At 37.4% G+C, this 144,179-nt stretch overlaps 2 long non-coding RNA genes across 5 annotated transcripts; one reads left to right on the top strand and one right to left on the bottom strand.

Moving 5' to 3' along the window:
• Positions 1–51,127: 51,127 nt before the first annotated feature.
• Positions 51,128–108,123, bottom strand: LOC106044550 (uncharacterized). 3 transcript variants are annotated; one of them, XR_007161801.2, is made up of 6 exons: positions 105,731–108,123; positions 103,964–104,013; positions 102,338–102,388; positions 98,023–98,074; positions 52,821–52,934; positions 51,128–52,053 (listed from the first exon to the last, which is right to left on the bottom strand). It is a non-coding gene; the product is annotated as an uncharacterized lncRNA (long non-coding RNA). The 3 variants fall into 3 exon arrangements; XR_010831934.1 differs by lacking the exon at positions 98,023–98,074; XR_001212336.3 differs by lacking the exons at positions 51,128–52,053; positions 52,821–52,934 and adding an exon at positions 95,822–96,341.
• Positions 108,124–108,725: 602 nt separating this feature from the next.
• On the top strand, positions 108,726–114,709 carry LOC106044551 (uncharacterized). 2 transcript variants are annotated; one of them, XR_001212337.3, is made up of 4 exons: positions 108,726–108,996; positions 110,176–110,382; positions 110,564–110,682; positions 114,199–114,709. It is a non-coding gene; the product is annotated as an uncharacterized lncRNA (long non-coding RNA). The 2 variants fall into 2 exon arrangements; XR_010831935.1 differs by having other exon boundaries at positions 110,176–110,682.
• The last annotated feature ends 29,470 nt before the right edge of the window (positions 114,710–144,179 follow it).

The raw sequence follows: 144,179 nt of genomic DNA, 5'->3' as shown, positions 1-144,179 counted from the left end.
TTCTCATACAAGCGTGAGAAAAAAAATGTTATTTTTATTTCCATGCTCAAATATGTAACAAAAGATTTCATGGTTGGGCTAACCTGTACATTCCAAATTATTTGCTCGTATTATCATATATATAATTATACACCTCATCTGATGGTTGCAGATCCTGTTGACAATTTTGAACATGCATGTTCACTTACTCAGATGAGCTTCCATATTTTGTGTGTACAGTTCAAAATAAATGAACTTCAATATTGAGTTGCTCTACCTTTATTGAAAAGCGATATGGTTGGCATCTAGAAGGTAGATACTGACACAGAGTTAATGATTAATTGCTCCTTTCTGTGCATTGGTATCTCCATTTGCAAAAGTGAGGGATGAGTTTCACCTTTGGAAGGAAATTTAAAAGCTATGGATGAGGAATTGTGCGGAAGTTCAATAAGAACAAAAAATAAAATTCAGAATTGCCATTCACTAATGGCAATTAATCCACAGAATGATAATATGTACATATGAGGTACGTGAGGACAGTACATTTACATTCTGCTTTTGGAATATTGATAAAATCATCAACACAATATGAAAGCTGCAGTTATTAGAGGACTCTTCCATTAGATTCTCTGGTAAAGAACAGTCCGTTCTGGAAATAAGTGGGGGAATTTTTCACTGAAATAAATAATTGCTTCTTCAGGGTTTTATTCAGCTTAACTTAAAAGGTTCAATGTTACTGAAAATCATTGCTACTACTGCAGAAATATAGGATATAATTGTCCAGAGACATGCTACAAGACCATCAATCCATCAATTTCATATGGATAACTGAATGATGGAACATGATTTTTACTCTCAGTCTTATTAGATGATCACCTCTGCTCAAGCTGTACCTGCTTACTGGAAGAAAGTATGTGTTTTCTGAGTTGGACAAATAGAGAGGAATTTCACTGACATTGCTTTAAGTTCATACTGTTCAAGGAAATAAAGTTTTTCATTTTCACTATTCTAAAAGTGACTTTTTCAGACAACTGTGTAAACAGACAATATTTTTTGCTTGCTTATATTTTTGTCAAATTAGAAATTTCAGCTAGCTGGCTAAAGCCCAGAGAGATTTGCAGCTGTACGTGCAGAGATGTGTTTATAAATGCTTGAATCTTTAAGGCTAGCAGTATTGTGGCATCAATAATTAAAGAAGTGCAAAACATGCTTAGCATCATTAATTTTGTTCCAAAGTTTAACTTTATCTCTGTGATCCCCTTTTGTTTAGCCAAAGGTAAATGACCATTCTTTAAGTGGGAACGTTTCAATCAGTGTTCATTAGTTAATGAGAAGAAATCTATTTTCTTCTCATTTTTCTAAAAAACAGGAAGATAAATGCACACTTAAACCTACAAAACACACAGCTTAAGATGCTAGTCAGGAGTAATTGAGTTCATAATTTTCACATTGTTTGAATTGGTTTCTCATGGACATTGTAAGGCTTTCAAGAGCACCCAGACCAATGACAGTCAGGAATTTCAGCCTTGTTCTAGCTTCAGTGATAAACGTTCTGTAATGATTTCAGTCTGTGTTTTCTGTTATGTGTAGGAACTGGTCTGTCTCCTAATCTCTATGTGAAATTAAAATGAAATGAAATGAAATGAATTGAAAATAAATGAAATGAAATGAAATGAAATGAAAATAAATAAAATAAAATAAAATAAATAAAATAAAATAAAATAAAATAAAATAAATAAAATAAAATAAAATAAAATAAATAAAATAAAATAAAATAAAATAATAAAATAAAATAAAATAAAATAAAATAAAATAAATAAAATAAAATAAAATAAAATAAAATAAAATAAAATAAAATAAAATAAAATAAATAAAATAAAATAAAATAAATAAAGCTTTGTTTAGTAGAGAAGAGCAAGATGTAAAACAGTGTAAAAAGAGCATCAAAAGGTGCAGAACACAACATGCTTGGATCCATAAAATAAGAGCTGATGATTGATAGTCACATTTTTCATTCATAATTACATTTCACATTTTTAAGATGTCATTAACAAAAAGAAAATTCATCCAAGTTATGTCTTTTTCATGATGTTTCTGGAAAGCAGCTGCAGGAGTAGGTCAATGTTTTCCTATAGAAGGACCTTCAAACAGAACTTCCATTTCAGGAGAGCAAATCAGCCAAGACTTAACAAACTGTGCCTTACAGCAGCAAACCTGTACTGCCAAACAATTCCACCTTTGGAAAAAACAAAAGTCGTGTTTTGATCCTATGCACGACTCAAACAACCATGTGGGTTCAACTACTTGGTGTCTGTTTGAACTGCTAAGGGGGCTGTTCTGAGTTCTCCTTACCTGAAGCAGGATAGCTGTATCAGTCTAAATTGAAAAAAGTTAATTAGGAAGAAAAGTGTGACTATAGGAATTCATTTGGGAAATGGATGCAAAGAAACACACCTTGAAAAATACTGATGTACTAACAGAGGCATACTTAAGTATCTATAGACTATGGAAGGCTTTGCTATTGAATCCATTCAGCTTCCCAACTGATTAAGTCTCCTTTAAATGTATCCTGTGCTTTCCAGTTCATTGACACCTTACACTTTTCATTTCCACTGCAGAAAATGTGGATGTTTTCCAGCAAATTGCAACAGGCTTTCTAAGTCATCCATTGTTTATATAAAGCCTTTTGGTAATTTAGATCCAACATGTCCAAGCACCATGAAACAATGACTTCAACATTATCTGCTCAGTGACAAATACAAATGTGTTGAGCAATACCTTCACCACTGTGTGGATATTAGAATTTATTTCCCCAGAGAAGAAATACTGGTACTGGTATGTATGCAGGAATTAATATCCATTCTTTATTAAAAGTTCCCCTAGATTGTTTTCTTCCACTTCAGCAATTCCCCAGATAGACATACTTTGCTTTTCTTTCCAACAATTTGAAATACATCAAAATAGAAATGATTGTGACTCTGGGAAATGATGGGACATTCTTTTTCTTCATAGAAAAAAAAAATGATTCATTAAAAATGAAACATTTTAAAAGCAGAAAAATGGTTTAAAAATAATCAGCAAGGGACTTCAGACATGACATAGAATTGTTTTCTCAGATGTGAGAGGTGACCTAACTTGAAGTCAAATACTATTACCCCTACCAACTACCACCATTACCACAAGTTTAGGTGTCTTTATAAACAGATTTGCATTAGAGACTAATAATTAATTACCTAACATCTGAGACAACATTGTTAACACTTTACTGTAGAGTGAAAGACAGTTTGGACCAGTGAACGTTTGGTCTCTAAAAGTAAAGTTGTTTCCATAGCATACCTGTCTTCAACCTAGACAAAGAATACTGCTGGAGAAGTTCCAGACTGAACCTATTCCTTGGAGCCTGCAAAACAGGAATTTTAATTTTTTAATTTCTTTGGATTGTCCTGGGTAACGTTGTACTCAACAATCTTTATTTGTTACTCTGTAATCCCTATTTGTTTTGTGTTTCTTTGTTTTGGGTTTTCAGACTATATTGTTTTGATTTTAGCTTCTTCCCCTCACCCCACCCCCTCCACCTCTACCCCCAAAGAAACATAAAAAAAAAAAAAGAAAAAAAAATCTTTTTTTTCTGAGTGGAATGAAAATTAATTCCTTTAGGTGAAAGGAAGATTTTATTTTCCAGTGATTATTCCAGTTATTAGGACAAAATGGAATGGCCTCAGTTTGCGTCAGGGGAGGTTTAGGTTGGAAATTAGGAGAAATTTCTTCTCAGAAAGGTATTAGAAATGGGTTTCCTATGGAGGTGGTGGTATTCCTGGGCGTGTTTAAGGAAAGGCTGGATGTGATACATGTGGGACATGGTTTAGTAGGTAATATTGGTGGTAGGGGGATGGTGGGACCAGATGATCTTGCAGTTCTTTTCCAACTTCAGTGTGTCACATTAAGGGGTGTAGCTGATTAACCGTTACGGGTCCAGTCAGATTCAGAGCACTGAACTACCACGGTCACGGATTCACCAGTAACGTATAACTGCCCTTACTCTAATCACGTTCAATGAGAACTATCACATCTAGGAACAATGCTGGTAAGTGCAATTTATTACAGCAACAGGTACACAGGTTCTTTGGATTGCTGGCGATAGTTACTGTCTGCAAAAGCAAGCTAGCATGCATGAAATGCACAGGTGCGCAGCCCGGAAATTAACGCTTTAAAAGGCACAGAGACTCTATAGAGATTTCTAAGTTTCCGTGGAGACACACAGTATAACCAAGTGTTCAAATTTCACCCAAAGGCGTCCCGATGGGGGGGGAAGAGAGGCTCAGCACGTCGACTGATCCCAGGAGTCAGGAGGTCCTTGGGATGGTGTATTCCCTCGGGATGGTATCTCCCCTGACGGTGATATCTTCCCTGACATCCCCTCTCTCTTAGGCCAATTTATATTATTTTCTATCTTTTAGGTGGAGCTTGAGAGACTCTAGTCAAGCATATCTTAGCTACGATTGGTGAAAAGTTTTCCCGTCTCTGTGTAAAGGAATAGGTTCCGAGAAATTCAGAGCACGTGCTCAGTGAGGGGTGGTCGCACTTTGGAGGCGGGTAGCTTTTGGATGGAGGTGTGTTTTGGTATTATAATGATATTATAATGAGCAAAAGTACACTAGAGTACGGCATTTGTCACAACACGACAGGTCGTTGGCTCAGGGTAGCAAAAAGTGCGGCTTATCGGTCTCGGTGTGCACAAGAACAATCGAGTCCCCACCTGGTCACAGAGCCTAGCTGTGGTGTCTCCACTCCACTTTACGCTCCATACTGTTCCTTAGAGCCAGCACACCAGGTTCCCCCAGTGTGATAGCATCTAAGGTTGGAAGCCTAGGGAACGCCCAGGTAATGCAGCTACACCCTACCCTGAAAGCCTCTTCAATGCTGTACATTTTCTTTAAAATGTGAATGTTAGTTTTATTTTCCTAGTTACTTTAGGCAATTGCACCATGTAGTGATTCTATGATTCTTGAGTTTATATCTGAGATGCACCTTTTTGCACTTTTAATACATTCAATGTCTTTTTAGCTGTTTTTTTGTTTGTTTGTTTTTGTTTTTTAAACAGGAAGCTTAACTAATAAGAACACCCTTTATAAACATTAGTGACAGTGACCAGTATGGAACTTTTGTCTTTGTACTAAATTTACTATGTCTAGTTCAGACCTGTTTTAGCCTGCTAAGGGTTAGTCGATTTTCAGAAATGTATGCAGTTTTGCCAGCGCCAACCCCACCATTTTCAGGCCAGAATGTGGTTTTGTTTGCTGAATTCCTTTTCATAAAACTTGTCCATACTCAAAAATGCAGATTAATCACCCAAAAGGATTTGATTGGAAGAGAGGGTTATTATGTTTCTTGGAAAACCTGTATAAGACCTTATCAGACCTATTAATGTGCCTGTTCCTTATTTGTGGACACATGATCATAATGCATTGAGTCCCTAATTTAACACAACCAAGAGCTGAAATTCAAAGGAAAACACCTAATCTCTTAGGAGTGTATTTTTGTTTTGGAAATACAAACTCAAAACTTATTACATTTTTCTTTTTTTTCCCACTGTCCCCCATATAAAGACTAGGACAATATGTAATATTGTAATTCTGTTTCTGGATTGTTGGATTCATGTACAAAAGAAATGTATGTTGAGTTTAGCATAATGACATTTTCAGGTCACATGAGAAGCCCCAGGGGGACCTCCATATCAGGATAATATTTGGCGATGCGTCAGACTTCCCTGCATTCTGGTGTATACATGAAGGCAATCTGGGCAGTACCTTAAAGAACAGCCACGGGCTGCTTCGGGCAGTGCCACGTTTGGACACCAGGTCTGTATGATGCACAATGTGCCTGGCTAGAGATGACTCATCATGACCTGAAATTGTCATTACTCCATGCAGACTACAAATATGACTTGTTCCCCAGAGGATAACCTCTTTTTAAATGGACAGCTCATGGTCACTACCTGAAAAAAAAAGAATGACTGGGGGGGAAATGGGATACAGAACAATGGTAAACCATTGACGCCAACCTAGGACAAGATCACTATGGAACAGTGAAGACAACTGTAAGAGCAATTAAAGGCCTATGTGTTTAGAAAAAAAAATATATATATATATATATAGTTAATAACTCAACTGTTAGAAGAGTCCACAGACTAAGCAGATGGCACACAGGCACAAGAGAGCATCTTGATAACATCACAGCTAAACAACCACCAAACAACAAAGGAGGCTGAGCTATAAATTTTTCATAGGACAAAGTAAGGTCACACACTGATATGGATATAGATTAATGTTGGTAAAAATACAGGCAAAATCCTTTGTTGCAAAAAGTCAAGGAGGTCTGAAAATCATTCTTAATAGTAGGTGAGGGTTTGCAACATTTTACCTATTGCTCTACACCTAGTGGTCTCTTCTTTTAAAGACTACTGAACTCATTCACAGGAGGAATATGAAAACAAAATCCACCTTCTGAGAATTTCTTATTTTCTTCATAAAGCCTCATTGTCTAACCCTTATTTGGATTAGTGAGACACAAGGTCTGTCCGTTGAACTCTGCTTGGAAACAAATATCTCTCACAGTTAAGCCAAGTGAGAGCATGTGATAGAACATGCTATTCTTTTAGTTTTAATAAACCTTAAATTTTATTTAACCCACTTAATGTAATTTTACAGCAGTTCCAAATTGGCAATGATTTATTTAAATGCCAGGCTTGCTTTTTTTCTCTGGATATAGCAATTGTCAGGATCATAGCCAGCTTTAAACATTATTTAAGTGAAGAATCTATGTTGTTTTTTGGCCTTTCATTTGAAAGTCTCATACAATGGTTTTACTCAGTTATGACTTTTCATTACTACAGAAGACATCTCAAGCTCTCTAATAATGAATTCAAGGAAAGGGAGAAAGTATGAGTGTGAGATATCTTGTAAAAGATGCGCAAAATAAAGTAACAGTTTTACCTTCAGCCACTATCCCACATTGTAGGTTCGGCTAAATTTAATTTGGGTTACTGACATGGTAATTTGCATTGTTACCCATCATGCTTTTCTGCCTTTTATAAAGCATTTCCTTTTCAAATTGACATGACCTATATACATGTATCATTTTGTCCCTGTGGCTAGCATTTGGTTGAAGTAATAGATTCACTGTGAAATTCCTGTAATTATTATTTCATTCTTATCTAGCTGATTATAGAAGCACTTTCAGGGCCTTTTTTAAAGTATGTCATTGACTCTATTCGTTTTGATGATATCTCAAGACTGCTTATCTATAATGGCTTATAAATTGGCAACTTAAACCATACTTCCTTTATTCCTTGTTATATATCTTTAATGTCCAGTTAACTCTAATGAGTGAAAACAGAGCAGCTAAAGCAGAGACACTTGAAGAAGATAAAAGAACTGGGACAATACTGATTGGTCTAGATGCATGACCTACAGGATAAACTCTTATACTGCACATAGATTAGCAATGAAACATAATTTAGAATGAGATCTTCTAGGAAAGGGTATAAAAATGTTTCAGAGAAACAAACAAACAAAAAAAACCAGAACTCCGATTTTTCACCAGCTAGATGGAGTCTATTTCCTCATGTGAGATATTTTGTCTCTAAAATATCAGAGACAATGTTAGAGATACAAATAAGTGCTGAGGAAAGCACTTACTGTCTGAATTTGAAAGCTCCATGTGTGCTTAAACGTTTAGCAAGGTTGGACTATTTGGAATTTACCAAAGTGCCCTTCAGACAATGAGTTTTTTGATGATATTCCATACTGCATATCTTAAGAGGCTGTTGGCAACAAGAAGTTGTTCATGAAGAAAAATATCTCAGAATGACTATAAGTCAACTCCATGCTTACTATTTCAAAGTGAATATACAATTCCAATTAGAACACGACAGAAGGGTTTGGATTATTTTGCTGGTTTGGTTGGTTGATTGGTTGGTTCATTGTGTTTTTTGTTTTATTTTCATTTTTAACCAAAAATATTGATGCACCAAAATAAAACTTTGGAGAAAAACTTTTGAAAATAAGTTTTGCAGAAAAGTCCCTTAGATCCAGCAAAATTTTGAGAGCATGAATAATGACTCACTTATGACTAGGACATGTACCCAATTTACACTAGAGGAAAAGAAAGTTTTGAAATTTTGGAAAGCTTTTCAGGACAGCAAAACATCTTCTGAACGGTTTTGTTTCCCAGTATTCATTTTTTCTTATGTGCATTAAGAATATATAAGAATATATATGTATTATATATATATTATATATTATATATTATAATATATATTATATATATTATATATATATTATATATAATATAGTCTTATATATATAATATATATAAGAATATATATTTCTTATATAGCATTAAGAATAAAAACCCTTTCCTGTGAATATACATGATGCAGAGATGACTATACTATATATTAGAGGCAGTCAGAACCCTTGGAACTGGTCTATACCATTCAGTCACAGTTTAAGCATCTAAGAGATGCTAGTCTTGATCATCTCTTGTGGAAAAGGTGACAAGCTTTACTTATGTATATACGAAGGCTGTCCATTAAGACTTAGAGGTACAGTTTTCTGGAATTCATAATCTGAATGTGATCTAGCTGTTTGAATTCTCTGGGGGAGAAAATAAACAAATAAATAAAATTAAAATTAAAATTAATTAAAATTGAATTAGAGAAAACTTGTCCAGGACAGAAATTATGCATCTAGTTTACTATGGAATAATTCCTATTCTGAAAGTGCCTGTTTGTCTTCGTTGTCTATAAAGTGAGTATAAAAGTTTGTTCAAATGTAGACACATATATTCTGTCAGATAAACTATAAATTTTTCATTTACTCTTGAAAAGAAAGAACCAAAACTGATTGGTCAAGAAAAGAAGTCTTGACAAGGCCAATATGTTAGAGGAGAACAACTGTGCATGTGGAGAAAGAAGCTCATATTAAGATTAGCTTATCAGTAATATATGTTCTTGTGATAAACATATCAACATGTATACATATCAGCAGGTAGTGAGAAGAACGCTACCCGTGCTCCTGAGATATCACTGTGGACCCAATTCAATTTTGCAATCCAATTCTTCTGTGAAAAATATTTCTCTATTTGTAGAATTACACCACTAAAGTCAGTCACTTACACCTGCATAACTAAGAAAAGAAAATAAAGTCTGGATATTATTTATGCACAAGTCTGGCACAAAGACTATATCCCTCAAAAATAATGTAAAGGATTATTGTCTTCATATTGTTCTTGTATTGATAATCAAAACAATTTTTACACGTTTTGAACTGCTTGACTGAAATGCAGTAAGATTCACAACTTAGACTCACCGTGTTTTGCAGAATGGAAAGATTTGTTTATCTGGTGTTCTCCATTATATTTCATTCCACCAAAATGTTGACGTAGAACAGAAAACAAAATTAAAATAAAGGGAGTGTAATAAAAGAATGCATGTGATGGAACAGTCCCATGATGTACAGACTGGATCCTGACTGGTGAGGTAGAGACTCCATAGAAAAGGACATAGGGTCCTGGTGCACAACAGGCTCAGCATGAGTCATTGACATACTACTGGAGTGATTATGTCTCGTGCACAAGGACTATTTCAGTGGCAAACAGTGAAAGGATGAGAGGAAATATTTGCATGTTGCAGCATGGGATATTCTAAGTGGACACCAGGAAGGGGAATTTTTGCTAGAAGTGTGATCAAACACACTCCAGCCTCTTAATGAGTTTGTGGAATCTCACTTTTTGGAGTAGACTTGCCTGCACAATGCTCTGAGCAATCCAACAAAACTTCATAGATAGCCTTACTTATAACAGGAGGTTGAATTAGATGACCTCCTGTATGTTATTCCCACACAGTATTTTTTATAATTCTATAACATCAGATTTGAACTCTAATCCCTAAAAAAGTTACAGATAAAATAATTATATATGTAATAACAATGTGATAATTGCTGCAGAAATAATTAAAATAATTATTATAAATATGGACCCACTTAGCAAAACACAAAACTGCCTGCTGCAAATTATCAAACCTAATGTACTTAACTGTAAAAACAAATAAATACAAATTTAGAATCAATCACATATTTCTCTTGCCCATATCCTCTCTCCTTTTCCCTCAGTATGTAGCATAATTCAATCCAGTTGCTTTTGACAGCAACCTTTAAGGTGGTGATTCTTTAGAGGAATTAACTTTGAGAAAATAATTTCATTCTCCAGATATCTTGGCTTCAGGCATTTGTCATCATTTAGAAAAGTAGTTGAAATGTTACCAGAGGATGGGAACCATAAGAGGGTGAATGAATGCTAAATTTGCTCTGAGTCTGTGCTTTTCCCATCATATTGGGAACTGTAGATCTTTTTTAGTCTCCACAGCTATATTCAACATTTATCCATTAATATAGGAACAACTCAATTAGCGGCTCTGTAGGTATCAGAGCATAGCCCTACTATCCACAATTTAATAGCTACCATACATCATCAAGATCTAATTCCCAGGTCGAATAGGATGTAAATGGCAGTAGCCCATAGATACATTTTTTAAAATCTTGAAATTTTTGTGGCTTATTACTCTTCCCCAAGCTCACTTGTATTGTGACTGCAATTTTTCCTACATTTCACACCTGGCATCCTGCAGATTAATGCTGCTGACTGTTCTGTGGTTACATTATCTGATTTCTTGATATATTATTAACATGAACAGGAATTATTTGCTAGCTAGAATTTGTTTGCATTATCAGAGATTCATTGTCCCAGAAAAGTAATGGTTTGAGACTTCGAATGCCCTGTTTTGTGTTCTCAGTGATTTTCCACAGTATTATTTGCTCTTTGGTTCTATGTTCATTTCAGAAAAAGTTGCTGGCAACTACTTACTGAAGTTCAGGATCAGTAATGTAACCTCTTGGATCCAGGGGAACTCTCTTACTCTTATTTATTTATTTATTTATTTTAATTTAGTTCAAGGTAAAAAATAGACTATGCACCATTATGTAGTAGAAGTGCAAGAATTTCTATATTTGTTCAGAAGCATAGCCCAACAACTGTAATCTTGATTATCCTGATTTAGGCTGGATGTCAATCATAATGATCAGCTCATGTGCAACTGAGTGATTTGGGAATGGGAGAATTAAGCCACACATCCAAACTGAGGTCTATTCAATGTATCATATACACGTTTGGCCTCAGCAGGAAGGATAAACAATAGTTTTAAACTCTGACTCTGCTTGCTTTTTCAGAAACCTTGTAGAGGGCTAAAATTCTTTGAGGTAGATGTTGAAACATTAATAAGGAAGTGCAGATGAATTGTATAAACTCTAACAGATTCCATAAACCCATTCTGACATTAAAAAAATAAATAATAAGTAATAAAAAATATATAAAAAATGGGATGGGAAAGTTGTTGAGGAAAAAGGAAAGACACCAATACACTAAATCTTTATGAAAGCCACAGCCCTCAGTACAGCTTCAGCATGCAAGGCAGGACGAGGCAGGACAAGGTGCAGCAAGGTGAAGCGAGGCAAGGAGAGGCAAGGCAAGGCAACACAACGAAAGAAAGGAAAAGCAAGGGTCAAGGCAAGCAAGGCAAAGGAAAGAAAAGGCAAGGAAAAGCAAGAAAGGCAAGGCAAGGCACCCCCTCAGGATATGTACATAAAGGACACAAGCAATATTTCTCCCATTCTACTGCTCTTGACACAAACAATATTAAAACTTTAACTCAAGTGCTGTAGTTAGTCCAGGACTTTGAATTTCAAAATATATATATATATATATATATATAAAATAAATAAATAAATAAATAAAAAGAAGAATCTACTGGATTCTATGATTTTATGTGTGTTCCCTTCTCACGGTTACAATAGGAATCAGGAAAAGTCCAAACACAATTACATTTGAAGAATGATTGAACAAACTGAATAATAAGAGGAAGATTGAAATAAAATATAAGTGTTTAAAAGTTAAAAGGTTGACATAAAAGCAAATGCATAATATTTCTTTTTCAAAATAGAAAGAAGAAAAGCATCTGGGAAAATAGGTACTATCCATTCTCTGGAAGAATCCTGGGACAGTAACAATACAGATACTTGATACTTAAGCATTAGACAGTTGCCATACAAGCTAAAAATAAAACATTGTTGGAGGCTTTTAATAAAAGCTAGCTCACTGGAATGGCTTAAATGTGGCTGAAACACTATTACTCTCCAGTCCAGAAATGAGCTTTCACTGTGAGATTTGGAACAGATACAGATTCTGATTTCTCCATCAAATCCCTTTGGCTAGACTATAACAATAAGGTTGGTTTATTTATTTATTTTATTTCTTTCTTTTCCATTACTTTTTCCCCTCTTATTTTTTCTTTCTGCTTCTGCACTGAAAACTTTGGTTTTGGAAACATTAGGAAGCGGATAGCCTGTGTTCTATAAATAAAATTAATATTAGTATTATTAGTAACAAGTTTTTTTTATTTTTTTATTTTTTACCACAGGGCTTTTAAAAATTTCCTGCTAATAACTATAACCACATCAAGCACATTTCATTTACTGGCAAATAATATCCTGGAGGTAGAAAAAGAAAAAAAGCAGAAATTTGCAAAATACAGAAAGGCTGTTATGTAAGACCCACTCAGAAACAAAAGATAGGATCATGAAAGCCACCTTGTATCTCCACACTACCTGAGCTGCTTCAAATCCCACCAATTACACTTCTCAGCAGTGCAACTTCCCAGCTGTGTGACTCCCCATACTACACCTGAACAAATGCCACCTAAAAGACAAAAAATGTCTGTCTACAAGTTATCTTTTGTGCATTTAATGGAGAACCTTTTTCTGTTGGTTTGTTCCTTATCTCTGTTGTTTTCCAAGACCTCAGGAAAACAGACAGCTGCATTTATCAAAATTTATTTTAGAGAAGAGTCATCTGTATTATCCCGCTGGTATTTTGCCAGCTCTTAGAAAGCCTCATCATGGGTGCAACTTGGATGCCAAAGGAAGAATGACTTCTTCAGGGTAACAGTGTTTCAGATCTTGGCATTATTACATTTTGCTTTGTGTACTCCAGCTTATTCTACCACCACATTCATTGGTTCTCACCTAATGGAACAATTTTTAGGACTCCATCAGTTTCATTCCTGAAAATTCACAACTCCTTGTCCATCTTCTCATGGGAATCTTCACATACAAAAAAATCTGTAAGAAGAACAGATGATGAGAGGAAGCATACTGAAAACTTTTAGCTCTTCTAGAAGTTTTTAAGGCCTGTGGGAAATGGGCATGAGCAGAAAACAGCTGTAAATATTGATGTGGGAAATTACTGCTTGATCATTGGAATATGTGGAACAAATATAACACTTCCACATACTGCTTGACCTGCTGCCTGTGCTCAGTTTGTGTACAACAAGACTGATTGTACTGAACATGCACAGTGAATCCAGTTGTGTGACAGAAGTTGGTGGTATAAGGAAGAACACAGAAAGAATAGATTATGCTTGAACATCTAGTTAAATTGGATGCCATCATCACAGACAATCATTAAAAAATATTAAATGGATGCTTTGCTACACAAAGTCCCTAATTCTGTGGAAAATATTTACATGCATAATCTTTTAACATTATCCTTTCCTATTTCTTGTGTTGTTGATTCAGAAGTTCACAGACCACCCCATCCATTCATGACTATATTTCTCAATAGTCTCAATTTCTCAAACCATAAATAATGAATACTAACAAATGCCCTTACAAGAGAGAAACTTATGCTGCAATGCTATTGACATCTGAAACATTATTGTACAAATATCAAATGTTATATCTGAAGTAGGGAAGCAAAATTGGGACTGTATTTCATACGATACTCATCAGCAGCATTGCTCCAATTCTTTAACTCAGTACAGCATGTGGAATCTTTTTTCTGTACATAATTTTCTGTTCCCTATTGGAACAAAGATATATATGTCCACATCTCATATTTCAGACTCTAAATTCTACTTCTACATTCATTACTCTAATATTTCCAGCTGGTTTGATTTGTTACCTACTAAAAGTATCAAGTAATTAGTGTTGTTGATTGGCATAAAGTAAGTTGCAAATTCTGCAATACTGTATTCTACATATTGACATTTCATGTGACATAATCATATTTTTCTCCTTTGTATTATTTACTTTCAGTTGTAGCATATACTCTGGAAAATAATTTGTAGCCAGTTAGATCCCAAAATCACACAATCACAAAATGCTTGAGGTTGGAAGGGATGTCTGGAGGTCATCTTTTCTAAACACCCTACTCAAGCAGGAACACCTAGAGTAGGTTGCCCAGGGCCATGTCCAGATGGCTTTTGCATATCTCCAAGGAGAGAGACTCCACACCCCCTCTGAGAAATCTTTGCTAGGGCTCAGTCACCCACATTTTAATCAAAAATAATTACATTAATTGCTTTGCACATTTTAAAAATCAGAAATTTTATAAACAAGAAGCCTAAGTAGCAAATTACCTTTATTCTCTAGTGTTAGCCAATATTTCTGTGTGCAGAAATCCCTCTCTGCACAACATTATCCACAGCTTTCATTCTTAGTGTCCTTTCATTAGGTCTAAGGTTTCTGTTCACCAGAAAGGTCTGTGAAATGGTATATTACTGTTAGATGTGCAATGAATATCCGATGCTTGGACAAAGTGTTTTTTAAATACTTAATAAGTATTTAATAGTGTTACCAAATGGGTTCCAAAATACATCTTAAAAGAATTTCTCTGAATGGTGTGAGTTATCACAGGACACCTAAAGTACGCAAATTAAGGACTGAAAAATCACAGAAGTGTATGCATACCTGCAAGACAACAGAAAACACAGCAAATGCAAAGCAAGAAGTCAGTCATTAAATCTTAGTCCCATTGAAGTGAATTGCAAAACTGCAATTAATTTTTTGAGGGTACCAGGCTTGTGCTGCAAGCACAGATGGAAAAAAAAGTGTGATTTCCAGATCCCCAAAGCCATTTGCGTAGGTGATGCCATTTGTACACAATGCCAACTCATTTTTCCATATTAAAACTAATGATCCATAATTGTTTCTGGAGTGGCAGACCATAATATGTGTTGTAGTGAGCAAATCTGAAAATGACTGGTTCAGTTTCATGTCCAAATTTCTCATATAATACTTCTCTGGAAACCATGAGGTTAGAAACAGAAGTGTTAAAATGTGTTTTTTTCCTTGTTACGTATAATGTTTGAGTAGTTTATTTAGGGCCTCGAGGAGTTACTTATTACATGCAGCAGGATTTAAAAGCTCCTCCAGTTTCCAGGAGCAAAGTGTGTTCCCTTGATGCGTCCTATTCCCTTTCAAAGTAAAATCCCAACATTCATTATGCTTTCCTGATGCAAGATGGAGATCAAGCATGTGGATCAGAAACTATTGCACTTTCTGTCCAGGTTCCAGTGTGAGTTCTTGAGAGATATTTTGAACCTGAAATATGACCACACAATTCAAATATACACGGAATCTGGTAAGATATTTTCATTTGTGACTTTTTTTTCTTTTAGAAAATCTTTTTCCAAGACTGGTATATCAGAATTATCGTAGTATGTCTCAGAGAAGTATCAAAAGGGTGGGGGGGGGGGGGGGGGGGGGGAAGAGAGAGAGAAGCAAAATACATCCAAAATATGACTATTCCATTTTTACAAGAAATATATGTGTGCTTTAAGGTCAGAGGTTCTATTCCAAGCAGACAAGTTACTGCCTGGTTCAGTTTTCACCAGTACTATCTTATTTGGTATATCAACTGGAAAACCTTCCTCTGAGCTAAGAAATAACAATAATAACACTAATAATAATTCTAATAATATTGGTAGCAATTCAAATCATATTGGTGTCAATGATAATCTTCTGATCTATTTAAATGAGCTTGACTAGGGACTGTGGGCAGCTTAGAGAGGTAAAATATACATCTTTTACCTTCTTTAATTATACTACTTTTATACATGAAATACATATTTACTTTTGTGATTACTTATTCAAAATGCACAAATGTAACTTTCCTATGAGAAAAGGCCCACAGAGCACTAAACTGCTCAAGTACCTTTGTTCTCAGCTTCATAATTGTTCTGAATTCAGCACACAGAAAACAAGTATTCATTGCATTTTAAGCAATAATTGCTACCAAATAATTTGTCTTCAAAATGCTACAGATAGTGCAGAGACTACAGATACTTATAACCTAGTAAATTACAGCTAAACCTTATGTGTGCCGAGTACCTTGCATAAGATAAATTGGATAATATCAGGCCACTCACATTATAAAGATCAAACGCAAGGAGAAAAGACATAAACTTTCCTTATGTGTCAATGTATCCTCAACTCAGCAGTTGCTGATTATTTAACGGGCATGTAAACAGATGCACCTAATCCTGTTATGAGACCTATTCAGGGAGATAGAAAAAGGAAAAAAAAAAAAAAAGAAGAAGAAAAAAAACACTATCCACAGCAGAGAAAAAAATAAAGGGTATAACTTATAAACTCCTGACCAGTCTCAGCTCCTTCTGACTTCAGTGATTACACAGCAACAGACAGACAAGTACATGGGCACGAAATATTATTCTGCCAATTTCCCCACCCTTTTTCTATAAAACATGTCTTGCTATACCAACTCAGAACATGGAATGTCACCAATTCCTTTACTTAAAATAAAAGACAAAGGACTTCCCATTGTTTTAGGTCCACATCCTTACTGTAGGCTTGCTTATAAAATGTGATTTCCACAATAGATTGAAATTTGTCGATTTGGAAATATTTGTGTTATTGCAAACAATACATGGTCAATTTGAATTTATTTTTATCAAGTAATTTATAATTTTCTGTGGCGTAATGACTACACAGACACCAGGGTTCTTTTAGGATCAGTAACTGCTGGCCAAACCTATCTTCATGACGTGATCAATGTCCCTGTTCCTGTCTTGGTCCCTGTTCTGCTAGCCTGTCCCTATTCATTCCTTTCTTGGTTTTGTCTCTGTTCTGTTAGCCTGCCCTTGTTCCTGTTCTTCATGTCCCTGTTTGTTTTCTTCAGCTCCCTGTTTTGGCACCATTTGTGGTGTAATGACCACACGAACACCAAGGTTCTTTTAGGATCAGTAACTGCTGCTACTTTATTCATATGAACTTCATTATTTCATGTTGCATCCCATATTCAGGACAGGCTCCCTTCTTCCATTCGCCCCACAGCAGTACTTTTCCACTAACCATTCATTGGTCAAAAACTTTGCCTGGCAACAGCAAACACCCAGCAACTTCCATGCCTTAATGGCTGGAAAACAAGCAACCCAAGATGTCTAGGCGTCTCCTGAATCACCCTTTTTTGTTCCCTCTGAACTCTTTACATTCCTGAAGGCCTCATCCTTAAGAGTCCGATGTTATCACCAACCATGAGACTTGTCAAGACCCATGGCCGCACTCCCACACTTCTCCATCACCAAAGTTTTATTATTATTTTGCAACTCCTTCAGGTGTCCACAAGGAATTTTGACCCCCACTCCAAAAAAAAAAAAAAAAAAAAGAAAGACATTGTGGCATAGAGGTATAATTTCAGTTCACACCAGAAGACATTCTTCTCACTGAAGCACAGTTAAGCCCCACAAAGTGCCAAAAAACCTGCCAAAAAGTAATGTATTTACAAGTTAATTTTACATGTTGGCATTATTTACATGTCTGGTCTTGCATTCAGGGCTTGATCTATCTGGGGGAGAACATGTAGTGCCGCGAAAGGTTGTTTGGTTGTATGACTGACAACATGACTTTAAAATTTTGAGCTGTTTGTATAGAAGCAAAATAAAGAAGAGTACACTGTCCCCAAGGGAAACATAGAAACTACCTGTTGCTTCTCAGATTTAAAGTTAAAAGGTGTAAGCATCTGTTAAGGTGTAAGAAAAAGTGTAATCAGCTGTTTGAGTACAATTCTTACGTATACGTGAACATTTTCCTCTCCAATTTCCAAACTGGAGTGCAACATTTCTCATCATACTCTTAGATCAGGATTCTGATTCTAACAATGGTTCCTAGTGCAGATTTCCAGAGAAGAGAGAAGCAAACCAGTCCTGACTGCTTTGAGTGAGATGGAGATAGCAAACAAATGTAAATGAAGAAAATAAACCTGTAGGAATGTTTTCAAATAGTTGTCGTTGTCCAAAAGCTTTAAATTGGTTGAATCCTGGAAAGTTAATTAATGTAAACTCAGGTTGCATCACTGAATTTGAAGTAGTAAGATAGACTTGCACCATTGCAGAGCCTTAGTCACGGTTTAAATCGGCACTGCCTCTAACTTCACAAGAATGAGAGAGAAAAGCAAATCTTTCTACCTTGTCAGCTACTGGCAGACCTAGAGAAAGAAAGAACAAAAGTTGTTAGAACTAAACAGTAATGCTTTTTTAGGACATTTCACCGAATATGTAATATTGAGTAGTAACCAGACAACAAATGAAAGGGAAGATGAAACAGTAGAAGGTACTTCCGTGGCCTTAATTTACATGGCAATTGACAACAACCACAATCTGCAATGATTTATAAGTGCCTTACACCATTCACCCTTGAGACAGAAAAACGGGATTCCCATATTATGTAAGGGGAGTGCAATCCCTCTCAAAATACAGGAGTCTGGAGTATGCGACTGAGTACCGACAATCTAAAGACTAGGCAGCACTGAAGTCAATAGAGAAGGGAGGATGAGTCTCTCTGGATGTTCACGTAACAGAAAGGAAACTCAGATTTTAGCCCTAAGCAACTATTGTTAGAGACAGGCTGGGAACTGGTTCTTTTCAAGCCAGGGACCATTTCAGCATCCTCAAAGCAAAAGAAACATTCAACTGCTCTGTCAAACCATGTTCCTAGCAAAAAAATTCTGGGGACCAGGTCTGGGGACCGAAGACTGTCCACTGCCATTTGGAGCAGCAGGTTTCTCCCAGAACCCCTTTTTTCCCCAATTTTTTTTTATTTTTATTTGCAACTCATGTACCCGTGCCTCTAATGTTGACATAGATTTTCCATCCTTTTACCTTATGTCTCCATGGTCACGTTGGTAGAACCACAGTGTGGCATGAGTTGTGTATCCACTCTCTTGTCTTCCTTGCACAGAAGGACACTAAGGCCTGATACATCAGACACTGGTTTGTACAGGTGGGGAAGGAAGATAAATTCTCTAAGTTGGTGGACCTCTTCCAAAAGTTTCTCTACAGCCGAGATGCAGGCCTGTAGGGAAGAGGAGAGACTTTCTTCGTACTGCCAGGGTTGTTTAGCCAATTCATCCACTATGGGTTCCTAATGGTCTTTCCAGTGGAGGTGCCACAGCTCTAGATGCCGGCCCATAGCCTCCCACTCTATCTGCCACTCCTATCTCACCTCAGGACAGATCTCTGGATGACACTCTGAAGTATTTGTTTAACTTTAGACAAAACCTGAAGTGTATTCAGGAGACATAACAATAAGAACATGCTGGTCTGAACATCCGAAGGATAGTCAAAGTTTTGGAAAGCTACCATAACACTCCTGAAGGTGAAGAAAGGCAGCGTGAACAAGTGGGAAAAAACACCTTCCTCTGACCCTACCTCAGAAACTATTAAGAACTACATCTTTCATGCTTTTTCTTCAGGAAGCCAATCTACAGACAGGTCAGGGGGAAGTGTCCAACAATAGTTTCTTTCTTTAAAGTTATCTCCTTGAAGCTATAACTTCTGGTAATCTAAAGGCTTGTTGTTGTCAATTGCCATGTAAATTAAGGCCACGGAAGTACCTTCTACTGTTTCATCTTCCCTTTCATTTGTTGTCTGGTTACTACTCAATATTACATATTCGGTGAAATGTCCTAAAAAAGCATTACTGTTTAGTTCTAACAACTTGAAGAAAACAAACAGGGACATGAAGAACAGGAACAAGGGCAGGCTAACAGAACAGAGACAAAACCAAGAAAGGAATGAACAGGGACAGGCTAGCAGAACAGGAACCAAGACAGGAACAGGGACATTGATCACGTCATGAAGATAGGTTTGGCCAAACTCAACAAACCACTCAAAGAAGCTTCTATTGAAAATTGCTGGAAAGAGGCACACCGGAGCTGGAAAGAGGCTCATAGTGAAAGTTGCTGGTAATAGGCACACCGGAGCTGGAAAGAGGCTCAAGCTGAGATAAGCAGACCCGTGCGCACAACTGCCCCTCACTGGCCGAAGGTAAGCACTTGTGCACTATGGGGAACCATATGTCCTTAGAAACAAAGAATGTCCTGGTAACCTTCCAGCTTATTCCCTTTATTATGAATCAGTTTATGATCCTGAAACACGGGACCAAATTGAGTTCAAGGTTTGGGGCTCTGCTACTAAAAAAAACAAGGTGCAGTGGGATTGCTCAGCACCTGGTGAGCAATATCTGAGGCCTTAAAGAGCCATGTGCAACCACAATCAGAAACATGTGGTTTGCCAGACAGTGAGGGAGCTGCAGGCTCATCCACTGATCCACCTGCTACGCCATCGCCACCCCCCCACCGGTACTGCCGTCGCAGGCCTTTGCTGTTATGCCCCCCTGGTGACCTGGATGTTCCTTTTGATCCAGGCCCTATGGGCCCTGAAAAGGAGCCGGATCTGTTTCCCTTCGATCCAGGAGGGATAGGATACATAAGGCCCAAAGGCTGAGTGGCTTAACAACTTCAAGCGAGACATATTGTTCCTATGACTAGCCCTGGAACTCTCTGGTGTTTGTAATCAAGAAAAGGAATGGAAAATTGAGATTGTTATCTGAGAAAAATTAATGAAGTCATGGAAGATATGGGAGCACTTCAACTGGGATTGCCATCTCCAACTGTGCTCCCCCTGTCATGGACATTAATAGTAATAGACTTAAAGGATTGTTTGTTAAACACTTGCCAGAATTCAGAAAATTTTGCTATTTTTACGTTTCAACTGATACTTTTTCTGATTATATTTTTGCATCTGTTCATGCAGGAGAAAAGGCAAAGGATGTGTGTAAACATCTTCTGTCAGCTTTTGCAAAATTAGGAGTTCCAAAAATGATTAAAACAGATAATGGTCCAGGATATGCGGCCCATGCAACCCACCTTTTTTTCAACAGTAGGGTATTCAACATCTGACGGGTATACCTCATTCTCCCCATGGGTCAAGCAACTATTGAACAGGCCCATGGTACCCTAAAAGCTAAGCTTCTAAAACAAAAAACGGGGACTGGGAGTGTGACCCCCAGGAAAAGATAGCTAAAGCATGCTATGTTATTAAATTTTTTAATCGATGGACAGAGGAAGGCCCTTGCATCTGTCCACGCAGGAGAAAAGGTGACAGAGATCTGGGAGACAGATCTGGGAGAAACTCAGTTAAAGAAAGGGCACAAGTCTTGGTAAAAAATTAAAGCACCATTCATTGGGAAGGGCCCTTTGCTCTAATAACTTGGGGCTGAGGTTGTGCTTGTGTTTTAACAGGAGCCGGTCCGAGATGGGTGTCAGCACGATGGGTCCATCCGGCTGTCTCATCATCTGCCTTAACACGATCCCAGCGCTCTCCTCCACAGTTTGGACTCCAGCTCAAACAAAAAACAACGTATGGGAGGGTTCCACTGGCATATGCAGGACCAACAAACCAGGACTCCAGGAGTTGGAGGGGCAGCCAAAGCTGGGCAGCACTCAGTGCCTACCTCTCCTGGGGATGTGGTTACAAAGTTTGTTAAAGATAGAATTAGTATGCCTGGTAGTTTTTCTCTGTGTTTTAGTTTGTGTTAATCGTGCTTTCTTAATTCGTGTTAATCGTGCTTTTTTATGTTAATAAAGAAGGGGGAGATGTGGGAGTGTGGCCATGGGGGTCGACAAGCCCCATGGTTGGTGATAACATCGGACTCTTAAGGATGAGGCCATCAGCAATATAAAGAGTTTAGAGGGAACAAAGAAGGGTGATTCAGGAGACACTCTGTTGTCTCTGCTTGCTTGTTCTCCAGCCATTAAGGCATGGAAGTTGCTGGGTGTTTGCTGTTGCCAGGCAAAGTTTTTGACCAATGAATAGTTAGTGGAAAAGGACAGCTGTGGGGTGAATAGTATAAGAAGGGAGCCTGTCCTCAATATGGGAATGTAACAATAATAATGAAGTTATGTCATCAATAAAGTAGCAGCAGTTACTGATCCTAAAAGAACCCTGGTGTTTGTGTGGTCATTAAACCACAATTTTCTGTCATGATAAATTGGACGCTGGGTATTCCAGCAGTCTCCTTTCAAAAACAATAAAGTAAGTCTTTGAAAATAACAAACTTAAGGGAACTGCCAAATTCAACAGCAAAATTCTACTGATAATCACACTCTTGTATAGTATTATCCTGAAACAAGAACGCAATCTGTAGAAGACTTAGTTCAAACTTGAAGGCTGATTCAAGCCACTTTTTTTTTTTGTCTGTTTATTTCCATAGTGACTGGTTTAGTCTCACATAAAGCTCCTACATCAGACTTCTGTAAGCCTACTGCAGTGTAAACTTGTGGCACTTCCACTGCCATCTCACTGTATTGTGTTTACGTGGCAAGGTTTTGGTACAGAGGGCTTCAGGGGTGGCCTCTATGAGAAGAATCTAGAAGCTGCCCCATGTTAGATAAGGGCCAGTTTCAGCTGGCTCCAAAGGGGCCTGCCACTGGCCAGAGCTGAGCAAGTAAGAGATGTTGTTTGTGCCTCTGGGAGAGCAGATTTAAGAAAGGGAAAAAAAATGCTGTGCAACAGCAGCTGGGATAGTGAGGAGTTAAAAACAGCCCTGCAGACCCCAAGGTCAATGCAGAAAGAGGGCAGGAGGTGCTCCAGGCATGGAGCAAAAGTTCGCCTGTGGAGAGGCCCATCATGGAGCAGGCTGTCCCCCTGCAGCCCATGGGTCCCACGGCGGAGCAGATCTCCACGCTGCAGTCCGTGGAGGAGCCCCTGCTGGAGCAAGTGGATGTGGCCTGGAGGAGGCTGCGGCCCATGGAGAGCCCCCGCAGGAGCAGGCCCCAGGCCGGAGCTGCAGCCCGTGGAGAGGAGCCCACGCAGGAGCAGGGGGTCTGGGGGGAGCTGCCGCCCGTGGGGGACCTGTGCTGGAGCAGTTTGCTCCTGACGGGTGGACCCCGTGGTAAGGACCCACATTGGAGCAGTTCTTGAAGAGCTGCTGCATGTGGGAAGGCCACGCAGATGAAGCGTTAGGGACTGACCACAGCCCCCATTCCACATTCCCCTGCACTGCTTGGGGGGAGGAGGTAGAAGAGGGTGGATGGGGAGGAAGGTGTTTTTAGTTTGCCTTTAGTTTTTCATTGCTCTGGCTTGTTAGTAATAGGTAATAAATTATATTAATTTCCCTATACTGAGACTGTTTGCCTCTGACGATAGATGTTGAGTGATTTCCCTGGCCGTATGTCAACCTTTCAGCCCTTATCATTGTATTTTCTCTCCCTTTCCCTTTGAGGAGGGGGAGTGAGCGCGGTTGTGGTGGGGTTCAGCTGCCCAGCAAGATAAAACCACCACACCCACCTTTGTACATCTTGACATTTTTTGCAGCCAATCGCCAAGGCGATCGGCTCCAGGGCAGACGCGTGCTGCAGCACAGCCGGGGGTTGGCATTTTTTTCTGGCATCGAGGCCACTTGAGGCGGCTGAGGGAACTACCAGGACCCGGCAGCCCTTGGGAGGGAGGCTGACGTGCAGGCGGAGCCAGCAGTGGCACTGGCGGCCATTTAAAGATGACATGCAGGGCTACAGGCTTGGGGCAGAGTGGCTGGAAAGCTGTGCAGAGGAAAAGGATCTGGGGGTGTTGGTTGATGCTCACCTGAACATGAGCTGGCACTGTGCCCAGGTGGCCAAGAAGGCCAATGGCATCCTGGCTTGTGTCAGGAATAGTGTAGCCAGCAGGAACAGGGAGGTGATCATACCCCTGTACTCAGCTTTGGTGAGGCCGAGCTGAGTACCTCGAGTACTGTGTTCAGTTTTGGGCCCCTCACTACAAGAAAGACATTGAGGCCCTGGAGCGTGTCCAGAGAAGGGCTACAAAGCTGGTGAGGGTTCTGGAACACAAGTCTTATGAACAGTGGCTGAGGGACCTGGGGTTGTATAATCTGGAGAAGAGGAGGCTCAGGGGAGACCTTATTGCTCTCTACCACTATCTGAAAGGAAGGTGTGGGGAGCCACGGGTTGTCCTCTTCTCTCAGATAGCTAACTATAGGACAAGAGGAAATGGCCTCAAGTTGCACCAGGGGAGGTTCAGGTTGGAAATTCAAAGAAATTTCTTATCAGAAAGAGTAGTTAGGCATTGAAATGGGTTGCCCAGGGAGGTGGTGGAGTACCCGTCCCAGGGGGCGTTTAAGGAAAGGTTGGACGTGGTGCTTAGAGACATGGTTTAGTGGGTAATTGTTGTTGTTTAACCCAGCCGGCAGCTAAGCACCACACAGCCATTCGCTCACCCTCCCCCCTCCCTCTCTGGGATGGGGGAGAGAATCAGGAAAATGAAGCCTGTGGGTTGAAATAGAGACAGTTTATTAGGACAGAAAAGAAAGGAAAATAATAATAATAATAATAATAATAGTACTACTAATAATAATGTGTACAAAACAAATGATGCATAATGCAATTGCTCACCACCAGCTGACCGATGCCCAGCCTATCCCCGAGCAGCCGGTCCCCCCACCCCAGCCAGCCACCCCATATAATTGCTCACCATGACGGAATGGAATGGAATGGAATGAAATGGAATACCCCTTTGGCCAATTTGGGTCAGCTGTCCTGGGTCTGTCCCCTCCCAGCTCCTGCTGCACCCCTAGCCTGCCCACTGGCAGGACAGTGTGAGAAGCTGAAAAGTCCTTGGCTTAGAGTAAGCACTGCTCTGCATCGATTAAAACATCAGTGGGTTATCACCATTATTCCCATCCAAAATCCAGAACACATCACCATACTAGCTACCAGGAGGAAAATTAACTCTATTCTAGCTGAAACCAGGACAGTAATGTTGGTGGATGGGGGACAGTTGGATTAGATTATCTTGGAGGTTTTTCCAACCTTAACGATTCTATGATTCTATGTATACATAGGATTACTCTTTGCATTATATGAAATCAAGCATTCAGAATTTTTGAATGAAGAAAAATGGTTGGATTGCACATTATACAGAATGTTAATTTTAAGGAATTAGTCCTAGCAATGTACAACTGGTAGTCGTGGAAACTTAGTCTATCACAGGAGAAAGCAAATTGATTTTCTGTGCCCTGATAATTCATGGTTTCCTTGGACTTTTCAAACTGCTGCCTGAACTAAGGAAATTTTAATTTGAGGTAATTGTATAGTGCTTCTATAGATGGTTTATTTTATTTCTGACTTAGTACTGTATAGATGCAAACTGTAAGAAAGGATTCTGTGCCACTGAGTAAATATGTTCAATTTAGTGCTAAGTGTAGACATTACATCTTTTTCCTCTCAGAAGCAGGGCTTATGTAGTACAAAATGTCCTTGTATGGATCTGTATATCATGGCTAAATTTTTCCTCTTTACTGTTAGTCTGTATTGATGTTGCTGACCCCTCATCTACATTCACTTAGAACTTCAATAAGGCAAACTTGCAGCATTTATGAAACTAAATAAACATAAGTTAAACCTCAAATCTACTTTACAATAACCACTGCTCTTAGCTTTGATGGGAATGTGTTTCTCTGAATCCTATTTTACCAGGGAATGTGATAAGAAGCTAAATCTCTATTTTGATTGCTTTACTCTGTCAAGTCCATTCATCATTTCGTTCTTTAATTACTACCCTTGTAAATAGTATATTGTGCTCTGGCCAGGAGCCAGGTTGCTTTGCTCAATCAGCAGGTTGCCAATATGACACTAGTATCTTTCCCTATACAGAGAAGAAGCTATTCAGTTAATTTAACCAATTCCATTTTAATAGTCACACTTTTATGACTGGAATTTACTAGCTACTCAGAGCCTTTTTTTTTTTTTTTTTCTTAGCTGTGTCCAGAAAAACAATACAATATTATGGCCCATCTTCAGGACTTGAAGATAGAAATGTATGGAAAGTTTGGGGTAATATTGTAACTCAGTGCCCAATGTGTTCATACAGTTGCTGTGGATAGAGAATAGAGATGGTTGAGATGACCAAGGAATTTCTTGTACAATATAGCATTTGTATCACCTGAACCACAAGTCTTTCACAGAGTTGCTAGTTATTTTTTGACATTTATTTTGCCCAAGTGTCTAATGTAACTCCCTGCTTATGTCAACAGCTGCTCCAAAATCCAAATCCATAACAGTAAGATAAACTAGGTATTTGTAGTGGAATGGGTGGGAGTTTCTGTCTTCATATTGTTAAATACATATATATGTGTACGTACCTACAAAAAAAATAATCTCAGTGAACTCCAAGGAAGCTGCTTTCAACTAATTATGATTAGCTGTAAATCTTACTTTTGCATGTCTAACAGCAGGCATAAGAAATTTAGATCATGTCTTTACATTTCAGATCCATCCCACACATTGATGGTCTCTGACAAAGTCTATTGCTTTTTTAACAAAATAGTGCCTTAAGCACATAAATGAACAGAATTGTAAAATAATTGATCAACTTACTTCAGAATTACTCAAAGCAGAAGGCACAACAGTAAAAAGCGTGTAATATGCAAGCCTATTAAAAATAATTCAATGTCTACTTGTATAGCTTTTTTAATAAAATTTTTTGTAAAATAAATTTTAGCAAGATGGTATCTAAACCAGTTCTTGATACAAAACCAAAAAAAAAAAAAAACAACAAACAAAATGCTTATGAAATTAGTTCTTGTCAAAGAGACAAATAGATCAGTTTTTTAAAGAATGTGACAGGAGAACAAATGGGAAAGAGAACTTCTGAATTTTGACATAAAGACACATGAATACTTAGGATGCAGCCTCTCTATGAGCTTTCCCTAGAGGAAAATGGCATTCAAATTTTCAAAGGTTTCTGACATTATATTTACATGGTTAAAATAAATAAATAAATAAATAAAACTTGCAGAATAAGCAGGTGTGACTGATGTCTGAACTGAATGGAAACACAGCACCTCAAATTTCTTTCATGTAATTTGTTTGGGACTATTCTACATAACTCTGGACATCTGTAGTGTGGATATCCACATCCCAGTTCCATTTCAGGATTCTGTTATAGTCAGTGGGTAGAAGCATGCACTTTAAGGCACTCTAGGCACTAATAATAGTAATCATCATCATCATCATCATCATCATCATCATCATCATCATCATCATCATCATCATCATCATCATCATCATCTCTATAGAGGTAACCAAAACCGCTAAAGTCAGACCCCTACACATAAAAGGCAAAACATAAAGGGTATCCACTCTTCCAAAATGACTAGGGCTTTTTAACCTGACAAAATTTATAATAAACTGTACTGTCCAGTGATGGTCTAAACTTTCAAATGTCTATGAAATGCTTTCTGCTAGTATCTGCAGAGTATTTAATTCTCAGTCACTATCACCACCTACACTCTCAGATTTCCTCCTGAACCTGGACTCAGTCTGCAAATGAGGCTGTCTCCCAGCTGCAAACTCATGAGATTTCTGTAATTTTTATTTCTGGTAGGTTATTATGGGAATGGATATACCAATGCAAATGGCTCTTCAAATCTGCTTACAGTCCTATCCATAAACCAGGTGGGTTATTCTCAATGCAAGTTAATCTGTTTTGGGAGGAAGAAGGATGGAAGGGTGAGTCATGGCAGTGGAATAAGATAGGGTTTTATATGTTTATAGATTTCTGATTTTATGGTCCATTTCATCAGTCTAAGTTAAAGCAACAGGAGTTAAAGCAACAAAAGGGCTGCTCAAAATTCTACTTAAATGTGGCATCTAAAAATCTATTTTACAATAAAAGGCTGGGTGGCAGAACCAACTAAATCAGTAGGGTCTCTCATGTCTTTCTGATGTCTGATCTCTCATCAAGATGCGAACATCCATACAGGGTTTGGCTCTGCAAAGGCAGCAAAGTTTGTTTGTTTTTTTTTTTTTTGTTTTTGTTTTTGTTTTTTTTTTCCTGGGGGAATAATCAACTAACAAATTAAGGACAGAATATAGAAACCCGAAAGAGATGAAAGGTCAGACTTCACACAAGAATCTGTTACTATAAGCATGGAAACTGAAGTGAAAATGAGTAGCTATAAAAAGTGTATCCCAACCTTTCTAATTTTTGTTTTGGGCAAAAGTTGAGGTACTGCAGTGCTTCAAAATAAAAAGGACCTAACAAATTGACATTCTGGAGGTCAAATTGAGTGAAAAGCTTGGTGGGAACTGAAAAAATCTGCACAATGGATGTAATCAGAAGTTAAACTGAAAATGGAGTGTCAGTAATGGAACCAGACTTTACACACACAGATACAACTAACTCTTACCGTTTGTCAGTGATGGAAACTTACACTAATTTCATTAAGGTAGTCATTACAAATAACATCTAACAAATCTTTTGATGGTTGACTTGTACATTCAATCAGTAGATGATTCAAGATAACATGTGCAGCAGACAGACCAAACAAAATTAATCAAGGGAGATATTAAGACAAAATAAGTTCAGTTAGAAAGAAGTGCTTCTATAGATTTTATATTAACTATCTTGAAAGTGTACCACAAGATTGTTACAAATCTTATCATGATCTAATTTCTATTTATGTAGGTTAACAGAACTTAGCTGTAGTACAAATACACTGGAGTAGAAATGAACTTCCTTATATATCTATACTGTGCTCTACAAAATTAAGGTATCTTGAATTAAATATACATCATTAAATAATGATGTATATATTTTGAGTGGTCTTCTATATAGAGAATTATTATTTTTATTTATCATTGTATTATGAATAAACAAATACACCAAAGCAACATGAGTTTGTTTCACCTAAAAATTCACTCACAATACTTAACGATCCCATTTAACACTACTATATTTCTGATCATATTTCTGCGGTTTTATCCATCTCTCTTATTTCTTTCTCATAAGAAAAAAATGTTCCTTGTAGCTGCAGTAGAGAACCAAACCTGAACAAGAGCAAGAAAGTCATGAACATTTCCGAAGAACATGATCTTGGGAGAATGGACTACTCAGCCAAAATGTCAAGATTATTCTCTGTCTTTCAAAAATATATATTCTACATAAGTCAATTTGTCACAACATCTCACAAATTCTGCTCTGCTTCCACAGACATCACGGATTCTTGCTGGTTCTGTAGCAATGTCAAGTCAGGAATTCAGTGCTGCTGATCCAGTAGTACATCACAGGGAAGTCACATACACACCTTCACCATCGCAAGGGCAGCTTGATCCTGCTCTGCATATTCACTTACATAAGTTGCAACATTTCTAAAAAAGGAGTCAAAAACAGAGACTTCTAACTACTCCTCTATCTAACCCTCTCCTGGTTTTGGCTGGGATAGAGTTAATTTTCTTCCTAGTAGCTGATACGATGCTGTGTTCTGGATTTAGGGTGAGAATAATGTTGATAACACACCAAAGTTTTAGTTGTTGCAGAGCAGTTCTTGCCCTAAGTCAAGGACTTGGTGACTTTCTTCTGTCTTTACGATTGCCTAGCAGCAATTTAATATTCTTCCAAAGAAATTCCTGCTGGTAAATCTATTTACTGAATTCACCTTTAGTATACAAATAATAATAATAATAATAATAATAAGGATTATCAATAATCTCATGCTAAAGTTCTGAGAATTTATCTAAAGAAAATTTATTAACAATGGAAATAAATTCAAAAGAGTTGTTGGATTATTACTCAGCTCTAGCTGAGACATACCCAGGACATGTGGGTTTTGAAAAGCCAAACACATCAAGCCATGCTTTGCTGCTAATAGTAACAATTACATCACACATCTCCTTTCAAGCATCAGGCTTCTTTAATATACTAAGCAACAGATTTTATTCCAGGGTGAAATACTCAACCTATTAGTATTGCTTTAGATATACAGCTGCAATAGCAACTCAGGCATGAATTTTATTAAGTCTCGTGTATTTTCTGTCACTTCCTGGAGCTGTAGATTTATACCCAATCTTTGTATTCAGACCCACTTAAAAATGAAATATCATTTTAAAAACACATTATTCCTGAAATATGCAATTAATATATGAACCAACATACACTGATCTGGCAAGGATAGAAATGTTCTAAAAATCACTCAACAGCTCAAAGTAAATGTTAACTAAAGAGTCTGTCCTTACTGATTATGTCCCTGAGCTGGTTTGCTTTCAAAATTTTTTAATACCTTACATATTATCAAAACACAGAGAAATGCTTTCCTGATTTATAATCTTTGCTATCATTTTAATTAAAATGGTGTTTTTCTTTTCATTTAATTATTCAAACATAAAGTGGGTGCTGCTTGTGAATGCGCTTGGAAAGTGAGGAGGTGTTTGGCTAAAATGTAGTTTGATAATTCAGTGTGAACTAACTGGTTTGATAAAAAAAAATCAGAGAATCAATCAGAGAAAATCAGAGCAGATAATAAAAAAAAAAAAAGAGAAACTAATGAGAAACTAATCAAAGAATAAGGAATGTGATAAGGAATATGCTTTCCTTTTGGATAGACTAGAGTAACCCATGACATATTCTTCATCTTAACTTTTTAAGGTAAGACAATATCTTTTGACATTTGTGAAGTATTTAAAGATTAAAAAAAATCAAAAAATAATCATAATTAAAACATAATTTAATCACAGTCTGAAGAATGACTACTGAATCTGGATCAAATTTGCAAAAATTTTGCAGACCTCCCACAAAAAAAAAAAAAAAAAGATGTGAAACCCTTAAACATAACTAAACTCATGCTTACTTTTAAAATGTTCAGAACGTAATGGTTCAATAATTAATTTTGAAATTATATTTGAAAATTGATTTGTCAGTTTAATTTAAAAGGACAGAATAACTGAAAGTTAAAATAAAGAAAACATTAAATTGTGAAACAAAGTTTGACAGCTTTGTGAACACCGATGTTTTTACGTTAAGCTAAAAAAAAAAAGGAAATATTTTCATATTTATTTATTTATTTGTTTATTTTTAAGCCACTGATTTGCCTCTATCTAAATGTTTTGATACATTTAGAAGGGAAGGGAAGGGAAGGGAAGGGAAGGGAAGGGAAGGGAAGGGAAGGGAAGGGAAGGGAAGGGAAGGGAAGGGAAGGGAAGGGAAGGGAAGGGAAGGGAAGGGAAGGGAAGGGAAGGGAAGGGAAGGGAAGGGAAGGGAAGGGAAGGGAAGGGAAGGGAAGGGAAGGGAAGGGAAGGGAAGGGAAGGGAAGGGAAGGGAAGGGAAGGGAAGGGAAGGGAAGGGAAGGGAAGGGAAGGGAAGGGAAGGGAAGGGAAGGGAAGGGAAGGGAAGGGAAGGGAAGGGAAGGGAAGGGAAGGGAAGGGAAGGGAAGAAGGGAAGGGAAGGAAAGGAAAGGAAAGGAAAAAAAAAGAAAAAAAAGAAAAGAAAAGAAAAGAAAAGAAAAGAAAAGAAAAGAAAAGAAAAGAAAAGAAAAGAAAAGAAAAGAAAAGAAAAGAAAAGAAAAGAAAAGAAAAGAAAAGAAAAGAAAAGAAAAGAAAAGAAAAGAAAAGAAAAGAAAAGAAAAGAAAAGAAAAGAAAAGAAAAGAAAAGAAAAGAAAAGAAAAGAAAAGAAAAGAAAAGAAAAGAAAAGAAAAGAAAAGAAAAGAAAAGAAAAGAAAAGAAAAGAAAAGAAAAGAAAAGAAAAGAAAAGAAAAGAAAAGAAAAGAAAAGAAAAGAAAAGAAAAGAAAAGAAAAGAAAAGAAAAGAAAAGAAAAGAAAAGAAAAGAAAAGAAAAGAAAAGAAAAGAAAAGAAAAGAAAAGAAAAGAAAAGAAAAGAAAAGAAAAGAAAAGAAAAGAAAAGAAAAGAAAAGAAAAGAAAAGAGAAAAGAAAAGAAAAGAAAAGAAAAGAAAAGAAAAGAAAAGAAAAGAAAAGAAAAGAAAAGAAAAGAAAAGAAAAGAAAAGAAAAGAAAAGAAAAGAAAAGAAAAGAAAAGAAAAGAAAAGAAAAGAAAAGAAAAAAGAGAAGAGAAGAGAAGAGAAGAGAAAAGAAAAGAAAAGAAAAGAAAAGAAAAGAAAAGAAAAAAAAGAGAAGAGAAGAGAAGAGAAGAAGAAAAGAAAAGAAAAGAAAAGAAAAGAAAAGAAAAGAGAAAAGAAAAGAAAAGAAAAGAAAAGAAAAGAAAAGAAAAGAAAAGAAAAGAAAAGAAAAGAAAAGAAAAGAAAAGAAAAGAAAAGAAAAGAAAAGAAAAGAAAAGAAAAGAAAAGAAAAGAAAAGAAAAGAAAAGAAAAGAAAAGAAAAGAAAAGAAAAGAAAAGAAAAGAAAAGAAAAGAAAAGAAAAGAAAAGAAAAGAAAAGAAAAGAAAAGAAAAGAAAAGAAAAGAAAAGAAAAGAAAAGAAAAGAAAAGAAAAGAAAAGAAAAAGAAAAGAAAAGAAAAGAAAAGAAAAGAAAAGAAAAGAAAAGAAAAGAAAAAGAAAAGAAAAGAAAAGAAAAGAAAAGAAAAGAAAAGAAAAGAAAAGAAAAGAAAAGAAAAGAAAAGAAAAGAAAAGAGAAAAGAAAAGAAAAGAGAAAGAAAAGAAAAGAGAAGAGAAGAAAAGAAAAGAAAAGAAAAGAAAAGAAAAGAGAAAGAAAAGAAAAGAAAAGAAAAGAAAAGAAAAGAAAAGAAAAGAAAAGAAAAGAAAAGAAAAGAAAAGAAAAGAAAAGAAAAGAAAAGAAAAGAAAAGAAAGAAAAGAAAAGAAAAGAAAAGAAAAGAAAAGAAAAGAAAAGAAAAGAAAAGAAAAGAAAAGAAAAGAAAAGAAAAGAGAAAAAAAAAGAAAAGAAAGAAAAGAAAGAAAAGAAAGAAAAGAAAGAAGTGCTAACTGGCTTATTGTACTGTTTTCGTGAAAGGAATTTGATCTTCAGCATAATGATATTTATTTTGAACACCAAAGTAATCTATAAAAGCTGAACAGAGAGGTGAGCAGCTACATACTTTCATGTCTCCTGAGGAGCAGGGTACAAATCAACAATGCAAATGACATAGGATGAAGGGACAGTCTGAAAAAAAAAATAAAAGAAACCTCAAAGAATGCAGCTGAACTTTGTATACTATCACAATGTGCTGAAAGACCATTCTTACTCTTGCTCTTTTACATGGCTATAAATCTGACAGAAATCCACTGCCTGTCCTGTGTTTTGTTTGTTTGTTTTGTTTTGTTTTGTTTTGTTTTATTTTGGTGTGGCTATATAACAGACAATTTCAACAGATAGACCAAGATCAATATAAGAGACTCTTAATGCCCTTCCTGTCCTTATACCAAAGAAACCCAATACTAGGAAAGGAACTTCTGGCTCTCTCAGAGCCCTGTCCAGCAGATTTCTATAAGTGCCCAGTACAGTCTTCCCACACAGCTCTCTACACAACAATAGCATGAGTAGGTGCAGAAACCTACAAATGTTTCTACCTTTTACAAAGGCTTTCTACCTAAAAGTCTTTAAGTGTGAACCATTTCAGTCCAAAAATGGGGATCAAAGGTACAAGTGCTGACCTGAACTCTATCTCAGCTGCAGTGCCATTTGACTTTCAGGGCAAACTCACGGCATTTATTCCATCTGCCTGTGAAAGACAGTGTGAGAAAGGAATAATTGAAATATATAGGAATCCTAACATTGGAGAGATTTATTTTATTTGAACACAGAAGAAAACAGTTTGATTATTTTAGATATCAAAATTTGAAGGTATTAAGATATATTTCAAATGTATACAGTTATGACATGGTCTTTGGTTTCAAACAAAATAGCATAACTCAGCACCATTTCCTCTAACAACTTCTAAAGGAAAGAATGCTCCTTCTTTTAGATTCAGATGTTCAAATGAACACTATTTAAACTAATATATGTGCCCTTCATTAAATTGTTTTTGTATGAAGAAAAGTGTTATATAGCACACCAGAGCTGACAAATTTGCAGAAAAGTTTATCACAAGAGCATGATGTTCACATAGAAATATCCTATTTTCTTCTTCTTAAGTATTACTTTTCAGCTGATCCTCTTGTGATTTCTAAAAAGCATCAAGTACCCAACAATTCCCACAGATAGATAATGCTGAATGTGCAGCACTTGTGCAAATCAGGCTATTCATGTGGATCTCTAAAAATAAAATGTTACATGGTAGAAGTGTTTTGGCTTTGTTTTTTTGGGAGGGGGAAGTTGTTTGACGTTTTAGTCTCTAAAAGTTCATAGCAAAATGTCTTTAAGATAGAAATAGCCCAAAAGCTGATGACAAAGGTCACTCACAAGATTAACAGAAATGTGTCAATTTTGAATAATTTTCTTGGGGGGAGAAGATATGTGATAAATTGCAGACATCATGCAGAAAAAATCCATGTTAATGTTTTTAAGAAAAGAACTTTCTAACATTCATAGTGGTATGATGCTTTCAGTTTTATTATACCTTTTTAAACATCAATATCAACATTAATTGCTTCTGCTCTACTAAAATAAAACATTTGTAATTATCTGAAATTTTAAATACTTTTATTTCAAAAGAAACATCAGAGTGTTTGATTTCTTTTCACTGCATAGGAAGAAGAAAACAAGTAAGTTCAAGATGTTTCCACACAAAGAGGAAATCTGCTTCCCTCCCAGAATTGTTATGACTATATAAATTTTAAAATCAAAATTAAATAATATACATATGCAAACACAATGTAGAAGACAGAACCCTGTGTTTTGACAGCACTTTGCAAAAATGTATACGTCTTTTTTTAATTCAAAGGGCGGAATCTGAATATTCTTGTTTATCTTTTCATATGCGATTTGTCATTGGCTCTCATTAACATAGACACACATTCAAAATTTATTAATTAAATAGAAAAATTTGTGTCTAATTAAACACTAAATTTTTTGTATTGTAAAAATATCATTCAGAACTGTGAAACGTGGAATGGAGGCAGCTCACAGGACTGTATTATCTTGAACATAATTATATTTCATGTATTTCAGTTCTGGAACACCTTTTCTTGAATGAAATACCAGTGTAACCCTTTTTTTTTTTTTTTTTTTTTTAAGTTGGGGACTAAGAACAGCCTTTAGTTGTGCTCACTCTAGTGGAACTACTCATAAAGACCCATATAAATACCTTAATCAATAAATATCTTAACACCAGCTCCAAAACTTAGTTCATGTCTCAATTGGAATTATAGATGGGTACATCAGAATTCATGTATGGAATTAATTCTGATTTTTACGCTAATGTTCATTACTATGCATGCATTAATTAATTAGAGGACAAATAGAGGTTACTGGTAAAACTGTCACTATAGGCCAACCAACACGTCTTAAACTAATTCTATACCTAGGATTGCTGCCTAGAAAGACTGTTTTCTGTTGCGTATTTAACCTTTGCGTATTTATTTGCGTATTTAACCTTTGGATCTGTCAATCTACCTTATACTTCACCCACCTTGTGATTCAGCAGATGTTATCAGAGAGGGTTTCTAGCTGAAAAAATGTATAAAAAAATAAGCAAAATTCAAAAAAGATGCTTTTTTTTTTTTTTTCAGTTCTCATTGGATGTAATGGTAGTTCCATCACCTACATTGTCATTAGCCTTGGAGGTGTTATATTTGATGCAAGGGTAAAAGAATCTTCTCCTACAAAGAGAGGCTGAGGAGTTGGAGTTGTTCAGCCTGGAGAAAAGAAGGCTCCAGGGAGACCTTATAGAAGCCTTCTAGTGGTTAAAGGGGGCCTACATGAAAGCTGGGGCTTCCCACGCTATTTGTCAGGGAGTATAGTGATAGGACAAGGGCTAATGGCTTTAAACTAAAAGAGGGTAAGTTTAAATTAGATATTAGGAAGAAATTATTTACTCTGAGCTTGGTGAGGCACTGGAACGGGTTGCCTAGGGAAGCTGTGGATGCCCCATCCCTGGATGTGTTCAAAGCCAGGTTGGATGGGGCTTTGAGCAACCCAATCTAAAGGGAAGTCGATCCTCAGTCAGCTGATTGACCTCATCTAGTGGGAGGTGTCCATGACCATGGCAGGTGGGATGGAATTAGATGATCTTTAAGGTCTCTTCCAAACCAAACCAGTCTATGATTCTATTAATCTGCAAGAAAAGTTGAGCAAGCCCCTATGTGTGTAGAATTTTGCACTTCCCCCAGCTCATGTACTTCTGCTCACCTCACTTGGCAGGTTGCACAGTGCATGTCAGGGCCCTGGAGGCACCAATTTACTTTGATGTCCCAGCCATTCCCCCTGCTTCCACCACCACACCTGTCCCAGGCCTCCATTTCAGCATGGGTCTGGCCTGAGCTGTAACATGGGACAATACGGAGTCACCATTAGTGCCAAATTAAAAACTAAGGTGAGTAGGTGTAAATTTTTAACCAGTGGGTTTGGTTTATTTCACCTTCAGTTTTCAGTTGCTGTTTTGGCAAATCTGAAAAGTTGACAAAAGGAAAAGCAATTGATAAGTAAAGGCATGTTGAAAGCAAGTGAGGAAAAGCAAATTAATTACTTATGTGATTAATTGTGCCCTTGCTATTCACTGGGAATTTTGTGAAACATTCAAAAAAATGTTCCCAGATCATGTTAAATGCTTGCAAAGGATTTAGAATCATGTCAAATAAGAAGCTTTTTGTATTTTTTCTCTCATTATTAATACTAAGTACAAAATGTCACATCACACCTCCCAAGATTTTTTTCCTCATGGAATAAGTATTACATCCCATTAGAAAAGCACCTCTACTCAGAATGTCAAAATGGACATTTTAGATGTTTTCTAGCTGCCAAGATAAAGATGTCCTCATAAGTATGGGCAAATGTCTGGGAATTACATTTGGCAAAGAGATGCTGTAATAGAAATACAAGCATAATTGAGACATTTAAGCTGCCCCAGTGCAAGAAAACCTCTCTGTACATCTGTGCTTCCTGGAACCTTAAACACCAGGGACTTCATTTGCTTAATACCATGCTTCTGCCAGTAATGATGTCTAAGAATTACACTGTTAATCTTTCCAATGTCAATTTCATAGAGAGTGGTCATCACCACTCTATTACATTTCTCCAGGTAAATTCATTTTGCAGGAAAATCCTGCATTGAGTAGACATTACTGTGAACAGAAACTGCACATAGCTAATAAACTCTTCCAGGGCAAGTGCCATAGCATCTCCCCTACAGGTGTGTTGCTCTGTCACACAAGCATATATGAATGAACCAAAGGACCTGAGTGATAACTCTGTTTGTTCACAGAATGGCTGTGGTTGAGTGGGACCTCTGAAGGTCATCTTGTCCAATCACTTTGCTCAGGCATGTACACCTATATCCGCTTGCCCATGACCGTGTCCAGACAACATCTGAATATCTCCAAGGGAGACTCTGCAATATCTCTGGGCAGTCTGTTCCAGTGGTCAGCCACTCACAAAGTGTTTCCTGATGTTTAGATGGAACCTCCTATGCTTCAGGCTGTGCCCATATTGACAGGTATATCTAAAACAGAAAGTTGCTCAAGGCATTGGGGAAATTCACAGACAATTCCACCACTGGAATCAAGCCAGTGTTTTGACTACAGTCAAAATTATCAGGAAAACCATTTACACAAAAACTATAAATCCTGCAGTGATAGCATACTAGCTGGTCTGAAGAAGAACTCTACATTTTTGCAGCAATAAAACAGGCACTTTGCCTTCTGGCTAACTACTGGAGTCCAACAGCATGAGATTCCTATATGATATGCGTTTTGCCATCAGCAGTAGAAGTGCTGTCCTGCCTCAGTTAAGACTCAGTGATCTGGGTCTGCAGACCTAATGGTGCAAATCACTTGGGTACATGCCTGACTTCAGATACGTTGAACTCAGCGGAATCATTCATTCACCTAAAATCCCTTAGGGACAAATGATAACTAACTGTCATTATTGTTATTTTCTTCATAAATACTAAAATGACTGGGATTTTTATTTTTTCTTAAATTGTATTGGGGAGGGGCATGGGCTGTTTGATTGGTTGGTTGTTGTTTTTTTTTAAAGTGTCGATATTCATTTCCATTTTTCTGGCTAGATTCCAACTTGTTTTACTAAAATTTCCCCTGTGATATCCTTGCATACAATACTTCCATTCATTTTTGCACTAAATTGTGGTATACTGCTGTGTCCCACTAAAACACTATTATTTTTCTACCCACAGACAATATATTTCTGGTGCAGGGTGGGATCACAAACACCACAATGGGTTTGCTTTGTCAGATAGAGTTCTTGGTCTATAAGGCTTTCTGCGTAAGCATGTATATGCATCATCAGTTGTCATTATAACCCATTTTAAAGCATTCAGTATTTTCTAAATTGTTTGCCTTTTAAAAATATTATAAGTGATTAAATTTATATATATCTCACATAAATGTGACTGAGATCACCCAGCATAAGTGTGCCAGTTTATTTTCTGTCTTCTATTTCAGTGACATCTTATAACAAAGCTCTCTTTGTTTTATAGGAAAGCTTTTGAGAAAAAGAAAATGGAAATGCGTGGAAGAAATTAACTGCCTGTCACAAACCTGGCAACCAACAGGGACCAACTACATAGTTCCAACATGAGCACTTAGCCTGACAATATCTGTTTCCTGTCAGTCATATAAATAAACTGAAATTTTCTTACACTTTTATTTTCACAGATACCTTTTTATTAATGCTACTAAGCATTCTTCTGCTAGGGGTCCAAAAGACAGAATGGTGCAGGGAGACATGATAACTCCATCTCACATGAACCAGTTGGCAGCAACCTCAGTCCCAGCTGCTACGGAAAAGAGTATAGATGGATAGCTCATGAGGTCATATGTTGCATTTTCTTGATTAAAGTAAAGAATGAATGCCCAGATACAGGCCATTACTTGAGTATTTTTTAGCTTCGTCTACCCCAAATTATACTGTTTATTGTAAGATACAGTTTCTGTCAGTGCTGCTCATTTGGAATATCTTCCACTTTCCTCACTAGAGGAGCTAACATCCATGAGGATTTCAGCTTTGTCTCCATTGAAATTGAAATAAGCCAGACCTTACGTGGACCCTAAGCAAGATGCTCTGTTAAACTTTGGGAAACAAATTAAAAACGCTGTATAGGCACACATGTACCTGCATCACTGTATTTGTCACCATCAAAATAAGTGCAAAAACTGATCATAAATTATTTAGCAGTTTCATGTAAAGGGAATATTATCCAAATGCAAATACTGAATTAGTATAGACTCCGATAGGCAAGTGAAGCTACTCAGCACCAAAATAAACTAAGCTCATAATTCCTGTGTTAGAATCAGTAAGAATGTGGCTAGATATCTGAAGTTTCTTCTTCACAGACATTCTTGCTGTGAATCAGCTTTTTTATAAACCATCTTCCCTGGCTGAAAACACTCAGGGCTAGACAGTAAAGTATATAGTTATTTTCTACTGAGAATTGCCATATTTGCTTGTCACAAGGAAGGAAGTAGCTGAAGCAATTCACTGCTCCGAGGATGTACAAATGCAACCAGCTTTTTCTACCAGGATCTTTTGTGTTTTGGAGAACATGTGACTTCATCACCATGCTTCAGGGCACTACTTACAAGACCTGCATGAAGTGATGATCTTCAATCCTCTACCTAAATACAGCTTCATTGTCATGCGACAGGAAGAGAAATGTAAATTATCAGCTAATGACACTCTAATTATTTATTATTATTTAAAACTTACTCCTTTTGTTGGTGTTTTGTGTGTGTGTGTGTTTGCTGGTGGTTTTTTTTTTTTTTGTAATCTGTAAGAAAATGCAAAAAAATTATTTTTGAGGTGGCTCAAAAAAATGAGAAGTGGTTGATAAAGACAATACATAGAGTGATTCCGATTTCACCTGTACAGACAACTGTACAGACAGCATAAACTTTGATGAAGCAAACGTAAGGTAATATGGGAATTAAGATCATGAGCCAGGCACACAGGACAGAGAACTCTATCCTCAGAAGCAATGGGCAAAATATTCTCAAATCTTGGTAGTTAATGCTGTGATGAAATAAGATAAAGGTTTCTTTACCTGAAAAGCAGGAAGGCCAAAAATTAAATGAAAGGTAACTGATTACATAACACACATATAAAATCTGTTGAGTTTTCTCCTTTTCTTCAATCCTCCGCCAAAAGTATTTTGACTATTTGTCATAGCTTCCCTTCCAGATTATATGAAAATCCTTTATATGTATTAGGGATATTTCATATAAGAGACACAGGAACATAAAATAAATAAATAAATAATACACCTTAAAATTAAAGATAATGCTAGTGATTTTATTTCTGAAAAGAAAGACTAAAACTTTAGTCAATAATTAGGAAATTAATGTTGAAAAGAGTGGTGTTTTTTTTTTTTTCAACCTAATATACAAATGTAAAAAGATCCAAAAGGTGGAATTTATAACTAGATAAAAGCAGATAAGACATTAGATATACATATAGGAAGAAGAAAAAGCATTGCACTAAGTATATTTTATAACTAATCCTGGATATTTCTTTAAAAAGAAAAATAGCTGTAGCTCAACTCCAACGATTACATTTGTAGCATGTAACAACCTGCTCATTAGGTGCCCAGCTTAAATTTCAAACTGACCAACTTATAATGAGTCTAGTCAACTCCTTTAATATTTGCAGTTCTCTAGTATTGGATTTCTCCCTTGACTCTGAAATGTCTCCAATTTTCCAAGCTATTTATTAAAATTAATATCAATGATCTGGATAAATTCTTAGGAAATGTCTTTCTGTTGTTAACAGAGGTGCAATTATTTTAAACTATCTAATCTCATATAGTTATCAATCCTGTGGCCCTGTTTTTGCACTAATTTTTGCAAAGAATTCATAATCACTGTCATCAGTAATGAAGATGTTGTCTCTATTCTGTTTGCATTCAAGATGGACACACACTATTAATTTTCATAGTATTGTGGATACTCCACATCTTTCTGATAAATTAAAAATAATTTTATTCCTATAGGATATACATTACATTCTCTCACTAATTCCCACAACAACTGCTCTATTGTAATGAATAGTGATAATTATTATTTTTTAATTATTACAAATACAGTGATGATACCCAGAAAAAAAAAATTATTGAGCATACATATATTTTTTTATTATGGCAAGATGAAAGATACTTGAAGCATCTCGTAGAAAAGGATATGGACAGCACATTGTTAATTCTCAGCTGAGTGGAGATCTACTGCAAGATAAGATCAAACAGTTAGGTGCTAAAAAAGGTTACTGTCATGCCCCTTTTAAAATTTTTAGGGAGTAAACATGAAAGCATTTGAGCAGAAACCAATGACTCATCTAGTGATTTTCACTTTGAACAGATCAACAATTCAAATCAAATTCATCATTCCAGCTACAGCAACAGAAAAACTTAAAGCAGAACAGGTCATGAGTTATGCAGTAACAAAGGATCACAGAAGTATTCTCTGACAGCACAATTAACATTAAGAAATTATATTTGGGACATAATAAAATACATTCATCTACAATACATTCATCTCAGTGAAATCTGTTCAATGAACAGGGAATGACTCTGGTTCCAATTACACATCAAAATGCAGTGCTTTTAGATTACTGAACAACTTTATTCCATAGAACTTTAATGTAAGTGAACCTAATACACTCATGAATACATAAAGAAAAACAAACAAAAAAAATGTATTTTCCATTATGTTACTGCCATTAGCTATGGTGAGATTCAGCCCAGAAGAATTCATTATTAATATTTGGGATTACATTTTTGTGCTGTTAGTTTGATTTGGCTTTGGAATTCTGTTTTCTGCTTGGTTTTATCCTTGGTTCTGTGCACTTAATCAGCATTGCTCTAGCATTTGGGTAAGATGTTAGAAAAGCTGGGAACTCAGACACTATTTGTCCCAAGTGCAAGTACATTGTCCTTTCAAAGTACACATGCACAATTAACTCTACTTATTACCCTGGTTCTGTACAAATAGAGTACAGTACTCTCAGCTGTGGATCACAGAATCACAGAATGGCTGAGGTTGGAAGAGACCTACAAAGATCATCTAGCCTAACCCCCCTGCCGAGCAGGATCACCTACAGCACATTGTGCAGGACGGCATCCAGGTGGGTTTTGAATATCTCCAGAGGAGACTCCACAACCTCTCTGGCCAACTTATTCCAGAGCTCTGTCACCCTCACAGGAAAGAAGTGACCTCTCATATTCAGCTGGAACATTTTAAATATTTGAGAAAACAATAATATCAAAAATACATGGCAAAGGAACAGTGATAGTTAACATTCATAATAAATTTCAAGAAAAGTGGTTTGTGTTTGTTTTTTGTTGTTGTTGTTCTTGTTCTTTTCTTTTCCTTGTGTGAATATATGGGACTGTAAAAGTGTATTAGTGTTACTGTGGGCAATTATATACATACCATTACCTGAACATGTACATGCTTAGATTGATAAAATTACATATATCAAAAAAGTATTTGATTCTCACTGTTTGGATCATCTTATGTAACTTCTTAGCAAGGGGCTGGCACCTATCAGATCTTTCTCAATGACTGTATTGTTCTCAAGATCAGTATTGCCTTAGAGTCCAGCCTATAAAATTGTTCAGTCTACTAAACTTTTATATTTGTTTCTTAGCTGAGATTTATTAGCATGGTTTTCTTTACCGTCTTTGGTCCACTCTGTCAAGGAAAATTCTTATTCCTCTTTTGTATTTGGGTTTATTATTTTCAATATTTCAGTATGTTTTAATCAAAGTATTTGATTACTTCAATCTACTAGCTCCTAAATATGAAGCAGAAGATAATGAATGGAAGGAGTTGGAGAATTCAGCTTCCAAAGTCTGACTCACTGTGAGATCATTATTTCAGGCAGTCAGATTAAAACCATCCACTCTCTACATAGTACTGTGAAAATTAGCAAGGTAACAGGTCACTGAAATATACCTTACATATGTGTCTCTATCGGGTTTATAAGGCTAACTGTAATTCTGGTATCAGCAGCAGGATTAAGACTACAGTACTTACCAGAAAAATGGCATTTAATTTCAGTCTCTCTGATTCTAGCACACCATCCCTTAGCTCATCACCGGCGTAATCTTGTTTACTTCTGGTGGAATCAATCTCTGTCTCTCTGTACCTCTTTGAAATTTTTAGAATTTTAATTCCAAGGGATGTTGCAATGGCAACTTCCTGGAAGACAAAGGTACTCTCACATGTTCTTTTTAGTATAGTTAATTGACTAATTGAAGGATAAGTATCTTTTGTCATATGTATTTCCACAAATTTCCCAATTCCCTAAAATTTTCAGTACTTTGTTCTCAGTGTCTATCCCAAAAACAAACTGAAGCCTTTAAAGACACACACACACAAGCCTGCCCTATTCTCACTGCAGTCTTGAATAGATGTGGCTTCTAAGATTGTTATTGCAGTTAAAAGGATTATAAATTTCATACGTTCTGATTATGGACTTGTATTTCTTTTTATTGATCCTTTAGGGGAGACTAATTCAATAACCTAGATGAGGATGTATCCACATTTGTTTGGAAAATTTGTTCAGAGTTATGAAAATGACGTTGTGAAATGGCCTGACTGGTCCTTTGCCAACATGCTTCCCATCAGGATGTAAGAAGTAGCATAAGAGAGACCTCAGAATTGTTGCGCAAGGACAAAATAGCAGGTAACCATGTTGTATGGTTTTGCCTTTAAAAGTCTGTCAATATACAGGTTTTTTTTTTCTTCTTTTTTTTTTTTTTCTAATGTTATCATACATTATAAGGCTAACTTTTCAGGACATTAATTTAAAGGGGATGTCAGCATCCAAGACTATTGAGTCTGTAGTTTGTTTTCTTGCAGGTTGTTATATTGAGTTTAATGCAATACAGCATGTGAGAGGATACACTGTCAGCATATGAAAAACTTCTGGAACCAAGTAAATCTGTGAGAGTGTGCTCTGTTCAGATCTGGCTTTTGTTCCCTGCTTTGCCGTTTGAGCTCTGTCCTACCTTTGGCACATCCCTTAATGCTAAGCCAGAAATTACATAGCTGTTTAAATCCAAAACCAATATTCTCAAAGCCCTCAGCCAGGGCTCACTGTAATGTTGAAATTTCCAAAGGTACCTCAAGACGGCCTCTGGACAGGCCTAGCATCACATCAGTTCTACCCCAGTTGAGCAGCTACAGCCTATACATCCCCCTTCTCCAAACAAAGATAATACCACTAGCTCCCTTGAAAAGCAATCTGAAGCAACAGCAGGAAAGATCGAGACACTACTTTTTCTCTCCAGCGTAAGCTGGTCTGGATGACATGAGTTTGGAAAAAGGCAAAAAAGGGTAATGAATCAAGTATTTGTATGAGCGATCTAACAATAAATTTACCGCACAAGAAGAAACTAAGCAACTCTCTCCTCTGACTGTGCCTGCCCACTGTTTCTTACTGGAAAGACTTAGGAACTTGGTAAGGAGATGAAGCTGTCAATCCTATTCACAGAGCACTGGACTACAAAGTCCACTATAAACTACAAAGGACATTGGCCAGTTTTATACTTTCTTCCTTGATTATCTCGCCTATTAAAACAAACAGAAGAACACCCTCTAATTGTGAATTCATGTATGTGGCAAATAAAGTAATTTAAAGCATTCATCTTTCTTAGCAATAATAATTACAGAAACTGGAAGTTTTGTTTCAATTAAATGAACTTATCCTAGAGTACCCATAACTCACAGCCTCATGAGGTAATGCATTTCAGCTGTTCTCATTAATTAGTCCCACCAGGCACAAGTTGCTCTCACTGAGCCCTGCACTGTCTCTACTGCTCAGTGGGAACCTTACACCTTTCTTAGTTGACTGCTGGTTGGAGACATTTAGAATTTAAATCACTAAGATAAAACATTGCATTCTTCAGTTCCACCAAACAACCTTAATATGGACTAGCTCTGAAGCCAAATCAAACTTTTGTGTTGTGAGTGGAAGCTTTTCATAAAGCTATTCAAAAACATTTCCCTCCCTCATCTCTTCTCCCAAAGTATTTGTTTCTAACCATTTTTTTGTTTTGTTTTGTTAAAGGTAACACAATAGAGCCAAAAAAGAAATTAAGGGGTCTAGGGAAGCTTTAGGAAGAACTGGGAAATTTACATGAAAAAGTTAACTGTATAAATCCTAGCTGCAACTCAGTACTCACCTTGTTTCTAACTTTCATGTTCTAAAAGTCACTTTTGTGACTCCAAGGTCACAAATCTTTATGGACCCCCAAAATGTCCCATTTTAAAGAACTAATAAGCTCCTTACCTAATTCACATTGAAATCATTTCAGAATCACAGAATGGATGAGGTTGGAAGTGACCTCTGAAGATCATCTAGTCCAACCCCACTGCTGAGCAGGATCACACAGAGCACATTGTGCAGGATGGCATCCAGCTAGGTTTTGATATCTCCAGAGGAGACTCCACAACCTCTCTGGCCAACCTGTTTCAGTGCTCTTTTACCCTCACAGGAAAGAAATGCCCTCTCATATTCAGATGAACCTTCCTGTGCTACAGTTTGTGCCCGTTGCCTCTCATCCTGTCACTTTTCACAACTGAAAAAAGACTGGCTCCACCCTCTCGACACCCTCCCCTTAGATATTTATACACACTGGCGAGTTCTCCCCTCAGACTCTTTTCCAGGCTAAACAGGCCCAGCTCTCTCAGCCTGTCCTCATACAATAGGTGCTCCAGTCCCCTAATCGTCTTAGTAGTCCTCCTCTGGGGGGCTCCACGTCCCTCTTGCACTGGGGAGCCCAGAACTGGACACAATACTCCAGGTGAGGCCTCACCGGGGCAGAGCAGAGGGGGAGGATCTCCTGCTGGCAACGCTCTTCTGAATGCACCCCAGGATACCGTTGGCCTTGGCCACACGGGCACATTGCTGACTCATGGTCAGCCTGCTGTCCACCCGGACTCCCAGGTCCATCTCTGCAGAGCTGCTCTCCAGCAGGTCAGCCCCCAGCCTGTACTGGTGCTTGGGGTTATTCCTCCCTAGGTGCAGGACCCTGCACTTGCCTTTACTGAACTTCATGAGGTTCCTCTCGGCCCAACCCTGCAGCCTGTCGAGGTCCCTCTGAATGGCAGCAGGGCCCCCTGAGGTATCAGTCACTCCTCCCAGCTTTGTGTTGTCAGCAAACTTGCTGAGGGTGCACTCCATTTCATTGTCCAGCTCATGATAAGTTGAACAAGACTGGACCCAGTACTGACCTCTGGGGGACACCGCTAGCTACAGGCCTCCAACTAGACTGCACCACTGAGCACAGTCCTCTGAGCTGTGCCATCCAGCTAATTATCAATCCACTTCACTGTCCACTCATCTAGGCTGTACTTCCTGAACTTGTTTATGACGATGTTATGGGAGACAGTGTCAAAAGCCTTGCTGAAGTCAAGGTAGACCACATTCACTGTTCTCCCCTTCCATTTAGGCCTTGGAAGTCTTGCCTTTGGATTTCATAAGGGCCTGGAACTGATCCCACAAAAGTCTGGACGTTTTTCTAAGGATGCTTAGCATGCACATAAGGCTGAAGTGCCTAGACAGTTTGTTGTGAATTGTGAAGTTTTTCAGAGATGGTTCTGTTTTAAACCAATAGCAATGACACTTCCTTTTCTATAAACTAGATTAGAGCTAGTGTTTGCACCTGAGAGGGAGATTTATTCCCCTCTTTCTAAATTGAGCTGAGTGGTTCTAAACTTGTAATTCTTACTTCACATGTATTCACATATATATTTTTTTTCAGTGGAGCATTTCCAGAATTAATGAGTACTTTGAATTGGAATTTTAAGACTTAGTAAATTCTAAGGTCATTATGTTATGCGTATTTTTCCAGATTCCTTTATAGCCCTTTGCCACAGTAGCAAGCTGAAATGCAAAGCAGTTCTGTTTCCTTGAACTTCTGATTTAGCAACCTTCCTATCTACCCCTGCCCTTTTAAGTATATTACATTCCCATTCCATTACCATATATATACATATATATATATATTTAGGAATAAAAATATTTTTCCTTTATCTTTATATTCTTAATCCAATGTCCTCTTTCAGAATTTTCTAAGAATTACAGCATTTATTGATACATACATATAATATTGTGGGTATACATTAGATAAGAATTAAGATTATAAAGACCAGTGCAGAGGAATTTCCTAGATGCTGTTCAGAGACATTTTATCTGCCTACCTAGCTCTGGTGTTATTTACAATGGCACAGCAGCTCAACAATTACATTCTGGGAGAAATATGTTCTATGTCTGCTGCAGGAAGGTTTTGGTTTGATTCTAGCTGCTTTTCCTAGCTGTCAGCCAGCTTCTCTGCTTTTTCCCTTGCATGGATGCAGCAAATCCTTACAAATCTAATTAAAAATGAGTTGGTCACAGCTGTCAGACCTGTAAAAAGACAGATAAGGGTGTACATTTGAAATCTGGTGGCTTAAGTGTAAGTGCACCTAGTGCTTGGACTAAATGAGATAACACAGGTAACACTGTTCAGGTTCCATCTTCTTTCCAGACTTGAATGAGATCTAACTATTTCACAGTGATATGAGACTGTGTATGTCTGTTGGTATTTCTAATGCTAAAAACCATTCCATTCCTCAAAACTTTATTTGGAGCAACGAAACCTTCACTGTGTCACAAATATTGGTGTGGGGTATCTACAAGTTGTATCTTTCACAGTGTATTTTCTTAGCATCATTATATCAAACTGATCAACAGGACAGGATGTATCACCAAAGGCTCGATATTGTATTTACACAGTTAATGGAGTAGAAATGAGCAAAGCATGGAGGCCATAAACAAACAAACGATTTGCCCACTCTCATTAATAAAACTGTGCCCCCTTCAAAGCTAATGAAAACCCTAAACATTTGTATCCTTTCTAAAATATGCTTTAAAATTCCCTAAGCCCTTACACATTTCAAAAAGCTTTGCCCTTAGACTAAATAAAAGCAATATATTTTATAGGGTTTTCCACAACAGCCATCAGGAGATTAAAAAATAAAATAATAATAAAAATACAAAATTACTCTCTCATCTATAATTTGTATTACAATGTTATAGGTATGTATTACAGTAAATTCATAAACGAATAGATACCAGGATGCAAGTCCCTCGATGCACACAAATTATTCCAGTAACTGCTAATGAAAGCTGTTTCCTCTACCCAGAGATAAAAAAACAAAACACTCTCTTGGTTCTGACGGATCTTTGTCTTCTGTAAACCATAAGATATTTACATGCCCAAACAGGTTCAGGCTCCACTAGACAGCTGATCGTAGAACTTCTTAAACATGGTAGGCAAAGAGATTGTTGATAAAACTAGTTAGTTCGGAGATACTGGGCAATTTCAAAATACATATATGATTACTCAGTGCTTTATAACATTTGCAATAAGCAATCACAGAGTGATTTAGCTATATTTTTACTACCTCTCTACACATTATGAGGTCCCATATAATTTAATTTTTCTGAATGGATAATTTGTAATTTGAATACAACACATTGTCTTTTTGTTCTTCATAAAAGTAATGCAATCAAACCAAATCACCATCTACAAGGAGTGATATTGATAATAATATTAGGTCTGTGTTTTTTTTATTACAATTATTGCATTCAAGCTGAGATCAAGAGGTTAAGTCTCAATGTGTTCCACAATTGTTCACAATTTCAGCCTATTGACTGAGCTATAGATCAAGGCAGCAGTTTCTCTCTGGCTAAAAAGAAGAGAGTTTTACTTATTTCCTCATCATTGATTAATCCCAAGTGAAATTAATGTTCAATAGCTGCATTGTTCCAGTACATGTACATTTTGACCTCTCTGTTAAAATAAACATGTATTTCAATGCCATTATCAATATCACTTACTTGAAGAATCTTCTTGGGGATAAGGACTGTGTCTCTATTCGCTAACAAATGATTTTTTTTTTATCTCTACCAAAGTAGTTTTTGTGCCTCTGTAAGTACAGCTTTATTATTTATTTAGCAGTTCCCATCAGTACACAAGGAGAAAGAAATGCCACTTCTACATACGAATAAGTAAGAAAAATAATAATGATGTTTGTGTAGTAGTAGAAATTTAAGTATTAATGCATACACAATCTAGAAGAAGGTACAAAATTCTGTAGCATCTCCAAGTCTCAAATAAAATGAAGTAGGTGACCTTCAGCATGCTGAACGACACCAACATTTGGAATTAGTATTGCTCTTCAGCAGCTGGACCCATCACTTCCTCTAGGGTTTGATGAAAACAGGTGAAATCTCTCACAGACAGGACAGCAATGCTAATATCTCACGCTGTCAATAAGAGGCTGTCCTTGGCTGGGACTATGTATGTGCAATGAGTTTAGAAGTTATCTAAAGACATATGAAAGGATCTAAAGACATATGATCAGGATTTCAAAAAGTGACTTTAGACACAGAGCTCAAGATGTCTGAGAAGACAAGGCAGCCAGTATTGTACCATTTATGATGAGAAGAAATTTGTTCTTAATGACAGATTGGATCAGTCTTCCAGAAAGTATATCATACAGAGCAGAATGTAATGAAAGCTGTGGCAATGTAAACTAGGCTCCATCCATTTCTAAAATGATTATTCCAGCTAGGAAGAAACCTGTCTCCCTGTCTGTTCAGCTAGCCCAATATTGCAAGCACAGGTGGCACTTGGAACAGAAGCTAGGTAAAATGTAGCGATGAATCTGTTTCCTCCTGAAGCTCTGGACTAAACTTACCAGCACACTTCGCATCTCTCCCTAATTGTCGTTGCTTCCTCCACAAGCTTGGAAGCAGTCACCTTGGGTGGGAATGAGAAGAGCAGGGTCTGCAAAGCTCTTAGCCCTCCAGTTAGAGCAGGATGATGAAAAATATTTCCAAGCTAGCACAAATGCAGGTCCATTACTGCAGGCATGAGTTTTGCTGTTCCTTCTGTCTTGTAGGAACAGGGCAAAAGCAAATACAAACACCTTCAGAAAACAGTTGGAACAAGTGTTACCTCTGACTTTCCTCCTGGATTTGTTTCTAGGGGTTCAGTCATAAAGGTTTGTTATCACCAAGATATTTTCCTTTTGTGAACTATACATGCTTTATAAATCTATTACTCCTGAAACACTACCACAATCTTAGGAGGTAATTGTGATTGTTCCCATACTACAGATGGAAAATGATGCATAGCTACTGTAATTGACTTTGCCCAGGTCAGGAAATGATTTAGTGGCAGAGCTCAAAATAGCAAATTCCAAGTCCTCTGTTGTAACCACTAATCTCCATTTCCTCTGTTCTGCTATTGCCTCTGGGAGAAAAGAAGATTTGAGGATGTAGGGAAAGGATACATATGAATTTTATAGTCAATACGGATGAAATCAAGTAAAATTCTTTACTCACAGTGCTCTATATGGGTTAGAAAACTTGCTGTGCTTCTCTAGCTGTAATCATCATCTAACATTTATTTCTGGCAATATCTTCTGTCACCTTTCTACTGACAAAGCCTTTATTTCTTATTATTACATTACTTATAATGTGTGTTGCCATCCCACCCAGCATGCTTCTTAATTAGTTACAAGTTGTAATATGTTTCTGGTAGCAGAGACAAAGAACTCTCCTGCTACCAGCAGGAGATTAGCAATCTCTTTCATTAGCAATTGTAAAGAATATTCTATTAATATTAATTATATTTTTATTACTGTTGTTATTATTATTTAACAGCATGCTACACGCATCAGCAAGTTTGAGATGGAAGGACTAATGTTTTCATAGCCTGAGTCGTGAGATAAGAGCATTTCAATGACGGGTGAACATCCCGGTACTTAATACTATCTATTCAGATACATAGATGTACTCTCCACAGCGCTCTCTGAGCACTTAACAACTGCGTTCTCTGTGAAGAGCACTTTATCACATACCAATAGCTCCTTTTATTTCCAGGAATATTCTCTCACACCCAGACACACCCCTCTTTTTTATGTATTAATATTTTTGTTTGTTTGTTCCATCTGCAATCCACTTATTTGTAGAACTATAGAATCATAGAATTCTTTGCTCTTTGACAAATTCCACCAAAGACATGAGTTTGCACTTTTCTGTATTTTGTCACCTATGGGTGCTGCAGAAGAGGAGGATGGACTTCAAAAGAGCTTGTTGAAAGATCAAGTTGTCTCCTATTGTTACTACACACCATTGTCACTGAGGGCAGAGTTGCAAAGGCTTTCTTTCTTTGACAGAATAACAACTTGTAGTAGCTACCCACAGAGTCTGTATGCAATTGTAATTCACTCTCAGGGCTGATCATAGCCAGTTCTGAACTGAGGACTGTCATCAAAAAAGTCCTGTGGAGAGAATTGCAACCTTGTATGTGTAGTTAGAGGCCACCTCTTATTTCAGTGTCAAAGGTTTCCTAGAGCTCTGCTTCAGCTGCGAAATTCCTTTACACTCCTCAACAAAGATAGAACAAGGCATATTTGTTTAATATTGCGACACTAGATCCTAAAAATTTTCATCACAATTAGGCCCCATTTTCATAAATCCCTCTACTGAACCCTAAAGCAACAGGGCCTATCAGAAGAGGGATATTTACAGAGCTGGATACAGACATAACTAGGGTCCTCTGCCTGTAGTTTGCATGTTGGACACAACACTTCTGATCTAGAAACCCTGTACACCCACCCACAGCAATAGAGATATTTATTTTTATATTTATATCTACTATAGAAACATATGGAGTTTCTATGTACTATAGAAACAGATGGAGTATACAGAACCATGTTACAAAATGTTACAATTTAATAAAATGGGTTTGAGAACACAATACAAATTTAATTGATGAAGATGGAAATCATGATGTTTAACAGACACAGAAGATCCTTAAATGGCTATTAATGGGAGCTAGTTTGTGATGATGGTGATTATGGTTCCAACAGTTGTGGTTGCAATGATTAGAATCTCTTTTCAAAGTGTGGGATCTGAGATAAAGATCGCAAGCAGACACCCAGCAGGAGCAGTAGGAACAGCGTGATAGAAACAGCTGTAAGAGAAACAAAACACTGTAGATACATGAGCTATATTGGATAACCATCTAATCCCAGAGCAACTGTCTTTGGAAAGGATTGTTCATTTGTTTATTTACAAGGTTTTGATTTGATTATCTATCTTTGGTTGATTTCATGGGAATAAGCACAAAAGCAAATCCTGTGATAGAGAATACAATTATTTTCAATGCAGAAATCTGTATTCAGCTTATTAAGTTTTACTATATACAAAGCACTTTGGAAAAGACAGTTTGGAATTTTTGCAATAACAGCAAAGTCACGTCCAATCAGTCTCATTATTCCTCTTTGTTGAGGGTAACCCATGCAAAGTAAAGGGTCAGTCTAGCACCCACAAGCCCCTTAGTCAGAATCTAGGCATAAGAGTTATCAAGACACTTCAGGAAAATTCTCCAAGAGATGTTAGATTTGCAAAGCTTACCCACAGAAACAACATTCTCCAGTATTTTAAAGAAGTGAACATGCTCTGCTACTGAAAAAATTCTGTCACTGCTGAAAGAAGTGAGAAGCTAAGAGGGAAAGAAAAGGTAGGACAACTTCTTTTATTAGCACTGGGGGCCCAAGACAACTTAAAGTGTTTGTGGACAACCACTATCAAAACTTGTAGAGATGGAAAACCTTTCTTCCTAAAGAGTTCAGCATACTCCAGATCTGTTTGACCGCTTTAAGGAGGCCTCGTATATGCAAGCAGAGCTAAGGGACAAGGACCAGAATCTTGGGGTAAGATGGTGGACAAGCACCTCACCAGCTTCTGTGGGAGCACCTGTCACATCATGCAATCTTCAGGAACACCTCCAGTTTGTCAACAGTCTGGTCTCAGGTAAGACAACAGTAAGTCTCTCCTCGATTTCCCCATCACCTGCAAAAAGGGAATGGTAACACCTGCTTACCACATACTGTGTATTTGCTTCTCTTTAGGATTTCATTTATCAGTTAATGGCTACAAAGCATATAGGAGATGTTAACGAATATTCACAGCAATTCAGAGGTGTAAATTGGTGTTTTCTAATAGAATTTTCTCACTGTGCAACACTTTGCTTACTGAAGTCTATCACCTGATGCTATTACAGCTGATAATTGAGTCAGTCTCACCAGGAGTGCTTGAGTGTTTTGGACAGGCTTCCTTGGGACCCTTTTCATGCTGATATGTTATTTCAAATGTTGCTGGTGAGGCATTTTTTAATCTTTGTATTTCCTAGGTAGTCAAATCATTCAGCAAAGTCTCTTTTGAGCTCAAAGGAGACACTAGCCTAGGCTTCAGATTTTCTGTTTTTAAGTTTTCGTGATGCTAGAAACCTAAATCAAGACTATACTTTTTCACATACATAATTTCCTGCTCCTCGGACCTTATGAGATGATTGATGCAATTTATTTTGTTATTAAATCCTTCTGTATTTTGTGATGCATGCATTAGAACATGGCTATTCCCTCTTCTTACTACAAGGCCAACCAAATTGATTATTGAATCATTCTAACTTTCTCTGTTATGCAAGAAGAAAAAACATGTAATTAATCCTTACAAGTAGCAGCAGAGTCATCAGGGGAAACTGAGTGAGCTCTTTTTAGAATTACGCTGCACTCTTCTAGAAAAATTGTCTTGAGTATCTAAAAATTTTGTGCTACAGAAGATATTTGAACCTCAGTCTGATTGCAGGTTCAGAGGCTTTTTTTATTACCTCATTTTTGTTACATGTACATTTAGAAAATATCTCCTAGATTAGGAATCCAGAGTTCATGAGTATTTTGAATGTTTGTATGGTAAACCATCAAGTTTTTGCCAAGACTCTATAGATAGAGAGTCTCATTAATGAAGAGAAGTAACTCATAGAATCATTAAGGTTGGAAAAGACTTCCAAGATCATCTGGTCCAACTGTCCCCCAACCACCAATATTACCCACTAAACCATGTCTTAAAGCACCACATCCAACATTTCCTTAAACACCCCAGTGCGGTGACTCCATCACCTCCCTGAGCAACCCTAACCACTCTTTCTGAGAAGACATTTCTCCTAATTTCTAACCTGAACCTCCCCTGGTGCAATTTGAGGGCATTCCCTCTAGTCCTATCACTAGTTTTTGGCGAGAAGAGGCACACTCCCAGCTCCACCCACCTTCCTTTTCAAAAGTTGTAAAGAGCAATAAAGTTTCCCTGAGCTTCCTCTTCTTCAGACTAAAAGCACAAGGTGAAAAGGGTTTTAAAAACTTAAATTTGTGAAGTCATGTTCTTACAATGCAGACTATTTTGTGCCACTGCAACGTGAAGGTGCTACTGCTCTCATGTGAAACTCACCTTCTTGTCAGCTTTTTTTTTTTTTTTTTTTTATAAGAGACCTCATTGTAAATCAGAGAGAGGCTGGCTCTCCCTTGAAAAGAAAATGAAACAGTTTATATGTTTTCTGTAAGTCAGAGGATTTTCCCACTCTAGTTCATTACATTGCCCTTCAGACTGTTGTTTCGGTACATGTAGGATGCCCAGAATTAATAGACAATGCTGCCAGAGAATACTTTGTCATACTGAGCTATGGTCTAAATCTTCTTGGGAATACAGTTTAAAAAAACTTGCCTAAGACATCTCACAGCATCTTTACAGGCTCCAAGACATGGAACTGATTCTTACTGATTCAAATGTCAGACATTATTCTAATTATTGATCTAGCTTTCCTCTGCATAAAACCATTTATAATAATATCACCAATTATCACAATTTGATTCTAAATGCCATGTTATTAGTGGAATAAATTTCTATCTTATATCCCCAAGATATATTTCCAGTCCTCACTTTTGTGTAGAAGTAATAATTAATAAATAATAGCAATAGCAATAGCAATAGTAATAGTAATAGTAATAGTAATAATAATAATAATAATAATAATAATAATAAAACAGCTTGGAAATGAAAAAGCAGAATACACTTAGAAAGAGCCCAAATATGTATGCAGCCACTATGGTCTGAAGAAGTTGAAATTTGGAGGGATAGGTGTTGCCTATGGTTTATAACAGATATATTCAAAATCTTGGAACATTTCAGTGTTTGCAATGTTATGCTAGAGCCATTGATGCTCATATTGGTTGGCAACAGCTCAGAACTTCACATAAGCTCAAAGCACTGCTTTTTAGACCTTCTGCAATTATGTCTTCTGCAGCTCTGCAGCACCCAGGGTCAATTCTAACCTTGATTTCACCCTTGTCTTCTCTCCCTATCCTGCAATAAAATGTTTCATCCTATTCACAAAAGGTGTTTTCTTTTCTTTTTTTTTCTTTCTTTCTATATACAATGAATTATATGTGTCCTTCTGGCAGTAAAAATCCCTTTCCTCCAGCCATGTGACTGTGGCCATTAAAAATCATATGTTCCTGAGAAGATAATGTACTTACATTGTTTTAGCGTGAAAACACCAATTGTACCTCAGGTACGTAATACAATCTGCTCTATAGTTTGAAGCCAAAAGACCTTGTTTTCAGGTATTCAGTGCCCATTACACTGATTACCTTCTGCCTCTTTTGTTGTTTCCGTTGATTGTCCTCATCTGTCTAAATTACAAGTGTGGCTATAAAGTTCCTAGGAAATCCTATCTGGATCCTAGCACAGAATTTATTAACATACACTAACAAGACTGCTGTGAGAAAATCTGATGATACAGGTATGGATTGAAATAGTACTGCATGAACACCCTTCAACATGCTCAGTTTTCTAAACCACTCTAAATTTAGAGTCCCAAAGCTTTGATTTAAAGAGTTGTCTGTGACTGGGGATGCAAGTTTAACCAAAGGAGCTTTAGTTATTGTGCTGGGTCTGGCTGGAAAGGAGTTAATTATATTCTTAGCTCCCTACTCAGCAAGTAGGCTAGGAGTGGGAAAGAACCTGGGAGAGGATATAGCTTGGATATCTGACCTAAAGAGATATTCCATACCATATAATGTCATGCTCAGCAATAAAAATTGAGGCAGAAAAGTGGGTACATTGGCAGGTAGCCACTGCTCGGAGACTGACAGGGCATCAGTCTGCTTGTGAGAACTGGTAAGTGATTGTCTTTGGATCACTTTTTTTCCCTCCTCTTTCCTTCACTTATTAAACTGTCTTTATCTTGCCCCATGAGTTGGTTTTGCCTTTTACTATTCTCTCCTGTATGTAGAGCTTATCTGCTTGCCAGGGTCAACCCACCAAAGTTATATCTGAGAGGCCAGGAAAATAACAATAATAAGGAATTGAAGCCCTTTTCAATCTCCACAAAAATATCAAATTACTTTGTCCATATCCAGCATTGTTCATAAATGTACATATTATCTCTCTGTAGTGTCCATTGCTAAAATTACATTTAACACAGTTCTGAAAACTAATTCTCTAAGACTGTACATCCCCACACAATGCAGATAAAGTAAAGCAAATATTCATTTGAAAACAGAGAAAAAAATCCTCATGATATTCTATGTTAATCCTCCTCGGTTTTTAAACTATTCAGTCACAATACTGAAGGTTGAAGGGTGCCATCACCCTTCAACCCTCCAGCTCCAACCATCCTCTTGTTGCCCAGATCCTCATAGGAAGTTTGTGCTCATCTGAGGAACTCTACCACAAATGAGTCTTCTCTGGTGGGCTAAAATCTGTTACTAGATTTTCTTGTCTTCCTTTATTTTACATGCTGTGACTGATCTACTTCAGCAGTATTCAGAGTTTCACACAGAATGAACAGCTTTTTATCCCTAAGATATCCCTTTTTATCCCTAAGATCTGCTCTTTTATGTGGCTTTGGAAATCATTTACAACTCAGACGGTTAGTTTAATATTTCAACTGTCTATTCAGTTACGCCTGTAGGACTCACTGAGGCATCAAATATCTCTAGGGAGAATCCAGAAGAGGTGAAGTGAGTCAGCAAGAGATAAGCAGGTCCACAACCTTAAAGTCTTCTTTCTCTTCTTTTACAAAAATAAATAAAAAAATAAATAAATAGATCCTCCTAGTATCACAAGGACTTATATATATATATATACATATATATATATATATTTCTTCCATGAATGGGATAATCCACAGTTATTAGTTACAAGAAACAGATTTAACATTCAAACCTCTCTTATCTTACAGACTTCCACACCGGGGTTTGAAGATGAACAGTTAAAGGGCTACCCACCATCAACATCTAAATTAAAACAATGCAAGTTTTATTACTAAACACTTATTTGCATAATATGCTAATCCATAGTTATATAATTATCTTTCCTAGCATATACCACTGTTTTGTACAGCATAATCAGCCTCAGATTCTGATTTAATGGGAATAATAATAATTATAGATAAGCAAAACTGGAAACATGGCTCATACATGCAAGTATGTACAAAGTTGGACTGAACAATAATTGAGTTCTGAGAGTTTGCTTATTTGCAGGCTTGTCTAAAAAACTTCTCAAATTCTGTCTAATAACCACAAGACTTATTTAGACCTGCTGCTCCACCATCAGAACATCACTCTTCTTTGACTTATAGCATCCCCTCACTCAGCATTGCATTCTGACATGCAGGATAAAATACAAAAACAATTATTCATGTGACTCTCTGTAAATCTTCATATAAGCTAGAAGTTAACAGATAACAGGGCATTAGAGTGTTGTGACCTACGAGAATACAAAATCAGGTTTTACACTTCTGAATTTTATTCCCAGATTCTCTGGGAGTTTTCAGAAGCTTCATTTACCCAATGGAATAAACAATCCAAAGACTGTCCCCAAGCCCTGAGGCCATATGTCAAGGCTAGACTCACAACAACATATCTACAATTTTCTGCTCCCAGAACTGGGTGGCTGTATGCAAACTGAACAGTAGGAGTAGTCATTGACACACACATCCCATGAAATAAACCTAGTCATTGTCTGTGAGGATAACAGTTTATACAAGCCAAAAATGTATCATGGAATATGTGTAGGAAGTGATTAGGTCATATGCACAGCTGTGTATCAGGGCTTCAGTCTGATCACTGGCTCTTCTTATTTACTTGTAGGAAGAAGTTCATTATAAGACTTGAGGCAATTTGTGTTGTAAGTCCAAACATTCTGAAGCTAAAGGTACTTGGATACTCAGTACTTACTATCTAGTGAGGTTCTGTTGTGTAATGTGGACATCAAAGCTTGCAACTAACTGTTGGGAGAACTGTACTCTGATGCTACATTCTCATCAACTCTAATGTGTCTTTGGCTATTATTGCCCTCTTTTCTTGTTATTAGTCTTATTATGGAAACTGTTTTCAGAAGAAAAACTGAATTGAGTTTGAGCCAAAAAAAAAATTTACAACAGTGTAACTACTGATCTGCATGGAGTTAGATAAGAATCAAGCCCAGGAAGTCAGTGTTGTGGTTATCTAAATCACCTTGCCTGTTATATTACTGTCATTTTCTTTTGCTTATTTATGTGACATTCTTTATCGTTCAAGAATGTTGAACAATTTCTTGTTTGTGTGCAATTCACTACTGAATTATAATATTGTTTCCTAAAAAGTAAGTGTGTGACTAATCCATTGAGGATGTTGCAATACTGTCGAATTAGATTGGGTATTAGCACAAGGAAATAGCAAGGACAATTTAATGGAAGTGTCACAGACATAGAATGTCATATGCATGTGGCTATGGTCAAAGCAAAGAAGAAATGGGAAAAATACAACTCCCATAGTTAACCACTGAGATCACTCTGGGGACTAGATACCCCCTTCTAGAGGAAGGAGTGACAGGAATCTGAGGTTTTGCAGAACACATATGACATTCTTCAAAGTATTTTCTGCTTTGCTTTTTGGAAGAGCTCTGTTGGCTTTTCTGATGCCAAAGGCATGTGATACAATATAGTTGTTCAGTCTGAGGTTCTCATTCAGTCGTAATTACCTCTCTCTGTGCTCTTCTCTTGGACAAATTTATTCAGAATTTTTTCCCCAGGATTCACTCTCAATAACATATTATTATATATTTAATACACAGACAAGCCAAATGCCTTTGGTCATTGCAAAGTATCACACTGAATTATATAACCAATTTTTTTATTGAGGATTCACATATCACTTTCACCATAGCTCTGCACAAATCTGTCGACTTTCTCCTCATGCTTTCTTATTATCTAAGCTTTTATTTCCTTTCTTACTTTCTTCCTGAATTGCCGTTATTTTTCTAACTTGTTTATTTTACAAATGTTCCTTGTTCATTTGTTTGAAGAATGTCGATTGGTGATAACAGAGCAATATAAAGCTGGGGAAGTTACATTGTCAGATGCTTTTGATTCAGCCCAGGACTGAGCAAGAAGGTGCTTCATTTAATGAGAATGACTTCACTCAGAAAAAGACAGAAGAACAGATTGCAACACCAGGAGGGAAAAGAGCTGTCAGTTATAACACAGGAGGTAAATGAAATGTTTCCCTTGTCTACTGGTAAGACAGTCTGCACGTATGGTTCTGGGATGAATAGAGCCTAATTGCAGACATTTGTTCTTCCTATGCCCCTAAACTCATTCTGCTTTTGGAGAGTCTGTTCTGGTGAGATCTCATTCCCTGAAGAGCTTGAACAAGAGGGATGTGCATGTAGTTTACATGCACTACAGCACATGTAGTTTATACGATCCTCATTCACCCTAATGCTGTAAATATACATCTTGGCATGTATGCCCATGTATTATATATGTACATGTGTTTGTACATGCATGGATATTGTGGTGGGTTAGCTTTGGAAATTCCTGCCCAGGCACTCACTCACTCTCCCTCAGTGGGGTGGGGGAGAAGATAAGGAGAACAGGAGCAAGAAAACTTGTGGGTAGAGATAAAGACAGGGTGATTGTTTACCAGTTACTGTTGTAAGTGACAGACCCAACTTGGGGAAAATGAACTAAATAGACAATTAAACACAAAAAGACAAATATGAAAACATCTTGCCTTCCTCTTTCCCAGACTCAATTTCACTCATGTACTACACAGTAGTTTCTCTTTGCCACCTCATCCCTCTCACACTTTTCCTTTGCTCTGGTGCAGGCTCTATATGGCTACAGTTCTTTCAGGAGCCTACTCCACTATGGGATCCTCCACGGGCCACAGTGGATACCTGCTCTGCCACAGAGCATCTCCTCCTCCTCTGAGGTTGGTGTTTCCTCTGATGTTCACCACTCTTTCTGTTCCCTCCTCTTTCTCTCTCTCCCTGTGGCATTTTCTGACCTTTCCTAAACGTGTTTTCACGGAGGAGCGAGCCACAAGCTTCTCTGATGGGTTCAGCTGCACCCTACAGTGGAGCTGTTGGAACCAGCTAAAAACAGCTGGAACCAGCTGTGTCTGGCACAGGGCAGGCCCTGATGTCTTCCCTCCCACAGAGGTGGCCCCTGCACCTCCAACCCTGTGGCCACCACATGGACACACAAACCCAATACATACATACATATGTTTTAAACATAAATATACGTGCATGACTATATCTAACATTTACCCGCCCAAATGTTGTACCTCTGTTTCAACTGCGTATATGAACAAACAGTAAAATCACACAGTCGAGCTGCAGGCAGAGCAGTCCACAGAGCACCTATAACACACAAAGGACCAGCATGCTGGGGAAACAAACACACTTCATAGGCAAGCAAAGACCTGTCATTCTCACAAACTTCTGAAGGACTCATTCTCCTCAGTTCACAGCTCTGGCAAATGAGGTTGCTGCCACCATACCTTAAAATCTATTTATTATCTTATGCACACGCTTTTCTTTTAAAAGGTGCTGTGGAGATGAAGAGGGCTATTCATGTATCTTTCTCAGTTAATTCCTTTTTTTTTTTTTCATTTTTTCTCAGTGCATTTTGATTGTTTGCTATTCCTCAAAGGCCAAAATTCAATATGTAAAAATGCTTTTTAAAAGATGAATCAACTTCTAATGTCAAATTCAATAAGCTCAGCTTCCACATTCATATCCCATTACTATAAAAAGAGAAAAGGCAATGATGCCCCAAATTTCTACTATTTTCAGAGATGCTCCGAATTAAAAATTAAGGGTAAGTTATTGAAGTGCTTAGAAACTAAATTGATATTCAGAAAATGGACCTCACATAATGATTTTTCCATCCAGTTTATTTATTCTGAATCCAATAGCCATTAATACACTCTAAACTCTGGGGAACTGAAGGCACAAATGTAAAGTTATTTTCCTTATCTTGTTTGCAGGGAAAAGCTGAATTTCAAGTCATCAGAAAGTAGCATAATTAGTTACTGTAGAGCTGCTTCTTGCCATAGCCTTAGTACATTGTATGTATATATGGCCCGGAGTGAGGGTCTGCTTGCAGGCGACACCTCTGGGAAGCACTGTCTCCATAATGCAGAGAGGTTCCTCCTCAGGTTCTTCATAACTCAGAAGATGGCTGCAACAACCCTGACCCCATGAGGATTTCAGTGCTGCACAAGCACTCTGCTCTGTTGGTGGCATGTTCCACCCCAGAGATGGCTGGCTGTAATCCTTTACAGGTGAGAAGATCCATCCAGTCTCAATATTACACCCTTGTCAATAAACCAAGGCAAGCAATGAAAGAAAAAGTTCTGAGTGAATTGGAATGGGTTGTAGGTGGAGAAATTGAGAGAAGGAGTTTCGATAAAATGAAGACGGATTAATCTGAGGCTGTCATTCTGTTCTATTTTCAGAATTAATTCATTTAATTTAAGAAGGAGATTGTTTTTTAAACAAAACAAGATCTAATTTTGAAAAAAAAAAATCTACAGTTCTTTTTTTTTTTTTCTCTGTGTTTCCAAAATGAAATTATTCAGGAAGGATTAAATTCTCTGCGCTTTAGACTTAAAAAGATACATGTTAAATACTAAGCTTTTAAATGTGCTCATTTTGGGACTAAGAGGATTTGTGAATAAAGTGCTATCTACAAATAATAATAATAATAATAATAATAATAATAATAATAATTTTAAATATCAAAGGGCAGGATTCATCTAAGTCTAAGTTAGTCTAGAGAAATAGCCTCTTTAGCCACCTAATTTAGAAGGTGATGGATTTTTCTCTAGAGTTCTCTATTTCTTTCTTCAGTGTGTAAAAGGGGAGCCTAGAGTGCAGTACTCTTAAACATGTAGCTGTAAGACATCTTTGTTAGGACAGGTGGTTTCCAGTCCTCAGGATTTCAATATTATTTTCCTTTTTTTTCTAGCATACATTGTTTGCAGCATTTAAATGTTACTTTGTTCGCCTGAATCCCATTTGTAATATATTTGACTTTCCTCGAAACATGAGTTCATTTTCTCATCTGATGCAGTGAAGCTGTAAGCATCTGTTTAAGTCAAATATTGTGAATATTTCTACTCAAGGAATTTATTAAGTACTGATACTTAATAAAAGGAAATAATAAAAAGGAAATAAAAAGGAAAATAGTCCACATAGTTCATATGTTACGTATACTTTATTCAGCTGTTGCTCTCATATTCTTTATTAATTACCTAACTTGTAGCTTCTTTATGTGTACTGTTCTTTCCTGTAGTGGATACATATTTAGTGCCCCAAAACAGGATGAAGATTCAGTTTGAGAACAAATCATCCAGGCACGAGTTTTGTAAATAATGTCCTTATAACTTTAGAAATAGGTTTTATTTCACTTTCTCAATATATAACCAATATTCCTAATTTGATTGGTCTGAAGTTCTGACTTCATATGAACATGAAAAGTATGAAAAGAATAAAACATAACTATTGTATGCCATAGCAAGAAAAGTTCAGACTAGCCACAGTCCACGCATTTTCTCTGCAAGGAATAGTAGTTTTGTATTCATGTATTCATTTTTTCAGTTCTCCCATTGTTTGACATTTTAAAATGGGACAGTGTCTACTTTATAGTAGAAAGTCAGAGTTGTTTTTCGTTCATTTGTTTGTTTGTTTTCTCTAATGTATAACATGATAATTGAGCTAATAATGGTTTAGAATGAATCTCCACTAGTCACTTGAGCCTGTCCATTACATATCTTCCTTCATTAATTTTTCAAAATTAATTTTTTTTGTTTAATGAAATAATCAATGTTACAGAACTATGTCCAATCCTTGGAAAATTGCTATTTCCATATCAGCATGTTTGAGCTCAGTGAAAGTCCTACTTCCCCTTGTATTTTTGATTTTAGTGTTTTAGTAGCAGATGTCTTGACAGAGGTAAAGAATTATACAGAGGAAGATCAAATGCTGTAGACAATCAATACAATCCCAGTTTGATTGTTTAAGAGAGCATAGACTAAGGCTGAAAATTATGCAAATGATAAATCATCTGGTCATGTAATTAAGTCAGAATTACAATGACAGTAAAGTACAGTTAAATTCTTATTGATACATTAAATTGTGACAAATGTTAATATATTTAATTGGCATTTAACAAGATAGCTGAAGCAAGTTAATTAGATATAAATTTACACACTTCATAAATGTCAGCATTTTTGAAACGAAGCCCACATTTAGAATACAGTTCAATCTTGGATATTCCTGAATACAACAGGTGTGACTGGTAGCACTAGCTATATTAAGGTTATTGTCACTTCTGCTTCTAAGACTTCCCTTGCAGATACTTGTATCATGGTCAGGATGAAATTAGTTAGAATGAAATTGCCTTTCTCCTTCCCTCCAACCACCTTTCCTGTTCTGTCCTCTCCCTTCTTCCTCTTCCCCTGCCCTATTCTCTCCTTCAGCTCCTTCCCCTTTACCCTTCCATTTTCCCCTCCCCTCCCCTCCCCTCCCCTCCCTTCCCTTCCTTTCCCTTTCCTTCCTCTTTCCACATTAAGTATCAGTACTTAATACATACCAAGTAACTGGTTCCCAAATCTGACACACTGATAGCTACTGGATGATTTTAATGTCAATATCTCTGTGCCTCACCTTCGCATCTCTGTAATATAGATAACATTTATGTTGATGGTTTACAAATGAAGTTACATATTCACAATGATTATGACTTCATCTGGTAACTCTGTTAGCTCATGATGCTACAAAGGACCAACCAGGGAAATTGAACCCAGAAAATGTGAACCTTTAACCAACCACCATACATAAAAAAGTAAGAATTTAAAAAGTTATGCATAGCAACTTAAAAGAGTCACTTTAAAAAGTCAGTTGCAAGCAGAAAATGTCATAATAGTTTGCCAAGTAAGTTTTGTAATACTTCTTCATTTTCAAAAGTTTCTTAATTATAAGGATGCCTAAAAAAATGGCTATGATTATAAGTGGATCTGACTTTTTTTTTTTCTTCTCCCAGACACTAAGATAAAAGAGAAGGCTGACAAGGTTTTTCAAGATGCCATTAAATGAAGAGTGGTGATGATTCTCTTAGATTTGCTTTGATGAAAGTGTTATATAACCTCTGGAATTACAGTGAGAAAGATAAAGACCCTTGGGCAGGAAGATTGGCAGATGGAATGGGAGACAAGGAACAGAGGAAGGCTAAGATGGGGGACAGTTCTCAATTAGTCCCATATTTTTTCTTTTGATTTATTCTCATGTGCCCTATTTGTCTTCCAGAGATGTTCGATATTATGGGCACGATTTCCAGAACTGTAAGTAACTAGATCTATTTGAGATTTTAGTGAAAAGATAGCTAAAGATTTTAAAATAGTATTGTGAAAATATACAAAGTAATTGTCTGCATGTTTCCAATAAGAAAGCTCTTTCATTTATTCTGATATTTTACCTGACCAATCAGAGCCTGTTTTCATTATGCTTGCCTGGTCTGCTTCCAGGAAATATGTCTGCTTCTGGAAAGGATGAGCTCTACCACCCACAGGAGTGCACTGTGCTCCTCTCTAGAGTTTCTAGAATGGCCTCTTGGAGTCATTGTCCTGCTTGGCAAGCAGTTAATGCTGATGAGCATTCAGGAATAGGGGATAAAACTGATTTACTTTGGCATACAGGTGACTCACCAGATGTCTGAAACAAAGCCCAAACACTGTATCTTTTCCAGTAGAATATTTCCAGTAGGCTTCCACTGGCTTTCGCATGTAGACTATTTGGCAACCTAAAGCTGAATTTACAGGATTTATGAGACTAGTAAGATAAAGCACCATGCATATAAATCACTCAGGACACCATATATAATAAACAGTATTCATCTCAGTAGTACTTTCAAAAGCAAAGAAAATGACAACATTTTACTGAAAGTTTCCCAAAGTTCTTTCAGTTTTGCAAGTGTTTTTAAAATCAGATAAACAAATTTCAACAACAGCATTTACTAACATTATGCCAACTACATTCTAATTTTCTGCTTTTGTCTGTTTTGTTTAGCCCCTAGTGTCCCAATGGCTACTTCCCCACTTTCCCTTGGAAAGTATTCTACACACAGACAAATTCCAGCTTTAAGAAACTTCACCTGCTACTTCTTGCATATTTTTTCACTGTTAAGTTACTCAAATGAAAGTGATGGCTCAATTTCTGCTTGGAACGTACACTACACTACACCCTTCCTCTACTAAACATTTAGAGACTAAAAATGTTACCAAATAAGCATCACCCTTTCCTGCAGCTGTGTTGTAATAACACCGAGCATGTTGATTTCTGTTAATCTTTCTTTAATGGTTCCCTCAGGCTCATAATAATCTTTAATGTTCTTTCACAAATTTCTCCAGTCTTTCAGTATCATTTATGTATCACAGAAATGACAGAAATTACTATTTGCATTTTAGAAAGTCAAACGAATTCTACTTTCATCTAGAAATCTATACATCTGAACAGAAAGTTATTTACTTTTTGGATTTAGTCCAAATTAAAGCCAGTGTAATTGAGAACAGAATTGCCCCCTAAAACACAACTGAGATAAACAAGAAGTAAATGTACTATATTTGTTATTTTTATGCACGACAGTGCCAGTTACATTTTCTAAGACAAATTTTAAAACAGCAAAGTCATCAAAACTTTGATATTTTCTTTCCTAAGAAACACCTAAAAATGCCCAGAAGAAAAAGAATTATTTATGGTTTCTAAATTTCATTAGTAAACATTCAGTATAGACTAATTTATACCTAATTCAGAAGAGTGGCATGTTATATATATACATAAACATATGTATTCTTATGTATCTATTTAACGTTTCTAATCCATAAACAGACTTCAAAGGACTTGTGATTGGTGAAGATACCAATTAGACATTAATCTGCATGAAGAATTGGCCCTACGTTTTTCCACCTGTTCAGGTAGGCATGCTGTGCTGTGACTATGGAACTTGAACAAGTGTAAAGTCTAATGCTTTAGGGAAAGTATGGGAACTTGAATACACAAGTGATTCCATGTAGTCTGATGTATCTTTAGAGCACTCAAGAGATCATTTGCCATTGAAAAGTATAGGCAACAAAAAGTTGTAATTTGATGCATGGAAAAAAAAAAAAAAGAAAAAAAAAAAGTATCTGTAGACCAGTATAAATATTTGGCCTTAATTAAAAGCAATACCTCAGAATATTGTCTCTGGAGATTATGTTTGTTTTAGCTATATTTTTCCTTGCACTTTGGAAACAATAGGTGCTTTCAATTACACAGTTTTCTGTAAATTCAGAGGACAACGAGAAAAAGAAAAACAAAAGGTAATCTACAGAGGACAGTTTGTGAGTTCATTCTGAGCTTGTGTGTCATGAGACCTAAAATATATTCTGGAACAAACTGTGGGATAATGGAAGTCTTTAAGAATCTTCCTATTTATTACACTGGAGCTGTAGGTGAACCCAGCAACCTAATAACTAAGAGCTTTTAGAAATATACTGATTAGCTGCACAAGAAACAAAAAGATTCTGTGCCTTGATCCTGTTTGAATTTGTGGGTGTCTAATAATATTGCTGACAAAATGCCTTCCCAAGGTGAATTTTGACTGTCCTGTCCATTGACAGAATAGTTCATATAGCAGAAATTGTCCAATAGACTCAGAAGTTATTGGGCCAGAGAAGAATCTGTCAGATGGGTACACAGCTTGGAGATAGGAAGAAACAACATTTCTGTTCCTGACCATGTATAAAAGACAAGAAAATATTTATGAAACAACAGTACTTATTTACGGCATTCACTGAATCAAAATATTTCACAAGATCACACTGACTAAGGAGATAGTTCTTTATGATGAGGTGTTTATTTAGTTTTTCTTTTTCCTGTGTGCCAGAGAAATAAAATCTTGGGTGTAAATTAGTTAATGAGGTGAGATCAGCATCTTGGGAGAATGAGTAACATCTTAGGCAGAGTCATCAGATTCCCTCCGTTTCCTCCAGTACAGGGAGCTAATAACCAACCAACATACTAAGTTTTTACAGCTAAGTGAAGAGGGATGAGGCTGGGCCAGTAAGCAGGGAAACCACAAGACTGACAGCTTCTCAAGAGCTTTTTCTGCAAAAGTTCCTGGGTCCACTGTAATTTTCCAGGTTCACAGCCTGCAGGTGAGGCAAAAAGTACTTGTTCCACTCTTCAGAAATACATTTAGTTTTCTTACTAAAGTAAAATGGTTTAAAACATTGTTCAATTATGTTGAATAATTGTTTAATAACATTCAACTTATTCATCAATGACCTGGACAATGAAATGGAGTGCACCCTCAGCAAGCTTGCTGACAACACAAAGCTGGGAGGAGTGGCTGATACCCCAGGGGGCTCTGCTGTCATTCAGAGGGACCACAACAGGCTGCAGGGTTGGGCTTCTTTTCTTGGCAGCAAGAAGCATTCAAAATTCTTGGAGTTTTCTGAGACTACTAGCCAAGACTCTGATGTGATAAGGTTACCATAAAAGCTTTCACTAGTACATTTTTCCTCTCAGATAGCAAGCACTAGCTGTATAGAAATATTGAGAAATCTTCCTCTAAACAATTTAACCCTGAGGAGACCCGGAGACCTTTCATTTTTTATTAGGTGACTTAACTTATTTGGTGGAGAAACCTTCCCCCCCCCAGCCCCCCCCCCCCCCAGTTCCTTAATCCCTTTTATGCAACCTCTGTTTTCAGAAAATTCACTTGTGGGAGGGAGAAAAATGTGCATTAGAACTGTTACTACTGTATGCTTCAACTCACTTCTAATGTTCTGATTAAATTTATTATTTTTTCTAATTTGCTTCTAGATTTTTATTTACCATTATTCTATTCACATCACATTAGTAAGTAGAATGAATTATCCACTTTCCAACCCTAATTGGAGAATGGATTAAGAGTTTTGATCTGGTGCCATCAGCATAATTTGAAACCAGGTGGTATTAAACCAATTAGATTTCTTTTAATTGATTTTTGCATTTTATGCAGTAAGGGAAATTCATTGATATTCATTTTTGGAAAAGAGATAACAATGACTTCTGAAACGTTGCCAAAATTTTAAATGACTTTACAAAAATTTAAGTCAATATCAATTCTTTAGGAAATTAATGGGACTGATTTTATTGTAAATAGCTAATAATTGTGCAGCTGGCAGCCCTGAGTTAGTGGTTGTTCAAAGAGCATCACATTAAAGTTCTGAAAGTAACAGAAAAGTTCTGAAATAAATAGAATTTTTAATCAAGCGTTTTATACTGTACTTGCAAGTAAAACATTTTTCACCTTACAAAGAAGTGTGTTACAATGCTTTTATCATATAAGTATGAAAGAGTTTATATTAGAGCTAGTCTAGTCTTTAAATGGAGGCCTAAATACATTTGAATGAGCAACTCTATTTTGGATTGCAAAAAGAAAATTATTTCAGGTTGCTGTCAAATACTCTTTCTTTCCATTTTTTCACACTGGAATGAAGAGCTCTTTAAATTAAATGTTTGAATGAACAGTTTATTTCAAGCTGATAAATAATGCTTTAGTTTGAACTTTTTTGTCTTTTGCAAACAAAGATTTTGTTCTCCTTATTAAACTGAGGTGCATTTGCATTAAAACATCATTTTGACATGCCAAGTCAAAACTCCTAGTGTTTTTCTGATTTTCCACCCTTTTTTTTTTAGCTTAAACGCTGTGAGAAATTTAAAATGAAATTGTGATTTGTTTCCGGCAGAAGCATTTTTCACTAAGAAAAGCTTTTGCCTGGAGTTTCCTTCAGCTACAGTCCTGAATAATACATTGTAGGTAGCTTTGCGCATAAGAGCATAGAAACAATTGTATATTTCACAGATGCTCCTCAGGATACAATCCCTCCAGAGCTCTCTTGAGAAGGAAAACCCACTTTTAGCCTTTAGAAAACCTACCAGATTCTGATTCATCACTGTGTCCAGCTGCTGCACTAGGGAACGACTGAAACCAAGGCTCTATCTATTCCCTAGTGATTCTTAACCTGTTGTCAATAGCACATATTAGCATGAACAAAATATAACAGAGCTATTCAGCCTCCAATTCTAAACTAGAGTTTTTCCATCCAGCATGACATATTGTTATAAAAACCTGATTCTGCCTCACTTCTCTCTTATAAGCATTGAAAAGTAGTTGAAAGGAAGAAAAATAACGTCAGGAATTTGAAGCAGTGCCCTTCTTACTGCATTTATTTTAATGCATTCATCTGGGGGGTCTCAAATCCTCCTTCCCACCCAAGCCTGGCCAACTCAAGTAGTATCCATTCCAGTGCTTTAATGAAGCTCAGTCATTATCTTTGAAATTTTGTTTGGGTTTGTCCCCTGTGTAATCTGTATCTCATCTTTTTTTCAGAGGATGTGTACAAGTGAAGGCACAATTTAGCTTTTTGATTTGCCTCACATTTCAAAAACTCTTCTGCAGCATGATTGTTATTCTAAAGCAAATGCTTACAAAACTACATAAGACAATCCTGTACAGAGAAAAAAAAAAAAACAAAAACAAACAAAAAAAAACACACAACCCTCCATGCATTGAAAAACAACTTATCAAATACTGTAGGGTTATTTATTTGATTGTTGCAACATTGAAATGCTTGCAAAAATAATATTTTTTGATCTATCAAAAAAGAAAAGGTTTAGAAAAGGATAAAGTTGGCATTAATATTTTGAATTCTTCCATTTATCAGTTTTCAGTTCTTAAACATGAAAATATACAATATAGCTAGATTTCTATTCAGTGCCAAGTACCAAACCACCTTATATGTAGGACCTTTTACTTCTAGCACCATACATATTTTTTTCATGTGCCTAAATCTCATTTAGCATCCTCTAGACTGTTCATTAGGTCAGCTTAACCTTAAAACCAAACATAGAATCCACAGCATTAGGTTTCTATCTCAGATCAGCGTTGAAATGTTTTAAAGGCTTTGAGCCCATACACTCAATATGTAGACTACTCCTCCTGAACAACAGAGTGTGTTTTATGTTCCACTTTATTTAGAAAGGGTGTCATGGAGCTGCATTGAAAGGGTTACTACAGAAAGCTGATGGGTGACAGGAAATTCAAGATTTTCCAGCCACATCAAGAATATTGACTTTCTGAAGCTGACTAGATGATGTGAGCTACTTCCAACAATTCAATCTACTCCATTCAGAGTACAGTTAGTTTATAAAGGCATGCAATCTGTAGAGGACTGTTTCAGGGTCACTGTGCTACAGCCCTCTTGACACAGCCAAAAGAAAGTCCTGAATAGAGGATGAGAAGTCTGATTACTGATTAGCTTCAGTAGCTTCAATGTTATTTCAATCAATTCCCAGAAGGAAGTTAGCAATCTGCCCAGCATCCAACAAAAGATTGCTATTAAAGGGCTATTATGATGGGAACACTCAACTCAAAAAGGTAGGGTTTTTGGTGGTGGTGGTGGTGGGTTTTTTTGTTTGTTGGTTGTGTTTTTTTTTATTGTTATTACAATCTGGAGTTCTATATTTAGGACTTCTTTATTGTAAAAATCACTTGTTGAATTTATGCCCAAAAAGCACCTTTGTTTCACTTATATTTATCGTGTCAAACTTTATACTCAAAATAATTGTCTCAGAGGCAGTCCTCCTCCCACAGATCAGGTGATTCTAAATTCATTTAATTAGTGAACGTTAGTGATTTCTTTTTAAGATGAAAGATCACTGGAGTATTTTATCTATTTTTATGGTAACACAAAGTATATTAAATTGAACATTTTCATAACAGTCCAGGTGTTCCTCACCATTTCAATACACAAAGAAACAAAATCTTCAAATTGAATATATATGTATATATATACACACACCTGAAAAAAGGAATTACAAAAGGATGGACTAACAATTAGATTGTTAATATAGAACATGAAATATGAAGGAAATATTTTGCAATGCATTTTGTTTAACCTTAACGAAAATACTTAATATGTCAGTCTTGTTATTCTCCCAGGAAAATGAAGAGATGTTATCTTCCTTCCCAGGAGTATGATGAGGATTAACACACTAATACGTCAATAACTGAGGCACTCAGATGCTGTGCTAATATAAAAAATGTCTTCCATGATTAGAAAGATTTACAACTTCAAAAATATAACAAAACCTACTAAATATGTAAATGAATTCAGTGTGTGCATAGTCTTAAATGTGTTAATTTGTATGGTTTGTTATTCAGTTTCTCATAGTTACTTTTGGATCAATTTGCACTTTTCAAAAGTAAGAAGTTGACTTCCTAATTATCAGTGATGCAGACCTACCCTGATGGCATCTGAATAGCTACCACACTGGTGATGACTCTGAAATCACTGTTAGTATAAACTCCAATTGAAACACAGTAAATAATTTTGTCAGTGATGTCTATAGCCGCTTTAACAGGTGGTAAGGGCTCTGAGCAGCAAAAAATTTCAATTTAGTTTTTGCCAATACAGGGAGTAACTCTGACTTGAAAGCAGGGGAGCAAATTACATTGAGCTAGAAAGTGCTCTCTTTTCACCACTTCTCTGTTTCAGTTTTTCAATTTTTACTGCTTTTAGCAAGAAAGAAGAATATATGGTCAAACAAGAAAAAAAATGAGAGTACACTGCATGGAGAGAAAGGAGTTTAAGGGGAGCTGCAGTATGAATGTCAATGTATACAGATGAGTTACAGTCATAACTGAGTATCATTGCATATAAATTGCACCACTGAGCCGCAGTGTCTTTTCTACACATTAGTCAGAGAAAAATGCTGTCCCAGGAGGGATGCCTGGCTGTAGGCTCTGTGGAGTCTTGTCCACCTCTAAGCATAGTCAGAAGAGGTATTTGGATGCTTAATGAGTTTTAGTGGTGGGAAAGTGAGTACGATAAGATTTTAAGCACATCCAACACCAGGAAAGAGTTTTTAGTATCTGAATTATGCACATAAGTGCCCAGAAGGGCTAGTAACCCGTATGTATATCCTTTCCTCCTGTTCAGGCTGTGCAGATGTTAATTTGCACCCAGGAAATATATTCTAGGTAGAATGGATAGAGCTTTCTTGGCGGAAAACTAAGGTACATTTGCAACAATAGTTCAATAGTTTTCACTGAGATCTGCACCCTATTGGCAATATAAACATGACTTTGTCAGTCTAGCTCCACAAACATTTCTGTTTCAGTCTTTTCATTTGTCATACAGAAATACTTATTTTTTACTTATAAGACCATAACAAAATTTTGTTCATTAATATCTGCAGTCTGGTTAGATACCAAGAGTAAAAGTACTAAAACCCCAAATTTTTGAGCCCAAATAAAAAAATATTTCACTATAAATCATTTACAGTAAGTTTTCCATGTTGTTATGGTCAAGAATGGTAAGAGTATTTCTTAATAGCCAAATTTAACAGCTAACTGTCAGATAACAGAAAAATGTCCCCTTGAGGCTTGTCATACTGAGGTCTGTGACAAACCAACACAAAAAGCAGGTATCAAAGCTGTGGGATCCCTTGTTGTAAATGCTGTGGGCATGTGTTTGGAGATATTTTTACATTCCAGAGATTTGTATTATTAATGCTTATTCATCAATAACTGCCAGAAATCTACTTGTTGGGAACATTATGAGCAAGCCAGTATTTGAAAAAATAAAAGCTATTCTTTGTTAATAGTTCATATGAGTTATTCCTCTGGACATAAAGGGTTTGGGAAGGTATTGAAGGTTAATTATAAATTACGCATAAAATTATGTAAAAATGAGTATAAAACTACAATTTAAATTACAATTGAGTAGTATATTCAAACTGTTTGTTTGAACATCACATGGCTGATTTAGCTACTCCCATTTATGTTCAAATGTAGGTTGTTATATGAAGAAGGGAAAAATTACAGTGGCTTTGGACTGTGTGTTTGGATCAAAAAGAGCATCACAGTCAGTAGGGGAATGAAAGCTGCATCTTCAGTATCTTGCTGTTACTGATTACTCTGGCAATTATGCCACTGCCAAATTAAAATACTCAGACTCTTCATTGTAATTAACACATCTCTGGCGTGTGATAAGTGCTTTGAGAGGAAGAACTTTTAAAACTGGGGAGTTTCACACTTAAGAAAGTGAACTATCATTCTGCTGTCTAGAATTGAGCGCAGTGTAGCAGAGGAAATAATTCTGCCAGTGCCCCAGAAGATCTCAGTGTTACCTCTCCTTCAGAAGAGCAGCAGGTCAAATCTTTTGTAAAGGCACTCTCATTTATCTGGAGAAGAGCTTTAAAGATCAAGGTCACATTTGTTATCCAATCCTGGCAGCCTTCCAGTAAGCTTTTTCAACTCGTCTCCATCCTGAATTACACCACTGCACATTTAGGATCTCCCTTACAGATTTCAACTGATCTCTGCACACATATTCTATAGTCTCACCATACTTTATAAATCTGAGATATCAGGAGATTGCACACCTAGGAGCTCACAAGGAAATAGAAATACGTAATAAAAATACTATTGTGGACAAAACCATTTTATATTTAATTGAAGAAGCGGATAGCAATCCATTATTTAGAACAACAACAACAAAAAAAGTAATTAGATGCTTTGGGAAAACTGTACTCAAAAACTAAGGTATGCCTAAATCAGCTTTCAATGTTAGTCAATGCCAGTTTAGTCAGAAGTGTCACTCTATATAGGGAGAGGTCATTTTTTCAGACATAATGGCATAACTCTCTAAGCAGTTCTATGCAGAAGAGAGAAAGATAGGTAATCAGAATGGTAGTTTGACAGGGACTGAAAAAAAAAAAGAGGTAAGAGAAAGCAAAGAATGAGACTTGCCAGGACTGACATCTGGAAGGAAAGAAGTTTACAACTGTGGCAAAAGTAACTGCAGCCTGCCGTTTTATTTCTTCCCTGTTTACAGAAACTATTTTATATCTTCTTTGAAAATAAATAGTATGATAACAGATACATTCCTGCCTCTGTCATCATTTTATCCCCATGAAATAAACAGTCCATATTTTCTGTTGTTTAGCTATTACCATCAAAATGGTAAATGATACTAAATAAATCTCATGTAGACTGTTTATCCACTGTAAGTGCCTCATGTTCTAGTTTAATTCATGCAGATGACATTTCCCACACTTTAAATGGAATTTTTAAATATTAGTAATTTCAATAAAAATATTTCACTAATTAAAACAATCAAATCTTACTGTAAATGAAAGGATATATTGGACACTTCTCCACATTTAACTATTGAAACTTCAGTAATAAGGACAATTTGTCTACAGTATACATTAAGAAATTATCCCATTTGATAGAAAGTCAATATATAGATAACCAGATGGCTTTCTTTATCTAACACTTGACAACTACGTATGAACATGTGCAGTTAAGGGATAAATTATGTGTTCAGCAGTGTTTCCATAGTACTCTTATTGAGAAACCATTATGTCTGTCAATATTTTTCTTCAGTGCTAAACATGGGGACACGAGCATTGAGTTGCCTTCATTAATAAATCAATGTCTTTCTCAGTTCCTTTTTCTTTGTCTCTACATGTAAAGAACATATGGTCTAACTAGAAATCATCTACTCTCTTTTGGATGTATCATTCTTGGTAATAGTAAAGCTGAGAAAAATGCAGTTTTGCAAATGTGCTGAAGTCTTATAGACAGTAACTTGGTTATTAAGGCCTTCTCATCCATGATATGACTAGAAAGTGATATACATTCTTACTAATTTAAAGAGATAGGACAAGTCATTAGTATAATTTATGGAAATCAAATTGTGTTTGTATACCTATGTACATTTTTGGTTTAATGCCAGTAATAAAGGAAAAAAATCGTTTGATTGTTTGTTTTTAACAGACACCCTTAGGGTTTTGTTTTGTTATTTTAAAGTTTCATTTATTAATAATTGTTGAGTTTAGTTATGAGGATCCAGAACTTCATTAGATGTTTAACATGCCCTTCAGACGGTATTCAGTTAAATACAAGTAATTGAGAATGTCAAATGTTATTCCTTAGTATAATTTGTTTTTCAGCCATTACAAAAATAATTAGATTAATCTTGCCAGACAGCAAAGGCACATTCCATTTGATTTAGGTGACAAATTGCATCTCTTACATACTGAATATCTGAAGTACATATTCAATGAATAATTGTCAATGCAATATCTCAGTGTGTATTCAGGTATTAAAAATTCAGGAATAAAAGAAGAGAGCAAAATGAAAAACAAATATGCTGATAGTTCAGACAGACCAATCTGCTAAATTAAAAAAAAAAAAGGGAGGTACTACCAGGAGGCTATAATATGACTCAGTATTACAAGGTTGCTTTAATACAAGTACTTTCATTTAGTGAGATTACACAGTGGGTAATGATGAAAGAGGGACAGATGATTTTACTGGGTATTGATTCTACATTTCCTTTAAGTGATGATACGTGTTTTACATATATCAATACTACATTACATGTGCTTTTGGTCATGAACACCTGTATAAGGTGGTCCTTAGGTAAGGATATATTTGCATCCATTTGTTACCACTCATTCCAAGTAATTGTTCATAAAGCCTGATCAGAAGATGCATTACAATGCCAGGGAAATACTGATTGTCTACAGATTGTGATGTCTCCCTCTCACAGAGGAAATAAAAAAATATGATACCTTATTACAGGGGAACAGAAGTACTAATTCTGCCACCTACCATGCTAATAAAACCATAATTAATATTTTTATGAATATTTAAGTATTTAAAAGCTAACTGCTATAGCAGACTTGCCTATTTCCATGTGTGTTTCTTCATTAAACTTTGACCAAAAAAAAGCAGTGTTATAATCATTTTTCTATCTCTGACATTTGAGTCCTCAAATTAAAGCAATTTACACAAAATCTTTTTTCCTCTTTTGCCTGTGATGTATACCAAGCCTATCCCAAGGGTTCACTTTCTAGTTTTTCTTTCCCAAGGAACACCTGCCTCACTCAAAGCACACAAAAAAAAGCTGTTATTCATATTTTGTGTGCAACCTTAAGGTCAATATACAATGTGTTATTTACACCCTGCTCTAGTGAGAGAATTCTTAATCTCTTCATATCTTTCTTTGTAGTACTTCCTAGAAGCTTCGTAAGTTTTAATTGATCTCCAGCGACTCTGGTAGGCAGTAAGGGAGTTTGTGAACATTCATACTCTGCATGAAGCCTGGACTTCTGTCCTGGCCCTTGACTTAGACAGCATAATGATTCGTTGACATTACAAGTAAAGACATATTTATGTTGCATAGTGACAATCTCAGTTTGATTATTTTCTTCTACTTCTCTCTGTTCCCAGATCCTACATCAGCCAAAAAGAGGTTGGAAACCCAAGCCACGAAAATAAAGCCCACAGCTGATAACAAGAGATGAAGAACAGAGGGAAAGAAGAGGAAAAATATCTGCTCTTGTCCCCATTCCTGCCCCTCTGCTCCATGCCCCAGGTGGGAACTCAGAAACAGCCTTCTCAGACTGCCTTTCAGCTGTCATTCATTGTTGCCTGTTCAAATTGAAAAGCAGCAAATGTCTGTTTCATATCCCTGAATTTCCCCAGATTACAAGACCAACTCAAAGGCAATGATAGCCTTATGGGCTGTCATAAGGGGCTATCATACAATATATCATATCATATTATGATAGCTTTATGGGCTATCATAATATGGGCTCACTGAATGTTAAAAACAAAAAAAGACTTAGGGATCATCCAGAGTGTTCAGACACCTATAAAGCATACAGTATAAACATAGGCATCAATTCCATTTTGCGGATGAAGACAGAAGAGGTCAAGGTAAAAAGTGTAACCACAAGAACCTGATATATTTTGAGCATCTTTTTTTTTTTTATAATTTTGTTATTACTGGATTTAAATTAATTATTGGATTTAAATAAATCAATTTATGTGAAAAGTAATATTGGTTTTAGGATGTATTTTTGACATTTCAGCTTCACATCCCTACTTTGACTACTCCTGAAAACTTCATGATGGGCACTAGGCAACCCTTGAATAAAAAATATTTTGATTCATACAACCTACACAGTGACAGGACTGCTGCTTTCATTCTGGGATGCTCTTCGAAATCTCATCTCAGTGTCACCAAAGCAGATGATACCCAGTCTCAGACCATCTCTCTAATGTGCACTGAAGGCATGAGAAGTTTTGGGAAAAGCAAAGGGTTTGTTCTAAGAAAGTGATGATGTAAGCAAGGTTTGGACTTGACAGAGAAGCAATTTAGACATAACTAATCTTTTTTAAAAGGAATAAATAGGAAAAACAATTGTTTCTGGCATCAGACTGACACTTATAAAATCAGCAGTGTAGTGGAAACCAACAGTTTTAAGAGCCTTAGGAAGAAAAACAACATCTCTAAAGCACTGAATAAAAGCAGTAGACATTTTGCCAGAGGTAATAAACTTGAATGAGACATCCTCCTTTAAAGTTGTGACTTGTAACATTATGTATATCACGTAGTTATAAACTCCACTTCAGAGTTGTCAGTGATAATCCCCAAAGAATACTACAGCCATCAGTCTGGAACCTTTAGTATTCAGGGTGATACATAAGGCTGTGGATTTGCCTTAGATATACATTTGACCTCATTAATGTATATAAATATCTGAGGGGAGGGCATCAAGAGGATGGAGCCAGTCTCTTTTCAGTTGTGCCCAGTGACAGGACGAGAGGCAACAGGCACAAACTGAAGCACAGGAAGTTCTGGCTGAATATGAGAGGGAATTTCTTTCCTGTGAGGGTGACAGAGCACTGGAACAGGTTGCCCAGAGAGGCTGCGGAGTCTCCTTCTCTGGAAATATTCCATACCCACTTGGATGCCGTCCTGCACAATGTGCTCTGCATGATCCTGTTCAGCAGGGGGGCTGGACTAGATGATCTTCAGAGTTCTCTTCCAACCTCGGCCATTCTGTGATTCTGCAATTCTTTGATTCATTCATAGATCTGGCATCCTCTTCGTCTTTACTCTGACCTTTCATGTGTCTTACATCCTAGTTACATTCTACTTCCGCTGGAAGCCCAGTGAAGTTTTTCTTTCAAAGAACAAACGGCAGCAAAATGTAAAATCTTGATTCAATGTTTTGTTTTTCTGCCCATGGAACTGTGTGTTATAAGAAATGACAAATTGGCAGGTTACCGTGTTCAGAGGCACCATCCCCACTTTACATCTATCAGCTTTGCACATAAAAAATAAAATAAAAATGTTAATTTTTGGTGGAGGACCTGTATCAGTCTCTTCTTTTTCCTTCCCAACCTGACATGCTCAGCATCTGCTGCCCTCTTACTTCTAGTATGTTTCATGATAAAGCTTGTGGAATGCAGCCAGTTAAATGCTCCTCTTGGAAGTGCATGTACAGGTAATCCTGTAGGTAGCAAAAGGTTTTCTTTAAAGATTCTGCATGGTCCAATGGGTAAATGAAGAATATCATGTATAATTCAAATGCAAGGAACAATTTAGGGAGGAAAACTGGTTAACTATGTGATAGCCTAAGAGTTAACCCATTACTTTTGAGAGAAATGTCTTGGGATCTTCTAAAACCATACGCTGGAATATCTTTTCTTCTTCTCAAGCTGTAGAGGAAAACTCTGCATAGGCAGAGAAAACATGGAACTATGGAAAGGAAAATGAATCTCTTACATTAAAACATAATGGAATAAACATAAGGAAATACTTTACCTAAGAACTCCTTTGCTCCTATTTCTGCTGCAATTTGTGATCTCATGCAATTATTTGCCATGTTTAATATGGCTGTCTTTGTGTCAAAAAGACCAGCACCTTTGACAGGCTGGCAAACATTCAAAATTGAATAGAAGTTGTTTTCTACTTCTGGTTTAGCAAGCTCAGACTGTCTTTTCCATCATTAATCATTATAGTCTTAAATGATACTTTGGAAATATTGGAGAATATTTAAGATTTCATCTAGGAAATGTTTACATAGTTTTACTGAGGGACTCTGTCAAACGATCAGAAGCATTAAAAGGTTTCTGTTGGTATGACCTTTTCATATTCACAAACATTGATTCATTTTTTGTGTAACACATGACAACTCAGGTCAGCAGTAATGTATTTCATAGGACTTGCCATCTTAAATGATGTCAGTCAGCATACTCATTCCTGACAGCTAAAGGAAATGGCTGGGCACTAACTTCAATGCAAATCGTCTGTATTATTTTAATTCTCACCACAGCCTCAGTGAAGGGCAATCAGCAGGGATATAGACAGCATGGAGCAGACCATCTTCCCCTGAACTGTGACATTTTGTTTTAATACTTCAGATGCTTCTCCCTGCATTACTGTGATCTTTTATGACTTCACAGGATTACCTAAGGTAATTTAAACTGTTCTGTTTCAGACAAAGAAGTTTCAGAATGCAAACACTTTGATGCAAGGAAAAGAGATAGCACTGTTGGAGTAATTGCTCTGAAAGTTAAGAGTTAATTGCACACGGGAAGAATGAAGGGAAGAAATGCCCTCTCCATAAGGCTATCAAAACAATTCACTGTGTGAGTAATTAAAACTTCTGATAGTGCTCCTCTATTAAGACTGGTTCAGTGCAACGTGTCAGAAGCACATCAAGGTAGATGGGATCTTTTTCTTGTTTCACCTGCAGAGCTTGGATAAGGTCACTGACTGCCTCAGTCATTCTTGATCTGCGTTCTAGAATCAGCAAAGTTGTTTAAAGCCTCCACAGAGTACACATTTACAGCGAAATCACTAGGATATGACACAGTTTGTTTGAAAAGGTCAAAAGCAAGGAAACAAACAAAAAGGAGTGACCAGACTACAGTTCCACCAGCAGTATTATAGATAGCATCTATATTCTTCCAAGAGCTTACAGTCTGTTAAAAAATTTTGAGCACACCTTGGTACATCATTATTTATTGTGACAAGCCAACAAAGAAGAAAACAGAGCTTAAATCACAGTTCCTCCCATATTTTTCCTCTATCTACCATATTTTATTGATTTTTATTTATTTAATCTCATAGACAGTCATGTAGACTAGTTTCTTGAGTTAATCAGCAATTCTGGGAAATAAAGAAAACCATGTTTAGGGGCTGTTGTTTGGTTTTCAAAATTTTGAACAGGTCAATATATCAAAAGTAGTTTATGTGAAATCACAAAAAATTGTTTCCTTCTCAGTCTCATTTTGTGAAAGAAACAATTTGAAAAACATGCAATGAACTTAAACCTTTCAGTTCTAAAAAAATGTCTAACAGCAAATATTTCGTGCATGTTTTCAGTTCTAATTATCTCTACTTTGTATATCTCCACTGAAAAGTCTAGCATTACTGTTGACTTACAATATATCTTAACCTTCTATTCGGCCACCAAACTGCATGTAAACAGGTCATCCTTCTTTCTTACCTGAAAGACTACTGAGTCTTTAAAAAGCTTTTTTTAGTTTCCGTGTCTAGTTGTGTCTCCACACTGACATGATGAAACAAGATCACGTTTAGGGTCAAAACATGAGAACTGCCTCAAAAGAGTGATTTACTATCATGACATCACTTGGTGAGCAGACAATTACTAGAACACTATTAACAATTGGATGACTGCACTTGAGTAAGGCTTTGTGTTTACATACAATGAAAGATGTCTAATTCTTGCCTCTATATTCAGTCTATTACCCCACAGAAACTTGAAGACTGGTTTCCTAAGGACTTAGTCTTCCTGTTTATCAACCATACCAAACAGCATTAGGAAATAAGTTGTTACCAGATATACAGTAGATGTGAGAGAAACATGATCTTACTGCAGAAAGTGTTCCAACATTCACCTTATTATACACCAGAAAATTCCATAAAGGGGGAAAGTGATCATGAAACAAACTCTGGCCAGCATTTATCCAACAGTTGAGGTATTTACAGCACTTTGTTCTTTTCCCCACCCCTACATTGATTCTCTGTTGTCCAATAAAGGCTGAGGTCATGCTGAAGTTTCTGTCTTACTGTAAGCACTAACAAGCTCTTTCCTCTGTATGGACACCTTTTTATGAGAGGTATTGCACAACAGTCTTCTGGGATTGACGGCCTGTGTCTGGCTGAATTGAATAGATTCCAGATTTAACAAAGTAAGGCTGAGAGTCATATGTACAAATACATAAATAAATTCTTTCCATGTGGTATCTTAAACTCTGTTTCCTTAAGAAGGAAGGTAAAAGATACTGCAGAGGCTGAATGAAGCAACTAAATGTATCAAAATGAACCAAATTAAGATGCATAGAACAAGATAGATATTAATGTAATATTTAGCTCATTGGATAGCTACTGACATCACAAAAAATGGGAAATCTTTTAGTTCTCATCAACACAAGTGAGAACACAAACTATGATGTATTGATTTCAATGCCTGGTTTAATGGTGTAGGAGAAGAATCAGTCCCCACTATGAATTCTCTCATATCACATCTGACCATTAATTATAACACAAATTACATAACTAAAATTCAAGAGAAGGATTGTTCCCCATATCATATAGACTAATAGGAATTTTACTAAGATACAACCAGTTGCATTCACAGGAAGCACAAACTAGCATAGTTCCATGACTTAATGGAGCTGTACTACTTTGCACCTGGATCTGGCTCATGTTTTTAAATAATCTCTATATTTGCAGCACAAGACCCGCCTGGAATAGAGTTCGCCTTTCCAGCTCATAGCAAGTGAAATGTCATTAGTCCTATCATGTCACCAAGATTGATTACTACCTCAGAATATTCTCTGCACTGCACATTGGGAATTATACATATTCATCTTCTGGCAAATATTTACCAAACCCATACAACACACCTTCATAAACATTTGTCTGCTTCCCATTGCAAAGGTAACCTCTTGCATATGGTAATAGTATCTCTTGAATTAATCCTCCATAAACAAAATGATTTATAATTATGCAAAGCTATAATTATGCCATGCTCCTTGCAAATTTGCACGTGGGTGAAGAGTGGCTCAGGGGGTTCACTAGAGTGGAACCCCCTGTACCATTGTGGTATGCTAATTGGGCTCATGAAAAGTTCAGAGTAATGATTCTGTATGCCAGCATTCATCTGCCAACTAACAGTTATGTGTCCCAGCAGGGAGCAAAAACGCTACCAAACGCAGCAAATACACATACACATTCACACACAGCAAAAGGATAAAGATCATGAGGAGCAAACAAAGCAAAGAATATGCTAATGAATGAAATAAGAAAACCACTTGATAGAAATATAGAATTAAGGAAACAATGACACTAAGGAAAAATGCTGACAGAAACCTCAGCTGACACCAGCAACTGGCTACTAGATAAAGAGACTTTTGTATCCCGTATCACAGGGCCAATTATTTGGATACAAATAAAAAATGTTTGCCTCTACCTAATAAAGTTCTTGGGTGGGTAGTGATCTCCAGCCCCCAAATCTCTTGCGTGATTGAAGCTTTCATCAAGTTGAATCAGACTGCTAAGAGCAGCAGCTTTTTAACCCAAGATCAGATTTGATGTTCTGTAAAGCCATTTTTTATTTAGACTAATTATATTTGGCTTTGAGTGGCTTCTTTCACACATGCCTAAATGTAATCTTACCCCAATCTAATTCATTGTATATCAAGATAATTCATAATCTGCATTTCAGCATTTTTTTTTCTGTTACTTTCATCAGTTTTCTATTGTCTTTGCATTACTTCTTAGTTCCCATTGGATCCTATAGTGGTATTTCATACCTCATTTTCAAACTATCAAAACACTTAATCACATGCACAAATGTAAGCACCAGAGCTGACCCATTCCCTTTCATGGGATTACTCACCAGAAAACACTTGTGCTGTCTGACTGGATGGATGAGACATATTTCAGTGCAGAAGTTCAATGTGCCTTCAGCTGTTAGGCTAACAGTGTGTGGTATAAGCTTTATTTACCCCACTTACACAATCTGACCTACCCAAGTAATTACGATTAGAGCCAAATGGATACAAATGACCAAAATGTGCCATTGTCTAATCCTTAGAAAAAATATTTATTTCAGGAGTTGCTCTTTTATAGTCAAGCCCTACTGGTTTGATTGCCTTTTCATTTCTGAGATTATATAAAAACATTTATTATTAATGCTTTGAAGGATTTTGCTGAGTGAGGTGCATATTGTCAGAAAGATCTGAGAGTGCTGAAAGCAGTAATGAAGCAGGCAAGGGTCTGCTTGATCCGTTCTTTATTTCTGTGTTTATCATCAATAGTATTGCCAGGCACCAGCACCAGCAGTAACACAGCCAGAAAAAATCAGGTCCCTTTCACCATCCATCTTTCCGTTACCCACTTTCACCTTTTCTTCCCAAAATTCCAGGTAAAGGAGAACAAAACAGTTTCCACCTGTTGGATCTCCACTTTATGTATAAAGGGTCAGAACTAGCTAAAATTAAATAAACACATACTTTGACTTTATCAATGAAAGGACTGAAATGGGTCATTGGCTAAATAATGAAAACAGATAATTATAGTGCAACTTGTGATTTGGCCAGGATAGACTTTGCAAAGTATCTTACACAATATATATATTTTTTCCTGATTACTAAGCATTAATTGTGGTTTTGTTTGTTGTTGGTTTTTGTTTGTTTGGGGGTTTTGTTTTGTCTTTTTTTTAGTTCTTCTTGCCTACAAGAACTGTTTTTGATTTGATTATCAAAGTAATTTATTCCTAATGCAGAATAATTATTTCCTGATTACCACTATTTGCATCTGCTATTAATCTGACCAGTTTATCAAGTTGGACTGGTTCCAGTGATAGAGACATAGTTGTACTTCGGCTGTCTCCACACACCCACTGACAGAGAGCAAACTGCCCCATACAAGCCAATGACAAATGACATTTTAGAATATCCTATTATATTTAAAAATGTCATGTTCTACTGCAATTTGAACTCAGGACAGAGTTAACTGAGCTCTCCAACACTGGAGATACAAACTAATCTTATTAAATCAAATATTAAAGTGACTTATCAGGAAGTCTTTTTCGCTCAGGACTGCTTTTGGATCACCATATCATCTTGTTTTCTCTGGCTGTCTTTTTTCCCCAAACCATCATAAACTTCATTGATAAAGTTAATTGCTAAAATGATAAATTTAATACGCATCACATCACATACAGTTCTGCCTAGGTTAAACAGTCATAAACCAAAAACTAAATTCATCCTGAATATTGATACTTAGCATCTCTATCTTATTTTACAACCTATAAATCAACTGCAAATTTTAATGAAGTCTCAACCACTTTTGTAGGATCATCCATAATTTATGGAAATCCCTAAGCTAGGTGTACTTTCAAGATTTGTTGTAGGAGTACCATAAGTACATTGTACTTCTTAAGCCTTATTTCTCCTTTAGTTGACCCAAATTGTTAAGTGCCTACAAAAAGAACCATGGACAGGTTGTTTCCACATGCATGCGAAAGGTACTATATCAACAAATAGGTGAAGGCATATAGGGTTTTGTTTAATGTCTTATTTACTCTGGAAGGTAACCTCTGTTTGCAGTTTTGCTGTCTGTGTGGAAGTCGAATATGATCATAAAGCACCTCAACATTCAAAATAGATGGGATATAAAAGCATCTATTGAAATTAAATCAGCTAATTTGTAGCCAAGATGAGAAAAGCAATTCCTGTGTCTGCATTTCTCTCATGCTAAATACCCTGTGGCCTCTCATATTAGTAGTGCCAGTTTCCCAGGGGTATTGGACATTTTTGTTTGCTTGTTTTCCCCTTGCAACTACTACTAGGCTTCATGTCCTGCTATTTTCCCATGTCCTGCTATTTTCCAGACAGTTGGCAATGCTGTGCTGATGTTCTCCTTAACATCAATCAGCATTGCATTGCCTCTGTCCCTGATTTGCTTGCCACTAGCTTGTCTGAAAAATCTGGAGTGGCAAATTGTTTCTCATCTTTAAAGCCTACGAAAAACCACTTCCTTCTAACATTAGAACCTGAATAATATAAATGTTGTTCTGCTCTCCCCATGCTTTTAGTGTATTACTGTTAGCAGTCAAGGGAAAGCAGACAAACAGAGATACCTAAAAAGCCCGCCCCAAAGAAGTGTAGTCAATTTCTCTTGAAAAAAATCCACCTGTTTCATTATTATGGCATTTAATCAGGGTGACATGCTAACAGAGATGTTCCTCCAAAAAAATATGTGATTTAAGCTTCAAACACTGCCAAGCTGTTAAAATGTGTGCCCTAAGACAACAGAAACTATTTATTGCCATATATATTTTTCCCGTGTTTATATGCACGTGTGTGCATATGTGCATACATATGTGTGCCATTTCCAAAAGTCTCACTCATTCTCATACTTTTTTTCCTCAGGGCCTCAGCCATGCTTTAGCTTTCTTCTCAGATGTACTTCAAGACACAAAGTCAGGCAACACAAAAAAATAAGGGAATCAAGAAGTACATGTGCTTGCCAGTCGCTTTAATTAATGAAGCTCAATATAATTACACAAATCAGGTGGTATATGGGAATCATTTACTACTTCATGGAGCAATTATGTGAAAAAATTTTTGTTCACTGATTTTGTTAGTAGCCTACTCGGAAGAACAAAGAATGGTTAGTTATTACTTGCCAGAGTAGAATAGTCTTGGATTGACTGAATGGAAATCCACAAGTCTCTGCAGCAAACTATAGTTCCTAGGCTGGTATGTCAGAAGAAAGCAGAACTCTGCCTATCCCCACTGAGAGAATTCGTTACCAGCACACAAAAACCTTCATGTGTGAGAACACTTGCAAGAAAGATCTGTCACAGAATAGGAAATATAGAAAACAAATGTAAGACAACAATCTAAGGAAAAAGGTAAAGAACAGAGAGGAGAAATTCAGTAATGATGAGAAAATAGTAACCTAATCTAGTTCAAAATTAGTTACCTAAAACTTTAGCCTTCCCAGTGATTACATCCTACACACAGGGCAGTGTAGAAACTTTCTTATTACCACTTGTTTTTCAACTACCTCCCTGCTAGAAAAATATATAGGAATAATTCAGCTTTCCACTTTCTCTTTCTGTTCCTCCTTTTTTCCTCTGCGTTGCAAGAAGCACAAGATGTATGACATGCATTAGAAACTTCATAATGCCATTCTAAAGTCTTTAGGGTTACTTTTAAAATAATTAAATTGTAGTGAGACTTCCCCCCCAGAGTACTGATCAGAAAAGGAAAAAATCTTCAGCCTTTAAAATTGAATATGATGTTTTCCTCTCCATACCCTTTACCTATTCATGCATGCACAGCCACTGTATATATACTCAGCATATACTCAGTGAAGAAGGAACAATATAAAAACAATATAAGAATAGAATACATCTCTTATAATTGGGTACATCAAGAAAATAACTTACTTTCTACCCACTAATTTTCTTGCCTGAAAGGCTTTTTTCCACACGTTTCCTAATTTTTCCTACTAGTCTGATAAATAAGCTAATTTCCTAAAAAACTGATTTTACATATAATGTTAGGCCATTCTTCAGAATATATGTCAGATCCCATAGAAGATATTTAGAGATCTGAAATGAAAGAGTAATAAATTTATATATATTTATAAAGGAGGATAATGTAAGAAAAATTCCACTTTTTGTCATTTCTGTTCAGAAGGCAAGCTCCATGAGATAGGGTCTTTCTCCACCTATGAAACTTCTGAAGTATAGAAACACAAGATGGATTTAAGTTCTTCCTACTTATTTAGGCACAAAAATCAAATTTTAAGGTGCCATTCACATTTTCAAGAACCTGCCTATTGATCACCTTCCTGTGTAAAGTGGAAGTGGCCAGAAGTGGAAGTATCAACATAGAAAGAAATCAGAAGAGTAGTGCAATATTCATCATTGTCATGGATTAGTCTCATAACAAGAGGTTTAACAAACAGGACAGCAAGTTCCAATCTGATTTGTACTCTGTAGGTTATAACAAAACATGGCCAACAACATTAAGAAGAAATTGTTTTGTGGACAAGTTTACTCTGATGTTCTCAACTGTCATCTTAGGAACGCAGCTATTAAATACCTAACATTGCAAACATGAAAAAGGTAGAAGAGTGATAACTATCCATGAAGATATAGCTTCACTATGCATGCTTTGTTTACAAATAGCATTATTAACTGAATACTTTTAATACTTAATAGTTACTGAAATTTTCTAGTTTTTGTTTCTTTGTTGTTTAAATCTAGCTAACAAGATTGCAAGTCATGAAGACCCTACAGCTACTGGAGAGGCATTGTAGTCACTAAAGACAGTGTTTTCACTAAATGAGGGTAAATTCTATAATCAAACCATGTAACAGCTTGAGTTGGAAGGGACCTTATAGACCATCTAGTTCCTACACCCCTACCATGGGCAGGGATGCCACCCACTAGATCAGGTTGCTCAGGGCCCCATCCAACCTGACCTTAAACACCTCCAGGGATGGGGCATCCACAACTTCTCTGGGCAACCTGTGCCAGTGTTTCACCACCCTCATAGTAAAGAATTACCTCCTAACACCTAATCTCTGTCTCCCCTCTTTTAGTTTAAAACAACTCTTCCTTGTCCCATCACTATCCGCCCATGTAAAAAGTTGCTCTCCAAGTGACTAAATAGCCTATGGTTCCTACAAAGCTTTTGACTATGAATAGCAACTTCTGCCTAGATATAAATCTGAGATTAGTCATTCCAAAACACAAAGAGCTGGTTGTATGAAGAGTGAATCAAGAGATTCTAAGACTTTCTACTATTTTGTAGCTAGCATTTGCCTTTCAGTGCCTTTCTAAAAATCAACAGTAACTAGCTGTTTCTGCTGTAATCTACCCTTTAAAACAAATGCTTAAGAAGAGTGATGATGAATCAGTAAGCAATGTGAAAGAAACTGTGTGCTTTTCTGAAGAGGCCTGTTCTTTAACAAAGAAAGAAGATGTTATAGTTATTCAGCTTCTTGCCTTTATAAACACTTCCACAAGATAGATAAGATAGGAGTGAAAGAATACAAAGAGAGACATAGATGTAGAGAAAATGGATACGTCAAAAACTTGTAAGTGCTGGAACATACATTGAAAAAAACAGTTACAGCAATTCAACAACTTTAAATCCATGTTGAAAAGCTGTACAGGAAACTGCTAACATCACTTAGTAAGTGACACACCACATTCTGTGTACAATTTTATGTACCTAAGTATGAGAATATATGCTCATAAGCATGGGTGCGTTCAGACCAAGGATGCATGTAAAATTACTCTTGTTATGATATTAATTTATCTGAATTTGAGGTTTTGATATTTCACTTTAGTTAAGCACTTCATACAGTTAATTAAAATTTGATTTTTTCCTGGCCAGTTTCAGTACTACGCTACACAACCTTCTTAAAGCCTAACCTAGAGTATTTAGCCTATCACCTTGTCCATCCCTACACATCACCTACATGATTGTGCAAACACAGAGCCTGTCCTGTTCATCTCAGTCTCATGATAGTATATCTAGCACTCTGTTTCATGAAAAAAATTATTTGCTAATACTTTTAGCCATGCTGTACCAGTATCGTATTAGCTACAGCACAACAGGATCTATGATAAATCTGCACATTCTTAACAGGCTATTAAATGTCACATTCATTCAAGGACATACTTCAAGGTAGTCCTGTGATATGTGAAACAAGTAGCAGTGTAGAAAACTGTGGTATTATAAAATACTTTCAACTGAGATAATAGGCTGCCTCCAAATATGTTTGATATTTCCAAAGAGAAATACCTATGGAGACAAAGGTACCTCCTTCTGTAGTACAGCAAGATTGGTGCTGTTCCACAAGTTACAAGGAGCCCAAAGAAGCCACAATGCTGGTAGAGCACCCTTTTCTCCATCAAGACCATAGCCCCATATTCCCCAAACAGGTTTAACAAAGCAGTGGTGGTGAGGGTAAACAGGTCAATTGACAGTCTAGAAATCATCACACATAAGTAAGGTGACAAGTCAGATCCAAGACTAGTTCAGGAATTTCTATCAAGTCAGACACCGCAAAGATCACTGAGACCAGGTCTACTTACAACAGAAATCAGACAAAGAGTGAATGCCCAAACCTGAGTTTACATGAAGCTTGTGGGGTGGGGATCTCACATGAAGCTAGTCAGGGCAATTAGATTTTTTTTTTCTTTAAAACTATTTCACTAATGCCAATGGAAATTGATAATCATCACTTTAGGATAAGAAAATCCACTGACATGTGAACTTCATTTCTTCTGCTATGAGTGTTTTGGTGCCAAGGAACAGCAGACACCTAAAGAGAATGAGTCTCTAGGCAGTATCACAGTATCACAGATTTCTAGGTTGGAAGAGACCTCAAGATCATCGAGTCCAACCTCCGACCTAACACTAAGTACTCCACTAAACCATATCGCTAAGCTCTACATCTAAACGTCTTTTAAAGACCTCCAGGGATGGTGACTCCACCACCTCCCTGGGCAGCCCGTTCCAATGCTTAATAACCCTTTCAGTAAAGAAGTACTTCCTAACATCCAACCTAAAACTCCCCTGTCGCAACTTTCGCCCATTCCCCCTCGTCCTGTCACCAGGCACATGGGAGAACAGACCAACCCCCACCTCTCTACAGCCTCCATTAAGGTAACTGTAGAGAGCGATAAGGTCGCCCCTGAGCCTCCTCTTCTCCAGGCTGAACAAGCCCAGCTCCCTCAGCCGCTCCTCATAAGACTTGTTCTCCAGACCCCTCACCAGCTTCATTGCCCTTCTCTGGACTCGCTCGAGCACGTCCATGTCCTTCCTGTAGTGAGGGGCCCAAAACTGAACACAGTACTCAAGGTGCGGCCTCACCAGAGCTGAGTACAGGGGCACAATCACTTCCCTAGACCTGCTGGCCACACTGCTTCTTATACAGGCCAGGATGCTGTCGGCCTTCTTGGCCACCTGGGCACACTGCTGGCTCATATTCAGCCGACTATCAACCAATACTCCCAGGTCCTTCTCGGCCAGGCAGCTTTCCAGCCACTCATCTCCCAGCCTGTAGCTCTGCTTGGGGTTGTTGCGCCCCAGGTGCAGGACCCGGCACTTGGCCTTGTTGAACTTCATACAGTTGACCTCAGCCCATCGCTCCAGCCTATCCAGAGTTTAGGCACTTTATGGATACTAAGGTTTGTCCAGGCATTGATTGTTTTAATACTCTAAAACCAAGTAGGGTCCTCTGCCATTTGAAGCCCTGCTAAGACAGATTGCCACATGGTGTAATATGTGGACACAGTAATCTGCTGTCACAGCAATGTGGAATGCTGCTTCCTGAAATTCATATTCACCCTCTTCCTCAGATTAGTCATATATTATTTGCTAGCATGCAGCCCCATCTCCCAAGACAGTGAGCTTAATTAAGCCTCATCCTCTCTTTCTTACTTTTCTTCTGTCTCCAAACTACTGCTGCAAGGAGGAGGCACCGTAGCTGCTTATAGATTCAGTTACCAAGGAATGACACTTGGAAATGGTACAAAAACGGTCAGATTTCTTCACCAATTTTTAATCAACACATTCTGGCTGCCTACATTTACCTTCAATTTGTCTTCCATTATCAACCTGAAGGGTCTACTTTTTTAGTTTTCCATTCAAATTTTCCTTGCAGATCTGTCATAACAAGGGACTGGAAAGATTGCATCATCACACTTAATCCTTTAAGTATTTATATTGTTTTTAATTCTAAGCTGTCTTCTTTCACAGATTGTTAAAGTAAAATAAAATAAACCACACAGTTTTAAAGCTTTCTCTTACATTTTTCCATATGAAAATATCCCTTTGTGACATGGTGTTTGTTGTATAAATTTGAAACTTTTCTCCTGAAAGCTGATTAATAAAGTGTTAACTCAGATTTGCACCAATGTTTAGCAAACACTTTTTATCATAGTAAAAAAAATCTTTATTTTGAATATTCACAAGATGTTTTTAACTGAAACAATGTCTGAGGAAAAAATAATTAACTGGTCAAATATTTTATATTTATCTATTTTTAATAAATAAAAAACATATTTAGAGATTCCCTTCTCCCCCCCCCCAAAAAAAATAGTATTTCAGTTAAAAAAAAGACACATTAGAAAGTCTCCCACTTATTTCAGTTATTCAACAAGAAGGGCCACAGCAAAGAAATACTGAAGTTCTGAAATGCAGGAACACAACATTGTTGAAATACAGTTTCCATTTATCTTCAAAGACTAACAGACAGTGGATAATGGTCACATGATAAAGCTGACACTGAAATTTAGGTCCTTCTCAGAACAATATTTTGGCCATAAGAACAGTTTTAACATTTCAGAACACTGGAGTCACTGAACCTAAAAAGACGGAGTTTAAAATGCTTTAGCACTGATCAAACTGTTTGGCACTATTTCTTTCAGTCCTAAAATAAGCTTCTAAAATCTCATGATCTGTAAGACTAAGCTTCTGCTTTTCATTAAGATACCCCTTCCAGTCACAACTGAATGCTGTGTCAGCAATAGATACCAAGTTGAAAGCTGTGCTTCAGTATGTTTGCCCTGCATTGTCTGTGACAAAATTGAGTAATTCCATTTCCAGGACTCACTGGCTTATATTTTAACAGACCTTAAACAACCTGAAAAGACTGAACAAAATAAGGGAAGAAAAGTAAATACAGTAGTTTAGACCACCTGATACAAAATCACCTTTGTTTAACACAGTTTATGGCTTTTATTGACTTTCTAACATCCCAATAAACCTAGGTAAAGTATTTATCTTAGATATACATAAATCCTTTTAATTTTACCTTAAATATAAATAAATAAGGTGTTTAGATTTGGTGGTCTTATCACTTAGAGAAGCAGAGAGAGAGAGGGGCAGATAGATAGTTGCTTTAGAAAGTATGTAGGAGAGTAATAAAAACGTCATTCTCTCTCTTTATAGAAAACATGAATCACCAGCAGGAGAAAGAAAGGACAGAATTTATTTTGAAAAGACCATAAAGAAGAAAATGGTTTCTTATGCAGTTCAAGACAACTGCTACATCTCCTAGGTTTACTATGGACAAAATCCCAAAGTTCTTGTTAAAGGCAATGGGCCTTTGCTGTCATGACTAAATAAATCTGACAGCTAACTCACTCTGTGACAGCAAATTTATTACAAGGTTTAAAGAACCTATAGCAATTCCTCCTGTCCCACAGTTAGCACAACTAATGCATCAGATGTTCAGCAGCTGCTGTGTGAAACTAATGACATCCATCATGATAACATATAAGAGTTCATCTTTTCCCTTATTATGCTCACGAAAGATAATACAGATTCAGAGAAGGCAGTGTGCCACATCCTCAGTATAGGTAAAATGCCATATCTCCTCCGAAGTAAATGGAGTTATACTGAATTGTCTTGCTGAGAGCCATAAACTAACTGACTTTGTTTAAAGTCAGATAATGCATTCTCAGGGGCATTTTTTGTTGTTTTTGTGTTCTGGTGGGTTTTGTTGGTCTGGGGATAGATTTTTTGTTTTGTTTTGGTTGGTCTGTCATAGAGAATGAACCATGACCATTCATGTTTTAGAAACTAGTCCCCCCCCCCCCCCCCCCCCCCCCCACTTCTGATTAAATTTTCCTATATTGATTCTAAAAAGTGTGGTTATGTAAATCCTTTACAGAATTTCTTACTGGTTGTCATCCCTTTCTCATTTCCTCAGTAATCTCTCTTTGTCTTTCCAACATCAATGAATTTGACTTTAGGACAGAGAAATGCTAGCCATTTTCAATTTCCCCTATAATCAAAGAGCTTATGCTAGGCAGAAAACCTAACTTCTGGGTTGAACCACTACCTTTTTATCCTAGTTCCCATAGCTTGTACCATGTACGAAATTCAATCTGTTAGCTTAAATTATCTTTAGAGAGAATTCTCCTGAGCAACAGCATTTTCTCAAGACAAAGTCTAAACCAGGAAATTGTTACTTTAGTTACTTTACATATTAGCAGTGGAAAGGAAAGTAAATTGCTCACCTCATTGCCACAAAAACAGTGAATTAAAAGGGGAAGAGTGGAATAACATGTACAAATTTTTCATACCCTACTCTAGAATGAAAGGGGGAAAATACCTGGATTAAATTCATTTATTTTAAATTTTTGTCCCTAACCAATCCTCAAAGACTTAAAGAAATAGACCTTCCTAATCCACAGCTCTTTAGCAACAGGATAGCATTGCTGGTACATAATCAATAAGCAAGCAGTGAGTCAGAAGGGCATACCACATGCAGTAATAAGTTACTGAATTTCTTATATAACCAAAGCAATCATTTCTCTTCCTGGGCAGCTTAGTCACTTCTTATAGCAAAATCTCCCAGGAGTACATGAAGTTACATTTTGGTTTGCTAAAATAGTACATAATTAGTCAAATGATCCATTACTATTAAAACTACATCATAACTTTTGCTGTTTCTTTACTCTATGATGCATCTAATTGTCTTGTGTCTCCAACCCACCAACTTATACACTTGTGCCAGGGAACAATGCAAAGTTGTCTGAAATGTCTTTGGACCAAAAAAGAAGTTTTGGTGCTGTTTAAGTAAATCCCAAATAATATTAAGAGAAAGAACTGTATGGGTTTATCAGTTTTGCAGTATCATGAAACCCTTCCCAAGAGCAATTGATGCTCCTTTAAGACACAGAACATTACTTGAGCTCAAATGTTGCTGGGTTCAGGTTCCTCAGAAAAGACACGTTGGGGTGAAGGCTTCAAAAAAACAACAAAAAGGAAAGGCTTCTGATACAAAAATCATGTAGTGAAAAATAGAACAAGTGAAAATTAAAAATAAATGCAAGGAGACAGAACAAACACTAGATGGAAAAGTCACATGAAAAAAATAAACAAATACACTTGTTCAAACTTGAGAGTGACAGAAATAGTCCTGTATATTCTATGGTGGGTGTACATAAGAAATGAACAAACTTCATAGAAGATTTTAACTTCTGTAACACAGCATAATTGTAAAACGGACTTGCAAAATGAGATGGAAGAAAGCAAATTAGTTATCTCATGAATATGCTCAGTATGAATGACTTCCATCCATAGAGAAAACTCTGAAATATCAAAAGGAACTTTTGTTTCCCTCAAAAAGACAAAAGGATCAGGATTGCAGATAGCATTTCCTCTATCATCCTAGTTGGAGAATGGGACCCAAGAAGGGAGATGAAGAGATCGAGTGAATGAGTTAGCTCTTGGGTTTCTTTACCATGAAAGGTTTAGTTCAACCACTGTAACTTGAATAACACTTACTTGAGGACTTTTCAGTGGTCTGGATTACTGCAGAAAGTTATACTAGATAACAACAGTATTCCCTTTTTAGAAATAGCAGAGGATTGTCTGGTTATTTCCCCATTGGGCAAGGCACTCCATAAACTCAAGACAGTAGACAGTTTTGGCCTTGAACTGCTTACCAAGGTGTCATTCTTTTTTCCATGACAGTGGGCAGTTCAATACCAATCCAAACAATTCTGTTGGCAAAACAACAAAAAATCGTGATTGTGTGCCTGAGAGAGTTAAGCCTCCCCAGACTGTTCACCATGTGGAACAGTCTACTGTCTGTTACTATACAGGAACAGTAATAAAGGTAAATAAGATAAGACAACTTTTATAGAAAACCCCACAGACTACTCTCAGGCAAAGGCAGAACAAACCATGTGAGATCTGTTTGCAGACTGGATGTCTTCTACCAGGGTAAGTTAACCCAGCTCACAGATTTTGGACTTGAATCAGAAAACAAGGAAAGACAGAATGAAAATACTCTAAATAGTAAGTTTATGAAAGGAAATAATCTACCAAAGGAAAATTTTTGTAGCAATTAGATGGAAAACCTTATGCATGTGGCTTCTTCAGAACTAGATGCACTTCTTTGTGAACTTATTTTTCATTAAATAAGTTGTTACACTGCACAAAGCTGTACTTTTCTACCGTTTTTAAAAGTTGGAATTGATCTGATAATAGTGTAAAATGTTCTTCAAATGCATATTTTCTGTTAATACAAGGAAGTTTCTGCTATAGGGTTCTGAAGAAAAAAACAAACACCTAACAGTAACTTACTAACAAGTAACTTGTATTTTTTAAACAGCATTTGAAAATATGTAGATCACAGTATTCTATAATAAGGGTTCTGAAATGGGCTTACAAATGGTAATTTTCATGTGAACTGAATAACTAAATTTAATTTTCTTGTGAGCTGAAGATCCACACCTACTCCGTTACCTTTAATTAGGAAAAAGATCCTGATCCTCCTATTTGCTTCCTAGGCTGAAACACAGACAGTGCTGCCTCTTCCTTAAATGGCTTTCTTGAATAGCATCTACATTTCAGAAGTCAGAAAGAAGAGAAACAGGATAGCCTCAGAAAGGAGTCTATAACCCAAAGACAGAAAAGATATCTGACCCTACTGGATTTGAAGTGCTAAAATAAACAAGACAGCTTGACCCAGGGCTGAAAACTGTGCTCCTTTTTAGATGACAAAGAGCTTTAATCTCCCCTACTGGCCATTAAAGTGAACAAAAAGGAGTCTTTTTAATGTTTGACAGAATGAAAATCCCAGGAAATAAAAAACAAAAGGCAGCAACAAGGAGTATCGGTTGTCAAAAACAATCTTCACAGGGCAGATGAATAGGATTTCACTGGAGACAAGATACCATATATTTCAGTGATGTTTAATCTCTTCATCCCCCTATTTAAGGAGATTTTTTATGTTTTCAAAAACAGCAGGATGTTATGTTTTACAGGATATTCAGAACAGTGGACAAATAAAAGCAGTCTAGCCTACAGCAGAGGTTTACTTACAATCACTGAATTTTATCCTTGTCAGAGCAAATACATAAGCATTCACTTTACTGCTTACAAGAAAACATTAATATATTATGAAATGAGTATTGGTTTGAAAATTAAATAATTAAAGCAAAACTGCAGCTTTTATGGAGAAAGAGGTGTTACTATGTGTCAATCAAATGAATTACACCAATGCACACTTGTTGGCAATAAAAAAACTACTGTTGGGTCATTTCTCACATATTGCTACTGCCTGGCTCCAAGGATCAGATGTCTGACAATACAGAGGAAGGCTGTGAAATAAACAGTTGCTTTTGTTAGGGTTCAATATGAAGAGGATTTTTTAAATTCTAATTCAGTTAGGTGTGCTTCTTCAGAAATTTAACTACAATTAAAACCTGAAGTGACATTTCATAGTTGACTTACAGACTCACTGCCTGTAAAATGACTTCAGGAATAGAAATGGATTTCTATATCCCAAAAGTTATTTTCCCATTCTTCATCAGGAATCACCTGGAGTGGGTCAGTTCCTCATGTTAAAGAAAAAGACAAAAGTTCCTGTTCCATTTACTACTCAGAAACTCTCCTGTATAAAACAGAAGAGCTCATATTTCTCAGACAGCTTTTTTGTGATGAAGAATGTTTCTTAGTCTCTTGTCTTTACATATAGTTGGAGAAAAAAATAAAAGCTCTTCAGAAAATTTCTAACTATTTGTATCCAAAACTGTCTCCTGTCTGTCTTCAGACTTTCTTGCTTGGTCTTTCGGACTGTGGCCTATACACAAACCGATTTGCTTGGAACTTACTCAAGAGCCATTCACTTCAAAAGACAGGCCTGATAGCTAACTAGAAAATCAGCTCCAGGCGGAGTGAAAATCCAAACTACGGTTTTGAAAACTCCATTAAGATTCTAACAGTATATAGTTGACATTTTTCTAATTCTGATCAGATTTGGCCTGATTATAGGTCAATCAATTCAACTGAGATCAAAGTATTGGAAGTACCTTGAAAAGACTATCAGAAGGTATGTAGGAAAAAAAACTAGAAACAGTAACATTAAACACTACTGGTGCATCTCAGGTAGACACACAGACAGAACACTCCTTTCAGAGACTATTTGAAAGAACCTGCTGCTTGTATGTTATGCAAATGTGATCTCACTGTTTAAATTACCTATCGCAAACTTCAGCCAACAGTGAATAAAATCTGGTAATTATATCATGTTGATATACACAGTCCAAGAGCAAGTGTTATTTTTAAAGGTTATTTACTTAACCCTTCTCTCTTCACCTTTCATAGTCACACAAACTCAATCTATGCAAAGACCACACAATAAGGTTTTCTTTACTTAACTGCTAAAGTTACTGCATCCAAGAATACAATGTGTTGCATTCCACAAAACAGGTACCATAAGTCTAAGGACGACTGTTGAACTCGCATGAAATATATTTAAAATAATGCAGGCAGGAACAGTAGTCCAATCTGTACATAACCTAGATAACCATCATAACCAACATAAGATTTTGAAATTAACTGATTTTTTAAACTATCTATTAGTGTATCTGTGAATGTATGTTGAATTTTGCATGCACTTTTCTGACACTGCTCTGAAATAGTATTTAGAAAAGTGATGACAGGAAAAGTGCTATTTAGGAAGCTAGAATTCAGAATTCATTTAAGTAAAACAAGTATTAAAATTTTATTTCCACAAATGAAGGTTTGATATTTAAAGTACAGTCTTGATTGAAAATCAGTAAAGTCTTATTAATTAATGTTCTTCTGAGGATTAAGTTTCTTAGTGTATATGATGACATATACGTCACGGAAGAAGGCAAACAAAAGAAATTTTTAAAACAAAGAGGGAAGACTTAGAAATGTTTGAAACATTTCAGACCTATTTCTATGATATCCAGTGAATGGACATACATGAAATTTGTTTCTCATGGAAAAAATAAACAAGGAAAATGTACATACCTTGCTCAAGTTTCAGAGAAGGAAAAAAATATACGGTTTTCATTCCCAGAACCTAAGAAGAAGCAGCATGAAACCATTCACAATGTTTTTACTTGCACTCCCAGAGGCTTACAAGAGAGAATTTGTCAGTAGTTTCAGGGGAAATAAATCTTTTTTTCCTGTTTCTTTTGAGAAAGTCAGCATTTTTTTTTTCTAATGTCCTACATCTTTTTCACTCTATTTAGGAGATGACAAAAGAATAGCTGTTCAGGCCTTCTTCTCCTGGTTCAGCATGGTACCAATGTTCTTTAATATCATTTTTTACAATTACTACTCAAAGCAGAATAAAATCTAAAATTCCTTCTTTATCTTTTAAGTATGTTGACAAATAGAGCTGAGGCATTCTGAAACTGAGTTACATGCTAGAATTTCAAAAGCAGAAGTAGCATTTAGGCACTTCACTTTCACTGAAAGTCAGTAGGAGTTTGTTACCCAAGTGCCATTTGAATGTCTATCCTAAAATCTTAATAGAGAGAAACTACAGCATGTAACCTGTCCACTTTTTCTGATCACACAGATCTTTTTCTTCCAGGTCATTAACTTCAAACCTTTGAAGTACTACTGATGCAATATATATGCGTGTGAAAAAATGTGCCACTTTTTATAAATTTCAGGTTGGCTAATTTAATGTTTAATCATTTCTAAGCAAAACAAAAATAAGTGCATTGATATTATTTATAAACGTTTCCTGAAGTACTATCCAAACTTCCGGGAAGAATCTCTTCTTCCTTCTGAATAAACTTTTTTTTTCCCCACTTATGGGCATGAAGGTCAGCAAGTAATACCCTTAAGAAATTTGATTTGGTTTTCACTTTTTAAGGAAACTAGGTAGAAATTACGCAGAAAATCCATGACAACATGACCTTCCAACTCTCATATAACCAACAAAAGTTTTGACTCACTGAGACACGCATCATACTAAAGTTTGAAAACTTCTGAACTTGACTAAAGCAGATTAAATATATTGCAGAAATAAAGTGTTATATCTTCTAGAAACCTACTAAACTAAGCTGCATTAATTCAACCAGATTTGTTAGAGAAGGAAACTTTCTGATGAGTGAAAAGCCTCCAGAATAAGTGACTCTAACAGTAACTAGTGATCTTTTGATTGTGTAACTATGAGTTATATGGTAGAGTAGTTGTACAGGGAAGACCTCAAAATGTAAACAAAGTGCACGCTCCAGGCTAGGATTTAAAAAGCAATCTAGTCCAATATTTGTTCATTTTCCTTAAATAGATAGGCCACCGACTACAGAGAATCTTGCCAGGAGACAGTTACAGAAACTAACAAAAATGAAGTATAATTGTTTTGCTTTTCAGAGAGAGAAGAGCTTCATCATTTATTGTCTCTGGACCAAAGCCAGAATTAGAAGAAAACTGAATTCATACTATAATGGCACCTGCAAGTAATAAGGAAATCCTTACCATCAAGACAGATTCTGGGGCCACAGTACTAAATGTGAAGAACTGTCTCTGAACTTCAATAATTATGGTAAAAGCATATAAGGACTGTATTAAGAGATTTTTAGCCCAAAGAATTAAAGGAATATGTTTGTGGAAAAAAAAAAAAAGCTTTTATGTTGCTGTATTCTTAAAGTATTGCTACCTCTGAATTTGCAAATAAGAAGGCAGCTACCAGAATAATTTATCAATTACTAGATTTTACAGAGTAAAATACAATTAATGAAGATCTATTTAATGTATCTTCTGCTCTCATGACCTCTAAAGTTCAAGAATTCAAAATTTTCTTCTTAAAAAAAAAGAAATTTCTTTAGTAAAATGGAAGGTCAGTCAGTTAATCACACAAACCCTTTAATTTGAGCAATAAGGCTTTAAGAAACCCTAGTGAAATATATCAAATCCATGTCTTCACAAGCAAACCCAAATTTAAGATCCCAGGGATTAACTTGCCTGGGGATTAAATACTGATGAATGTAGTCAGAATGCTAAAGTATTTTTACATGTGTATTAAGCCCATTGACACCACAAGTGACACTCACTGTTCTAGTAACACGCTTCCCCTTCCATCACCCCTCACAGTAATTTGCTGACAAATTTGTCTTTTGGGCTTTTAAAAATATGACAAATTTAATGTATTCAATATACAATTGTTGTTTAAAAATAATCATAAGCAACTCACAGAGAAACAGACCCACACTATTGGTGGAGGACAGGGCTGCATTAAAGTCATGCCACAGAATCACAGAACCATTAGGGTTGGAAAAGACCTCCAAGATCATCTGGTCCAACCATCCCCCTACTACCAATGTTATCCATTAAGCCATGTCCCTAAGGACCAAGTCCAACCTTTCTGTAAACACCCCCAGGGATAGTGACTCCATCACCTCTCTGGGCAACCCGTTCCAATGCCTGACTGCTCTTTCTGAGAAAAGATGTCTCAGAATTTCCAACCTAAATCTCTCCTGGCACAACTTGAGGCCATTCCTTCTAGTCCTATCACTAGAACAAACACAATCAGACTGACAAACACAATCAGACACCACCTGTCCCAGGCCTGTGCCCAAGATGCTTGCAAATAATCTGTCATTTTCTTTGTGAGAAATCTGACTTTATATCAAAGGACATTGGTATTTATGACAAGTTTTTACTTCTTTATATTAACATGCAACTTGATATACAATATTTCAGATCTTACCCAGTCTGGACTAAAGTTCCTGGAAGTACAATGCTCAAGAACAAGATGTGACTAAAGTGGCTAAGCAGGGTAGGAAAACATGAAGTATGACATGTAATTACATAAGACATCTGTGGGATTATATGGAGGAGCATAAAGAAAACAAAAATAGCTCTGAAAGCCATTTCACTTTAACCAAATAGAGTGGTATTCATGGCCACACTTGCATGTATGCTTGATTAAAGGACAACAATAAAGAATAAGATGAAAACATCACTGCAAAAAGGTGATATCCATCCAGAGAATGCATTATATAGTAGATGTTGAGAAAATGGGAAACCACAATAAGGAGTAAGACTGCAGAACAGATGTAGATTCTTAGGCAACTATTACACTTGATCCCTATCTGAGGAAAAGAACAAAGAAACGTAATGGAAAAATGCTGAATAAAATCAAGATAACATTTAGAAAAGATGAGTAAGTCTATTTCCTGAAAGCCATAAAAACTATCTAGGGAGCACGAGGGTTATAAGTAACAGAGAGACAAAGCCTACAGCTCTAGGTAGAGTGGGTCCAAAAAAAGCAACAACAGGCTACACTAAAACTTCTCTCAGGACAGCTGCTTCCTCACAAATATGAAAAGGGATCTCAGGCTAAATTTCAGCCTACCCTAACACTTAGGTTAAGATTAGGATTAAGACTAGGAGTGAGGCAAAGCCTAGAGTTCCAGGTACAGTGAGATGAGGGGGACAAACAGAAGAAGGACAGACTGTACCAAGAAGGCATTCTGATAACTTCTTCCTCTAGATAAGGGATTTAGACTTCAGACTAAGCCTCAGCTCATCCTAAGGGTTAGGGTTAGCATTAGCTGAGGGACAAACTGAGAGCTGCAGGTGGGGCGGAGCTGTAAAGCAAATGCTAAAGGATAGACTGGACTACATCCAGAATGGTTCCAATCAACAGCTTCTGGGCTGTGGCTTAAGTATCAACTCTTTCCTCCAAAAACACTTTTTCAGTTCCACTGCATGTTGAGATCCTAGTTTTTCTCTTCCCCAAAAAATAAATCTAAACCTAAGCCTAGGCATAGGCAAAGTTTTATACTGAAACTACCAGATGTGGCCCAGAGGAAGAAGCTGCCAGGATAGAATTCTTGGGGCTGTCCACCTCTTCCTCTGGCACCCCTCTTCAGCCCCACTCCATTTGGAGCTGCAGTCTTTGTCTCTCTACTAACACTTAATGACAAGACAGGGTAAGCCTTAAATCAGCACTCTCACCCATATCCTCAAAGAAGTTGTCCAAGCATTGTTGTGCCCATGCCTTCCTTTTTAAGTCCTTTTGCAAACTCACTCCACCTGGAGCAGGAGACTTTGTTTCTGTCTCCCCATATTGCCATCAGGTGTGCAGCTGAAGCCTTGAATTTCTCGAACGGCTGTTGGACCACAGCCAACTGGGGACTAATTTGCCAGCAGGACCAAAAGATAGTTTTGAACACATTAATGTACTTTCTGGATCTTAAGAGCATGCTAAACAGTTCATTAAGAACCATCACAGACATGGCTAAAAATACCTCTTGCAAAGAGGTACAGACAGATAACAAACCATTCAGACTTTTGAAGCATACTGAAGTGTTACTAGACTTACCAAAGCAAGGGCCTCCTTTGTGCTTTATGTTTCCTCATTTCTCATTAAGACCTAAGAAGCAAAACAATGAAAGAAGAGTCACACAGTGCATTCAACTAAGCTTAAACAAGGAAAGGGGAAGAATCCAGGACAGGATGTCCCTGTGATTTGTGAGTTTCCCTGAGGTGCCCAGTGATAGATGGGAGGTTTATGGTTATCAGGGTAGGGCAGGCCTTGTTTCCTGAATATTGATTCCCACTTGCTGAAGAATGAACTGTGCTATAAATCCCTAGGTTCTCTTCCTTCTGCATGCTCAGCAAAGACATGCATTGAGGGGAGTAAGAATGAATAGGAGCAGTGGAGTTTAGAGACAGGACAGAAGCATCTGAATTGAAAGAACTGCTTGGAAATCATTTTGAGCAGCTTACCCAGCTAAGCTCCCCTCTAACCATTTTTAGTGTATTATTGTAGCAATTAACATCAGGGAAAGAGTAGAATGTTCCCAAATCATATGAGACAAACTATTCACATTACAGAACAGACAGGGGAAGAAAAGATGCTCTAGCATGCTCTTAAATGGCCTTTCTGTTTCTGTCTCATAAGACAACTTTCAAACCTATATTTATTTTACATCAAAGCCTTTACAGATGTTAGTCTCCACTTGCAAGTGAATTCAGTTAGAAGTTTTATTTCAATAAGTTTTTATTCAAGAATTTTTATTTATTGGAGACCTGCTGGTTGTTTTTTTTTTTTTGTTTTGTTTTAGTTTTGTTTGTTTGCTTGTTTGTTGTTTTTTTGTTTTGTTTTGTTTGTTGGTTGTTGGTTTGTTTTTATGTTTGTGGTTTTTTGTTGTTGTATGTTTCTTTTTTCCTGAAGGAGAAAGTTAGTGAAAGAGGCAATATGTGTATGAAATTAATAGACTTGGGAGCTGTCTATGATGTGTTATTGTCTGTGTTGTAGGCATACATGTCTTTGTTTTTACTGTTGAGTTCTTTCAATAAAATAGCCAAATAAGAGATATCAGGATAGTAAAGTGTGTTCCCAGAAAAATAATTCACATTAAAGAGCTAAAGGGAAAGATTTTTTTTTTAAGCTGGGCAAGCAAAATGCTTAATCTTGGGGTCTGCACCCAAGCAGGAATTTATTTAATAGGTTAGTTCCGTTCTATGATTGTGAGAAATTCACTTTGAATAGTGACAAAAAGGTTTCACAGTAAACTATGATCTTTCAAAATGGAAACAGAAATACACTATGTGACAGAACTGAACAGCTACCTGACTAGAGCAGCAAATGGAGAAAAACAAAGGTGCTGCCTGTTATAAGCAACTTATTGGCAAGGTGCTGACACAAATAATCATTGAAGAACATTAACTGACTAAAAATATATAAAAAATTTGATCAGCTCAAAAAAAAAATAAATTGCAAATATATTATCAGTGTTTGGGATGTAAACAGACTTTCAATCTTCAGGAAATGGAGGAGAGAGCTGCCTAACACTTGTTTTCCCTCTGCCAGTCTAGGTCCGCATATCTCACAATATTTCAAACAAGCAGCTGGTGGAAGCACTCCTTACCCTGCCTTCAGTCCCGCTATCCTGAATTGGCACGGCCTATTACTTGAATAAAGCCAAACAATACAGAAACTTACTTGTTAGTGTTCACTGACAGGATTGTTTCTGGCACTGCAGCACCATGCCTCTGCAAAGATGAACAGATCTGTCAAGGCAGCAGTGCTGAGACATCAGATATGGTCCAAGGACAGTAACATCTTACAGCCTGTCTAAATCTTTTATAAAGCATAATTCCAGCTCTACACTTAATTTCATCCTAGACATAATTTCACCTACAGAATCTACATCACAACTCCTTCCCATGATTAAATTTTACTGGAAATCTCAGTCAGTCAGATTTAATTCAAAAGCCACGGAGACCTCTTACCTACTTTTAAAGACAACAACAGACAATTTCTCAGGAGATGTATAAGGATTTCTTTCTCATCATTTGTAAGCACCTGACTTCCAGGCAATAGTTATTCTGACATTTTCTAGAGAAAGCATTTTGATTTTCATGATTCTTTAAAATGATGGTTTCATTTAGGTTAATAAGTGTGTGAGACAAAACAAATGCCAGAATTTCATTTCTAAATTGTACAAACATTTCTTTCGTGACAAAAGGAATTCTGAGGAGCCAAGAGGAGGGGAAGAGAGGAAAGGAATAGCTATTTTGGCTAGCAAATTGAAAGAACTACTATATATTGAATAAGTATGATAAATAGCAATAGGGGGAAAAATGTAATTTCTTGGCACTCTAATATAATCTGGGGAAAAATAAAGGCAATGAAAAACATAATGTTGAAAAAAATTATGAAGTACAGCTGCCAGTGTCCCACCCATGGAGTAAAATTTTTAACAGTATTTACAGGAACTTGAAGAATACAGAGAACTACCTCTGAAATTCCTTTACACTCCAGAATTAGTGGACAAGGCTTTAGAGACTTTTACAAGCCAGGCAGCGGAAATTTGCTATTTTTCAGAAGTATTTCCAAGCTCCTATTTATGTTTGATTCAAACAGTACTTCCTATCAGTCAATATCAGTAGCTAATCAAAGCTTTTCTAATGCAGTATGAGTTGAGTTATTCTAGGAAAATATTTGGAGAGAACATAAAAGTGAAAATGCAGAAATTTTCATTTCTAAGGCACTAAAGACTGGCAGATATTTATTAATTTAATTTATGTATTTACTGTGACAACACTTAATATATCCATTGGTTAGTTGTATGAAAATCCTTCAGGTCCCTGTACTTTTAAAAGATGTTTCTTCTTATTGATTTCCTGCAGTCATCTATAAGACAAACTCTGTGATTCCTAATAATATACACACTGAGAAAACTTGGGCAATAAAAGTGTTTATTATGTCATAGCATGAGGAATGAGAGTAAAAGGATCTCAATTCAGTCATAAGGGTATTCCCAACACAACAGCTGTGGTAAATCCAGAGATGAAATGAAAGATTAATTCACGGAGAGTACAGTTTGGCAGCAGCATGTTAACGTCAGATTGTTATTCTTGTAATAATATTTTTTCTTTTGCACATGCTTTCATTTGCATTGGATTTCTGCACGGCAAACAGCCTCCCTGTTCTACCTATACATTTACTATTGACTTCCTCTTCTGCAAGATTAATACTGATAACAATTATGATAATAACAATAATAAAAATCCAATACGTTTATATTGCCCCTTTCATACAGAAAGTTATCAAGATACTTTTCTCCAACAGTGTGGAATGGAAAATTAATATATCATTCTGCAGAGAAACAGAGAATAATTTAGGTCAGATGAGACTCTGGCTTCCTTTTCAAAACACATCTAATAAATTAGGATATCATAGAAGCAAAATCAGAGCCTGCAATACCAGCCATGTAGCCAGGTGACCTTCTAGATACGTCTACTTCTGCTGAAACACTGCCTTCTTGCTGTAAGGACTGAGGAGACACCACCTTGCCTTCCCTGCTTGCCACCCTCACCTCACAGGACCAGGTTTCCCTAACACACCCAGGTTTCCGGTGGCAGTTGCCCTCTGCTGCCCACGTGACTACAGCTTCTAGTGTCCCTCCCTTATTTTGTATGGCTCTGCTTCTGTCTCTGCATATTTTCCACAAAGACCCTCTAAATATTCCCTTCTTTCTCCTCTCCCTGTGATTCAGGGCCTCGACCAGAACACCCCCTGCAGGAGAGGCCCAGCCTAACCCATGGCCCCGGGGCCCAGGCAGTGGCATCCTCCCTGGAGCCCCCAGTGTCCAGGCATCACTGTGCTTTGGGCGCCAGCCCCAGTAAGTGAAGTGCAGCTCTGAAAACCATGAAGGCACGATCCCCAAGCAGCCCTGTTCAGAAGAGCTGCCCTGCTGGAGCGCTGACTGCTGTGAGGCCTGCAGGGCCCTGCCTGCAGCCCCTCCTTGGAACCAGTACTGGATCCACCATTCAGAAGCAGACTAGACTACAAACCCACCTCAACAGCCACTTGCCCAGGCCATCTGCACCCTCTGTGGACCCTGCTACCCTCACAAGAACTGTGAGATCGTGCCCAGTTTTTCCAGGCTGTGGACATCCTTATAGTACTGCTCCTTTTCTGCTTCCCTAGGGTATCAAAAATACTGAGTCATTGTAGGCAAAGAGTGAGTGGCCTGTCTGGACTTGCCACCAGGAGCTCCAGTGGTCTGGGTTAATGCTCCTGAGCACAGCTCTGCTTCCCAGCATCAGGTTCAAGCAGCTGCACACCCACCAGACATGTTCCCACCACATCCTTCCTTCCACAGCACACCTTCCCGTGAGACAGTTCACTGTGTGCACGCAGCAGGTTTCACAGCTGTGTGTGCATTCTCCAGGAAATTTAGTAAAAAGCTAGTCTCTGTCAGCCTTAGCTTGTGGTGTTTTCAGCTTCACAGGGTTTTCATGTGCAGGTAAGTCAAGCTCAAACTTCCCTAATGCTTCTCCGTGGCACTGCTGAGCACTGCCAGTGAGCAAGGAGCTGGGAAGCAGACCAGGAGTTCAGGTGTGACAGCTTGAGCAGGTCAGGTGCTCGTAAGGCATTGCAGGGAGAGTGGATGGCAGAATAGTATGTTAGGGTGTACTCCTGACCTTCACGTCTTCCTACTCACTTCCGTTCCTATTTCTTATCCAGCTCAGTAATGTCATAGCATTCCAGATAGCTGAAGTGAGCTTCCAAACAGGAGTCAATGGTGGAAATGAAAACGGGGCAGCAATTGCCCAAATCTCAGCATGCATTTGAATGCAGAAGGAGAACAAGAGAGGCCTTGACCATGTCTGACACTGTAAAAGATGGAAAAATCGGAGATGAGGAATTTGCAACAAAAATACAGCAACATACTTAATGTGAACATCTCTTTCCCTGAAAGATAGGAAGGAGATGAAAGGCAGCTGCTCTTTAGTGACCTCCTCCGTTTCTTCCCTTCCATCATTATGTAGATAGAGGAGGAATTGAAGGATAGTAGGTGTCGGGCAGCAGGGGTGGGTGGAGCAAGGAAACATCCTCCCACATTAATGCATTCACAGATGGAAGAAATATACATGTAGGGGCAGAAAGATAAGAGCAGCAAACACACAGATGACCTCTCCCACTGATGGGGGCAGTTCAAAGCAGACTAAAGATGCAATCAGGAGTACCACTCAGGTTTTGGGAGAAGAGGAGGGAGACGTAGGGGAGCCCTCACTGCTTTCCACTTCACACACAGCTGTGTATGTGTGAGCTACCAGGGAGCATTATGAACCAAAAGAAAGGTTGCTCCTGCAAGCCTTGCTGTCATGAAAGAAGGATTAGATCTGGAGTTAGACACAGTAAATTATATGCCATTAATCCTCTACATGGATGTCAAGGTTATATGTTCTGAGCTGGAATTTTTTCTGAGGTGGAATATTTCCATTGGAGGAGAGTTGGGAAACAAACCTTGGTCTGATGCAAGACGTGATACTCAACATGCTTGAGAGAAGTGTCAGCAACTTTCTGCCCTCAGAACTTCTGTAGTGTTGTAAAGGTCTGGGCTTTTTATACAGAAGGCACAATATGACTCATCCTGTCTACAGCTTGGAGATGCTTCTTTGGTTATTGTTAGAACTACTAAGCCAGCAAGAGAACTAGCAGAATGGGCTTGTAAAATAAACCAGCACAGATACACCTCTCTAACAGTCACAAAATATACTTTTCTTGAAATGGCCCTGCAGATATCTGTGAGTGTTAGCCCGTGGTAAGGAATGTGCAGATCTGATAAAAAGCTAGAGGTAAAAACGTAATTAGAAGATTTAAAGTTAAAGGTTACAGATATTCAGCCTTTGAGTTATTGCTGGTTGAGGAGAGTATTGGTATCAAATATAACATTTCAGAAGTATTTCTGAGGTGGAAGATTAGTGGGGGTACTAGGTACTACTCTTCTTTCTTTCAAATTATTTAACTGCACAAACAGAGCAAATCTGTTTCTTTAGGTGGTACTGTAGCTGCTGCGGTCATGAACACTAGATTCAACAGTAACAGTAACCAGTCCTTGGGTTTCTTAATAAGAAACGTATTTCACTGGTTTTGATCTTTAATCATTTTTGTCTTTCTTCATGATGACTCTGAGCTTGACTCAACAGTTCTTTTAAGCTTTCTCACTTACCGAAATAAATGTGGGGTGGGACTGTGTGCAAAAGTCTTTTTTCAGTTTGGAGCTTTTCCTTACCATCTCTATGGATCTGACAAAGGTGACAGTTTAGCATAAGGTTTGAAAATGTCCCTCTGACTAAGTAAAAACTTAATTTTTCCTGACAAGGATAAACTGATGTATTGGATTTTAGCCTATTTGAATCTGTAACATTTTGTGAGTTTTAAAATAGATACATTTAGGAAATTCAAGTGAGAGATGAAAAAAAAAAATATATATATATATATACTTCCAAGCATTATAAACCTCCCTAACTTTTCTTTATTTTTTCCCCTTTTTTATTATACATTCAAAGGCATCCCATGTCATGTTGATGTAGAAATACCTTTGCTCTCCATGAAATGTCCATTGATGATACCTTAATTATCTTTTCAAAGAAGTACATTTTGCTGAGATAATATTTTGAAAAAGCCCAACATTTCACTTTGTGTCCAGCACTCACTGACAACGCTGGTTAAAATAACAGGTATGTGAAACCTTGAGATAATCTTCAGAAGACATTATTGTTGGCAAGATGCTCACTAACATTGTCAGTGCACTTTATGTAACAAACTGATTTAAACCAGTCTCTGCTAAAACAAATTCTATATAATTAGTTCTTTAGGTGGATAGAAAGGACTGTATCTTTGGAAGAACATAGTCTTAGTTGTCAGTTATCCCGCTAATTCCCTAATGATAACCAGCAACGTAAGAGCAACCTGTTTTCTTGACATCTCAACATTTTAGGACATTTTGCGGATGGGTGGATAGTCCCTTTACCATTCCCTGAGCATTTCTGAGATTTCAGAATTTCATGATGGCTTGTATAGCAACGATCAATAAATACCAAATCTATGTTCTGCTGCGTCACATACCTGAAAAGATGCTATGTGTCTGGGTCAGGTGTAGGCAAACAACTGAATTTTTTTCAGGTTGGCCATGTTCTAGGGATTTTATGCTGGTTTTATGATGGATACAGGAGGTCAGAAGACACTTTATGTGGTTTCATTATAATCTGGCATAAGGAATGTTAAAATCTGGATTTATTGTACCATTAATTACAGCCTAAATTTCACAGGGAAAAAAAAAATGTCTTACCTAAGATAGCCATGCTGCAGAATAGCTAATAGTGATTATATCACATAGTCTAGCTCAAATCTAGCTCTTTTATGCCTAGTGCTGAACAAGAATTTGATCCTCCTCATTTCCACACAAACAAGCTGAATACATTACCATCAAACACATTTGTTATTACGAAATAAAATTTTTCAAGCACCTCTGCTAAAGTTGTTCCAATTTGTATAAATATAAATTAATTGAACCCAACAGAGTCAGAAAAGAAGGACGTGAAATTACCTACATATCCTAGTGATTATAGTACCAAGAATTATGGAAAGTCATGGTTTAAGCCTTTGTTTCAGAAAACAATTATTCAATGGAAAATGAAAACATTTCAGTGCTTGCTGGAAATTTCCAACCAGCTTAGATTACTATTTCTGTTTTCTATAATGTAACAATTTAACATTGCTCTGTTAAGATTAAAAAGCTTTTTTTTTTTTTTAAATAACACCCTTATCTACATTGCTTATCATAGTTTGGATTAGCAACACTTAGCAAGATGTTAAAAATCTAATTCTATCTCATGTTACTACTGTTTATACTGCAGAGGAAGATGTCTGGTGTGTAAGGCTGCAAAAGGATTTTGGAGATGCTCATTCATCCACTGGAACTGCCAAGACCCTATCTCAATCATATATGCTCAAGATCTGGCCTTCAAAAGTGGAATCTAAAAATCTTATTGTTCACTTAGGCCATGTACAGATACGTCGTGCTGGAATCCAGGAAAACAAGGACATTATGGCAGCAATTGCAGGTTTTAAGCACTATGAGATATAAATCCTAACCTCCCTCCCTAGCAGTAGGTTTCCATAATCATTCTTTCATCTGAAAGGATTTTTCCTCTCAGCCCAGAGAGGGACTGGGGTCAGACTGAAAGACGTTAAGCCTATAGCAAAACCATGTTCAGTTATTCATTATTATATTATTCCCCAAAGAATATCCAAGTGATGAGCTGGTGAAGAAAAGGTGCAGTTGCATGAATCCACTGAACTGTCCTACCTCTGAGTGCTGTTCACAGAATGCCACCAGTCTGAGACATTCACCCACTTTCCAGGTAAGGTACTCTACATCTCACTCCCAAGGTTTCCTCTCTTTCTAGCCTAGAAGAGCCACACTTTTTCATGAGCTGAGATTAATTCTCCAGGTGGCAATGTCATACCCTCTTGAACTGGATTTTCTTCCCACAGCTAAATGTAACAATGTGTTACAGCAAAGAATTAGGAGCACCACTGAATGTCTACGCTCACTTATTTTAGTCCTCCCTGCTCCTGAAAAGAGCCAGCCTCCTACTGACCCAGAAATCCCAAACCCAACACACTCCCTGATCACTGAGTCAGAATGCTTCATTTGCTCAGTGCATTGCTATAAGTCCAAAACTTCAAGCTGCTTTTAATTGATATCCAAGTAAAAATATCATCTCCTTCCTTTCCTTGCAGCCAGGGGTTTGTGTTTTGATTTTTTTCCACCCAATAAAATGAAATAGAAGTCTTGTTTAGAACCCTGTATCCCGTAGACTGGATTAGTATTATACAATGTATTTGTGAACTGCAGACACTTTGAGATCTTTTGGGGGGTTATTTTTAATGCATAAAATAGTTATACTTTTGATGGGATTTGTGTGACACGGAAACATTTTAAATTGTTCCAAGGTCTGTAAAAATGTGTTTACACAACATGCATGTCGGAGGCTAAATTTGCTCTTTTCACTGAAATCATTAGTTTTAATCCTTCAGCTTTGAATTCATTGTTGGTTTCCTTCCAGAACTGCATTCTTCCATTGTAGACTGGAAATAATAATGCTTGGTATTTATAGAGCACTTTATATTCTCAAATCTCTGTGTAAGCATTCATTATTTCATCACTATAGATTTAAAATAATTCAGTCCTATTTTAGAGGAGTGAAATGGGAAGGCATGGAAACACTGAGGACTTCAGTCTTGAAGCAAGTCAGTGACAGAAGTAGGGTAAAAATCATGAAGTTCTGACTTCTGGGATCATGGTACATGCCAATTCATAGCACTTATCAAATAGGTAAAAAAAAAAAAAAAAGCCATTTACAAAGACCAACATGTGTTACAGATTAAACCACATCATTATTATAGATATCTCAGCGTACATAATAATGGACTTGGAAAGTTTGTGACATTTATTTTGGATAAAGATAAAAATAGAAGTTGTGATTCTGAAAGACATTCAGTCAATACTGGGGTATTGGGTCACATTGTTGAGAAATAATTTCATCAAATGATTTCATCACTTTTTCTAGGACTAGGGACATTTTCTCAAATAAAACAATTTATTTAGTTATTCTTCCCCTCTTTCTTTTTTTCCAGTAATACTGAAATATTCTTTCACGTGGGATTAGACCTCTAGCTAATTTTTATCCAAACTGTAGCCTAAAGTTGTAATATTCAATGCAAGAAAAAATGGAAATATATAAAATATACCCAGCTAATTTTGAATTGTTTTCCAAGAAAGTTATACTCCCCATTTGTTCTGCAAAGGTAATTTCCAATAGTATATTTTCATGAAGTAAAATCAATCTGTTGACATTTCATTGTCTTGGAGAAGTGAGTTGAATCTGAGCATTACAAAACACTCAGAAAATTAGGAAATAAATCTGGAGAGTTTAATGCTATCCCCTTCTCCCTGTCTTCCTCATTAGAAAAAGAAAGAGACACTAGCAGTTGGTTAACCCTCTGAAGGTCAAAAATCTTTAGGAAAGACACCAGTGATTACAAATAACCAAGTAACCACGTCTTAACAAATTACTTTTTTTCTGAGCTGACTTTTTCTAATTGATTCCTTACACACCCCTACACTTCTGTATTTGCAAAGCAATTTATTTTCAGTGGGCTGGAAGTGGATAGATAAAATAGTCTGAAGTGCTGAATCCTATACCACAGTAGCCTGTCTGTCTGAGCAACGGCTCTGTAAGGGCACTGAGTGCATCCTGGGGATTTGCCTGCTTGAGCTCAGGATGAACTAAGACACAGCACAGCTGGAGGCTGTTCCTCTTCCTTCTGGTGACTGGGGAGGGGCCACCAGAAAAGTCTACAGGGAGGCTTCAGGAAGGGCTTACCCATGGGAGCTGATTTCAAGCACAAGCTCTTGCACTTGGCAGGTGCCTGGCCATGAACCCTCTGCTCTGGGCCCCAAACAGTAGCCAGACTTTCCAGATGGACTTCAGTTTTATTTGATGCCCTGGGCTGTGGTGTCCTTTCCATTTGTACAGTAAATAGTACAATAGAGCTCTAAACTTTTGGGTGTAGCATTTTATCATGTTTAGAAACATGTTGGGCAGTAAGACGTGATCCAGATGAAGCTCCAACTGATTCAACTTTGTACTACTGATCAACAAGGAAATACAAATGTTTTTTAACACTGCAACATAGAAATAACTCATTTAAAGTAACAAAATGGCAAATAATGAATATTTTTATTTCTGAATATGGAGTTAATGTTAACTTCCCATACATCAGAGTGAGGAAACATCCACCTGAATATTTCTAATCACCATCAGAAAAGGAATGGAAATACAGCTGAATTGAACAGTAGTTCAGACTGGAAAAGAGGTTTCAGTGGATTGTGAGGATATTAGAAAACTTTGATTCTCCTTCTCAAAATGATCTCTCCAAAGTTTCTGATGGTCTGCTCTAGAATCTGTGGAGAAAACCCTGCAATAGTATGGCATTTTATTGTTATTATCTGGATTTTCAGGTTAGTTCTTCATTCACAGCATTCACAAGAACATCTGTCTCTCTCCTGTATTATCGCATATCAGACTCTCTTAGGTATTTTAACTCTGAAGAAAAATCAAAGCAAAATTAGCAGCACAATAGCAGGGAAGCTGGATGGCTTCAAAGGTAAAGACTCTGTTTTGTGGTTTGAAGGCCTCTGTGGAGTTTCAGCTCGCAGACCGAGATCAGGTGTTAGCCTCAGCTTAGCTTCTGATGGACTACAATGCACTGTACAAGATGGTTGCTATGTTATTTGACATGCATCTGGGATTTTCTGCAAAAAGAAATAGATTGAAAACCGCAATTAGATTTCTACCCTGGAGAAATTTGTCAGTATAGAAAATAGCCATCTCCATGTCTGTGCCCCCTGACTTTGTTGGAAGGCTCCCACATGTCCTGTCACTACCATAAAAGCTCTCTGAGAACTCTGGGCATTGCTACCATTCATGTGTGTGGCTGAATGTTCACTATTGAAATCTCATGCCATGGAAGAAATCTTATGGTCAAAGAGCTTTGGTTGCTGGTGCCTGCTCTCCTGTAGCTGAGACTAGCTTTCAGTGACTCAGATGAAATGAGTGTCTGTATAAGTGTTCCTCGTCCTTCATCCTTCATCTGTGGTTCTCGCTGGAGCAGGGCAGATGAGTTCTCACAGAGGAATATCCTATCAGACACTCACCTCAGCAGTGATAACAAAGCATTACCTTTAACACTAGCACTGAATTTTACCACAATCAGTAAGAAAGGAATGAAATTCTTAGGAAAATCTTTTTCTATTTTTTCCATCTGGAGGTGGAAGAACTCAGTATCTCATGATACATCTCTTCTTACAGGTATTCCAGACCAGGTTGGCTGACTGAAGAGACATGGGTAGTTATGGTGCAGTTCTGTACTTTACGAGGAAAACCTTTATACTAGCCCATGTTACAGGAATAAAGCTCTTAAAATAATTTTTTTTAGTGACTTTTATTTGAGGTTCTCACGGGGTATCAGGTAATGAATTAAGTCCTAGTCCTACAAAGGTCTGATTTCACTTTACTGGTCCACCTGATGCAAAATGATCTATCTAGATGAGCTTGATGCATCACTAAATAGAGCTCTGAGCATTTCCTGTGAATGAGTCAGTAACTTCAAATCATGCAGAGTTGTGGATGTTCAGATACCTTGCTGCATTAGACCTTTAGTGACGCTGGTAATTATTACTGCTTACATTTTAATGATCTGTAATCTGAGATGTAAATGGAAAAGTGACTTCTCTGCAAACATCAGCTGCAGACACAAAAGTCCTGATACCCAGATTATTTAAACTTTACTTAGGTTTTTGCTTTGTGTAAATTGAGGTCAGAGTTGTAACACAGATGAAGCAACTACACTGTGTTTCCTCATACTGTGGTAAAGCTTATGATACTCAGTATTTGCAATTAAATTGCTCTTTTCATCTTTAATAACTCTCCTTCCTCCTTAATTGTTTTTTGATCAGCATGTTCTTCCCAAGCACATATGAGTCAATTCTCCCTAGTACAAGAAAGGGTCCTTTCTGGCATCAACAAATTTGTGACTGGCATAAATGCTAATACAAAAACACATTTATAAAGAAAAAAAAGAAAAAGCCTGCTGACTGTAAATGATTTGCTTCCTCATCCCAAGGTGATAGATGATAATTTTGATGAAGGATTCAGAGTCAGGGATCATCAAGTGAGTTCACTCCAGATTAATTTCCCTTTAAAAAAGTGCAAAATGGTTACTTCCAGAGTATGGAGCTGCATTCTATCTGTCCCATTCAGGGTAGAATGAGTAGGTCATATCTTTCTTAGCCATTTAATTCAATCAATGCAATTTAATTATGTTTCCATGCAAAACCACCTGTGACTTTCCGTCTACTAACAAAATCCACCCATATGCATGCACAATCTTCAAAGAAAGGAAGAGTATGCTCCTGGAGGTATATAAGAAATATGGATTGTGACTCTTGTAGCCAGAAGCATCTGCTAATACTGCCTTTTTAGAGAGTTGGTGGACAGGAGCTTGCCACCTGGGTTGCCTTTGAAGGAATGGAGATGAAAACCATCCATTCAAAGAAAAAGAGAATTACATAGGTGAGCTGATAGAAGCCAAAATGATATATTGCTCATGGTCCTTCACAGAAACAGAAACGTATTAAATGTGGTTTCAGGAGTATAAATCACATTTTTTACTTTTTAAAATTTGGGGAAAAAAATGCTAAGGAGGAAAAAAAGAAGTTTTGTATGCTTTGCTTTATTTTGTCTTTTATCTGAAAAAAATGATGAAAGGAATCAAGGTGTGTTAGATTTCTGGAAGGGAGAGGTTGGTACAAATTTCACCTGTTTGATATAAGGCATATGCTTTGCGCTACATGAAATTAATACCTCTTACTGTATGGCTTCCCTACCCGCTAACAGATACCAACAGGACAATTTCGTGACAAACCAAGAGATACAGTAGTTATCAGGCTGCACCAGGTAGGCAAAGCTTGGAACTAATGACCTGACCTCTCTAGCCCACAGTCAATCTTGATTCTCAAGTGCAGTTCTTAATGATAATAGAAATGGTAATTAGCCATTTAAAATATAGATTTTAATTTCTTCAGAAAATAGCAAGGTTTCAAAGCCATTTCCTATTCCAATCCTAATAAGAGTCAAAATAAGGAGAATCTGGATGGGATGAAAAGTAATGCATATTTCATACTGGCAATCTCCAAAAGAAAATATTGCTATTTGTAATCTCAGTGAAATGATTTGATAATTTCAGAAGACATTTCACATCTAAATCAACTGAGTTACAGGGTTCTTTGTAATCAGTGTTTTTCCTGTATCAAATATTTCATTAAAAATATTTCCTAATTTACATACTTGATTTTATCAACAGGTAATCTAATAGTTTGGCATGTATCATGTTGTTACTGTTAAGGAAGATTACAATATAAGGATCTTTTGTAAGATCTCATAGAAAAGTTGTGACCAAGCGAAGAAGAAAATCTGAGTTTCCTATGAGACAGTCCTGATACTTACAGCCAAAGATTCTAAATTTGGAACAGAAGCTAAAAAGAGGATTGAGATCTCAATTGATATTCCTTTCCCCAGTATTAAATAGGAAGGAAGTCCAGGCTCCTCTGGGTGCAGACTGAAGGGGCTTTTTTTTTTATTACTGAAACAGAATTGTGCTAGACTGCAGTTTCTTTCCTGGAAAAGTCTTTTCAACAAGGTGTATGTAGAGCTCTGCCAATTAAAGAAAGTCTTTTCTTATTTCCAAGTTAGTGTTATAGCTCCTATTTTTTCTTCACCAAACAAGTGGAAATATTCCATAGCCAGTTCTTATTGTGTATCTCCTCAGGCATATGACTGCCTCTTTCAACTAGAGAACCTGTAAGATCTTTCAAAAGTATGTGTAACTTACAAGCTGAAATAAAAAGGAAGAAAAAAATCTCCACACCTTTCAACACAAAGGTTTATAAATATCAGCTTCTCCTGATAAAAGAAATGAAGCCTTGGAATTGAATGAGGCATTGAAACTGAATGATGGTTTGCTTCTCTCTCCCCCTCTCCCCCTCCCCCCTCCCTCTCTCTCTCTCTCTCTCTCTCTCTCTTCTTTTTGTTATTTTTTAGTTCTTTTTCACATTTGAAGGAACCATTTAGTGATGAGTCTAGCTAGATGAATTGAAAAGGTAAATGCCTTTAGTGGCAAAGTAAGAGATGAAGAGATCAGCTTTGTGATCTTAGCAATAGTTTTTAATTCTATGTTCTGCATTAGAAAAAGAATAGGTTTCATGCTTATGAGATAAATTTATGAATTCATCTGGAGCTGTTTTCCTCTGAAGCTTATGTATTTTCATATATTGGTGTAATCTGGAGCTATGGTCTAATCATAATTCAGGTTTTGTCTTTAGTAAAAGCATGTGCTTCTAATTTGCAATCAATTTCTGTGCTCAACACATGGAAATAATGAATGTCCTCATCTACAGCTGTAGACAAAGGGAGAAATGAGCGTGCAGCATTTTGCAGGATGGACTATTTGGATACTTCATTTACCTAGATATTAGAACTTGGGCATCCAAATCATGTTAATGTCATGCTATAATCATTTGGCGAACAACAATTTTCTATTAAAATTTTCCCTCCCCTTATTTTAATGTACAACCTGAGTAATTGCATAACATAATTTAGAATTTGATGGCACCTTGTGTTGTGGAATCTACCATATTATAAAGCATATCATTTTTACCTCGTTTTTTTTTTGTTTGTTTTAATCAAATGTTGTGCAGTTTCCAAAAGCTGATATTTGTTGACATGTTCATATCTATGTGTATGTCATAGATACTATTATTTTTCCCTAATGACATGCTTACCTTTTTCTGAACAAAAGATGGAAATATTCATTTTCAACAGTAAATGTTTAGTTTAAAATCCCTCCCTTTCCAAGAAGTCTCATGCACAATTTTCAGGTGTAGCTGTAAAACTAATTTTCCAATGTGTAGTGATTTTGCTGAAGATTTTCTGTTTTAAACCACTGAATTTGAGAAGAACATATGACACTGCATTATAAAGAAATCATCTTATTGTTGCACTTCCCTATATTGGATAAAATGAGACTTGCTCAAGCTCTGTCACAGCTTATCTATCTATTTATTTATTTATTTATTTTCATAGTGTCTGAGATCTTCAGACGTGATCAGAGTCTTGTTCTGCTAAATAATATGGAAATAAAGAATACAAAGATAGGTCTTCCTTCAAAAAGCTTTCACCCAAGGATGTCAGGAGAAAAAATAAGTGACATAGGAAACATGAAAAGAACGCAGTGTAATAGTGACAATTCCATACCAGAAATCAGAACCAATAAAAAAAACATTTGCAATTCTGGGACAAGATTATCTGTTTTCTTACTTGCAGTTGTGAATGTCTAAATGGCTACTGAAGAGAGGAAAGACAAAGATAGTACTTATTGATTGTTTCATCTATCACTAATGAAATCACTGCTAGTTTGGAACATGGAACCTGCTTAACAGCAACACAGAATGATAGCAGTGAAAAAGAGAAATGCTCCAAGATGCTGCTGCAAGGCACTGAAACTTCACATACATTTTATTAAGACAATTGCATCCAGCTCCTCTGAGATTTGGCCAACTCCGTAGAACAGAAATCGCTATATTTGCAGTTTTAAGATTTCCTCTAATCACTATAATGATAATAACAAAATATTATGAATCAAGAATATTCTGTAGTCAAAGTATTGGTCAATAGTAAGGGTATTAAAAAATTCTCCACAGCTAGTACAGTGTCATGACAATTTAGATTTTAACAAAGATGATTTAATATGGTAATGAATATTCAAGAAGAGTTTAGCAAGAAGAATTCTTAGGCCTTTCTGGATCATTTTTCCTATTGTGATATAAATAATCTGCTAATTTTTCCCCCTATGAAATATGTATATGTTAATTAAGCAAAAGCTTGCAGCTCACTATATATGCAATTATTTCTTTTTTTTTAATAAGCAAGGTTACTGGCTGGGGCTGGATTCAATGGGAAATAATTAATAGCCATAGAATCCATTTCCAACAAAAACTAGTTGAGAGAAAGGGAGCAGAGCTAGTCATAAAGGTGATGTATTATAACATTAATAAAGAAAATGGATGCTGTAGAAAACCAAAAGGCCAGCTACTGTGAAAAGTAGGGAAAAATAGTGAATATAGGAGATTAACATTTTAGACAACACTTTGGCAGCCACTGCCTTTCCAGCAAAAATTTCCTGAAAGAATTTATAAAAAGTGTGTGAGTGAATGGTAACCAATTCAGTAAATTAGTCAGCTCTAGAATGATACAAGACAGACTTACTGTACTACCAACGAGGGCAGGTGGATCCCTTTTGTTAATCTCATGCTTGAAGAGGGAACTTTATTAGTAACAAGCAAATAACTTTAAATGACATGCGATTAAGGAATGCATACATTTTTGTTCACAAATACTTTCAGTATATGAGATATTATTTTTTCCCCAAAGGGCAACAAATTCTGTTAGTAACAGCAATTCAAGATAGTATTAGTGATATAGCAAGGACAAGAAGTATGAATCAAATAGAAGTTTGATGTGTGATCATATACTCACAGTCACTGATTTGTAGCCACTGCTTAGGACATGTTTATGTGATAAGAGGAACGCTGCAGGAAAATCTTATTAGTTTTGTTTTTCTCTTTAAGATGGCTTACCTTTGCTGGGATATCTTACTATATTTGAATACAATAGTGGGTAGATATGATATCTGCAACAATGATGATTATAGGCAACAGTTCAACATAAAAAATGTCAAATCCTGGTTATGTCAGCTAATTCTATGTTTCTCAGTCATTGCAATTTCCAAGTACTGTGTTTCATTTTGTTTTTTAAATAAACCCTGCAAAAATCAATTTCAGCATGTCTTCAAGGATTGTCTCTTCTGTTCTCTGAGTTAGATTTTCCATTCTCTGCCTGCCTATTCTGATTCCTTCTCTCAGCTCCTGTCTCTAAATCTGCATTTATTTTGGTGCTTCCACACTCTTTTCTTCAGCCCACTGTGTTGTACTTCCTTGGACTAATCTTCTACTCACTACCTCTTGTCCTTTCACAACAAACCCAATTTCACTGCCAAGATACTTGCCTCTATGTTCTCCTTGGCATACATCCTCCAAGCAGTTTCTACCTCATGCATTGTCTGTCAGGCATGACTTTTGAAGATGACAGTAATACTCCAAATGGCAACACCAGCCAGTGAGGAAATCTATTTCCCTTCACTAGAGAAAATTGGTGAAAACCCTTTATTGTTCTTTATCATTAACTTTCAGTACACAAAATGCTTTAAACGGATTATTAGCAGTTCTTTCCTAGTTATTTATCTCCTAGGGTTTGGCTACTTATTTACTTATTTACTGCAACGACAACACTTATTTACTGGCACCAAGTAATTCTACCTAACCTTCAGGGATTTTTGTTTGCTATCATTTCAGAGGGGAAGAAAGAGAGACAAGTTTAAAAATGCATATGTTGTCCTTACTGTGCTGTAACAAGATTGGCATGGTACCAGTGATGTTTGAATTTCTCTCTTAGGAAGACTAAGATAGTTCAACCAGCTGCACAGAAATTGCATTGAAAATGGATACTTTGCAAATTTGCTCCGTAAATGAAAGTTTAAATTACAAAAAGCCGTCTGACCAGTTATCTCTTAGTAAAGTGCTTTACAATTTGCATATAAACTTCATTTCTTTTTCTAATTACACAGAGTAAAATGCATTCATTTTGCTTTTGATTACAAGCTGGTCTTGCCAAACACCTGTGACTGCCACAAATTCTAATTTGTTATTTATTTACTTCAAAGCAATCTTATTATCTAAATGATTCAAAGCATCAAAGACCTTAATTATTGATAGTCAATTCGATAGGGCTGCAGTTTCCATGTCCTTGGGCTGAAGGCACTTTTCTGCTTTCTTTTCCTCAAGTACACACTTGGCTGAGCAAGATGACATATGATTCTGCTATTAAGTGTATTGGAAATCACATTCTTGCTTAATTGTAACTAGATTTAGGCAATATCAAAGAGCCAAGATTGACAGCTACAATGTGTTGGCTAATGGAACTTAAAAAAGAAAAAAAAATTAAAATAATAAAATAAAATATAAAATAAAATACCCTCCTTTCTACTTCAGTAGTCAAAACAACTTGTTGCATGTGTAGCACAGTTATTCTGTAGGTTTGATACTAGTCTCCACAATACAAATGTTGCATGAGTATCTTTCATTTATTCCAGGCAGCAATACTCCACATTTACATTGCTGCAATAAATGTGCACATGGTATGTCCTGTGTGCATGTTGAAACCTTTATGCTTTCTGACAGTTTAATTAGAACATTATATGTGTATAAATGCCCTTATATGTGTCAGAAGTGAAAGGGTGAAGAAAGTCCTCAGTACAAATGAGACATACCTATCTGTTAGGCATGTTTTAGTGTGCAGAGGCGCATACTCCTACTGAATGCCTGAACATGAGTATCACAATGCAAACCACTGCACAAAGGCACAAAACCACTGCAAAAAGCTGCCTCTGTCTGCAAACTGTATCTTTGTCTTGGACAATCAAAACTACCATACTGTCATAATTCCTTGAAGGTATGTTGTATCACACTCATTTCTAAAAGCTGAGATCACCCAGAGCTTCATTCAGATATTTAGTCATAGTATTCTCCTTTAGCCTCCATAACTTTCTGCCTCACCTTTAACATTTAAGATCTGCAGATATAAGAAGGGTCATACTGAGTCTGAGGCTTTCATTAAAGTGATCTTGGAGCTTACAGTATGCATGGATCTTAGCCTAACTTACTTCTCTGTATGCTTTTATTTTACTTTTTGACAAATAGTCAAAAATATAGATTACATTTCAGCTATGTTTTTTGGTAGAATTCTATGGTAGAATTTTCTAGTTGCACTCTTCTTCTAAAAATATCCATAGGTTATCTTGTGATTTGACTGAAAGTACTCCTTTACCCTGTCTCATTTCTCTCAGACTGGGCTAGCATCTGTTATTTCATTATTTGACTGTTAAAACAAAGGTTGTCCAGCTTGAATGCGTATCGTACTACACAGTCCACTCAGGTACAATAGGCTTGGTGTTGCGTAATGTTATGAAGATTTGCAGAGAATCCTGCTCCACAGGAATTAAGGTGCAAATTAAGGAGGAAATGCACAATATCTTATATAACACAAATGCATGGATACAAGATTGATAAAGAAACTCAGTATAGATATATATATACACAGTACATGAACCCACACTGCAGCATAGACTTTTGCCTTTATAAACCTTCAGTTCCAGTGGCTGAGGGGTAAAGCAAATCTAGGAAGACATTATTTGTGTCCCAACCGCATTGTGGTATCTCTTCAGAATCTGTTCTGTATATGTAATGTTGATGTGTTTATATGTTGTTTATGTATTCCTTAAATGAGTTGTTAATCCATGAATTCAAGGCTCACCTTCTTCAGTAATATGAGATGCCAGTGGAAACTCTTTCACATCTAGACTTCTTTGATTCTTGTTTTCTTTTCTTATTTTCATGATATCATTGCCTACTGCAAAAGAACCACCAAACCAGCTGTTCTGTTCTTGGCAAGTTAAAGGAAACTGATTTTCAATAATTTCATTGAAGTAAATAAGTATGCAATATCTTAAATTGAATATTTAATACTGTTTGGATACTTACAATTAATATGTTTTCATTCTGTTTCCTTTTTTAAAAAAATAAAAATTTATGTTAGAAAGCCAGAAGTAATATCTCCACACCAACATTCTACACAACTGGGAAGATACTAAACAATAATAATCTGCCTGGAGATACAAAAGTGATACAGAAAAATTGCAAGCACTTGATCTGTGAATGCTCTCAAAATCAGTAGTAGGAGACTAAAAATGACAGAAACTGTAATGCACTTCATTGTTCGACTAACTCTTGACCTCCTAAGCAGCACCATTTCTGAACAGTAACAGTTTAATGTTGTTGATGTCTTATAAGGGCAAAGAGAATATGACAACCATAATCATACGATGACCCCAGAGAAGATGTAGATCCCCTTATTACATCATGAATTTTAAAACAAAGATATCTCATAACCAATGGAACATAGCAATATACAAATTTTGAGGTCAAACTACAAAATATAGAACAATGTTGTGCCTGCTATTTTTAGGGCTTAATCACAGGCAATATATGAAATGGTGGAGAGAATACTTCAATCTTCAGGCTAAATAAGATTGATCAGAGACAAATACAGAACAGGATAATGGACAAATTCCTTTAAGATCCTGAACGTAAATTTTAGCGCAGCCACCAAAACATGATTTTGCAATTTTATTTTAAATTTTTAAAAAAGTTTCTCATTATGTTAAAAAAAAAAAAAAAAACACAATCTAATTTATCTTTTACAAAGTAATCTCTTCAACATTTTGAAATAACTACAAATCTGCAAGCTTGATCTGAGGAAAGTAAAATGTACAGGTCAGGTTTTCCTGCTGAAGTTAACATGAACAATCAAACAGCATGGATAATGAAAAGCATATTAGATTCTTAAATGATTTTCAACTTAACAACCTAATGTGTTATTGTTAACTGAATGAAATAAAATTATTTAACTCCAGTGCTTTCCACTTCTTTAAATCACTAGTTAATTGGATCTTCTAGGTAATTGGTAAAAGCATACTTTCAGTCTCTCTCTTCCTTTCTCATTATCTTACCTATGGCTTTTCAAATATTGCAGCAGTACTGTTTTGACTAAGAAACAGTAAACACCTGATGCAAAGCTCCCTGAAGTTAAAGATTTCCACTAACTTTAGTAGAATTTGGATCAAGCCCTTAATAAACTGCATTAAATGTCTACCCTTATAACTGAGTACCCAAGCAAGAGAAATTACTGGATGGCCATTTCAGGATTTTCATCTAATCTGAAAACAGTTTTCTTTACTGACCTCTATAGTGTATCCTGGGCTGTATCAACAGAGGAGTGGGCAGCAGGTCGAGGGAGATGATTGCCCCCCTCTACTCTGCCCTTGTGAGGCCCCACTTGGAGTACTGCATCCAGGTCCGGGGCCCCCAGCACAAGAAGGATGTTGATCTGTTGGAGTGGGTGCAGAAGAGGGCCACAAAGATGATCAAGGGGCCGGAGCGCTTCTCCTACGAAGAAAGGCTGAGGGAGCTAGGGCTGTTCAGCCTACAAAAGAGAAGGCTCCAGGGTGATCAAATTGTGACCTTTCAGTACTTAAAGAGGACTTCTAAAAAGGATGGAGAGCGACTCTTTGCTCAATCCGATAATGACAGGATGAAGGGGCATGGTTTTAAACTAAAACAGGGGAGATTTAGATTAGGGATTAGGAGAAAATTCTTCACTCAGAGGGTGGTGAGGCATTGGCACAGGTTGCCCAGAGAGGTTGGGGATGCCCCATCCCTGGAGGTGTTCAAGACCAGGTTAGATGAGCAACCTGATCTAGTGGGTGGCATCCCGGCCTATGGCAAAGGGGCTGGAACTAGATGATCCCTGAGGTCCCTTCCAACCCAAGCCATTCTAAGGTTCCCCCAGGAATTGTAAGGTGTGGTATGATTGCAAGCAGTCGAGGCACTAGAAGTGAGATTACCCACAGAGACCGGCTGTCTGGGGGAACTCCCGCAAGGACCACTCAACCCACTGACCCTCTAAAGCTCCGAGTCGTAAAGGAGTCATGAACTATAGTGACCAATGAGGAACATACACATTTTGATAGACTGCGAGATGTCATAACTTTTGGTAAGCAGCATAATTTGTTTATTGCCATGAAGCACTTTCTAATAACTATAAGCATGCTTGTTTGTACATCCCCAAAGCAAACAAAAGCAGAGCACCAGCAAAATAACCCGGCTGTTAAATGGATGCAGGCAATTGCCACTGAAAGAAATGAAACATTTCAGGTGTTGTTTCCATGTCCCCAGGATGGCACGAGGAAGCTTTCACTAGCAGCAGTGCCCTTGAACCTGGATGCAGAGCTACAAAACTTACCAAGAGGTTTTTTAGGCCATTCTCACATTCTTCCTTTTAGGAGACAAGCCACCCTAGCTTTACACAAATTCAAAGGCAAACAGCCATTGGCACAGAGAAAAGGTGAGGGACGGGATGTGCACATGATTTCCTTAGTGTCCAGACCAATTGCAGCCTCACTAGAACTGATATTAATTTCAACCCAAAAGTTTTAATTAACAAAAACACTACTTTAGAAATCAAGATGGGCTGGTATGGACAGAAAACAATGAATGAATGGGGAATATTCTTGTACTCGCACAATACTTTGGGTTTTGAATAGAACAATAGCATACATGTAGTAGCCATGCTGTTGCGAAAGGGTACTTTTGGCTAGGTGGAAACAACGCTTCCAAAGCCCTGGAATGCAGCTGTGAAGGTACATAAACACTGAGGATGTTGCTCCTGCGACTCACACCACCACAACCCTCTCAGAAGAAATCCTCCAGCAACATCAGCCACAGCCAAAAAGGCAAAGGCAAAACTATAGCAATAAGCCACCAGTCAAGCAACTGCCATAAACTCAGCAGAACCTCCCAGCCGTGTCCAGGAAAAGCAGCGCTATCAAAGTCAGGAGCAGGTATTGCCAGGCAGAGAGGTGCTTCAGTTTGAGGAAGTGTTTTAAACTAGTGCCTTGAGGCTCCTGGAACCTTCAGGGTGGTGAAACGCACTGCTTCCTCGGTCTTACCGCCCTCTCCTGACAGCTACGAACGGCCCTCCCCAGCCAGCAGGGCCTGGCCTACCCCAGCCTCCTGCCCAGGGGCTCCCTGCAGAGCCCCCAGCCCCTGGCCCTGCTGGGTGCCCCTCTCTGGTCCTGCGTCTGCGCCCTCCGCCTGGGCTCTCTGATGCGCTCAGCGGTGTCACAGAGCTGGCGGTGACCTCACAGTCTCACTCCTGCCCTTATCCCCCGGTGGCAGCAGCCACCGAGGCCTGTGTCGCACGGAGAAGCGTCTCCAGAGGATGGCACAGACGCTCGTCTCTGGTCCCAGCATGCTGGATACCCTGGGGCTGGCACTTCACGGCTGCCTCTGCCTCGGCCCCGGCCTCGTCCTGCTCCTGGTGGCCTGGGCCACCCTGCGCTGCTGCCGCAGCACTTCAGGCAAACGCCACCAGGTAGGAGGGAGGCTCCAGGCCAGCCTTTCTCAGGAAGCCTGGCAGGGCAGGGGGTCTGGGGATTCGGGGGGGTCCCACTGCACCGGGGGATGGGACACGAGGCCTCTCGGGGGGCTCAGCTGGGGCCAGGCTCACTGGGGTTCTGCTTTCTGCCAGCAGGTCTGTGACGGGAGCCGAGGCAGGGGAAGGCGCAGCAAGGTTCATGAAACAGGTAGAGCTCTCCTCGGCCCTGGCGCTGGCTCCTGCAGGCGCCGGGGTCCCCTAGGGCCCCGCTGCCGCCCAGGGCTGGGCCACATCCAAGCCGCGGGCAGCAGGGCCCCACCTTCAGAGGCCAGCTGGCCACCTGGGCCAGGCGCAGGGCCCGTCCCAGCAGACACTTGCTCACGGCGCTCCGTGTCCCCCATCTCTTACAGATGCTGAGGCGCGCGCTCATGGCTGCGGGAGCAGCCCGATCTGGATCGGCAGCAGACCCTTAGGCCAGCTTCTGTGTTACGACCTCGACTGTGAACGCTGCAGCCAGGCTGTCAGGGAGAGGCAGCAGCGGCTCCTTGCCAGGAAGGCCAGAGCCTCCTGCTGTTCACACTCCTCTTCCTCTTCGGACTCCAGAGACTCCTGCCAGCACAGGGCCATGGCCAGATCATTCCGCCCAGCCAAGCTAACATCCGTCAGATCCTGGTGGCAGCCAGTGTTGCGGAACAGAAAGTGGAGGAGACCCTTTCCCCAGCATGCAGCGATGCCCCAAACAGCGCTGAAAACCCATGGGGCAACCACACTCCCCCGCGATGCTGGGCCTCTCAGACAGGCCGAGGAGCTTGCCAAGACATCTCCCAGGCACCATGAGGCTGGCTTGCCCCCCACCTCAGGCTCTGACATGGCTGACAAGGATGGCAGCCTGCCCGCTGGTGTGGATCTTCATCCTGTGAAAAGGCTGGAGCAAGGACTGGGCTTCTGGAAGCTCCTGCAGATGCACACCCTGAGGAAGTCCATAGAGATGCAGCTGGGAGCCCTCCCCACCACGGTGCAGCAATCCCACAGGAGGTACACATACAGGATGTCACGCCGCACAGCTCCCGCGCTGCTGCACTCCCGTCCTGCCCCCTCCTACTTCTGCTCAGCGGAGGCCCTGTTCCTGCCTGAGGACGTGCGGGAGTTCCTGGAGATGCACATCCGTGAGAAGAAGCTGCGCCACCAATGGGGCTTGCCTGCAGGGTCGCTGGGAGGACCCCAGGCACTGCCATCAGCCCCTAACAGCAGCACGCAGGGCTCCACGTTCAGCACCACCCTCAAGATCCAGGGTTGGGCACCAGAAAAGCGGGTGTCCCATGGAAAACATCCCCTGCTGCCTGTGCTGTGAGGGACAGAAGCTGTGAGGGAACGTGGAGGCCTCCCCATCACTGACTCTTCCTACTCCTGTTAAATCCATTAAACCCATTCCTATTAAAACTCTACCTCTTCTGGGTAGCTGCACTGATACGAACAGAGATGGAGGATCTGGGAAACTACAGGCCAGTCAGTCTCACCTCTGTCCCTGGAAAGGTGTTGGAATAGTTTGTTCTGGATGCCATCTCCAAGCAATTGGAAGAGAATAATATTATGAGGAGTAGTCAGCATGGATTCACCAAGGGGAAATCATGCTTGACCAACCTCATTGCTTTCTATGATGGCATCACTAGCTCGGTAGATGGGGGGAAAGCAGTGGATGTCATCTACCTTGACTTCAGCAAGGCATTTGATACTGTCTCCCACGACATCCTGCTAACAAAGCTGAGAAAGAGTGCGATAGATGAGTGGACAGTAAGGTGGGTTGAGAACTGGCTGACTGGCCGAGCTCAGAGGGTGGTGATCAGTGGTGCAGAGTCTGGTTGGAGACCTGTGACAAGTGGTGTTCTGCAGGGGTTGGTGCTGGGTCAGGTCTTGTTCAACACCTTCATCAACGACCTTAATGAGGGAATAGTGTCCACCTTCAGCAAGTACACCGATGATACAAAGCTGGGAGGAGTGGCCGACATGCCAGAAGGCTGTGCTGCCATTCAGCGAGACCTGGACAGGCCGGAGAGCTGGGCAGGAAGAAACCAAATGAAGTTTAACAAGAGCAGGTGTAGAGTCCTGCACCTGGGAAGGAACAACCGCATATATCAGTACAGGCTGAGGGATGACCTGCTGGAGAGGAGCTCTGTGGAGAAGGACCTGGGGGTCCTGGTGGACAACAGGTTGGCCATGAGCCAGCAGTGTGCCCTGGTGGCCAAGAAGGCCAATGGCATTCTGGTGTGCATTAAAAGGAGTATGGCCAGCAGGTCAAGGGAGGTGATCCTCCCCCTCTACTCTGCCCTGGTCAGGCCTCACCTGAAGTATTGTGTCCAGTTCTTGGCTCCCCGGTACAAAAAAAGACAGGGATCTCCTGGAAAGAGTCCAGCAGAGAGCCAAAAAGATGATACGGGGCCTGGAGCATCTCCCCTGTGAGGAAAGGCTGAGAGACCTGGGTCTGTTCAGCCTTGAAAAAAGACTGAGAGGGGATCTTATTAATGCTTATAAATAGTTGAAGTGTGGGAGACAGTGGTATTTGGCCAACCTCTTTTCAGTGGTTTGTGGAGACAGGACAAGGGGCAATGGCCACAAAATGGATCACAGGAAGTTCCGCACCAACATGAGAAAGAACTTCTTCACGGTGAGGGTGACGGAGCACTGGAACAGGCTGCCCAGGGAGGTTGTGGAGTCTCCTTCTCTGGAGATATTCAAGGCCCATCTGCACACCTACCTGGGCAACTTGCTCTAGGGAACCTGCTTTGGCAGGGGAGTTGGACCCGATGATCTTTTGAGGTCCCTTCCAGCCCCTGCAATTCTGTGATTCTGTGATTCTGTAACTATGAAATTCTTTTCAGGTTATTAAGTGTTATGTGGGCAGCTGGGCACATAGTAATGTCAAGATGTAACTCACAGGACATGATACAATTCAAACTCAGAAATGAGGTTTTAATTTGCTGCAGAATTTAACACTATTAAGCAGGAATTAAGATTGAGGAAATTAAAGTACATTTGGAAAAGCTTGTAAAGCTCCTGCTTATGGAGGTGGGAAAGGATCAATTACCTTTAGGCAAACACCAGGAAGCTTTGAGAGAATGAAAGAAAACAGTGGCACAGGAGAGAGCACACAATTTCAAAATCCCTTCCTGAATAGGTAAACTCTCTTGACTAATAGAAGCCTCAGGTAAATATTTTGGACGTCGATCTACACAAATACAGCAATACTTAAATTCTGTCAGCCTCAAAGTCAGAAATAAAGGGGCTATTTCTGACATTTCTGTTCAAGCTGGGTCTAGAGACATTCTCCTCCTTCATCTGACAGAACATTTACAAGCAGAACCAGAAAATGGCTTTTGAAGTTTTGGATTTTTGTCCGAAGGACTATTTTCATGAACGTACCAATTCATGCCTGTATACATCTTTTATTATTCTTAAAGAAGTTATTGAAACAGTTTTGTTCAACTGTCATTATTTTATACCTCTTCATATTGCAAAGGGTGGCTCTGTAATACCTGTCTTAACTTCTGGGTTTTCTTCCTTACTTTTCCTTACGCTTTTGGCTTTCTACTATTTGTTAGCTTCCAGTGTTTCACCACTGCATTTTTTGCTTTTCACAATCCCCAGATTTTATTTTTATTTTCTTTGCACTCTTTTCGTTTATTTAACACTTTCAGATTTCCTAATTGGTTAAATCTAGCTGATGATTCTATACCAAAGCAACAGAAGGCTTTCTTTGACCTACTATTTCTTTATCAAAAATGTCTTTAACTCTTTTTTTTTTTCTTTCCCCATGGAAGATCATTCCATTGTTGTTTATGGCAATGGTTCTAAATGTTCTTATAGATGATGAGGTTTATTCTTCTCTGCTAGCAAAATAATAGCTTTCATTTGCTATCGTGTTAGTAAGCAGTCTCCAGGCAACCTTATGTGTACATCTGTGTGGAAGCAAAGATCCAGAGGAAAATCCTGCTGGCAAGTATTAAGCATCTAAAATAATAAAGTTACCTCAGAATACTTCTATAGTTGGGGCCACTGAAAGAGGGACAGATAAGGAAGGAGATAAAGAGATCAAGACCCACAGGCTCTGCATTCTTGAAGGGATAGAGTTTCAATGAAGACATGAAAAAGACTGGGAACTGGAAGCCAGGATCAATTCTCCACTGAAAATGAAAACAGTGCAGGGTAGCTTTCTTTGTGAGAGAGAAGTTTCAGGGCCAGGAGACCCTTTTCCCCCTCCTAGGTGTTCAGCTGCCTGAGCTCAAGGCCATCTCTTTGATTTGGCACAGCTGTCTTATCTGAGCTTAGACTGTCATGAAGAAGACAGCCATATAGAAATGGTTTACTTTTAATTTGAGACTCCAGGCCTTGGTCCTTGTCTCTTTGTATTCCAAACTGGTATTCTTACCAGACTCCAGGCTTTGTTTCTATCCTTTGCAGATACCATGTGGCTCCATTTATTTGAAGAGGGAAATTGCTGTTAATCCATTAGTCTAATTCTACCAATTCTATAACAAAAATTGAACCTTCTTTTTTTTTTTTTTTTTCATCCTACATATGGTGAGAGTGCAGATTACAGGAGACAAGAAGTGTGCTAATGAAAATGGAATACAATTCAGACTTGCCTCTTGTCTAACATGCATAACAAACCACTGTTTTTCTGTTCCTGTTGAAGCAATTCCCACGTAAAATAAGCTGAAAAATAAGCTGAAATTCTGCAGAAAAACTTGAAATATAATAAATTTCCTTTACAGAATGCTGGTCCTTCTCTGGCTAAGAGGGTTTTCATATTAATAGGTGGAGAATGCATTTCTGAAGGTATCACCATAATGACAGGCAGGTTCAGTATAGCAGAGTTCACATAAAGGGACACTACAAAGGCCCCGCTTGGTTTTGTTTTAATTTATGGAGTCTGCAGTGCTTTCCTGGAAATCATCTAGGAAATGATTTTTTCCCTAAGATTTCACAAATTAAAAATACCTGAATAATATTTCATGATTACATTTCATAATTAAAATATTTTTTTTCTAGTAATACAGTGAGCAGCATCACAGAAATTAGATCAGTCAACAGATGAACAGCTGCTCTCTATTTTCAGCCCTTCTCTCTGGGTAGCACTGGAGGCAGGAAAACCTGAGTCCCAACTCAAATATAAAACTAACTCCTCTCAGTAGCTTTGACAGGAACACCAAATGGAGTACACTTTCCATAGGAAAACTCTAGAGATACATCATGAAAACTTTTAAAAATGAAAAATAGAAATTTAAAAAATGAAAATAAAACAATACATCCTGATTGTTAGGGTTCTGTGACTTGCATGCCTTACAGTGACATTGTTTATGTGGAACCGTATGGATTCAGCCTGTAGAGAACTTAAATACCACAGCCTGAGCCCATGGAGCTTTGTTCAGAATCTATAGACTCTGTATGAAATCATGATTTCAATTCCTTGCTGCAGTCTTTCAAGTCACGGAGATCTTGCATGGATAGGTTCCTGGATTCTTCTAAATGAAGTCTCCCAGGTGAGAACAGCAGATACAGAGGTAGCATGGAAAGGATTATTGTGCCACAGTTTCACAGGAAACTTTTTCCGTGACACCAAAGCATTTCAAAATATCAAAATATTCCCATGTCAAATAGGATGAACACTAACAAATAAAAAGGTTCAAGACTGAAAAGATATATTTTCAGATGCTTTGAGACCATAAAAGAAAATTATTTCAACCATCCTAAAATGCTTCTTTTAATTACAGAAGTTTTAAAAGCTGTGAAGTTTTTCTTCGTTTGCTTAGGAAAAATATTTTTAATCTGGAAAACTGATTAAAAAAAAATCCAAATGAGACACTGAAACTAATTCTGAAGCACTTTTCAAAGCAGCTGCTGGGCTGTAATTTCACTGATACCAGTCTTTTGCCCCAAGAAGTCTTGCTTCAATAAATCAACACTTTTAGTGGGAAAAGTGTCATTACCCAAATCTGACCAGTGATATTTCCTGTTACTGAATTCTGAAGTATGCTTGGCTGCTATGTAATTTACTTTTTTATGTCCTGTTCTTAACATATTTGACTTGCCTTCATTTTTAAAGTCCTTATAATTGATCTTTGTATAGAAATAGTTCCCTTTTCCTTTAATTCTTTCTCTCAGATACATCCAGCACATTTTCTTGCATGCCAATTTTACACTGAAAAAGGCATCCATATATACAAAGATGTGAATTCCGTAGCACTTCCTAAAAGGAAACTTTCTTCCTCTTTCTTTCCCATTATGCAGCAAGTATAAAAATTCAGAGCTCCAGTTGCTCTTTCCCCTGAGGATTTTCATTCTATATCATTTAACTTTTCCTGACATCTTTCTTCCCTCACTTTTATATTACAATTTTCCCCTAAGCAATGCAAACCTGTATTTGCATCTTTGACAGCAAAGGGGAGACTGATGGATGGAAGCAATGCTTTCTTTGAATAATGCAAGATGTTGTGACACTGACAGTAATAAGGAGTCCTACATAATAGGTCCTCCTTGATACAACTTAAAAATGTGCAGCCTATTGTCTCAGCCACCAGCAAACCATCTCATAACTAGTGCCTCCATAGTAAGGCTGAGTTTCATCCACCTCAATGACAGCTGACAACAGGAGACAAATCTCTTTTAAAAATACTTCCCAATCACTTTTTGCTGTAATTAAACAACCAGTGTTCAGCCACACACACATACAAGAAAATGGTTCTCTGTTCTATGATATTTCAGAGCAAGCAATGTGCTTACGAGTTACTCATCGCTGCCCTGGGGGAAGTGACTGGCAATTAGAGTAGTTTGTGTCACCTAATCACAGTCAAGACCCTGTTCTCTTTTGTATTTTTTTTCCCCAGCAGTGCCCACATATATTAACAAACGGGAATGAAATGGTGATAGAATTGTAGAGCCTTACAGGCTTATATCATCCACAGGCATAAAAATTCCAGAATCCTATCAGGCTGGCACCACTGATACCATTGATCTAGTGCTGACACAGATTCCTATTCTCAGGATTTTATCTGTGTCTTACTCAGTGTCTGTCATTTTATTCGGTACATTATTTGCCACATTAAATGAAGTCAGAAGGGACTTGGAAGATGTTCAAAAGGTGAAAAATTGGTTAGTCTCAGTTGTACTTTTAATTATGCTTATAAATTGATACAACTTATGCCATTAGAGAGGTTTTATTAACTTGTACAGATTTTGAACTACAGTTTCAGTGACAGAATTCGGTAATTAGTGAGTTACAGACTTTCATTAAGGTATTTCTGGAAAATGCTGTCAAAGTTAGGAAGAGGGAAAAACATAAAGAGGGCAAACAGAATATGATTAATTTTATAGAGAGACTTAGGCCCTATGACAGTCAATGAAACTTGCATTTATGCTAATAGCTGTGTGCTAAAGTTCTGAGTTGTGTGAAAGATTGTTTGTGTAATAAAAGTTTAAACCAGTAGCAAATAAACGTACAACTATCACAAGAAAAAAGGTAATCGAGACTGAAATTCTCCAACCTACCCAAGGTACGTTGCAGAATCACTGGCAGGGAAAATACACTATATAGTTTTATATCTTTGGCTGAGTGAGGTCTTGGATATCTGAGACAGCATGTCCAGTATGTCTACACAGCAGACTTAAGCACATTATAGCTACACCCAAACTAAGTGTTAGCAGTTACAGTGCAGCCATAGCAAAATGAAATTCAGCATGAGATTTGCTAAGTCCTATATTCACTAAGCTACTGACACCAGAGAGGCTTTTTAAAGCCTGCTTTGGTATCTCTCTCTAACATTGACATTGACAGTGCAGTCAGACTTTTAAGTTATAGCTGCCGTTCTAATCCTGTCTTTGGCTGCTGTTGCTCAAAATAACTGCATGCCACTTGCACTGAACAAACCCTTCCCCTGCCACAGCCATGGTTTTTATGGTTGTACCTTATCACATCAGCCTTATTAGCTGGAGTGTAATGACCAACACAGCAGCAGAGATGTCATCTTAAAATCATTTTCCATCACAAAAGTTCCGGTATTACCAATCACAAATTTCTGTACCATAGTTTCAAGAACTTTCTCTTTTGCAACAGATTTCCACTCTATCATTAACCAAATCAGAACAAATGTATTTCGGCTTAAACTAGATAGAGGTATGCAAAACAAATACAGCCAGTTGGCTAAAGCTGTTTTGTACTTTCAAAGAAATATGAAAAACATTCAATTTTCCTTTTACTTCTAAGAAAGTTGCATGAAGGAAGACACCAAGGTTATATTTTTCCTTCTATGGGAAACAGAACACCTAGCTGGGAGGTTAAAGTGATCTTTTGTTGAGCTTATGATAGAAGTGGATATATGGATTAAGAGTTTGGCAAAATTGCCCTCAGTTGAAGCATATTCACTTTGAAACCAGTATTGCAAATATACTCAAGATAATCTGAATATATGTGGGAAAAATCCTTTGATTTTTAGAATCCTTAGAATAATAGGATAAAAAAGGCAAATAGAGGCAAAATGAAATTTCATACAATTGCACTCATGGGTAAAATCTACCTGTGGTTCTGGAGTTTGCATGCCTTTGTCTGAAATTTTAGCAAAGAAAGATTCAGAAATAACCTTATACCCATCTTCTACCATCTCTGCAGTGCTTGTGTATTGGCAAAGATATGTTTTAATATGCAGTCATTTGCTTAGAAGGAGTGTGGACTTCTGACTTCTGAGTCATCTGTGAGTGCCTGGAGAAATCAATTCAGGCAAATTCTCCATGGGTCTTAAAAGATTTTTGAGCACTTAATGGAGATCAAAACTACTTCTGGTACTGTTTGAAAGCACCATTCCAAGGTCAAGGGAGAGCTGGCGGTGCACCTCTTTCTATGATGACACAGAAGAGCACTGCCTCCTTCCTTCTCTTGCTTTTCAGCAGCAGTAGAGATAAGTGACCCTGTATGTCGCAGGTCATTCCAATTTTCCTTTATTCATACAATATATCAACAAAGTACAGTTCTGCTACTCAAGACTAACAGACATAAGAAAACAGCCTAAGGAAACTAGATAAAGGAAGCTTCTTCTTATTATACATATATACTCACAGCTGGGCTGGTGAAAAAGGGTCTGCAGTTTCTTCTATTGATTCAAGCTATTCCATAAACATCTGGCATGCAGTGTCTCATTCCATCTGCCTGTTGAAGGGCAGCAAAATTGCTATTGAAAATAGTAAGAAATAACAAAAAAACAAACAAAAAATATATAAAAAACAGCTCTGACAAGATGAAAAGAAATATACCAGAGACTTTGTCATTTAAGTAAAAGAGAAAACATTATTTTCCATTTAAAACCAGTGAAAAAAGAGTTGTTTGCACATCTGTCACTGATTTCCCAACACTGATTTAATTCTAATAGTTGCATCGTACTCAAAGTGACCCCAACAGATGTTTGATAATCAATCTGCTTTGAACGTCATCCAGAGAAGGAAAATCTGTTCAGGGAATCCAGAATCCAGTGCTCTAGCTCAAAGGGAATAACTTCAGATCTGCCTGGAGCCACTTAATACAATTAAACTTGTACAGTTCTTTACTTGGAATGTAAGTGTCATAGGGCAAAAAATGAACAAGAATGGGCTAAGCATAACCTTAAATCCATTTCCCACCTGCCTGTGAGCTAAAGTGTAACAACTTTTGCTGCCTCTGAGGAGAGGGGAGATTTGTGACTGTAGATTTGTAATTTCAAAGGGACACTTGTTTGACCTAAAATTTCAGTTTAAAATTGTGACAGCTGCCTCTGACTGAGAAATTCTTTAAGTTCATCCACTGAGACTGTATTTTTTCAATTCTGTATTTGTTCCACCAAATATCTCCCAGTTCTCTAGAAGGTTTTTTCATCCTCTCCACCAGTTAAGAATGCTACTGTGATTCCACTTGCTTTGTTGACCACTGATGACTACTAATGCAAATGCTACAGGGGTTCAGAAGGCATTTTACTATCACCCAGCTGAGGCACCATGCTATCATCCTATTATGGAACTGCCTGAACAAGCAGGAAACAAGCAAGCATACAAGGAAACAAATATATATATATATATATATAAAAGGGGAGGGGGGAGGGAAGGGAAGGGAAGGGAAGGGAAGGGAAGGGAAGGGAAGGGAAGGGAAGGGAAGGGAAGGGAAGGGAAGGGAAGAATACAACCAGCTATTTTTTTCAATATTTTTTGAAAAACTTTTTTCTATCAGAAGTCACATTCATATCATAGAAAATTCCTGGTCTCTGCAGGACAGAGAGGGAGAACTCTGTTTTACCATTCTTAATTTTAATGTTTTTATAACTCACTATTCTATCTAAGTTTCAATCAGAACTGATAAGGGCTTAACCAAAATCATTTGTCCCCACACCACTGTTCAGGCTACTGAAATGTCCAGACAGCCTTTGCATGCAAACTTGCCCACCTTACTGAAATCCTGACAAGTGCAGAACAATCCTCCTCATCTGGTATGGCAGCCAAAGCCCATTGCTTGTCACTGCACATCAAAGAGAAAGCAATGCCGAATTAAATGTGGCTGCTGAGCTGGCTGAGCTCTACAAGAGCAGAAGCACTCTTCTTTTGAGAGCTCCAATGGAAAAGACAGTAGGAATTTAATCAACTTTTCAACATATACTTTTGAAGTAATTGGACAGCTTTCTGACTAGGATAATTTTATTTATAAAGACAGTGCAGTTTACAGTGTTTGTTTAGAGTAAAACATTCCAACTCAGCCCTGGTAATGAGACTCCTCAGGGATTGTGCAAGCAGCATATACAATCCATGGTACAGCAGGCAGGCAGGAACTGGAGTAAAGCTCTTTGGGGGAGTTATCAGGCCTGCTTTGATAGCTGGTAAGTGCCTAGCGGCATGTTGTGTGTTTTTCTTTGTTGTGTGTTTTTTTTGTGTGTTACATGTTTTTGGAACTTGAAAGCCTGAGATTAACAAGCAGGTAGGGCAGTAGTTAGCTACAAAACAGTTTGTAGAACAATTTGCACATTGGAAAATCAGTTTTTAACCATATATACATAGTATTCTCCTTAAAAATCGTCTTTCTTATATTATTTTGCTATCCCTATTTCAATTTTGCAACAACTTTCTGGTGCCCTAGAACTTGAGATTTTCAGAGCAATGTTGGCAACATGGAATGAAACTTACTTTTTCCTTCTTTTCCAAAACTCTGTTGTAAAACAGGCTAAAAGCCACAGATGTGTCTTTTGAAGGTCAGATTAAATAACCCTCTTCCAGTAGCGAATAAAGTTCTTATGAAGGAGATTCTCAATTGATAAATCTTGACAGTGGCAAGATATATTGGTATGATGGTTTGGAGTTATTTTAAACAGTTTGTATTGTCTAGTACCAGACCAGCAAAAATGACTCCATGAAGGCCTGGTTTTATCCGTCTATTGGGACTATTGATGAGGTTTTGATATTAAAGACAAGTATCATTAGAAAAATAAACAACATACCTGTTATCTAAAATCAATACTATAAAAATATAGTGCTTATAAAATATGAATGCTTTTACATTATTCCCTAGTCCTCATGCATGAAAAATACATGTTTGTCATGCTTTTCATGTTTTCATTTCATAATTTGTTTTGATTCAAGCTATGAGTTTGCCTACTGCCAAGTAATACAGCCAAGGGGGTTGGACACGATGATTTCTTGAGGTCCCTTTCAACCCCTACAATTCTGTGATTCTGTGATTCTGTAATTCTGTGAAACTGTGCAAACTCTTCAAATAACAGAAAACTCAGCTTCTACCCTCATTTCACAAGAGCTATGTGATTAAGAAATTATTCCAGTTATGAAGTTGCTAAAAATAAAAAAATACATGAACTGAAATAGCGTTATGGAAATAAATTGGTGAAACAAAGAGTCAAAGGTTTTCTTTATACATCCAGTTATTTATACAAAAAGAAAATATTACACTTGGACTTCAGGATTAAAGGATTGAAAATAAACATTAAGAAATTTGAGATTAAAAAAAATAATACGTATTTGTTCAAAATGTTTAAAAATGCTGAAACTGTCATAATTTTTCTTTCTGCTCTGATAAACTCAATAAAATAGAAAAAAAAAATTCACTAAACTTTATACATTCTAGAATCTCTCTAGGCATCCCAAAGGAACTGTTGCTAGAATTTACCATATATATGGTTGTTATCTATACAATGATTTTCTTAATGTCTGAAGGGGATTTCAATCCTCATATTTATGAGGAAATAAATATCAGCTATATTGGCCATACTACTAGTATCTATTGGTCCACCGAGACCACAGAAAAGATGATGATCCTGACCTAAGCTTGATTCTTGACTGATTAATTTTGAATTGGTTTAGATACATTCAAGATAGTGATTGGCCTTGTGATAATCTATCAAAGTCAAGGCTCACTCCCTGAAACAAAGAAATAACTTTTCAAACAAGTAGGAAAAAAAAAATGTTAACTGATTCCTAAAGACAGCAACAGTTGCAAAAGATTTGATTTAATTTACATAGAAACAATTTATCTGTTTCCACCAGATTGTCAAGGATAAGAAACACATGAAATAAGCCTAGTGTAAACAGTGAGAACACCAGTCTTGTAATTTGGTTTCTGTATAGATGGTGATTGCAGCTGAAAAAGCAAAAATGTGACAATCTCTATCTACAGTCATTCATACAAATCACTTTGTGGTAATAGAAGATGAAACAGTGTTGTTTTCATGATTTCACCATAGCCAAAATCATAGAAGGCAGAATAAAACTTTAGTGTTTTGTGATCAATATATCAGCTTAATTTTTAAGTCAGTAAATAATATAAAAGGAAATAAGCCTTTGCACATTCTCTCTGTCCATCCATCTCTGTTCTATAGAGCATGGCAAGCAATTTTGCTACAACTTTCAACATGATAGGAGAGGGTTTAGTGCTTCTGCTATAGAAAAAGCTGATGCATGAGTTTTAAAGTTCTATGTTCTGTTGCCTATTTAGCTAAATAGGCAATATATGCACTGTAATGTATGCTAGGCCTTCAGCATAAATGCTAGTCAAAAATCAGCTTTACCCTACTGCTTGTCGCTATCTACAGTCCATAAGCTATTCAGGAGATTTTGAAAGCATTGGGAAAAGGAAAAGGAAGAAACTGTTTGCGTTGCAATGAGTGGCAGCGTAGGGACATGGAACACAAATCCTTCCGAATTTCAATTTCATTAACATTGATAGAACACTATGAACTTTAACTGTTCAAAGAACAGCTTGTTCTCTGTAGCAACTAATACTCTAAGTCTATACAATTATCAACATTTTTGGTTATTGTCTGATTGAATTGAGCTGACTTCAGAGTGATTTTGTTCAAAAAAGCAAGTGAATGATTAGAAAGATCAAACACTTGATTTTGAAGGCTGTGAATGATTTTATTTTTTTTTCCAGTACTTTTCTTCATTTGCTAAAATACAGAATCACAAGTATTTCATTATGTCAGCACTTCATTTATGAAAATGCTGATGCATGTCCGTACAGGACAATTATATTCTGGTCTTGATTTTAGAATGTCTTGATATGTTCCTTAGCTAGTGGAAACTATTTTAACAATAAGTTTTAAGTGTGTTTGTTTGTTTGTTTGTTGTTTTTAAGGATGAAAATTATGGGAATTTTAGACCTGCATTTTTAGTGTCTGAATACTAGTTATATTTCTGTCACAACACATAGTTTCTTTCTTGAATCACTGCCAAAGCTATAAAATCTGGTCTTGACACAGATTACAGAAGCCCTTGAAATATTATTGACTGTCTTCAGACTAGGCATAAAATTATGATTAATTTGGAGTGTACACATAAAAGATCTGTGAACGGGTTAAAAAAGATCTACTTGAAGTAGAATAAAGGTGATAATGGGGGACTTTTAAAACAGTGCATTGCAATTCATTATAATTGTTCTTTTGAGTGGAAATGGAGTATACATAAGAGAAGATACATCCCATTCCAGGAATAGTGATTTTTCTTTAAAGATACTTCAGATAAAGTGTGTTTTTTTATTCTGTTTGAGAGAGTTGTTCACTACATGAACAGTAGAAGAGGAGTTGCCTTCCTTTGTGTTAATGATACATGGTCTGCTCTCAGTTTGCATTTGTGCGGCCTTTTAGGGGGATTTGATTGCTTCTGCTGAACTCGCAAGAGAGAAAAAAAAAAAATCGTATTTCAACTACAGGCAACTGCAGGGTCCTAGTGCTTCCTAATCAGTAGTACTAGTGGTAGTAATAGTCCTAGTACAATACTGTTAACTGTAACAACCTAACTTTTGCTCATGGGATGCTAAACAGGGTTACTCAAAGTCATAGCAAGGGACATGTTTAGTAAGCAACATCAAATAAGACAAAGTTTATAGTTCTAAACATTGCCTTAGGTTGCTGAACCACTATCTCATCTGGTGTGTAAACTTATAAAATTTTAAAACAAGCATAAGATAATTAATCTTATATATTCTCTGTATAAAGAGGAGCCAGACATTTTTTTTAGTCTAATATTACTTACATTACTTGTACTTCAGGGAGTTAAAAAAAAAAAGAACAAGGGTAAGATCTCTTGCAGAAGCTGCAACAAATCTAGACCATAGATAAATAGACCATAGATAATATCTATTGTACACACAGTTTGGAAGCATGTTTTCCCCATTTCTATTGCACCCCTGATACTAATGAGATTTGATAATTATAATTCATCCTTTCCTATACTTTGAGCTGCTTAATTAGCGCCCCCCCCCCCCCCCCCGATTATATCCTGAATCTGAATTTGTTTAAAACAATCAAAAACTAAAAACTTTGACAGCACTCAGCTAACACTGTTTGCTGATGCTTTTTCTGGTGTACAGACTGTAAATATAGCAGGCGGGAAAATAGCCAACATTACTTTACTGGAGACCTGTGTCTCTACTCATTTGATGCTCATCAGTGTCTTGTAAACAGAGATGAAAGGAAGGAAGCAGTTGAACAATCAACCCTTAATCTAAACACTTTGAAATTTTCTTCAAAAGGTGTCTTCACTGATGAAGGCTTTAGCTATTAACGATATTTTGATGTAGGTTGTATGCATTTGTGAGACATTGACACAAACCCCAGGAAGACAGCAAGTGGAATTTCCCTTTCCAGAAATCTCAGATGTCCAGCAAGACTTGAACTAAGTCATTTCACTACTTTGTTCAGTAGTTGCTCTCTTCTGGATATTCAGATTGTAAATTCTCTGGAGAGAAGGGACTTGGTATCATTCAGCACCTGCAAAAGGGACCACTTTGATGATTAATTGTCCTGGTTTCAGTTAGGACAGAGTTAATTTTCCTCCTAGTAGCTGGTAGGGCGCTATGTTTTGGATTAGGATGAGAAGAGCGCTGATAACATGCTGATGTTTTAATTGTTGCAGAGCAGTGTTTACACCAGGCCAAGGACTTTTCGGCTTCTCGCTCTGTCCTGCCAGCGAGCAGGCTGGGGGTGCAGCAGGAGCTGGGAGGGGACAGACCCAGGACAGCTGACCCAAACTGGCCAAAGGGGTATTCCATACCATCTGACGTCATGCTAAACAATATATAGGGGTGGCTGGCCGGGGTGGGGGGCCGGCTGCTCGGGGATAGGCTGGGCATCGGTCAGCGGGTGGTGAGCAATTGCATTGTGCATCACTTGTTTCGTACACATTATTATTAGTAATGCTATTATCATCATTATTATTATTATTGTTATTATTATTTTCCTGTCTTAATAAACTGTCTTTATCTCAACTCACAGGCTTCACTTTCCTGTTTCTCTCCCCCATCCCAGAGAGGGAGGGGGGAGGGTGAGCGAACAGCTGTGTGGTATTTAGCTGCTGGCCAGGTTAAACCACAACATTAATAAACAGTAGAGACACATGATTTAAAAGTAGGTTCAAAGGCACTGAAAGTTTCACTCTCAGCACTGTTTGTCCATGAACCATCACCCTGAGTCTGATCTGCATTGGTCATTGTAGTCTCGAACATCAATAATGAAATTCCTTCATTGTGCCTTTCTCATGACCTGCTATGCCATTTCTAATATGCTAGTCTGTATGTAGTAAAGACTGATGGAGGAAGACTGGATTTTGGAAATTCATCCCTTGTGATCAGATGTTCAGAGGTAGAAGTCCAGTATATCTTCATTTTGTCTCTGTCACCTAACATGTTAAAGAGCTACGGAATGTGTCCTATTTGCAAACTGAAAACAATGTCATGTGTTAATGAACACTGAGGGCTCTGTGTAAAGCTGATGATTTAGCATTTTTAGAGGGTTTAATGCCACACTGAGAAGTCTGAAAGCTGCTGGCCTCCACTTATCACCTTCTACCATCCCTGCAATGTGTCCAGAGGCATTGCATCTCAGAACTGGATGGATGCTCATTGTCTGGGCTATGCAGACCATGATGATTTGACTAAGACTGCCAGAGGCATCTCAGTTATTAACACTAAGCTCAGTATTTCATCTCGACAACAGATCTACCAGTATCATGGATAGTATCAGTGCTGAGGAACTACCTTGATAACCAGCAGTAAACACTGTCAAAAAGTAGTTGGATTTATATTTAAGTTCCAGGATTGAGGAAGGTGTCCTGAGCAGATAATTCTTTAGAAAACTTGCCTTTTCTTTGCAAGCAGATGAGTGAAATGATAGGAATAAATTCAGCAACCATGTTACACAACTGTGAACAAATGTGCAAAGTGTAAAAAGAGAAAAAAAAAAGGTTGGAAACAAAACACTGTATTTAAATAAAAAGTAGATGCAATTGAAAAAAAAAAATAAGTGGCTGGTAGAGCCCAACACAGTCTGCATGTGGAAGCAGAAGGCAGAGAGGGCAGAGGAGGGAGAGTGAGAGAAACAAAGAGTGGAAAAAAAATATCTTTGTGTATCATATAAACATCTTCACATGGTCACATGCACTGTCTGAAATTTTTGTTTTTTCTTGCTCCACTGCACTGATGCATTTTGACAGGATATTTTGTTCTGCCTCCAGGGTTTTTTTAGGGAAAAGGGACTCATGGGTTATTACTGTTCCAGTGAAGAGTTTGAAATTTTTTGGCTCATTTCCTTGAGCTATGCCTTAGCCAGATGGTTTGATGCATGTACCATGCTACCCTGTTTGATCCTGCTGTTGGACTTCAGAGCCTGTTCTACAGTCAAAGGGAAGGATTATTATAAATGTTCTCATTAATATTCACACTGAAGAGTGATCTGACTGCCACTTCACTCATACTGCAGGTTAAGTGAAGGTGTCCTGTCAAAACAGAGAAAGGTCTTTAGCTCTTCTAATACAAACCAGTCTGAGAGACAGTTTCAAGCAGAAAATTAGATTTCAGTACTCAGGATGTCCATCTTCTCTGACAGTGATTTACTGTGTCAGAATCTCTTCTTCTTTAGTAAATTAGGAGAGGAATACCTGAGTCTTTGAAAGAGAGGAAAAATATATTTTACATGATTTTATGATAAAAATTTATAAACAGTGAAATTATTTATAACACAAATAACTTTGAGGCAGTACTTTAAATGCTTCCTTGTGTATTGGACCTCACCATGCTATATATCACCTCCAACAGAACAGCAGTCACTTCAGATCCTACATATGAATCTCAGTGTGAAAAAAATTTAGGGATGTGATGACTGCAGCTGAGTGTGATGTCTCTTCAAGTGCAGAAGCATGGGTCTGAAGACCCAAGATATTTTCCTATCCTTTCTATTTCATGTTGGCTGGTCTAGAAAGCCCTTTTATTAAGAAAGTTGCTTTGTTGTTTAGTTTTTTGTTTTGTTTTGTTTTATTTTGATTTGTTTTGTTTTGTTTTGTTTTTTTGGTGAATATTATTTTTTTTTTTGGTGTATATTATAAAAGGAACTTGAAGCTGTATGATCAGAATCATAAAGTCAAAATGTTGTGGTTCTGAACCCTGGATACTTAAGATTTTGAGTGTCCCGAGGAATGAAATTCCCTGAGTAATAAAAGTGGTTGTAAAAATAAGTTGTTCTGCCCTTAAAATATATAGAACTTCGAAACTTCAGAAGCATTTTAAGCAGTCCTGAACTCTGAGAGAGTTTAAATGCATTTCTCTCTTTAATATGCAAAAATAT

Source organism: Anser cygnoides, chromosome 5 (assembly GCF_040182565.1).
Source record: "Anser cygnoides isolate HZ-2024a breed goose chromosome 5, Taihu_goose_T2T_genome, whole genome shotgun sequence".
Taxonomy (NCBI): domain Eukaryota; kingdom Metazoa; phylum Chordata; class Aves; order Anseriformes; family Anatidae; genus Anser; species Anser cygnoides.
This window is presented reverse-complemented; position numbering and strand designations above follow the sequence as displayed.